This window comes from Takifugu rubripes, chromosome 8, assembly GCF_901000725.2.
Source record: "Takifugu rubripes chromosome 8, fTakRub1.2, whole genome shotgun sequence".
Classification (NCBI taxonomy): domain Eukaryota; kingdom Metazoa; phylum Chordata; class Actinopteri; order Tetraodontiformes; family Tetraodontidae; genus Takifugu; species Takifugu rubripes.
Genome location: NC_042292.1, coordinates 3284413 through 3387175, shown reverse-complemented (window position 1 = coordinate 3387175; position 102763 = coordinate 3284413). Strand labels below are relative to the sequence as shown.

General features: G+C 43.8%; 3 protein-coding genes and 1 long non-coding RNA gene across 11 annotated transcripts; 3 read left to right on the top strand and 1 right to left on the bottom strand.

Annotated features, from left to right (window-relative positions):
• The first annotated feature begins 5365 nt into the window (after positions 1-5365).
• Positions 5366-14276, top strand: LOC101061861 (MSL complex subunit 3). Of its 4 annotated transcripts, none has more exons than XM_011606124.2 (15): positions 5372-5599; positions 6644-7072; positions 8020-8102; positions 8285-8380; positions 8584-8675; positions 8762-8859; positions 9033-9161; positions 9372-9466; positions 9738-9896; positions 9992-10227; positions 10422-10511; positions 10735-10844; positions 11079-11178; positions 11259-11343; positions 13248-14276. In XM_011606124.2, the coding sequence occupies exons 2-15, from the start codon at positions 6797-6799 to the stop codon at positions 13345-13347; spliced, it is 1749 nt and encodes a 582-aa protein (XP_011604426.1). In that variant the 5' UTR covers positions 5372-5599; positions 6644-6796; the 3' UTR covers positions 13348-14276. The 4 variants fall into 4 exon arrangements, with proteins under 4 accessions (XP_003966471.1, XP_011604426.1, XP_011604425.1 ...); XM_011606123.2 differs by having other exon boundaries at positions 9372-9529; XM_029840476.1 differs by lacking the exon at positions 5372-5599 and adding an exon at positions 5630-6224 and having other exon boundaries at positions 9372-9529.
• Positions 14277-15680: 1404 nt separating this feature from the next.
• On the top strand, positions 15681-65226 carry LOC101068603 (FERM and PDZ domain-containing protein 4-like). Of its 4 annotated transcripts, XM_029840883.1 has the most exons (17): positions 48141-48470; positions 48586-48689; positions 49173-49295; positions 52217-52368; positions 52485-52587; positions 52986-53031; positions 53376-53480; positions 53688-53795; positions 54846-54977; positions 56036-56155; positions 56785-56921; positions 57109-57235; positions 58917-59006; positions 59107-59289; positions 59374-59509; positions 59766-60773; positions 60899-65226. In XM_029840883.1, exons 2-17 carry the CDS (start codon positions 48685-48687, stop codon positions 64237-64239), a joined length of 5916 nt encoding a protein of 1971 aa, XP_029696743.1. In that variant the 5' UTR covers positions 48141-48470; positions 48586-48684; the 3' UTR covers positions 64240-65226. The 4 variants fall into 4 exon arrangements, with proteins under 4 accessions (XP_029696740.1, XP_029696744.1, XP_029696742.1 ...); XM_029840880.1 differs by lacking the exons at positions 48141-48470; positions 48586-48689 and adding an exon at positions 15681-16115; XM_029840882.1 differs by lacking the exons at positions 48141-48470; positions 48586-48689 and adding an exon at positions 35642-36100.
• Positions 65227-66089: 863 nt separating this feature from the next.
• Positions 66090-69374, top strand: LOC105416760 (uncharacterized). Of its 2 annotated transcripts, none has more exons than XM_011606122.2 (6): positions 66090-66246; positions 66721-66819; positions 67211-67338; positions 67440-67601; positions 67867-68093; positions 68752-69374. In XM_011606122.2, exons 2-6 carry the CDS (start codon positions 66726-66728, stop codon positions 68852-68854), a joined length of 714 nt encoding a protein of 237 aa, XP_011604424.1. In that variant the 5' UTR covers positions 66090-66246; positions 66721-66725; the 3' UTR covers positions 68855-69374. The 2 variants fall into 2 exon arrangements, with proteins under 2 accessions (XP_011604424.1, XP_011604423.1); XM_011606121.2 differs by having other exon boundaries at positions 66092-66507.
• Positions 69375-101054: 31680 nt separating this feature from the next.
• Positions 101055-102458, bottom strand: LOC115250589 (uncharacterized). Its single transcript, XR_003889151.1, has 3 exons — positions 102384-102458; positions 102221-102262; positions 101055-101138 (listed from the first exon to the last, which is right to left on the bottom strand). It is a non-coding gene; the product is annotated as an uncharacterized lncRNA (long non-coding RNA).
• Positions 102459-102763: the final 305 nt, after the last annotated feature.

Sequence of the window (102763 nt, the reverse complement as noted above, 5' to 3'; positions counted from 1 at the left end):
TTAATCCTGGCCACCTATAATCCACCACACTGTCTTGCAGTAATAAGGTAAGAAGCCTGCTGTGTGCTATTATTGGTAAAGACAAGGAGTGGACATAAAACAGTCAGTTGCCTTTTTTTTTTTTTTTAAATACACACCTGTGTGTGACACTGCATCCAATTGACTTTGTAAAAATTGATGCTTGAGCAGGAGCTCAGTAATGTTAGTGTGGTGGGATGGTGTGCACATTAATGAAGAGAGAGAGTGACAGAGAGGGAGACGGAGCAGGGGGAGGGGGGATTGGACAGGAGCATGTGTGGGCCAGTGTGTGAAAGTATGGGAAAAATGAGAGGAGACAGCGGGAGCCTGGAGAGGAGGGTGCCGGACGGCTGATAAAGGAGCTTATGAAGCTGCGCTGCGTGTGACACACACACACACACACACACACACACACACAGAGGCATGCACACACACAACACAGCGTGACACACACAACACAGCGTGACACGACCCTGATAACAGCTGAGATAGATCTGACCCTTCTATAAACAATCACCGGGGGGAAAAGAATGAGACTCGGGGCTGGGTGAAAAGACAGGAGAGGGGATCCTGAAGTACAAAGGCATTGTGTTGTCGAGAAGGATTTTGGACAGAAGCTATAGATTATGGCTCGAGGCCAACTGCCCTCAAGATTTTGGTGGGGGTTGAAAGGCCAAAAACAACAGAAATATGAGGCAATAGTGTGAAAGTGAGAAGATATGTGTGTGTCAGCAACATCCATCATTTCGCAATTTACTTCTTCCGAGCTATTCATCACATTCTAACGACAGCCTCTCACTCTCAGATTGTGAACGCAGTGTATTCGAACTGAACAAGTACCTTTATGAGGGAAATAAAAGTAGTAAACAAAATGATGACATATTGAAGTACATTTGAAACGCATTTAAATGGATGTATGTATTTAAATGTGCCCATACAAGGACATCAATTTCATTGCGATATACTTATATTTCAGATCAGGGAACATTTTAAAAAAGTTAGTTTTTAGATTTTATTTTTTATTTTTTGCAAAGTAAATACTTTTTACAAATAATTGCCACAATGTTTTCAGAGCAAGTGTCTACTGTACTTTTTTTTTTTTTAATAATGAAATGACTGGCAGTATGTGTACTTGATTTACTAGTGAAATATTTCACTTCTGAAAAAAGACCAATGCATTTTTAATGCACTGGTTTCTACTGGTATGCAGATCATTGCTTCTTTTATAAAACTGTAAAAACAAGATTAACGTGAATCAAAAACCGCTTGATGTTTGTCAAAATGAACCACCATTAGGATGGAAGAGACCATGGATATATCAACAGTGCCGCACTTCAGCATTGCAGATTCAGTATTGCGCGCACACAGTCCATATTTGGTGTACAATAGCAGAGCTGCACCATTCTGCCTGAAGCCATTTTAAGCAAATGAATCTTGATTCTGACTGCATCTCTATAGAGGTGGACCTGCTGGCAGAGGATCATTGTACATACCACTGTCAACAGCTGGATTACAGAAGTGAAAGCAAGCAGTGGTTGGCCAAGATGAACTCTTGATGCATGGTCTGTTTTGATTTTTTTTTTATCTATTAGGCATAATGTGCTTGTGTGTTGTTACTGTGAGGTGTCTTTCCATGCACAGCAAAGTAAAAGATTAGACTGTTGAAGTTTCTTCTACCGTATTTATCTAAAAGCAAAAAAAAAAACTCATTTCAAAACTATGTAAACTTTTTGTAGAAACACATGCTTTCTCTAATGGTGATCTTAGATATTTAATCTTTGAGTTTGATCTTTCAAGATGTAATTTAGACTATTTGTAATGGTCCAAATATCACCTCAGGATTATTTCATGAAATGGATCTACAAACATATGTTTTGGACACTCGGGTGAAGAGAGGAGCAGAGCCATCAACTGATCACTACCTGGTGGTGAGTTGGATCAGGTGGGGGGGCACCGCGCGGACCTGGCAGACCCAAACACTTAGTGAGGGTCTGTTGGGAACACTTGGTGGAGGAACCCGTCAGGCTGGTCTTCAACTCCCACATCCGACAGAGCTTTGATCGTGTTCCGAGGGCGGTAGGGGACATTGAGTCGGAATGGGCCATGTTCCGCTCCGCCATTGTCGAGGCGGCTGTCGTGAGCTGTGGCTGCAAGGCCGCTGGTGCTGGTTGTGGCGGTAATACCCGTACCCGATGGTGGACACCAGAGGTGAGGGGAGCCGTCAGGCTGAAGAAAGAGGCCTACAGGTCATGGCTGGTCGGTGGGTCTCCGGAAGCAGCTGACCGGTACAGGTTGGCTAAGCGGGTTGCGGCCGCAACAGTCGCGGAGGCAAAAACTTGGGCATGGGAGGAGTTCGGTGAGGCTATGGAAGAAGACTTTCGGTCTGCTACGAGAAGATTCTGGCAAACTGTCCGGCGCCTTAGGGGCGGCAGGCGGCAACTTGCCCAGACCGTGTTAGGTGTGCGTGGGGAGCTGCTGACATCTCCTGGAGCAATTATCCGGCGGTGGAAGGAATACTTCCAGGAGCTGCTCAATCCTACCAACATGTATCCTCAAGGTGGAACAGAGTCGGATGACCAGGAGGTGGACCACCAAATTTCCGGAGTGGAAGTTGCCGAGGTAGTGAAACAGCTGCCTGGTGGCGGCGCTCCGGGAGCGGATGAGATCCGCCCGGGGTATCTTAAGGCTCTGGATGTTGTAGGGCTGTCCTGGTTGACACGCCTCTGCAACATTGCGTGGACATCGGGGACAGTGCCCTTGGACTGGCAGACCGGGGTGGTGGTCCCTATTTTTAAGAGTGGGTACTAGTGGGTGTGTTCCAACTATAGGGGGATCACACTCCTCAGCCTCCCTGGGAAAGTCTATGCCAGGGTGCTGGAAAAGAGGATTAGACTGATAGTCGAACCTCTGATCGAGGAGGAACAATGCGGGTTTCGCCCCGGTCGTGGAACCACGGATCACCTCTTTACCCTTGCTGGGGTGCTTGAGGGGAGTTGGGAGTTTGCCCAACCAGTCCACATGTGCTTTGGGGATTTGGAAAAGGCTTATGACCGGGTCCCCAGGAGTATTTTGTGGGGGGTGCTCCGGGAGTATGGGGTGGAAGGTCCCTTGATAAGGGCCGTCCAGTCCCTGTACCAAAGGAGCAGGAGCTTGGTCCGGATAGCCGGTTGTAAGCCGGACTCTTTCCCAGTGAGGGTTGGACTCTGCCACGGCTGCCCTTCGTCACCGGTTCTGTTCATAATTTTTATGGACAGAATTCCTAGGCGCAGCTGGGGAGTGGAGGGCGTCGAGTTCGGTGGGCGGAAGATCTCGTCACTGCTTTTTGTGGATGACGTGGTTCTTCTGGCGCCATCGAACAGGGACCTCCAAGAAATGCTGGGACTGTTCGCGACCGAGTGTGAAGCGGCAGGGATGCGGATCAGCATCTCCAAGTCAGAGTCCATGGTCCTCGCTTGGAAAAAGGTAGAGTGCCTTCTCCAGGTTGGGGAGGAAGTCCTGCCCCAGGTGGAGGAGTTTAAGTATCTCGGGATCTTGTTCACGAGTGAGGGTAGGATGGAACGGGAGATCGACAGGTGGATCGCAGCGGCATCAGCAGTGATGCAGGAGCTCAATCGATCCGTCGTGGTGAAGAAGGAGCTGAGCCAGAAGGCAAGGCTCTCGATTTACCGGTCGATCTACGTCCCAATCCTCACCTATGGTCATCAATGTTGGGTGATGACCGAAAGAACGAGATCGCGGATACAAGCGGCTGAAATGAGTTTCCTCCACAGGGTGGCCGGGCTCAACCTTAGAGATAGGGTGAGAAGCTTGGACATCCGGGAGGAGCTCGGGGTAGAACCACTGCTTCTCCACATCGAGAGGAGTCAGTTGGGGTGGCTCGGGCATCTGGCTAGGATGCCTTCCGGACGCCTCCCTTCAGAGGTGTTCCGGACATGTCCCACCGGGAGGCGGCCTCGTGGCCGGCCCAGGACTAGGTGGAGAGATTACATCTCTCACCTGGCTTGGGAGCGGCTGGGGGTCCCCCTGGAGGAGCTGATGGAAGTGGCCGGGGAGATGGCTGTCTGGGCATCCCTCCTGGAGCTGCTGCCCCCGCGACCCGGATCCAGATAAGCGGGAGAAAACGGAACGGATCTACAAACGGACACAGATGCGTTTGAGTGAGTGCCCTATTAGAATTGTGCTAAAAATGAATCATACTTCAGTTCAACTTTGTCATAAGTCAATGAAAGCAATAGTACTTAAGATGGTTTACATAAAAAGGGTGTCAGTAAATTATCGTTAATAACTGCAGGCCGATGTGTGTATATAACAGTGGCGGCCGTGCATTTCACACCTGGGCCTTCAGTCGTGCTCCGTCTGAATCAATCCAAGCCTCAATAACCATTTTATGGCTATAAAACTTCCACTGCGGGTACAGCTGCGACACACATAAAAAAAAGCATCAAAAACACCTGACAAAACTGCAATATCATTGTGGCAAGCTCGGGTTTTAGGTTGCGGAAGAACTCGGACACAGACTCCTGCCAGCTTAGGCAGAAGTTCAACTGCAGAAAAGGGTCACTTTATTAAACACGAAAGTGGAGACTAATGAACGAAGGGAGGTCTTCAATCACACACATAACCTGTCTTATGGTGTGCAAGTGCAAACAGTAATTAAAACAGTAATTAAAAACATCAACAACCAGAACTAAATAAATAGAACACTAACATTGAAACTTGCAAAAGATAACATTTACAACGAACAAAAACCGGGTTAACACCAACCTGAACCCACAGACACACTGCCACAAAGCATGCTGGGAAATCCCCACACTGACCCTCCCCAACACGCTAAATTATTTAGGGATATAGCAACATTTTAGTATAATAATCAGGATTTTTGATTTTACTCACCAAAAATCCTGATTATTTGTACACAAAATCCAACCTCCTTTCTTTCCTCAAGAAGATTTCAATGACTCTGTTGTGCAGATTATCCGTGCGTTTCAGTTCCATCAAGATTATATACTATATAATAATTTGACAGGACAAATTCATCTCGGGTTGAATCCAGATTTTTAAAATGCGTATACTGACCCCTAGTGTACAGTTTGTGAGTTACACACTTGAAGTGTCAATCAAAGACCAGTTTAAATGTTGGTAATTCAGCTACTTCTGATATATATTAAGTAGGTTAAAGTATAGTCGCAGAAGATAACAGAAGATTTTGATTCAACAACTCTTAAAACTTTAAGTGATGGCGAAGAAATAAACTTTATAAATATTGTTTGCTTACCGTGGAGTGGCACTGAAAGGAATTACGAGGGTCAGTGGATGCAGCATTTGTGGCGCAACACTTTCGGAGATTTAAGAGAGCGCCATTTCTGCAGCCGTGGAGCGGAAGAGCCGCACACCAAGGAAGCGTTTGGAGAGGAAATGGTTAAAGCGTTCCAGGGTCCGACTCCGCTTAGTTCCCCTTTCACCCACACGTCGCCATGAACAAATGAATTCGCGGGGAATTAAATATCAATTTCACAAAGGAGAACGAGTCCTGTGCTTTGAACCAGACCCCACCAAGGCTAAAGTCTTGTATGACGCTAAGGTAATGTTCTGGACAACTACTAATCTAGGTTTTTGTTATGTCAATTGGACTGTTTTACACTGGTTATCGAGGTTTTCTATTATGTGTGGGGTGGGGGGTCTCTGAATCGTCCGCAAATGCCGCTTAGTTTACAGTCTCCCTAAAATGTGATATTAACAGATAAAAATGTAGCACAAAATCGGTCGTTTGGGTGGTTTCCGGGTACGTTTGATTTTTACATCCTCGGATTATGCTCGTGCAACGTCGGACAAAAACATCAGTGTTATTTTGTAGTTTGGGGGCATTTGTTTCTAATGATACCGACAGTTATGTTTTTCAGTAAAAGCATTGCCACTGTAGACAATATATCCCTCTGAATAAGCTTCGAATGTATGCTTGGCGAGATGCTAATTTGGCCGTTACTTGGGTCGCTATCACACAAAACAACCCTTACGTGAAACTAAAACAAACGCACCAACAGTTTTATCACCGCGACTCCTCCAGGATTCACGTTTCTTACGCATCTTTTGGTGTTACTGCTCATATAATAATTGGCTAATTCACTGCAATTTCGTGGGCGTGAAGAAGACTGTACCAATTTCGCAGAAGAGCCAAGTAGAGTTTCTCTTTCCTTTTCTTTTTTGAGGTAAACGTGCACTCTTGTTTGTTAGCAGCTACCAAGCTAGTTGGCTAGCTATGCTACCCGAATAATTAATCAAACACTGACGAATTAATGAAACATTTGTGGGTTACAGTTTTGTCAAAAGAGTTGTATATTATCACATATAATAATGTAGTATACTAGAGCATTGGCCTGTGGGAATATGCGTTTAAAGCAGCGGTAAAGATTCATGTGCATGTAGGCTAATTCTGTATGTTGTCAAGGGCCAGAAGTATTTGGACAATGATACGGTTTTTATATTATTGCCACGATACCTCCGCAGTTTTGTTTTTCTAAATGTCTTAATCTAAGGTGCAGAATGTCAGCATTATTTTAAGACGTTCTTCAAATATGGCGCTGTTCTGAACGTGCAGGCATTTTATGCAGAGTACCTCAATTTTCAGGCTTTCAAAAGTGATTCGGACCGGTGACCTGCTGATCCAAGGCCAAGTGTGATCCACTCCTTCCCCCCGGACTAATGAAATAGTTTCAGAATCTGGAGTGCCTTTGTAGCATTAAATTGGCATTTTTGGAGCTGTGCGACTGGAATTATCGACATGAAGTCCAAAGAGATATCAATGCCAGTGAAGGAGGCCATCATTGCACTGAAAAAGGAAAATAAATCTCTCAGAGAAATTGCTAAAACTTTAGGAGTGGCCAAGTCCACAATTTGGTACATTCTTAAAAAGAAAGAATGCACCGGTGAACTTGGCAACGTCAAAAGGCCCGGAAGACCACGGAAAACACCTAAAGTGGATGATGGCAAGATCCTTTCCTTGGTGAAGAAAAACGGCCTCACGAAATCGAGACAATTCAGGAAGACTCTTGAGGAGGTAGGCGCACCAATGTCAAAGTCTACAATCAAGAAATGCCTTGATGAATGTAAAGTTGGGTCCAGAATATTTGGACAATGACACAATTCTAATCAAATTCCTTTTTCACCAATCCAGCTTTGAAGGGCAGACTGGCACTAATCTCAGCCGTGTCCCAAGAAAGAAAAGGCATTAGCTCTTCAGGTGTTATTCTTGGGTTTCATCTATTACAAGATACCATGATAAATGTAACGGCAGAGAATATAGACACAATATCCAAACACCTGGTTCAAGAACGTGGATATGAACTGATACAATTCTGCAAAAGCAATGCTGGACTGTTTGAAAGAGAAATGGGATCTTCTTCAGCGGCCTCATCAGTCACCTCTTCTGAAAGATGAACTACCTCTGAAAGCTCTACAAGCAAGCCAGAGCCGAACTGTCTGCGATGGAGAACTGGCCAAATGTCTCCTGGGAGGAAACTGGATTTGGTGATGTCCATGCACACCAGAACTGTTTTTTAAATATTAGTAAATATATTTTTAAAAATGATACTGTATGTACAAATAATAGGTTGTCCAATTACTTTTGAGTCACTGTTGGGGAGGTACTCTGCAAAAAATAACTCGGTGGCACATCTCAACGGTTTTCCTTGGTACCACTGTGGTTGCGTGCACATGCAGGAACGTAGAAAAGTCATTGTTGCTGACTTGCCTGTAGGTCCACAGACAAATGGACTGGCCTGCAGTAAAATGTGAGACGCTACTACAAACCCATATGTATTCGTTGATGCGGGTGGGCCAGAAAGTACAGTGTATTGGAGAGATTTCATCGAGGGGTCTGTGGTGGTGAAGTAAAAACTGTGTCATTGTCCAAATGCTTCTGGACCTATTTAACTAAGATGTAAATAGTGACCTACGGTTCTGCAGCCATATCGGCTTCACCAACATTTTGTGTTCATGTTACAGGTCATTGATGTCTTAATAGGTACAGATGAACATGGAAGACGAGCTCCAAAGTACCTGATTCACTTCAATGGTTGGAACAGGAGGTATTATGAGTTGCTTTTTCCTCCTCCCTTCTTAGCCCTATCATGCTCATTGTGGTTTTCACTGTAGTCGTATCCATCCACTATTGATTAGCCTGTAAAAACTATAAGACATAACTATGAAGTCTTGCAGTTTTGTGTTGATTTGAGTCTTGTTATTTGTAAATTTGTGTGTTTTTGGGTAGCTGGGATCGTTGGGCTGCAGAAGATCATGTCCTAAGGGACACTGAGGAAAACCGTAAATTGCAACATAAACTGGCTCGCAAAGCTCTAGGTCGCATGTAAGTTCATCTTACGTTCATCCATTCGCTCGCTCATAAATGGAAATCTTCATTGAGTGTATTCTCTATTCACCTCAGTTCATATTTAGCCTCGGGGCTGGTTATTGTTCCCCTGCATATACACAGTTGGAATTTTGTTTTATTTATTGTTATGTTGGATACGGTCAAAATTGGATGGTTTGTGTTTTCTTTGTTTACGACAGGAAGAGAAAGGCATGGGCAAGACGTCGTCGTCAGTCTGGAACTAAACCTTCTCTGAAGACTGTCCCCAAAGAGGACGACAGCGATGACGCTTGTAAGAAATGTCTCTGTTGAATTTTGCTCAGTTTGTTACTGCAGTAAAACTAACCCCCTCCTCATCCTTTTTTTCTCTGGGCAAAGGTTTGATTTCGTCCTCAGAAAGCAGCGGCGGCGACGAGTCTGACCCTGAATCTTCCAACAGTGGGGATAGCGCCTTTTCTGAGGACATCAACAAGATGGTGAGGCCGATCATGATAGTTTAAATTTTACTTAAATACATGTATAGTTGTCATTTTATTATGGTTGTAAGGATTTAGACAGTTATATCTTACAAATGGACTAACTTGACATGCCTTAGTTTGTCTACATCCTGTAGAGTTTCACCTAAAGCCTTAAATGATGCTTATTTCAGAGGGTTGAGCCAGACGCAAACGTAAAGAGGGAAAGTGAGGACAAGGTTGTCCATGTTGACATTAACATCCCAGATATCCTCAAGAAGAAACTCGAGGACGACTGCTTCTATATCAACAAAAGGAAGAAGGTACAAACCAAACATGCTAACACGACATTTGTATGTATGTGTCTGCCTGGAAACCTTCAGGTCATTCCATGGTTTCCCAGATGTTCTTTTGGACAAAAAACTAGTCCTTTCTAGTGTTGAGCTATGTTTTTAGTTAATTATGTGTGTTCAATTGTCTGATTCATTAAAGATATGAATCTTTATACTAATCACAATTTTTTCCCCACCCAGCTGGTGATGGTTCCATGTCAGACCAATGTGGTGCACATCCTAGAGTCCTATGTCAAGCACTTTGCCATCAACAAGGCGTTCATGGCCAATGAGAGGTACCGGCGTCAGCAGAACACCACACAGAGCAGCAGCCCACAACCAATCCCTCCAGAGAAGAGGTGTGTCTTCACACACAGAGTAGTGGAAAAGCTTGAGAAGTGAAGAGATCTATTTTTCCATTGTAGATCGTCCATCAAAGATGGAAAGTTGTGGTTATAGCAGCATAGTGAATATTATTTGCCAACATCATTTAAACACTGATATTCAGTATTGCATTAGGTTTACTGATACACTATGTTGAATAAACATTACGTCCTTTTTTTCAAGTGAGGACTTGTGCAAGGAGATGGTAGATGGCCTGAGGATCACGTTTGATTTCACGTTACCCATGATCCTGCTCTATCCTTGCGAGCAAGCTCAGTTCAAAAAAGTCAGCTCCTCCAGGCTTTTCTTGACCATCAATGATGGCTCGCCCAGCTCTAGCAAGTACGTCTTACCTGTTTTTATCCCTTTTACATGCTGTTTGGCCACTGCTCTCATATTCTTCTCCTGTGCTTTGTCTGTTAATTGGTGATTTGCAGTGTCCAACGGGAGCGCACTCCCAGCCCCCTGGGACACAACCCACCCACCCCCCAATCCACAGACAGCCAACCAGCCCTTAGTGACATCTCAGCCACCACACCCACTGCCCCAACACCTACCCCTAAGCGTCGGCGCCACCCTGACATGGACTGTATTTCTTACCAATCTCAATCATTGAGACGCTCCACCAGAAACACATCTGGGGGTGATCGACCAGCTGAAGGAAGCAGTGGAGGTAATCTATTTTCAACCCACTAGAAATAATCAAAACATCCAAGGTAGTTTTCTCTGTCAACTGGACTGGGTTTCTTCGTTTCGCCTTCTATCCAGAAGGCTTCTTCAGTTCTGAATCAAAACATGTTTGTATCCATTTGTGTGATTTCTTATATATGGTGACGTCTAACCGTTATGTTCAATATTTGTCATTAGGTGGAGGCAGCACAACAGCGTCCCCTCAACTCAAACGGCGCGTTGTTGATGCCTCAACACAACCAAAGTTTTTCCTCAACCTTGAAAAAAGTAAGTACCACTAGATGCTTTGACGAGAGAACCTCTTGAGTGAATGAATGAATTGAACGTTATCGCAGAAATATTTCACCCCCTCCCTTTTGTTGCTGTAGTACACATCTCTGTCCAGCAGAAGGGGATAAAATGCCTAATTTCTCTTCTGTCCCAAATTAAGAAAAACTGTTTACACCTTGTATAAATCTGCTCTTCTCTGCTGTTGGGGTTCTTTAACCAGAGACACCTGTACATAGCGGCTCATCCTCCCCGTTGCCCTTAACACCAAGCAAAGAGCGATGTGGACCTTTCTATGGCCTGGAGAGTCGGAGAAACAATGAGTTAAACGAGGTGATGAATCAGTGATTGCACTTAGGACCCTTGGGGAAAAGATTCATACACAAATTGAAGTGGTAACCCTATTGCAGACATTTACTGCTTACTCTACAGACCATCTATGCAAAATAAATGGTAGGTCAGGTATTGTAAGATAAAAAATGTAAGATTAAAAAAAAATTTGGGGGGGTTTTCAGACTGGTCAAAGGCTGTAACTAATCAAAGTGGAAATTTTCCTACACTTTTTAGGTACTGAGTTGGAAGCTAATGCCTGACAACTACCCTCTAAAAGACCAGCTTCCTCCACCCTCCTACCTGTATGGAGCTCAGCACCTATTGCGGCTTTTTGGTTGGTATCTCGATGTATTTTGCTGTCTCCTTTTGTTGAAGCTATTTCAACTCTTGCTTACGGTAGTGCTTTTATTTCAGTCAAGCTTCCGGAGATCCTGGGGAAGATGCAAATTCCTGAGAGGAATCTCCGAGCCCTTGTCAAGCATTTAGAATTGTTTCTCAGGTAAATGACAATTGGCACAAAAGACTGTTTATTTGCTCTTATTAGGTTTGCTCTCACATTTCTCCTCAAATGATTAAACTACTAGTTAGCTAAGTAGCTTTCTGCCTATTCATTGTGTGAACAAGACAAAAGCACAAAGCAATCAAATGCATCTTGGTAATAACATACAGTTTATTAGATAAAAAAAATAGACTTGGTAATAACTACTAAATTAGAGGTCTTAGAAGTTGAAAACAGTCTGTTAATGTGTCTTATGCACACATCAATGATTTGAAGTGCTTGACAGTTCGTGCATAGTTTAAGAATCAAAGACTCAAAGATTAAAAGATGTTGTTTCAACAATGGAACAGAATCCAATTAAAGCAGAAGCATCTCAAGATGCCTAAACAAAGAAGAAAAGAAACATGAAAACATGGAGAATGAAAAGATACAGTGAGAGTATGTGTTGGAGGGAGGGAGATGAGTGGGCATTACACAAGCGCGGGAGTCTAATCTTTAAATCCTCCCTCGCGATCTTCAGTTCAGCCGGTCCCAAACCTGAGAGGATTTAGGTCCTCATTTTCTAATCAAAGGCACGCAGTACCCCTCACTGCCACTAAGCAGCGCTATGAAGCAGCGCCTGAAGATGGCAGAGACACAAGCCTTTTAGTGGCAGGTGGAACATGCTCTCACTCTGGAAACACAAGCAGAAATTAATAAAAATTCAGCTCAGTCACTGGAGAACATCTGTAAAATGTGGTAGCACAGCAATTTGTGTTTGTGTCGGCTCTTGTGGTTTCATCAGTTAGGTTCTTGACCATATGTCCTTTACATGGGGATTCGGACTGGACTCTCTTACGGGAAACCGTCCGTGGCTTTTGCTGTGCAACCCACTTCACAGCAGATTGTCCTGTGCGGGGGGAAAAAAAAGATTTGCCACAGAGTCTGAAATGCATTGCATTCTGGGATTTGGCTACAGCTGATCTCTCACTCTCCCTTTCTCCACAAGAATGATTATGCTTAAGCATGCGCGTGCCTGCACATGCGTACACACACGTTATGATGGTTTACAGTATGTATGGCTAAAGCGGCTTGCCTTATTACAGGTCATAAAAGATTAGCACTACTATTAATTTGTTACATCAAAATTACCCAAAGCATTTTTAATAAATATGCCCTGAAAAATGGTCATAAACTTTAATTACTTTAACAGTTGTTCATATGCATTGAACTACATTAAATATGCCAAAATGTTCCGAATCTTGATCAGTTTTAGTCTCCTGTATGTTCCATTTTTCTCATTTGGAGGTGCTGTTTGCCAGAAGTTGCAAGGTGCTCTTACATTCTCCTCTGATGAGGATAATTTGTTTGCACTGAGATTAGGAAGGCCGGTGGAGCTAAGATGAGATGGCAAGATTTAGAGGATTTGGCCGAGTAGCGGATACTAAGAAGATTCCAGATTAGTTTTCCCCGCTACTGATTAGATGGGGGGATGGGTGGGGGTGGATTTTGCTCTCTCTTTCCCTCTTTGACTGTAGGTCAGGCATTCTCATGTTCTCATGTTCTCTGTGGCAGCGATTGGTTCTCCGGTGGTGGTATAGAGGCGGATGAGGGGGCTTTGTCTTTGTGGTATACGCTCTGTAGAGAGGTCATGGGTCTGGGATTTATGCAGAGTGATACTGAGACATCCAGGAAAACTGGAACCTAATGTGAACTGGGTGAAGACCATCTGAGATGTTTTTCTGTTGTTGGTGTTTTGGTTTCTTTGAGTCATTGCTGTTTGGAATGAGACAAACGGTTTATCATGGACAGATAATGTGAAAAGAAATGAGTGCTTGGCGATATTGATATGGGGAAAAAAAAAATCTCACCAGCTTTTCTCTCTCGGACTCCCCGTCCCCCTTCCCGCTCTCGTCTTCTCTCAGGTTTATGGCCGAGTTCCATGAAGATTTTTTCCCCGAGTCAGCGTATGTGTCGGCATCAGAGGCCCACTACAGCATGAAACAGCCGAGGCCAGTTTATTAAAGGAGACGTGGCCATCGGTTCTCTTTTCTTCTTAGCCTGTGCGCAGGCAGAACTGCTTTCTCTGAAGTTCTGCTTCTTGACCTCAATCTTTCTTCCTCAGGAACGTTTCTGCCGTTGTTTTGTGGGCCAACTTACCAATAACCAGACCTCATCCACACTCTTTTAAACTCTATTACGGTAGACTGTTTTGCATGCCAGTCTCACAAATACTTGACATACCGCTCCAAGCAAGGCACGTTTGCTATGTGCTGGCGCCCACTGATGTTTCTCTGGCCAGATATTTTCACCTTGTCGACTGGAAAGTTCTCTGATCTGAGAGGTTGGCCAGAACAAACCCAGTGTGAGTCGCTCATCTGTAAAAGCAGGCATTATCCTCTGGCATCTTCATCGCAGTAGTAGCTAGTTTAAACTCTCAAAATAGAAAAGAACCCGTCATGAAGGACTCTGTTGCCTTGGAGAAATCCTCACCAAGATTCAGTAACTTTGAGAAACCTGGACATTTCCTTGGATTTTTCCATAATCTTTTTTCATATACACCACTGTATTAATATGTTCTTGCTCTAATTTTCTTCCTGCCGTTCACAAAATGTTAATGTCAAGTATAAAACAAAGAGAAATCTTTTGGTCAGTTACTGTAGCATTGTGAAGATGTAAATAGAAAAACTCAGTTTAAGAATATTTATTTTTTCATCACATCACTTTATCAATATCGTACATTTACTGAATTAGTCGTACTAACTCAACAGTCCTGTCCACTCTAGTTTCAGCTGCTTCCTGCACAAGCCCATCTGTTGATGCAGGATCATTTGCATCACTCTTGTCTTGTGTGGATAAATGTTTATGTTTGTGGTGTATGCATTTTGCGAGCATTCGGTTCTGTTTTCAATATTTCCTTTGTAGAATCTAAAATAAAAACCTCCTGAAATGTGTCAGTTTGCTCTCATTACACACTATAGCATCACCATGAAACTGTTGGGTCAAACAGAAGTGATTGCCCACCTTGATCTTTCACATCTTTACACTAAACTAAAAACAATTGCATTTTAAACAGGTCACAGAAAACAGTTGCAGTCCATATTTGTGGAAACATCTCTGGTGATTTATCATAGATGTTTTTAGACAGAAACAAAGGCTGGACAAGTGGTGGAGGATGTGAAAAGCTGATCCAAGCGGCACAACTCCCCTGAAGAATGACCGAGTCTCCTTGTACATATAGATCAAAGATGGACACATTGTTGGCAAGAAGATTTAAATATGTTGCTCTAATGAGGCTCTTTAGACCAGATCACTCCAAACAGCTCTTTGTTGTGTGTGGTGTTCCTGGTGTTCCTTTATTGCCCTGGCTTCAGGATAGTATCTCCATCACAGGACCGCGTCTGTGACTGTGCTTTAGAAACCACACCTGTATGCTTTGTTATTTCTATAATACGGATATTTGCATATTCAGGATATTGCCCAGTTTTCTTGGAGAGGTGCCTGGCAGGAAAGTTACCTCACTTCCTGCTTGGATGCACACATCAAAAAAGTGTTTCCTTCTTAATGCGATGACATGAAATTTGAACTCGATGAGGACCTCGGAAGACTGCAGCATCATTTCACTGATGCTATCAGGTAGCCAATGCTCATGCTTCAAAAAGTGTAATAGATAAATAGATCACTAACTATGGAGATGATCTGAATAGGTCGGGTAAGAGTTGGCAGTGGGTATGATCTCTGCATGTGTTTTTTTTTTTTGAAGCTCAATTGTAAATCATTCATCCGGACACCAGTCTGCACACTGCTCCTCCTGCATGTGAGGCTTATCTGGAACCAGCTGGTGTGAAGAGTGACTTCAGGGATGCCGCTTTTCCGATCTGAACCATAGGCTGTTTTCCCAGTGGTCCTCCGAGGGAAGCTGACCAGCCCAGCCTCTGTATTAGGAACCTAATGGCTTTTAGCGGTGAGCTGTAATCACGTTTGGAATGGGTCATATTTCTCACAATGAACAGCATAATCACTGCAACGTAAGACGACACTCACCGGGTGGCTTCCATCACGTAGCCGCAGAAGCCACGAGTTCACGCCTCTACGTGCGTTTAGGATCGATTTACCATCAGCGGCTTCTTCATCCACTTTCACCATGATTCAATTGTTGGGGTGGGGGTGGGTGTAATGAGTTGTCAGCTATCATCCGTTAAGTGCTGCTGCCCGCACCTTTCACCTGATCCCGCCTCTCCTGGTGTTTGTGTCTCCATCTCCCTGCTGCAGATCTTCACTTGCCTCAGCCTGAACTCTACTTCAGTCCCTGAGTGGTCTTATTTCCCTGTCTCCATATCCTGATGTCCATCTCTTTTGTCTAATGTTTCCAGAGCTGGGCCTTTTTTCTGTCCTGCCTCTCCCCTCACTCTTCAGGGCACCATTGATCCAGACAGACGCTGTCGGTCAGCGTATGTGACTTTCACCTCATCCAACTCTTTTCCCCCCATCTACATTTTTTTTCCTCATGTCCTCGTCGCTTGTCATTCTTTCATCATGGACCTCGGGGACAGATGGCAAGAGGAGAAGCTGGACACCAGTCCCTCCGTGTCTTCCGACTCATCCTGGACATCGTTCGACCTCAGCACTGACCTCACGTCCGTCAGCTCCGACCAGGTCTCCACTCCCATCGCGGCTCCCAGTGGCTGTGAACCGTTCGGGGAGCCGCCGAGTTTGCCTTCCGTCAAAGTGTCCCCAGGAATGCAGACCAGGGCGTTGGTGTGGAGGGAGACTTCTTTTCTTGGAAATGATGAGTAAGTAGACGAGCGCTTGCCTCGCTACCCTGATCAGGAATAAGTAGTGGACGGATACATTTTAATTACCTTCTGAAGTGTAAAATTACATATTTATATTTCCCTAGTTACAAGAACATAAACAGAAATTTAGTGGAAAGTCATATTGACATTTAGAAAGTAATCAAATTAAAACAGGATATATTTTTAATGATATATTTGCTTAGATTTCGATATAATTTTTTTTTACATTTAATATCTCAAGTGTTAAATCAAACTCAACCAGTGCCAAACCAATGCCAGCTTACACCTCTAATTGCTGTTCAAGCTTTTTCTGAATGTGCAACAAAATCCAATTAAAGGGATTCTGTTTGCTTTTGTTCTCGCACTGGAATCGAAAAATGTGCTTATGGTGGAATTCTGTTCACATTTCACTGAAAGGGAAAGGTTTGGCCGAGGCTTTGAGCAGCGGTTTGGTTCAGAGGAGGCACAGTTGGGTTTTCTCCTCAGGCGTTGAACGGGTTGAAAAAACATAACATTGAGGTTGGGTTACATTTCCCCTTCAACGTACAAGTTTAAAACTGGAGCCTGTCAAAAGGATAGTTTGCCAAAAGTAGAGCCAAGTTGGAGCCAATAACGAAAATAGCATTTAACAAAAATAAAACAGTTGCACACAATCAATCCAGAAAGCATGAGAACTCACTATAGTGGTGCTGATCCTCCGGTGTCCACTACCCCACTGACTCTGGCTCATCAGCCTCCGTTTGTAAGGTAGCGGCTGACAAGCCTGGCTCTGCCAATATGTCTGGGTCTTTTTTAATTGCAAACGGTTCTGATTCCCCGTAGCTGGAGTGGATAAAACCTGCCCTGCTTTCACTCAGGTGGTCCATAAAGCGCCCCACCTTTTTAGAATTCTTCTGAAATTTACAGTATCCAGAAGGTGGGACAAGCGGAGGTGGCGGTTTCCATTGTTGCCTTTCTTTGTCTCCTCTTTCAACACCTCCTGGTAAACATGGTTGTCATCCTTGAGTCTCTGCAGCATTAGGAAATACCCCAGAGCAAGCTGTAGAGTTTTGGTTTTTAATGTTGACATATGAGATACAACAGATTGTTGAAGTCCAATGTCTTGGTAAATATCCCCCTTCTTTCAGTGAGTTTACCTTCTATTTCCTCCTCTCCCCACTCACTATCTATCCTTTGACAGCAGAGATAATAAATAAATAATCATACAACAAAGCTTGGGGCTTTAAATGGATTTCCAAAAAAAAACAAAACAAATTGCCTTTACTTAACAGACTTTATGACTTGTTTTTCCCAGAAAATAAACTGGGTTACATTAAGTCTGCAAAGCCTCCAGATGGACACAACCAGGGTTTCACTATTTGGCCATGAGTCGTTTCCGAAATCACAAGTGCATTTAAGTTCAACTATTAACCCAATGTTAAATGAGGATTGCACTTTTCAACTGTGTGTTTCCTTCGGACCCCGCGGCCCATTTTAACGTGACAGTCTGGCTCAAAACGCGGCGCCGACATCCTGCTGCCGTGCCAAGAAGTTCTAAAAACGTTATTTCATCAGGTCTTCACAGAAAAGCAGCACGTTGGAGCAATGTCAGAAAACATGACATATTTGGAAATGGCACATCCTGGTGTAACAGTGTAACTATACCACACAAATAGAGGTGATTTCTCAGCGCTCTCCTTCATCTGCTCCTCCTCTCCCGTCACAAGACAGTGGCCATCTTTGTGGTCGTTGACCACGCCTGTATGTCCAGCAGCTACTGCACATGCATTCAGTGTCTTTTTCTTCCTCTATTTGGTAAAAACTATTATGTCTCTATTTTTGGCAGCTTAATTTAACCCATGAACACCTAATAATTGTCATAGTTGTACCAGAGTGACAGGAATAAATCAGGCAATATCATTTTGAATCTGCTGACATGGCACAGACAACATAATGCGGTCTGCGGAAATAATTATCAATGCCAAAACGGTAAATCAAACGTGCCTTTCAGGGACTTGTGTTTAGAATGCAGTGTGTACATGTGTGCACCCTTAAAAATATTTTTGAACATGAATTTTGGTGGGTAGCTGCTCTGCTTCTCTTTTAGTACGAAGTAGCCTCACTAAGTCTTTAGATAGCTTGGAATACCAGGCCATACATTCAGGGATGGTCCTGAATACTGCTATTAATGAGCACCTTTTTTTCCTTTTTTAATCTTAGACACATAGCTGATGCTGACTTGTTTGAATTTGCTGCCCCGTCTCTGCTGGCGTGGCTAAAGATAGCCTGTTGGCTCAAATTCTACACCAGGTGGTATCACAGAAGTAGTGAATGAAGTTGGCCCCCCGTGTCCAGAGCTGCTGTATCTGCTCATAGGCTGAAATACGTACACACAGTCAGCCTGTGGAACACATAAAAAGGCAAATGAAAGACACAATTTTTGTTCAGCGGAAAAACCATTAACCTTCTGAAACGGAAGAAAAATAAGACAACGCTAGACAGCATCTTCTGAAAAAAAAATGATGCGGTCCCTCACAGCAAAGAGGAAGTGTCGGGGACAGAGGCCAAACAGTCATAAATCAGAATCAGACAAGCATCACCGAGCAATGCTGTTTATCACTCGGGCCATCAAAAGACTGCTGACTCCTGCGATTGTTTTATTGTATTAGTCCGACAAGGCTTTGAAGAGGGCAAGTCGTGGGTTTACAGCCTGCACTGACTTCACAGAAGCTGTCGTCTCTGTTGATCTCGACAAATAAATGAGTCATTCATCAATTAAGCATTAAAAAAACAGCATTTCAGCGGTAAGAACCCCTGAGGCCTTGAGTATAAAACCTGCCGCAGCCTGCTGGGCGTGATATCACAGAAATGATCCAAACACTGTCGTATATTATCGTATCTTGTCGCCATATTAGCATTTTCCTCGTGGAGTCAGTGGTAGTTCTCCATCTGATCATGTGTAAATGTCATGAAAAAAAGCTTGAAAACTTGTAAAGGTCCAACATATGATGATGCGTCCCGAAAAAGAAGATTCATGATCATAAGGGAAAAGACAGAACTGCGTTGTTGTGTCCAAAATCACACACCTGTTTCCTATTCCCTTCTCACTATGTAGGGAGCAGGGCTGAGTGGACAGCTCAGTTCACTCACCTAGAACCTGCATCTGGACACTGAGCCCAGGTGTTGAAAAACAGGGATTGTCAATCCATCCAGGTTTTCTGTCCCACTCAACACCTTTCTCCTAGAATCCCGATTTCCCTTGTGAAAGGACTGGAGTTGCAGACCCGGAGGGCAGAAAACCTGGATGGATTGTGGTTATATTTCCATCCAGGAAACTGAGTAATTATTTTGTTTACTACTCTAGTTTACAATTGGTTACAATTAACTCATGATGGTATGTGGTTAGGGAGCACTGGTCGCACACCACTTTTTGCAGTGCATTATGGGATGCATTGAGTGTGCTAAACAGTGCAGTGATCCTGCCTTTGCATTCGGACATGCCTATGAAACAGCATACACCCGAGTTAATGCACTATATAGGCAAAGGGAGGGATTCGAACACAGCGCTTCACTCAGCATCTGGCACTGCCGTGTCCACTTTTTGTATGCAGCATTTGAGTACGGTAGTTTTTTCTTTATCTCTGCATGAAGTATTAATGTGAATGCAAATGTCCCTCTTATTGGAAGGAGAGGAAGTGACGGCGTGTGAATATATTTTTGTCAGCTCGCAATCAGATTTTATTTCTGTTTAGCTCCAAGACTGAGTCAGCTATTGTGCACCCGTCTGTTGTGTGTGTATTATTGTTGTTAATCTCTCCCTGCCACATCTGCTCACCCCCACCCCCAGAATCGGGTCCATCCTTGGGGAATAATCACAGAGCGGTCATTGGTTCACAGGAATTCACACTCTTTATGACAAAGGTTTCAGGTGCTTCTGCCCTGTGGGCTTCAGTGTGGCGGCAGGCATCTCTGTGACACAGACACACACACGGTCACTGTAAGTACAGCCGATGATTTCTGTGCTTAGTAGCAGCTCTGAAGTTGGCACACATCTGTTCAAGCATTGATCCCTGTGTGTGTGTGAGTTTGTGTGTGTGCAGGACACACATCTTTTCATCAGTCTGTCTGATTCTGCCTGTGTGTTGTGTGTGTTGGGGCGGGGGTTGTGCTTGCTATCATTGTCCTCTGCACATTCGCTCTGTACAGCTCTCAGGGTTGCTTGTGTGCGCACCAGCAACCGTGCGTTTGTGTGTGTCCACATGTGTGAGCGGACGCTGTTTATCCCCCCTGGCCCAGATGCCCCGGCTAAGTCCATCACCAGTGGTGCTGCACAGCGATTCTAAGCTGGAACATTTGGCACCAAGCTAGGACTTGGTGGTGGGGGGGTAAGAAAAAAAGCAGAAACACACTGAGACAGACAAATCTGCACACACATACATAGAAAATTGGGTTTGGTACTTTTTTTTCAAAGAGATTCAGAGATTTTGATTTCAGTGAAGGCGCTAGAAGGGTGGAGGAAGAGCCGCGTCTCTGACGCTCTGAGCTCATTTTTTTTGGTGGTGGCGGGTGGATCGGGACTGTGATCCCGCTCTCTCCACTCGTACGTGCATCGGGTTGAGCTGACGGGATGGAGCAGTGCGACGAGGATGAAGAACTGGGGATGTTAACAGCTTTTCAGTAAGTCCCATTGTCCCTTTCTGTGTACTTGATGACTGAGCTCATATGTGCTCTTTGAGCTGAAGATACACTTCTCTCTGTGCACTCAAGATCAGGAAAGTTTTTCCCAATTGATTAAGCTCTCTGGGAGGTTGAGAGCCAGGACGCCGTGGATTTTGGAGGTGCTATGGGCCCACTTTTTAGGTTGGGTGAATTAGAACCACACGATTGACTTATTGCAGTGTGTTGTGTTCGCAGCAATGTTGTGTGCTTCAATGTTTTTAAAGGTGACCTTTTTAATTCAGACTGTCTTGCCACAGACTAAAGCAGCCATATTGTAATCTCACCCCCGGAACTGGCCGCACGTGAGTCAACCATTACATAAGGCTGAGGTGGCTCCAAGTAGCGGAGAAATCCAGGACGTTGTAATTACTGAACACACTTAGAGATTACATCATGGATTGAGGGGCTTTACCAAGCAACTTGGTGTGAAGTGTGAGTCTATGTGTGGACATATGATTATTTGTCAGATTTTTCTGTGGCCATATTTGGCATGTGCATATTATATGTTGAGCACTTCATTGGGAAAGTATCTAATTGTGACGATATGGAGTCTTCAACAATGCCATATTGTTTACTTAGATCAATTTGGAATTATCATCCATCTGTTCTGAAGAAATCACTGATGGATTACAGGGAATCACCTACATTTGGAAAAAATTAAGAAAATTCCAGACATGGTATGATTTTTAAAACATGTAACTTACTTTATTATTAGCAACAACTCAGCCAATGGTAAAAGGTCACATATCTGTTATTTCAATGGTTGGAATGTCAGTAGAGCCAATGATGTCATTGTCATACAGACAAGCATTACATTTTGGACTGGAAACCTAGCTGTTGCCAATATGGATTGAATGTGGATGAAAAGAGCATTTAATTTACATTCATCTGGAGTTTCCACCTGATATTATATGGTTTTCATTAGTGGTTTAATATTTCTTGGATAACTGCAGTATTGTAGCATTCTAGAAAAAGAATTGTAGTGCTTTCGCCCAGGAAACTGGGGTCCCACTTCTTGTGGATAACGGCAATCAGCTTGTGGAAGGGAAAAATCACAGTGTGATTACAGCCAGGAGGTGAGAGGTCATTGGCCAGGAAGCATGTGGCCAGAATGCAGGCAAATGAAATTTATTTCAGTTTCGGTCTCTGACTCGCAGCGTCAGAAACGCAGACAAGCAGATGTAGGCGGATTTTTTTTAATCTCCTCACCGGCTGTTGCTGCTTTCCCAATGCTGATATATTCATACCAATGTGCTGTGAGAGCAACTGTTTAATTACTGCAGGTTCCAGTTCAAATCGAATATAACAGGAGTGTTCCCACTTTTCAGCATGAGAGCTACTTATGAAATAACCAAGTCAAAATGATCAACCCATTATATTTATGTAGAAAACTACTGAGGATTCTTACAATTTATGTTGATGTACGTTGCTTAACCACATATGTTTCACAACTACCTACATTTTTTTGCCATTGTGAAAAACAACTGGGACTTTCCCGTTCTCTTTCTCAGCTTGCTTTCCACGGGAATTCGGTGTCTTATTTTCCATTAATGGTCCGAAAATGCCGCTTCACATTTCCCTTCTTTGGTATAGCGATGGTCGACTGGCAGATGAGGCAAATGCACTTTGAAAATGTCAACGCTAAAAAAGTCCTCCTCCCATTCCGCATGAAAGTGATAAGTTTTAATCTGACTTGGTCCAGCTCCCCCACTCATTTGAACACATTCTTAAGATCAAGAGAAAAACAAAAGTGAAAAAGTAACGGTAACAAACGGACTAGTTTGTTAGCTTTGCTGCACTTAGAGCAGTTGTTTGCACATGCACAGTGACCTGAGTGTTAAAAAAAATAAATCATCTGACTGGCTGCCCTGTAGATCAATCAAGTGACGGGATGGATGATAGGCTGACGTCTATTTTTTTATTGCCATGCGATTTACCAATAGTACCTCGGCGATCGATTGGTAGATCGCAATCGACGTATTGAGCACCCCTGGTATAGAAGGTAAAAGCAACAGCAAGCACGCTTGTGTCTTCAATGAATAAGTATAATCATTGTCAAGTGAATAAATTGGTTATTTTGTTACATTTGTTGCATTCTTTGATTCATCTTAACATTCTTTAGGCAATTTTGCACAAAAACCAGTCAGTGACATTAACAAAGATCAGTTTATTTGCTAACAATGGGGGAGGAAATATGTTTAATAGGACACTTTAAAAATATAATCAAATGACAGAGTCATGAATGGAACCTTGAGCTTACACCTCTGCTTTAGTCCTGATGGTTGTTTTTAACCAGAAGTTCTTTTTTTAGACTGAAATCAACCCATTGTTCTGTAATTGTTGAAACAGTCTACATTGGAACACAATGGAAGCAAATTCTTTTTGTGTACATTAACCAAAGTTATTCTTCAGAAATGAAACAAAATGAAAATTGGTCTCAGTTTGAATGTTATCGGACGCCATCCCACCTCTTTTACTTTTACTTTGATTGGTCGGGTGAGACTGGAAGGACCTCACACTCAAGACGTTCATAGGCCGATTACTCTGGCAGGCGCTGACAATCCTGTTCTCCTCTCCTTTTTTCCCCATCTGTCACATGGGAATTTAGTTAATTCTCGTGTGCCGGGGAAAGTGAATAGAAATGATTCTGGGTTCTGTGTATCTTTATATATAAGTGCCACCTGTTTACATATGTAACATCTGGTGCTGATGCTGTATTTATGCAATTACGAGCAGCGAGCTAACTGGGCTCATTTATGTCACAGCCCCATTTCCCCAGTTCCCTCCTGTCCCTCTGCCCCAGTAATTTTCCACTCTACCTGCCAGCCACTCCCACCCCGTCAGCTCAACTCCACTCACCTGCAGCACAGCTGCAGCTTATTCCCAACCAGCCCGGCTTATAAGCCTCCCCTGCACGCTCAGTCCTTCCCAGATTGTTCTTCAGCATTTCCATGCAAGACTCTCCAGCGTTTACCGGCCTGACCTCCTGTTGCCGAACCTGTTTGTCCCTGACCTGCCTGCACCGCCTGTCTCCCGGTAAACTCACCAGCCTTCCGTCCCTGACCACGACTTCTGCCTCAGCATTTCTGGTTCCTGTCTGCTCTCCTGGTCCTGACCGCTCCGACTGGCCCCGACTTCGCTGCTGTTCATCCCCAGTCTGCTCTGCGACTTCATCAACCTCATCTCCTGTAAGCCCCTCTCCGTCACCCCTGCCTGCTGTAAACGGAACTGTACAGTTTCCAGGGTTCTTGTCCTTCCCCTCCCCTTCCGCATTCTGGCTCACCTCAACCCACTCCCCGAGCCTGAAACCCATAGACTTCGTGTGGGCCTTGAGCCTGAAGAACAGACTGTTTCCTTGTCTGCCTGAGTTCCTGTTTGCCCGTGTACTAATAAAGGTCCTTACCAACGGTCCCAGCTTTCCAGAGTGCTGCTTTTGGGTCCCAATTACACCCGTCACAATTTAGGCCATTGAAGAATCATTTTTACGTGGTTTATGTGCAGCTAGTAGGGCAGCATCCTAAAAGAGTGATCCCTTCCTCCTCCTACTTGTATCTGGTCTCAATGTGAACACCTGTTTTCTTTTCTTCATGCATAAACTGCTTCACTGGCTATGAGCTCACAGTGGCAATGAGCCAGAGAGCCTGTCCCAACTGACCTTTTTTAAATGAAAGGGCAGTCGTGCTTTCCATCCAGACAGTACGAACCACTATGTCAGAATTTAGGCTGAGTTGCCGCCGTGCCCCATCTTGTCGTTAACGTACTGTAAACTCTGGCTAATGTGCACACGTCCTATAAACTGTGACCGGAAAAGCTGAACACATCATCGACCTGCAAAAATGAACCATCAATATCACATTACCAGCTGGGGAAAAACCACAAACGCGTGCCGGCGCAGCCACATGCTGGCAGAACCTCGGCTAAACTTTGCACGTAACCGTCGGAAGTATTTGGCCACGTTGTTTTTGATGAGGGCCTGATGGACCCGGCGGAAAATAATCTCGTGCGTCTCGGCTCGGGAGCAGAAGTGTAGCCGCGCGACATGCTAAGTGGGGATTTGCAACATAAATCCATTGCCTGTTTCCAAACAGTCGGCAATCATTCATAACTGTCTGGGGCAGCTAATGTGTACAGCTGCGGCGCTCTAACGAGGAAGCGCTGATATGGCAGTTGTTTGGCTTGTTGAATTGCAATTGCATTTTCACCCGTGCAATTTCTCCCAGCAAATCCACCCGTGTTTCGACCAGCTTTTGCATGAATGGCCCTAACAAGTTTTCCACCCACCATATTTAACATATATAGATGACATAGCAGTGGGACTCCCTCCGATTACACATCTGTGGTGCAGCAACTGTTGCAGACATGTTCCGTCGAGCAGGATTCTTATTGAAACTGCCAGCCGTATGCTGAAAATGACAGAGAACAGAAAACCAAGGAAGTATGTGTGAATGTTTTTGATTGACTTTATTGAATTTTGGGGGAACAGCGTCACCAAAATAGCATGGCTTCTGTCTGTGTCTAGTCTAAGAGCTTCTCTTTGGGTGTGTTTTGCCGTGAAAAAGTGTTTGATCACCAATGTTTGTGTTCTGCCGGTGCAGTCAGTGCAAACCAACTTTTTCGTTCTTCCTCAGTCTTCAACCATGAGTTTTGATGATTTGTATCACACCCAGGCATCTAAAAATAACGCCTCAAAGTGCAGCATGGGGTTTTGAATCACTTTAAAGCAGAACATGCGAAATTTGTCAAACTATTTAAAACAAAAAGATTTTTTAAATGTATTTTCAACAAATATTTCCCAATAATTGTTTGTGAAAAATGTATGCAGTTTCTCCTTAGACCAGTAAATATACCAGTACAAAAGCAGCTACTCTGTTGCATTGCTTATATGCTTATATTCCTTTATTTCTGTCATCACTGGAAGGACAGCCAACTGGGAATGTTGCCCAAAACATGAAGCCTCTTGGCCTTCTATCAGCAGGACATTTGTTGCCAAGCTAACAGTCAGCTGCCTTTTATGAATTTCCTTTTTTTTTTTAAATAAATACTATATATGCACAGAAATGTGAACAAACATGCATTTTCATGACCGATTGCATAATTGGCAAAAGGATTATTTGCCTTTGCTGGTCGCCTCCAGAGATGTGTCAGCATTCTGGCTTCTAGAGTGTTTGCACGAATGGGTAATTAAATGTCAGGCTGGGCTTGAAGAATAGCTAACAGCATTGATCACTCTTTTCAGACTACGCCTGGCTCTCACTGTAAGGGGACAAACAACTCCTGTTGTGCCCGACTTATCCTCGATGCCTGTGTATACATTCCTTCTTTAACAGGCCAAATGAAGGCAGGAGTGAGCACAAGGCACCAATAAAGAGGACGATGGCCTGTGGTCAAGCATCTGTCAGTCAAAACTGTAGGATGGATGTCAAGGAGGTCATGTCTTTGAAGATGGTTTTCCCCATTTCTAAAAACATGTGGTGTGTTTTAGGAGCATCGCAGAGTGATGCTTCATGATAAATCTTGGATGCCAGCACTTACCTAGCTCCATTGTGTTGCAAATGCCATCAACATGCCAATTGTAGCAATTTTGATTGAATTCTCTTCAATGTGACCTGGGAGTAGTTGTTATTGTGTCATCTATGCTATATTAGATAGTTTTGCATCTTTTGAATGACTGTGTTGTCTAAAAATGATGCCAGTGCGGGGGTGGAGAGTCTGACACTGGAGCCATTTGCACTGATGATGAATAGAAACAAAACTAACAATCCTGTCCATCATCTGTAAAGAGATTTATATTTATTTTCTGTGGCTTTTCAACTCTCAACCATCCCCCCCCCCCCCCCCATTCACCCATTTATCTTGCCAGACCCTTGCTCCATCTCACTGATTCACACACAGACCCCTCATTTGGCTTCCACCTCTCTGCAGTCTTAAGGCCCGTGTACTTCCCCCATCCTGTTTTTTTTTCACCCCATCAGATTAAGCCTTGTCATAGGAAGAGTGAAAAGGAGAGATTGATTGATGGATTAGAGGGGTGCTGCAATGTAATTCTGTGATCTCATTGTTGAGTCCTGTCACATGAATATGGCATGTGCATCTGTGCGCATGCGAGGGCTGTTACCTGTTATACCCCCGACTGATAAAAGACCCTGCATGGCTGCATGCTGGGAAATCATACCTGTGCGCTGTGGTCAGAGAGACCTTGGCTGAGTTGTGATTTGGGTTCATCACTTATTATGATGCCGTGCAGTCGAGGGAGTATTTCATCACCGATGATGTGGTGACATGGGATTGGCTCTGGTGCTATGATGTCTTCACATGCTGCCCCCAATTGAAAAAAAAATTAAGAAATTAAATATTAAATGCTTAAATGAATCTACTCCTCCTACCCATCTTAATTATCATATTCCACGGGTTACTGGTCGAGGAGGGGGAGTGGCAGCAATCTATCACTCCAAGTTATTAATTAATCCCAGACCAAAACATAGCTTCAGTTCATTTGAAAGCCTGACTCTTGGCATCACTCATCTGAACTGGAGGACAGAAAAGCCACTTCTGTTTGCAGTTGTATATCGGCCCCCTGCTGGGCCACATTCAGAGTTCCTGTCTGAGTTCTCTGACTTCTTATCTGACTTGGTCCTTAGAACGGAAAAAGTCATTATCATTGGAGACTTTAACATCCATATGGACGTTATAAACGACAGCTTTAGAAATGGCTTCATTTCATTACTTGAGTCAGTTGGTTTCCTCCAGCAGATAAACCAACCAACTCACAGCTTTAACCACACCCTAGATCTAGTTCTGACTTATGGTGTTGAGGTAGAACATGTGTCAGTGTTCCCTCAGAACCCAGTCCTGTCAGACCACACTTTGATCACTTTTACATTTATGATTAAGGATTCTTCTATGCTCAGAACAAAGTCTTACTATAGCAGATGTCTTTCAGATAATGCTGTAGCTAAGTTTAAGGAAGTGATCCCTGTGCTGATCCCAGGACCACCGCGTGTTTCCCCAGGGATCAATCATTATAATCTTAGCCCTGCTGAGGTTGACTCTATTGCTGAAGGTGCAGCAACCTCACTGAGAATCACGCTTGATTCTGTTGCCCCCCTGAAAAAGAAAATAGTAAATCAGAGGAGGTGTGCCCCCTGGTATAATTCACATATCAGGACCCTCAAGCAGAAAGTGCGAAGACTGGAAAGGAAGTGGCACTCTTGTAAGATAGACAGCTATCATGTAGCCTGGAAAGACTGTCTATTAGTATACAAAAAGGCCCTTCGCAAGGCTAGAACAGCTTATTTTTCTTCTTTGATTGAGGAAAATAAGAACAACCCCAGGTTTCTCTTCAGCACTGTGGCCAAATTAACCAAGAGTCACAGTGTTTTAGATCCACGTATCCCTTCTTCCCTTAGTGGTGAAGACTTCATGAGCTTCTTCACTGATAAAGTTCTAGCTATCAGAGAGAAAGCTAACCAGGCCATCCCTACAACTGGACCATCACCAGATGTGCCGACTGTGGGAACATGCAGGGTCTCCAACGAGCCCTTAAGCTCCTTCAGCCCTATATATTTTTCTGAGGCGTCATCGCTAATTCAGAAATCCAAGACCACTACGTGTCTTTTAGATCCCATCCCAACACACCTGTTGAAGGATGTTCTACCACTGATAGGCAGTTCTATCCTGGACCAGATCAATGGTTCTTTAGTGTCAGGTTATGTACCCCGGTCCTACAAGGTGGCAGTGATTAAGCCGTTGCTTAAAAAACCATCACTGGATCCTGATGTCTTGGCAAATTATAGGCCAATATCCAACCTTCCTTTTATCTCTAAAGTTCTAGAGAAGGTGGTGGTGACTCAGTTACTGGAGCACCTGCAGAGGAACAGTCTGTTTGAGATGTTTCAGTCAGGCTTTAGAGCTCACCACAGCACAGAAACAGCACTTCTTAAAGTCACTAATGATCTTCTCATAGCTTCCGATCATGGACTGGTCTCTATGCTGGTTCTGCTGGACCTCAGTGCTGCTTTTGATACAGTTGATCACAGCATCCTGTTACAGAGACTGGAACATGTGATTGGGATTAAAGGGACAGCACTAGACTGGTTTAGATCATACTTATCTGATAGATACCAGTTTGCCCATGTCCACGGCGTTCCCTCCTCATACAGTAGGGTTAGCCATGGAGTTCCTCAAGGTTCCGTACTCGGACCAATCCTCTTCACATTGTACATGCTTCCCTTAGGGAACATTATTCGGCAGCATGGGATAAATTTTCATTGTTATGCTGATGACACTCAGCTCTATTTATCCATGAAACCCGAGGAGACAGAGAAGTTAGTGAAGCTCCAGACCTGTCTTAAAGACATAAAGTCCTGGATGTCTTCAAATTTCCTCCTCCTTAACCCAGGAAAAACTGAGGTCATGGTGTTTGGTCCTGAACCTCTCAGGGATAGATTAGATCACATGATCACTCTAGATGGTATCTCATTAACATCTAGTCTCTCTGTGAGGAATCTAGGAGTAACTTTTGATCAAAATCTCTCCTTCAACTCACACATTAAATTAGTCTCTAGAAGTGCCTTTTTTCATTTGAGGAACATCTCAAAGATCAGGAAGCTACTGATGCAGCCTGATGCTGAAAAGTTAGTCCATGCATTTGTTACTTCCAGGCTGGACTACTGTAATTCTTTATTATCAGGGTGTCCAAACAACTCTTTAAGAAGCCTCCAGTTGATCCAAAATGCTGCAGCCAGAGTTCTGACAGGTATTGACAAAAGAGATCACATAAGTCCTGTACTGGCGTCGCTTCATTGGCTGCCCGTTAAATTTAGAATAACTTTTAAAACCCTTCTTCTGACCTACAAGGTCCTCAGAGGCCTAGCTCCATCCTACCTGGAGGAGCTAGTGATACCCTATCAGCCCAATAGACCGCTCCGCTCTCAGAATGCTGGTCTACTTGTGGTTCCCAGAGTTTCTAGGAGTAGAATGGGGGGCCGAGCATTTAGCTACCAGGCCCCCCTGCTTTGGAACCAGCTCCCTGTCCAGGTACGGGAGGCTGACTCCATCGCTACTTTTAAGATCAGACTCAAAACCTACCTCTTTGAAAAAGCTTACTGTTACTAATTCAGTAGTTCCAGTTACTATCATAGACAGACAAATTATCATACTTAGGGGGTCGTCTAATCATTAGGTCACATTCTAGCTATGCTGTTATAGGCCAAGGCTGCCGGGGTCCGGAAACATGATCACCTGACAGGCCTCTGTCACTCCACTGGGTCATGGTTTCCTCTCCTTTCCTCTCCTTTCCTCTCCTCATCAAGCAGACTAGTTATGCTGATTCTTGTGTAGTTTTTCTGCTTCTCCCCCCCCCCCCCCCCCTCTATCTATTTGCAGGTATCACTGCCATCGGAGCTGCATAATGACCGCCGGCCCCGTTGAAGCGATTGTGTATATTTTTTGTGTGTGTTTCTGTGCTCTGTGCCTCTCCTCTCCCTCTCCTCTCCTCTCCTCTCCTCTCCTCTCCTCTCCTCTCCTCTCCTCTCCCTCTCCTCTCCTCTCCCTCTCCTCTTCTTTCCTCTCCTCTCTCCCCTCCTCCTCCTTCTCCTCTCCTCTACCTCCCCTTCACTCTACCTCTCCTCTCCTCTACCCCTCTCCTCTCCTACCTATTCTATCCTCTACCTGTCCTCCCTCCTCTCCTCTCTCTTTACCCAGCCGGCCATCAGCAGGAGGGTCCCCCTACATGAGCCTGGTCCTGCTCAAGGTTTCTTCCTGTTAAAGGGGAGTTTTTCCTTGCCACTGTTGCTTGTCTGGGGTCAGGCCCTGGGATTCTGGAAAGCGCCTTGAAACAATTTTGATTGTATAAGACGCTATATAAATAAAATAAAGATTGAAATACAAAATGGGGTTGAGAGTGGACCCCATCTCTTACTTACTTCTAGGCTCTGGCCTGCTCTCTGCAACGCCACTGAAGGGATGAATGGATAAAAAAGGGTAAAAAGAAGACAAGTCATATTAATTATGGGATGTTAATAATAAATAAATAAATAAATAATAAATATGTACAGCATATTTTTGTGCAGTGAAATGAGACTTTAAAATAAACTTTTGCAATGAAAAATGAGATGAAAAGCAATCATAGTTGAAGCAATTTTGCAGAAATTACTTTCATATCCTCAAATCAGCGCCTTGAATCCAGTTATGATGCTTTTTAATTTGGTTCAAGTGTATTTGAGAAGCATAAACGAGCCGCTGGGATTAAAAGAAATACAGTGGCGCTGCTAAATGACAGCATTTACCATAAATTTGCTCACTAAATCTCAGCCAGGTGAAAGGAGCCAGAATAATAGGGATCTTACTGTACTGGTGATTTGATCTACCGCCATGGCATGATTATTTAAAATGCTCCACATGCTTCAACACTTCGTTCGTTTCGCGTCCAATTTAGCACCACTTTAATGAAATACTCCAAACAAATTGCCAGGTAGCTTCAGCACACTGTGCTTAGGATGAAGCAGTGTATCCGTGGGTCCAGCTCTGCGTGTGTGTCCTGTCTGCAGAGTCCAGAAGCAGTAATGAGATGGCTGATGCAACAGCAGTGATTTATGTTTTCACACCCCTTCCCCCATACGTAAGAGAGTCAAAGTCAACAAGGTTCACATTTTATTGGCAGCAAAAGAAACAAAGCATTATCATTTTGTTACCTACCTGCCAGACTCTTTTAAAAAAATACTTTTAGAAGGGTGGTAATTTTGCTGACGCGCTTCCCCCGGCTCTTCGAAGGAGAGGGAACAGACGATTCAGAGCAGGTACGCCGCACACAGACGTGCGCACACTGGTTAATGATTAAACCCTACATCAACGTCAGATATGATAGACTGCATCGTGATGGAGTGCAGAATCCCAATGATGCAGCGCACCGGCTCTCCGTCGCCACCTTCGCCTCCCTCACACGCCTGCACAGCAGCGCACACTTGACTGGTGACCTTGGGCGATATTGTTATTCATTAGTGGACAGAGACGTGCGTGCCACCTTCCGTTATCTCTGTGGAACACAAACCAGCGCGGGGATGCCGGGGGGCGCTGCTATCTGCTCTCACTGTAATAAGCATCACTGTTTTAAACTGCCCGACAGAGAGATCAGATGGCAGCGTTTGAAGATTATAGTAAGGTCCTGATGTCCCGTCCATCAAATATTTGGAATCATTTAGTTATTAAGCTGCCATAAATGTAGAGATAAATAACCTTGCATCCTGATTATCCCAAAAGCGAGAGCATTTGGAGTTGTTTACCATATGATGGGAGCAGACGTGCACTACCTGCTGACTGCAACCCTTTGAGCTGCTTTGTATTTGTTTTTTCCCCTTGCACACACACTGTGGGAGGCGGATTATCCATCTTCTTGTCTGGATCTTTGAAAGGAAGCAAATAACAAAGAAAAAAGTGTCATTTCTTTTTCCATGTGTCAGCATTTGTTGTTTTAAATTGGTCTTATGAACCTGACTCCTGTCAATAATCCTTGCCCCCCACATTAAGTTGGATGATTATAATGTGACTGGATCTCGGCTTTTTTCTATCAGCTATAGATATAGTAAAGGAATAAGTATAGATATAGATAGGATTATAGTAACATGTGCTAGCAGTTTAGCTCTTTTAAAGTGCTGACTTTCAATATAAGTGCATTACTCTGTATGTAAGACTGTGACAGATCTCTATTACATCACTGAATATGGTTTATATAAATATCTGTACATGTGCTATTCATCCTACAGTAATATACCTATAGCTATAAAGTAGCTATAAAGTAAATAACTGGGCAACTCCACCTGTAAATTCCTCAGCAGTCATGTCTTTATAGCAAATTGATTTATAAGGTCGTTTTCAGCTCATTTCTCTATATGCTGCCTTATATTAATAGTTTCTGGATCAGTAATCCAATAACAACTACAAATTGGGTCAGTATGAAACAGGTGATATTTTTGTAGGCCGTGTTACTCGGACAGTTTATGTCTTATATAGATGCTGATATTGAATTTGGATGATGAAACACTTTCATTTTCAGGAGAGTTTTGAAAGTTGAATGGTTGGGCGACTCACGGGAGGTGGAATCAGCCAAGTGTGGAAGCATGAAAGTGAAAAGTCCCCCACATCCTTTATACACCCCACTCAAGATATTAAGAATTTGTTTAATAATCCATCACTCTGCACCTCTATCATGGAATTCTTCTCAAATGTGTGTTTGAGTGAGTTTTCTTCCTACTTTTGGCAAAAAGATGAGATGTCACTGAAAAATCAGACAGTTGCAAGAAACATGGCAAAAATATCCTAAATAAAATAGATATGCCTTCAATCTTGACACCAGGTTTTACACAGAATTGATCCAAGCCACGAAGGCAATATTGTTTTCCAGCCTTGTGTTGAAAATGACCTTGGTACACACTGTGTTTCCATGATGCATGCTGGGGCCAAAATAAGCAGTCAGAGCGGGCCATCCTTAGGTTCTAAAATGAAATTGTTCTTATGCATCAAACCTGCAAGATTCACACTGCACAGAGCAAGTAGGTATAACCTGATATGGACGACCCCGCAAATCGAACGACTAGTTGCAGTAACTTAATTGCAGCCGCTGTGATTGGTCGCCTAATTCCTAATGTGTTGCCTCCTTAATGTGGACAAACCTCGAGGATCGTTCAAAGAGATTACAGCAATCAATTTGCAAAAATGAGCACTCGCACCTTTCTGAACGCAGAGCGGTGTGAACGATTCAACCAGCGAGTGTTAATGCATGTTACGGCGTGGCCCACCTGTTTATGCTGCAGCATCTCCAGACGCAGCGACGTCGCTGGATCTCATAAATCTGCAGGCATCAGGCCTCGCATTAGCATCAGCGGCCACAGCTCCTAACTTGAAGCATTACCCCTAGCTCATGATGATATACAGTCTATACTCACATCAAGATCCACTATCTCTCTCAGTTCTCTCTAGAATCAGAGATGAAGTGCACAGCTGTTGCGTGATTTTCACCCCCCCCCCCCCCCCCCCACCCTCCTCTTGTCTTAAAGATGCCCATGCATCTGAGAACCTCCTATGAGCAGTCTGACACACGATTTATTCCACAAAAAAAGACATAACCCGGTCCCAAATCTCAAAGATCAAGATTATCAAGGTTATCCAACACATCCCAAAATAACTGCAATAACTCCTGACAGAAAATTGAATGCGCTCACAGATAAAAAAGGGTCTTATTCATTCTTTCCGTACGCATCACCCAACCTTCCGCTCATGCAAATGGGCCCTGAAGCACACGTGATGGAGATGAGCATGTGTGACCAACGGTGGACCCAGGTCACCCTGGCGACCAAAGTCGGAAGGTTCAGAAGGATGTGATGCTTAGTAGAGTCATGGATGAGTCATCTTCCGCTTCTTGATTCAATGTATAATGAGCAACTGACATTTTGTTGTTTGTTTAGTTCTTTTCAAGCTTCTATATGACAAGAACGTTTAATGTGTCATAGGAATAAGTGCCTCCTCGCTGCCTTTGCAATGTCTCATTCACTTCATTGGTGCTAGCATTCAGGCTAACATGGAGGTGGAGAAAAAAACACAAGAAAAAAGGCCACGACCCTTCATATATACAGTTCACGATCTCAGGATCAGTCATAATACTTACATGGAACATTGAAACTATTTGGTAAAGCAAAAATACAACATTTGTTAGGAATCGAGAAAAAACTGATAATATAAGGTAAAGAATGGGTGACTGGGAGGACGGATGGATGGACGGAGGGATATTCTCTTCAACACACACTGTATTGGGCAAATGAACTGTGATTGCACTGTACAACTGTCCTTTAAGTCCATCTGATGGCATAAATTTGTCTTGAGCTTTCAGAAGAAAGCCAAAGCTTGTTTTAATGAGCAGCTTGCATTCAGAACTTTTAGGAGAAAGAATAACACTGAGAAAAGTTGAGTAGCGAGATGAATCAGTAAAATATAGTTTTTTCAATGGAGTTCAATTGTATTCCACATTAAGCAAGACAATGTAATTAATGCTATATGCTCTTTTGCTTTTTTACCAAAGTTTATCGTCACGCTGGAGCGTCCTTGGCCTCGTGCGGCCAGAAATCAGCAGGGGCTCCGTCTTGCTTTCCACGAACCATCTGTGCTCATCCACAAAAGCACACACACAAACACACAGGCGTGCTCTGAATTGATACTGTTGGGTCACTCTGTAGGATGAATCTGTAGGATGAATCTGTAGGAGTATCTGTGTGTGTGTGTGTGTGTGTGTGTGTGGGGGGGGGGGGGGGGTACTTAAGTCTTGGGGAAATGTTTTGAATTTTTCTGGAGGAAAAGTAGCACCTTTTTTTCTGCTGGTGCAATAGATGTTTCTGTGTCCTTTAAAGTCTGATTTCTGCTTTTTGTAAGTGAGGATGTTGGGACAAGCCGCCTCTGCTCCGCGCTCTCACTTGGTCAAACTGATCAGGAAAAACAGCGACGGGGTCTTTCTCCCATCAGCATCTGATTCTGCAGACTCAGCTTCACTCTGGCCGTCACTGAACCCCGTCCTTCTATGAATCCCCCTTTCATTTTACACACACTTCACCCCTCTTTTCCCCTTCTTTCCATTTTTTGTATTCCAGATTTTTCAGACCCCCGTCTCTGCCTCCTCTTCCCTCCATCTTCTCATGGGCTGGAAGCCCCGGAGAACGTGGGGGAGAGCAGTACCAAAGAGCATCCCTCATTCTCTGCCTTTGTCCTTCCTCCCCCTCCCTCCTTCTCTGTCCCACCGCTCGACCGTTCTCCCCTCCTCCTCCTCTCTTCTCCCCGGGCTCGCCGCGGCTTGGATCACTGTGCTTCTCTACGCGCCGAGATGGAGAGTGCAAACAGTGTTCTTATTTCGGCTCAACTAAATCAGGTGGAGAGCGGGAGAAAGGGAGCGACCGGTTCCAGAAGGAGGGTACAAAAGTGGGAGGTGACCTTCTGTCACCACTTCAGAACAAACGGAACGACAGGAAATTAAACTCTCTGCATACAAAACGGGACATTCAACACTTGCTGCCACCTAAGTTGATTTTTTATTTTTTATTTTTATTTTTTTGGTTGGGAGATTTTTGAAACCAAACAGCAATCTTGAATGGTGTGTTCAGGAGCCTTCTGATGAACTCCCAGTATGGATCCCGGTTGAACGAGGATTGCCTCGTGGACGGTGGTTAGAATGCTGATGCAGACCACCTGAGCTGTAGGACGTAGCCGGTCCACATGTTTGGTTTCTCCAGGATGTCAAAGCTGTCCAGGTGAGGTTGAGAGCCCATCTCATACTTTGGGATTAAATTCTCTATTTTTAAGGGGATCGTATAGAAAGTCCAAGGCGGTTTTAAATAGTTTTAAAGGTTACTCTTATTTCAAGACTTTAGCCACTGTCACCTTTCAGCAGGGTACCTACTTTACCCACTTTGACTCCATTATTTCTTTCAAGAAGGACAAAATACTAAATATGATGCAAGCAGCTGAATTTAATTTGTCAGTACAAAGCTCATATACACAATTACCAATAAACAGCAGCAGCTATATTATTGCCCTATACTCTATTACCAGGCTTGTGATGTATTGTAACAACATGGAAAAGAGGTAGAAATGAGCAAATGCATTAACATGTATATTTAGTGATTCAATTTAGGTGTATTCACCCAGGCAGCATCAAATAAATCCATCTGGAGGTGACATATATTCGTGGTGATGCTCTGATCTGTAATCCTGCCATCTTTAATTCAGCAAGTCTGAAATTTTTAGCAGCTGCTTTTCCCTAAACAACTTTGTGACTTGTACCTCAGTGATCTCAAATATTCTCCAAACAGTCAATGGAAACAACTGTGGATTCATGATGAAAATGTGAGAAATCACTCACAAATTGTGGTGATGATTGTCAGTGCTTGTCTTCTCTTTTTATTTGTGTACTTTTATTTGTGTATTTTTTACATTTTTGCCAGCTAATCCATATGTGTATGGAAATACTGTATGTGATGAAATGACAGAGGCCTCATTTACTCCAAAACGTTTCCAGAATTTGTAGCAAAACAGTTCCCCTGTGAGATTTCTGTGCACAGACCACCAATGCGTTGTAGTACACATCGCCAGGCCAGTAGGGGGTACTGAACCAGGCGTGCATATGTATGTACGAAGAACCACATGATTGCAACAATGAACATTTTCAAAACAACTGCAACAACATTACAATGGCGAGCACCAAAGTCTTCCAGTGGACCGATGATGAGGTGGAGTCCTTTTAACCCGCGAGCTCAGGTGCCTGCAGCTGAAGTGCCTGAAATTGCTGAAAACCTCCCATTTTGTGTTTAGAAAACACCAGAGGCAGTGACGTTTTTGAAACGCTCCACTCTGGAGCCCATTCTTGTATCTATTTCATATTGCTTGTGTCATCCTATAGGACATATCCTGCTATGTTGAAGTACCCAGAGGCCTGATTTTGTGGAGTCTGTGTCCGTGAGGTGAATAAAAACTGTTGAGAGCTATAAGAAAATACCAAGATACAGCTGTCAGTGTCTGTATGGGAAATTGCGTGGAAAGGTCAAGGCTAAAAGTAGAAGGTGTATGGTCCTCGCTGATGCCCCAAGAACGCCTCTTGTTCTATAGAAAGCCAAGAGAAAAACGAGAGAAGATGCATCTGACACAACAAGCTTATATTTTCATTCAGAATACTGATATTTAAAATCTCCCCTTTTCCACATTGTCTATATGATCATAGATTTTGATCCCAGGCAGGCTGAACAGACTCAACTACTGGCCTGACATGTATATAAAAACACCAAGAAGCCTTAAGAGAGAGACGTCATAGCATTACCAAGAGCTCACTGCAAACCTTCCACATTTGCTCTGATTATATATGTCACATGGACGGACATGGACCTGCCATATGTACCCCTGATCCTTGCCCCTCATGGTGCTGCAACGCTTATCCTTTCAACCCACACATACTGTATATAGGCAGAGGTAAGCATCTGGAGCCTTTCTTCCATGTGCGATGGAAGAAAGATGGAATAATTAAGCGGGAAGAATGAGAACAATCGGTTTTCAAAGTATTTGGAAGGAAACAACTCATGACTAACTGTGACAGTTCATCGTCTGATGTTTACTACACAGGCTTCAGCGCCAGATCCGATGAAAGTTTTCCAGCTTGTTAGCATGATATTTCTCATGTAGTCAACATGAATAATGGCTGTTGAGTTAAGTTTAACCTTGAAGGTGGGAGTGACATCACACCTGTTGCAGCGCATTCCATGGTCAAGGTCAGGAAGTAGGATTTAAAGTTCCTATCAAATGGTGGCATTAGCCCAACGAATGCTGCCTCAATTCCCCAAACTGGTGCACCAGCCATTTGCTCTTCCTGTTCACATGCAGAGCCTTTACATTAAGGCAGTAAAGATAATGGTACTTTAAACCCCATCAGACAAGTATTTTGCAGATGATGGCATTTGTTAAATCTTAATAAGCCTCCGTCTCATTTCCGTCAGCCTGCCGTTTTGCACGCCCACTTTTACGACTTTGTGCATCTCTGCTTGATGGGCTGAAATGTGGAAACGGCAAATCATCTTGCTAACAGTTGCACGCAGAGTGTTTGCATCACGTGCAACTTAGTGTCACTCCGCTCGTGCACATATCGCAGCTGTGCGTCTGCGAGACGCCGCCATTTATTTTCAGCGCCTTCTGTTCATAGGTCTGAATTGACTTCATAAAATTTAATGAATCATTGTGCATTTTTGAAATAGTTTAATGTGTGTAAAAATGCTCATTGGGGCGGTGATGTTGGTTACAGAACATCTGGTGACTCGGATCTGTGTCATGTCTGTTGCTATTTGTTGTTCTTTTATTATAAATGCAGATGACTTTTGGTTTTATCTTTGTCATCCATCCCACACCGCACGTCCGCCGTTCAGAGATAGCGTGTCCGTCAGCATTTGTGCGGTGGAAAATCTTTTGGCTTTAGCATCCGTTTGGCTGTGAAACTAGCCAGCAGGGTTTGTTTGTGTTGCTGTGCATCAGATTACAATCACACACGCCAAGTTCCTGTAATGCTTTATGCCAACACGTGCTGCTATTTCAGAGGGCAAAGGTCTGATGCAGAATCATCTCATGCACGAAGTGTTTGGTCAACTGTAACTGTCATCGATCTCTAATCTAAATAACACGTTAAAAGCCAGTCAAACCACTGTGAGTGTGAGCAGAAACGAAAGCTTGAAACAGGGGAATGATTATAAAATCTGATTGAACAGCCACTGATATTGAGTAAACTTTAATTTATTCATGTTTTTTTTGAGGCACCAACCTGCCAACCAATCAGTTTTTGCCCATTCTTCTTCTGGAATGGTGAAAGGAACCGAACAATGTAAAACTCAAGAGGCCAGAAATGGCTCTTTCTTGCCTTTTGTCTTGTGCTCAGAGTTACATGTGGAGGTGTGATAAACTAAATAGGGTCTAGGTCCTTGAACACAAGGGAAAACATCTCGGTGTGGTGTGATTTCACAACATCGGAGAGCTTCTGTTATCTGATCTGATCTGAATTACTGTGCTGTTTACACTTGCTTTTATAGTGAACAGCCCACTGTTGTCTCATTTTCTTATTCATCTGCTTCACACCTTAACCTTATCATAATTTGGCAAGAAATTTCAGGTTGGGGAATTGGACTGTTAATAAAATCATGCTCTGTCCAGAGTTAGCTTAGCTTAGCATTGTTGCTGAAAGTAAAGAGAAACACAAATATACAGCAAAGCAGATAAACAAGATTGCAGCACAGCCACATTTTTCTCTCTGCTTGGCCTGCTGCGTTCAGAGATGCACAGTATTCTTGATTTAAGTTTGGTAAATCCTCATTGGCTGTATGAAACCACATCTTTCTCTGTCTCCGTCATCTATCCCTCCACCTGATATGGCAGCCCATCCATCCACTTATCCGCTGATCTATCTCTGCCTGTAAATTAAACCTTCTGCTTCATGGTTCCGATCCATCGTCTCGAATGACAGCACGACGTACACACACGCGTCTGCACTCAAATGTATATATTTCTGTACTTTCCTTTATTAAGTTTTTCAAACCACACTCACAATTTTGATTTCAGCACCACACTTTTTTATATTTATATCTCAGCACTTATTTAATAAAATATACCAGCTCTGAAACTGAATATATTCATCATTCTTTCATTCTCCTCAGCCAGGATTCATTTCCGGGTAAACTCTAATATTCTTTAAGGTTATGAATTTTGCATCTTACGTGCCATAATTCCAGTGATCGTGCACCAGATCAGGCTGAAAGAGCAGAGCGTGTTTAATACCTCCGCTCCCCTTGTACAAAAGACCAAATTAGATCATTTATGCAAATGAAGAAAAACCCATTTTGTTCCTCGCTCTGGGCAGATCCGAACTTCCTTCCCTCACTGCAGATTCTGTGACAACAACTGGCATTTAAACAAGCACCATATTCCACTTATGCTTCATTTCAGTCTGGCGTGGAGCTCTCGCTGAGAAGCGATGCAGAAAGAAGCTCTCTTATTGGATTTTTACCCACAGGAGTGTGTCCCTGTGCTCTATAAATGGTTGACATAGAGTATGTGTTCTTTTTTTTGCTGTCAGACCATTCGTGTCTCATGTATTCTTCATAGAGTCCACTAGTGAGTGCATTATTCAGCCCAAACTGGCAGCCCAGTTAGGCTAGCTGAACACAAAGCTTTCCTTTATGCTGATACAACAGTGCCTTCTCCCTAATGTCCATCATAACGAGGGTGGTGATGGCATTTGGCCTAAGGTTGAACCCTGCAACAAAGACAATAAAACCACCCATGTGTCCCATGATGATCCACTCAAGTGATTGAGGTTCCCTCTGAAGTTCTGACTTCATCCCAGCGCTTCAACACGCACAGGATTGAATTCGCAGCCCGCGACCATAATAATTCTCCCAGAAGAGCATTCTAGATAGAGCATTAGATGTATTTTGGTTTGCTTTGGGAACTTTTGCAGATGTCATGAGGACATATCTGCAGAAGTAGTGAGGACTCCTTTCTCTTATTGCACATCCAGGAATGAACAATGCATGAATATACACACACACACACACACAACCAGCCCAGTTTATATATATGTGTATACTGTATATATATATGTATGTATGTATATAAGTGGGCAGTTTGAGTTTTATAGTTAGAACCCTTATGTCAAGATTGGATCCTATTTAGGCATAATGAGATGGATGGCTGGGTGTGATTGATGGACGGGTGGACGTCAAGACTGGACAATTGTAGGGTAGAACTCAGTCTCAAGTCCAGAAGACTATCCTAATCATAACACTAACAAGCAGCTCATTTTCCCACATATTGTGATTTCCACCCAAAATTAATACTCCAATCAAGTGGACCACCTTCATTGAGTTTGGCTGTAAAGTATATTGCTCATCGTTCATTCGAGGGTTAGTCTCGGTGAAGGGATTGCTGATTGAGGCGGGAGTATCGACAATGATTCTGATTAGAGCTTACACCCGCACCCGTGTGTGTGTGTGTGTGTGTGTGTGTGTGTGTGTGTGTGTGTGTGTGTGTCTGTAAATGTGCTCCTTGTACTAAAATAATGGAAAATAAGCTTCTGTAGAACACTTTTGATCATCTTGATAAACAATTTAAAACTGAGTGTTCCTAAACTACCAGGTTAGCCTGTTTCTTCCATTTTATTTGCTTCTGCTCACAGAAGCTACTCTCACAGCTCTGTCACCAGTCTCAGCTCCATAAGAACCAGTCCAAAGGTTCAGAAACCTCCTCTCGCCTGGTGAGGCCTGTGTTAGCATGGATGGCGCCAAGCCGCATCTTTAAAGTGCATTTTGTAACATGCAATCCATTTCCATACCATTTACCGCGCATCTGCTGCTGTCCTCTGCTCAGGTAAATGCTTGTGTGTGCACTTGCTGCCACATATGTTGTGTGTCTGTATTCCAATGCGAAGGACAGATACATGCTGCGCCTCACCAAAACCCCTCAGCGATGTGACGCCAGGCGTGATAAAGTTTCGCAAAGCCGGAATGTTGCACGCCTCTGGGCAATCGTGTGCTCAATAATTGATCACTTTGGCTAACTTTTATTACAGGCGGGCAGCACGTTGGCGGTCTGAGGACAGAAAAAGACTTGAAAACATCATCTCCACTTTATAGTTTCCTTTCTCTCCAACGTGGTTTGCGACAGCCGAAGCAGTAGCTGCGTAGAACATGACAACAAAGACGTAATATTAACACTGCCATGTTGTTTCTCTCCAATAGCTCTGGTCTGGGAGCTGCTGTTTTATTTAGTTGCACGCATTAAAGTTAAGTTGGCGGTCTCCAACTTTTTCAGAACCACATGAATTATTGCTGAAAAATGTACAACCTGCAAAGACCTTAGTCTGGCCTTAAAGAAACATGTTCTTAGATCCAAAACAGAAAATGATTTGACAAAGGTGGGGATGAAGAAGACACACACACTTTCAGCTTGTTTCCCCCCGCTATACCTCGACAGTAGAGTGATTAGTTCTGCTCCAGATGCTGTCACAATAAGGGCCCGAGCGTGTGCCCGGAGCATGTTGTATACCTCCTAACAGTCCAGGGTAGCGCTGCGTACTCCCACAACACGAGTCTTAATGGGTCCACCGACTGTTCTTTCATCTAATTGAATTATAATGAAAGAAATATTGCAATAAAGCAAAACACTGACAATTACCTATACTGTCATGGTTCTGAGTGAGACACTCAAAATATGACTCAGTTGAAGCCGCCTTTTTCATGTTACAAATTAAAAGACAGGAATCATCAGGTTGTGACCATTTCATAAAGATGAAATAGGTTCTAGTCTGAATGGAAGGGTGCAAATCACTGTTTACTGGCTGATTCTTGAATTGTTTCATTAACTTTTGGGTGTTAAAGTGCACAAATTCTACTTCAGACTTTGAAAAGTATTGCAAAGTATGGGCTTCATGCTAAAATCTGACTGGTTGCTTGAGCATCCCAATGATCACCATCTCCTAGAAATAATCTTATTGAAATAGTATTTAGTGACGCTTGTTCCTTGGTGGTATTTTTAGCCGCGCAGTCGCGCATCAGCCAATCGCTGCAGATGTTCAAGTGCGCTGCTGTGTGACAAAATGAAACCAGTATTTAGAGCGAACAGATTCATACACTCACACACACAGACATACTGTCCTTTAACCATTATTATCGACTCCAACTAAACAGGCGTGAAGGGTCAACGCTCGCTCGTCACATGATCATGCGAGTGCAGCCAACCAACCAGGAACGGTGCAGATATTAGCAAGAATCACGAGCTGTTAATTATAGTAATTGTTCACCCAATAGTGGCGTTCGGTTTTCAAAGAGACGGTGATTAGATTACCCGTCGAACCCGATTCGGATCTGCTGTCCTTTGTATTTACGGCCCAGTGGGGTTGAATGGATCGGTGTGTGACATTTGCACAGAGCCGCTGGGGCGTCGTGTCGTGGACACTGTTGTCCAACACACATTTACAGCCGGGCGCCTCTGAGGAGCACCGTTGCATGTCAGAGGCTGCAGAATAATGGAACATATGTTCTGTAGGGATGCCATCGCATCCAGATTTTATTAATGTTCCTCGGATTTGGACTTATTTGAGTTTTTTGTTTTTTTTCAGCACAGTTTTTGCAAAACTTAATAAACACAATGGATTTAAGGGTCACGATCTTTGTAGATTTTTTTGTCATTTGGTTCTTTTAGCCTCCTCATTTTTGACTACATGTGATCCAGCCAGTCCGAGAGGGTCCCAAAAGTCAACACAAATACAGTAAACAGGCTCAATGTTTAACTTTTCTATATTAGAGGAAAGTTCAGCAGCAGCCATGTTGCTTGAATATCGGCCTGTTTGGCTCTGTGACGACACACGTCGTAACGGAAAGTGATAAAAATGATTCGTTTCATCCTTCAAAATCAAAAGTATGTCTCTTCCTTTTTCATTTATAACAGGATGAACGAAACAATTATGGAAATGTTGTTGGGCATTTTCCAAAGTGTAGCTTACATCCAGACTACAAGAGCCCAGTAAACCTATCTGAAACTCAGGTTTTTCTTGCTTTCGGGAAATTTCATGTCCAGCGGCTTTTCTGGTCCACTGCCCTGCGTTCTCGCTCGGAAGAACCACACTTTTGTATTGCCTTCGCATACTTGTGTTTGATCGGATGTCAGGGATAGCATGAGTGGAAGGACTAGATAATGAGGACACGGTGGTTGGAGGTTTAACCAGGCCGGACAGCTGTGATTGATGTGGCCGACTGTGTACTTATTGACACAACCCTCGCATGTCTCAGCGCTCGCATGATTGTGTGTGTGAGAGTGGATAGAGGGATTATCCATTATTTTCTGCGCTGCACTGACTTAAAAATCACTCTTTCCAACCTTAACACTGCTGTCTGCAGTCCTGAAATCAGCAGAATTACAACTTCAGACTCTCTGATGTACAAAGGAGGAGCTTTTTGATGACGAGCCATTAATAAATGGCACCGTCAGACACGCTTACAGCGCGTTTTCATCATCATACACACAGCAGGAAAAGACTAAAAAGAAGCAAATAAAGGTATTTTGTAAAGTGGAGGCGACATTGGGGGGATAAACCCTTCAGTTTCTTCCACGCTAAGTAAATTAAGATGTTTTTCTGAATACGTATTCAGGATTTCTTTAGTTGCTGGTCGACTCTCTGGGCCCCTGTGCAAGTTGGCGGTGTCCTTATTTGTTCATCGTACCTGATGGTTGAGCTCTTGAGGTCTGCCATATCACAAATGTTAGATAAGACTTGAGGATCTCTCCAACCTCCAGGGCCAGAGATGATATCTTTTGGCCTCAGAGACTAAGAAAAACACATTTCCTGACAATATCAGAGCACATTTCGTCCATCAACCCCCTCATCGGTCTTGTTTTCTCCAAGCTTCAGTGTAGCTGTTGGCCCAGTGTGATACTTCCTTTATATCCTGAAGTATGTTCAGATGTGTCAGTCTTGTGCTTGCCCCGTTGTACAAGAGCAAGTGGCTCCATAAATAGAGTAAACCTGCCTGTTTGTGTTTACGAGCGTGCACGCTCGCAATAGAGAACTGCGCTGAGAGCAAAAGGCTGTCGTTGTCAGATGGCAGGGGAGAGCACTCCAGCAACAACTTTTACCAACATGCAGTGATGTTTCATTCATGGCAGCACAGCGTCGCGGACGAAGCTGAGCCAGGCAGCAAAATCAGCTAAAAAAAAATGGCAACCAGCGCGTGTGCTGAATGAGGAGGAGCTGCGTGAGACGTCTTGCTCGGAGCCCACAGTGCGCACAGTGGCCGCTCTAATGAGGCCAGTGAGGACAGACGCTACATTGGGAAGCAAATTAGTAAATTTCTTGTGACAGTTCAGAGTATCTGAACTGGGTCCTGCGTTCATGTGGCCGCGAAATGACACGCGTTTGTCATGAGGGATGTGAGGATCCTCATAGCCTTGTGACAATCAAGTTATATTTAGCGACGAGAGCTATGAGGGCAACTTGTTTCAAAGTCTCATTCAGGAAAGAGAGAAGAAGAAGATGTCGTAATATAAGATTCGAGTATCGTAGAAACGTGAGTGAACATAATGAGGAAGGGGCAAACGTGGCTACGGAGAAGAGAAGAGCAAATGTTTATGTGCACCCGCTGTTTGTTTCTTGACCACTTCATCAGGGTCCCAGGGACGGAGCGAGAGCCTTTCCCTGTTGCATATGAAATCAGGGTACACCCCCAAATGACGTGCCAGCTCACATGAGCATTTGGGGGTTCAGTGCCTTGCTCAAGGGTAGCCTGGCAGTGAAGGTGCTCTACCACCGGCACAACTTCCGTGCTTCCCGGAATCAGGCCACACCAGGATAATGTGAAACTGACACCGACAGCAATGGAAATCTGGTTCATGCACAGTTAAATGTATCAGCTGGGCAGTGTCCAAAAAGCGCCAAATTGTGGAGCATTTATCTTTTTTTGCGAGTCTCACACAGCTGATGACATCACCCGTAATTCTTTTCCCCCCATTTTCCGAAGATAAAATAAAAATATGGTTCTCTCGTGCCCTCTGCAGCTCATCGAAAGTTCATAAAACTGACATGAGAATACATTACCCAGAATCGTTTCATCAGCCCTCGTGAAGAAAAGGCCCCAGAGTGAAGCTGCACCCCAATGCCCCATCAGCAGAAACATGCAGATGAATAAAGGAGGTGATCTGGATCCGGATTTACATCCTCTCTGTGTGCTGCACCGCCCACCTGAAGCCACTGAAGAGAGCAGGAACCAGCAAAGAGGGAGGAGAACAGGCTGGTTGGTGGGCTTAAATTAACCTAGTTGTCCTGCAGAGTGTAAAGTGGCGAGCACCATCGAGGTGGAGGGGTTGGAGGTTTTTGGGGGAGGTGGGAGAGATATGCCACAGGCGGCAGGCGGGATTGTCATGATGTAGGCTAAAGGATCATGGGTGAGATCGCAGCTTTTGTGAAAGCTCAGTGAGTCTGGATAAAGCTCCAGAGGGGGTTTTCAAGATTTAAAGCCACTGCGCGATTGTGTACAAGTATACACAATCAGACAGTCAGGTTCTCTTCCCTGCCAGCAGTGAGGCGGTTTTCGGAAGGCCGTTGGTAGAGACAGCCCTTTAAATGGCTCCGGCAGCGAGGCTCAGTTGTTGTTTTCTAGAGCAGAAATGGACAAAAAGTGATGGACACTCACCAAAGATGAAGAAAAGCTTTGTGGTGATCCTTGGAAGCGTCTCTTAGTGGGATACGCTCCTGTTTCCCTCTGATTTTGTCACTTTTTCAGCATTTCATTTAAACCTGCAACTTTTTTACGAACAAATCATTCAGTATGAACGCGGAAGAATCTTCAGGTCACAAACTTCCGCTTTAATAATGCGCCAACCTCATTAATCCCAAATGGATCACTCACACATTTATTTGAACAGTCTTTCTCCTAAAAAGGACCACCATATTCGAACTTTCTTTATGAAGAGTTTAAATAAAAAGTATCTTTAATGCATCAATTCAAGGCCTCAGTTTTAGGATGTACCCCGAGCTGATGGAGGCTAATTGAAGCAGCGTGCTAGCAGAGCGTGGGCAGGAGTCGTTGGTTTGACCACCCTCTGTGACGGGAAAACCCACCTACACGAACGCTTCGACCGCAGCAGTTTTCTGCTACGTCGCCGGAAGTTAATTGGTGGCCTGGTTAAAGACACGTTGGGTGGAAAGTTGCAGTATGAGGATGCTTCTACATCCCTGCTTCTGTCAGAGTGTGTGTCATCCATCACTGTTAGCCCGTCTCTGTTGTCATTACTGTTGCAAGCAATTAAAGAGACAGCAGAATCGGTGGCCGTAATGGCCGTTACGGAGGCCGCTCAGAGGCAAATCGATTCTAGAATTGGTGTTTCATGGTGCTAAACAGCCGGGGGATTTGAGCCCTAAACACTAAAAAGAAAATCTTTTAAAAACTCGTGAATCTTAGAAAAGATAGCTATTTCAGTCTGTTATTATAATGCTACAAAAAGCTAAAATTAGAGCTAACAGCCTACTAAATGAAAACTGTTACAACATTTTAGCGCTCATTTTCAAATGTTTGTAGTCCAGGAGAACAAAGTGGTACAGATGCCAAAAATGAGACCATTGCAACTGAATTTTTAATGCTAACAGAGACTAAAATGTAGTTAGTCGGACTGTAGTGTAATAATGGATTCACAGGGACAAGCAATTGTCCGTTTCTCAATTTGCAGTGTGCAGGCATGAACTTGGGAACTTCTCCAGTACAAACTTGCTGATCCTGTCGCTGACCGAGGTGCATTGTGGGATACCGAGCTGTCCCAAGTCCTGTCTGATGCATACTTGATAAAATGGGAGGAGGTAAAAAAAATAAACTCATGCATTAGCACGAGGCTCCCAGTTTCATCCGTCATCCAAACACGTCGCCACGTTATCATTCCCAAAGGTCCACTTTTTATCTCAATGGGAAACATTTTTTTCCCCGCAGATTCAGCAAGATATGCACACATGGGGGGGGGGGGAGCATGGATTTGTTTTCTGTTTTTTTCCTATGATGAGAGGGATTATGGGATAAAGGATGCGAGGCCATGCCAGTTGAGTTCAGTTTGGAGCAAAGCTGCTCCCAGCGGCAGCGCGATGACAAACACAGATGAACGCCTGCTTCCACGCTGGAGATGTGCGCAGCTTCTCTAGATTTCCAGCACAAGAGCCTCTGATTGGGATTCCGAGGTGGCGGTGGGTCCGCCGTTCTCTCAGCCGGCTTGAGATCGGGGGAGGGGGGGGGGGCAAAAACACAGGCATCTGACTGAAATCCACAGAGGGTAGAGAATGGAGAGGGAGCGCTGAAACGGATCTGTGGCCTCTAAGAAGGTTTTACATCAGCCGCTTGTGTTTTTCTTTCTTCTGCTGTGGATTTGTGTGGATTCTGGGAGTCAGCTGCTCAGCAGGATGGCTGGCAGTGGGAACCCTGCCCTCGGCCTCTCAGCACCACCGGGGAGCTCGTCACATTGACTGCCCAACCGATTTCTTTATTTTGCAATGACATGAGCGACTGGTGCTGTGAGTGATCCACCCGAGGCAAAGTATGGACGTGGATCCGCTGGATTCTCGCGGTAATGACGCCCTCGTCTAGCGCGCACTTCCTTTTGATGTCCTTTCATTAGCAAATGAGGCGTTTATGCAGAACTTTCTTTCTATTTCTTCCTCTGTGTCCGTTTCCCTCTGCAGCTGTGCGTGGACACGCTATCCCAGAGAGGAGGTCGGGACAGTGGACGTCTCCTCGTAGTGCATGAGCGGGGAGGAGCGCTCGTCAGATTAGATGGGAGAATGAGGTGCGCAAATCCCAGGTGCCTTCCTGACCTGAAGGCTTTGATCGCCTGGGCGGTTCACACCGACACCCCCGGTGATGCGTCACGGCCACGCACGGCAACGTTTGACATGTTTAACGAAGTGCTGAGGTCGTTCTTTAGTTGTTTAATCCACTCTTTTGTGCAACTCACGCAGCGGCAGGGCCCCGGTCAGGACTCTCCCAGCAGCCTCAGCTGGGTTGTTTTCATTATCTCCAATGACCCGTGCTGCCGTCGCATCGGCGCCGCTGCCGCTGCAGGCCTGCAGAGCCGCACCTGCACGGCTGCATCACGAGCCAGTCTGAAGAATTCATTTGCTCGCCACTTTTTCAACATTTCCGCTGCAAAGTTCAAACAAAGGAGCCGCGGCTGGATTTGCATATGAGATTCGCTCGATCAGTCACTGACATCATCTTCTGCATTAACACATTTCCCCTCACCCTCTTTTTTTTTACCCCTTTTATTCAGCCACAAAAACAAAATCTCCGGCTGGCCACCCCCCGGCCCGGGCTCCTGGGGCGGGCTGCAGGGACCCCCGTACAGCTGGGACAGCATGAACAGCAGCAGGGAAAGACGGGACTGCCTCACCAAGTACGTGGCCACATCTCCTCTTATGAGGACCAAGCAAAGAGTTATTTTAGCATCCAAAAGTTCAAACACCACAGCTAATGTGCAGATTATTGGCTGTTCCTGAAGGCAGCCTGTTGACATTCCTTCCTTGTTTAGCTGCGTTCTGGTGCTTCCTCCTTGTGGGCCTCCACGTGCAGCCTCTGGTTCTGTGTAGCTGGTGCCACATTAGCAGGGAAATCCTCAGTTTGGACCGACATCTGAGTCCCGGCGACAACAATAGGAAAGGAAAAGAGAGCCGCAGCAGGGAGGTGATGTGGCTTCGGTTCCCCATGAACCCTCAAGTCTCACAGACAGGTTAACCGCCAGCCTTATGTAACAGCTGCTGGCATGTGCTGCACTTCAAATCCTGAGTCGCAGATCCAAACTGTCAACCGTCCCTCTGTGTTCCTCTTATTCAACCATCTTAAGGTGTCATGGATTTATGAAGGTTTGCTAATGTACAGAGTGGGTTGAAATACAGATGTTTTGTAGCCTGCTGGAGCAGCCTGTAGTAAAATCAATGCTTTGATGTCCTGGACTTGAGATCCTCCCATTCATGTAATGATAAACAAGTCCACATGGAGTACAAATAAACCCTGAAACTGATTGCAGAAATATAGATATCTGCATCCAGCAGACATAAGGAGCGACCCATTATAATATTCTGAACTACTTTAAACCCCCATTAGCGTGTTTGCAGCCTCCATTATTGTATTACGAAAGGAAAATAGCAAGATTGCCTCTTTGCCGCTGCATATTAAGACACTTAGGTTAGCTTAGCGTGAAGTTTTAGCGTGAAGTGCAGATAGAAACTGTTGAGTGACTTCATGGCCTGCAGCTGGTCTCACCCAGAAGCAGAAACATTTCCCCACCTTTGCTTCACATATTAAGCTTTTTTAGTTCAAATTGAGTTGCATTATGGAGCCAAACTAGGGCTGCAGTGACTATTCTGATAGGTGACGACTGTCGATCATTAACACCATGATTCGACTCATCACAGGGAGAGTTTGAGTCCTTGAGATGTGTTAATGACGTGCTGCTGGGCCCCGCAAATGTGGCCTTGCAGTGTGTTTCTGTTATTAGCCTCTGTGACATGGCCCGGCGTTACTGTATGCTGTTACGTCACGCTGTCGCGCTAATCCCTGCAACTCCCAGCGGGACGGGACCACGTTTATTCCGTCTCCGCGGTGTGAAAAACACACATGCGGATGTGACCACCGTCTCAGTTTTGTCAGTTTAGGGCCTGAATTACAAAGGTGTGCGATAACGGGCGCTCATTTGCCCGCGGTGAGATTCTGCGTGTGTTCAGGAATTGAGTGCAGAGGAAGAGCGTCAGCGCAACATGAAATTCCCTTCAACTGGGTCGGAACTGTTTGTAGAGGAGACAAATAAACCCCCGACCAATCGCCAACAGAGACATCTAGACATCGCCAAGAGGAACCTGCCATAGATCCACATCTGTCAGAAGGTGTTGAGACCCCAAAACTCTCTTGACAAATAGCTGAGCAGCAGCATGTCTGGACTAGTCAACCACCGGGATCACCTTTGGGAAGCCAGCAGCCGCACCAGACCCATATTTGGGTTCTATCAGTGCTTCCTGCGTGGATGGAACGCATCATAAGATCTAATGGAGCAAACCCCACGTTGGCATGGCTGGTCGGTGATTCTCACCTGCACTTCCAACAAACTATATGTAGACGTCGCCAATACTTCCAGGATGAATAAATCGGACTGGTCTGCATTTTCTCCTCCTAATATATTGCTCACCCAGGCAGAAACGGCCCCCCCTTCCATATTCAATAAGGTGGAAGTGGAATCCTGAGTGCTCACCATTAGTAGATCAGCCGGCACAGTTTTTGCGGGTGACGTCAAGTGTGCACGTTTTAGTCCAAGCAGACCTCGAGCAAATGAGGCCCCAAGAGTAATTGTGGAGCACCTGAACCAATCAGTCTCTCGGATGTTTGTCTCCTCTCTCATGGTGGACAGGAAGGTTTGGTATCCAACAGCTCACGACAACATCTGAACATTAAACCAGAACAGAATCGGTCCCGTTAATCTCCACATCCAAGATGGTGCTGACTGACTTCTTCGGCTGATCTGCTGTCCGGACTGACCAAAGACTGGAGGAATGTGTCTTCTTGGAAAATGAATTCAGGCTCATATTTGCCACCCCCACCTTTTTTTTCCCCAATTGTTCGTAGCCAAGGTTAGCTCGGTCTTCTTCATTTCTGTCTGTCCCGGACTGTAATTTGCTTGTAACTGGAGATTATCAGATCGTTATTTTCCAATTTCATTTTCAAACACTTTGCATTTTTACCATTAAACGGCTGACACTGTAACCTTGATCCGGATTGATGATGAGCGGCACAACCTGGACAAGTATGAGCGACACAATGCAGGATGAAAGCGCCTGTTCTTCCATGGCGGGTGGCGTTTGACCTTTTGCATTCAGCTTTTCTCTGACCCCTCTGACATCCTATCCCTGGCCTCCGGTGGGATTAAAGTCTCGGCGAGCCCGCCTCACATATTGGAACACGCTTCATTACAGGCAGATTTAGCTTGAGGTTTTTGCGCCGTCTGTACGACGCGTGTACACGACGTTTGGGGGGGGGGGGGGGGCAACATAGATCGAGATGGGTCAGAACTGATTTCACTAATGTTGCACATCGGAAATTTAATTTACTGGGACACTAGTGAGGACATTTGCATCCCCACTGTCCCCGTTGAGCGTGTTGATTGGACAGAATTATGCTAATCAAATGCTGATGTACAAGCAAACACTAGTCAGCACCAACCTGAATAAAGAAGAAAAAGAGGCCCTCAGCTGGGTCAAGGCATCCGATTTTTCTCTCAAAGAAGTAAATGTTGTCTTGTCGCTGTGGTCTTCATCCTGTTTTCTTCAGCCAAGTATCGCAGAGCAGCTCCCTGGAGGAGGTCCCCCTGGATGGGGTTCCCCCGGCACCTCGTCTGGTGGAGATGAGACGGGACCCTGTCCTGGGATTCGGCTTTGTGGCCGGAAGTGAGAAACCTGTTGTGGTCCGCTCTGTCACGCCAGGTATAAGTAGACTCTCTGCGATGATCTCCAGTGCTCCAGGACGCACAACACCTGCATGCTGTCACAAGCTAGCATCGCTAATTTGCTGTTGCCGTGGTCGTTTTCTGTGTATGTAGGCGGTCCTTCGGAGGGAAAGATGTTGCCAGGCGATGAGATCATCATGATCAACGACGAACCCGTCAGCTCGGCTCCTCGAGAGCGAGTCATCGATCTTGTCAGGTGGGCGCCGTTGGTTCACGCTGATCGGCGGCGATGGTCTAAACTGACCTGATGATACACAAACTTACTTTTATTCCTCATTCAGACACAAATCTACTCTAAAATCTACTCTGCAATCAATTATGCAAAAGATCCTTTATTTTTCTATTCCACTGCACATTCCCGGTGCCTGGAGTCGTCTCTTCATCAGCCATAAAATCACTTGTTCCATAAATGCAAATGAATCCGCGTTTGCGCTGCGTTTAACTCCATCCACTCGTTAATGATGATTGCCGGAGGCGGCTCGTTCCAGCCCTGCAAAGCTGACGGCGTCTCGGCTGCTGATGCGAGCCGCCGCCGTCGGTGTGTTTCCAATTGTGGTGACTTTGTGGGTTTTCTTTTTTTTTGTCTTTCTCCAGGAGCTGCAAGGAATCCATCCTGTTGACTGTGGTGCAGCCCTATCCTGTGAGTCCGTTTGTGCCGCTCAAATCAGATTTGCAATACCTGTAGAGGCAGTTATAATAAAAATATAATCAAACATGACTGACTGAAACTTTGCCTCTCACGACAGCGTCTTCATTCGTTTAAAATTCCACTATATTGATCTGCAGAATGTGAGAAAGGTGGAAAGTTGCTCCTGTTAGCGACAGGAAATGATGCGTCAATACCCAACTGTCATCATTTTTACTATAAAACAAGAGTGCAGAGGTTTCCTGTTAAAATCTTTCACAACCCTTCATTCTGTGCATGTGCCGACTGTCTCTCCATCTGTCTTTTTTCCTCTTTTCTGCTTTGCTTTGGCCTCTTAGTCCCCTAAGTCAGCGTTCATCAGTGCAGCCAAAAAGGCTATGCTCAAGTCCAATCCGGTCAAAGTGCGCTTTGCAGAGGAGGTCATTATAAACGGCCAGGTTCCAGTGAGTTCTGCCACTCTCTCTCTGTCACACACACACACACACACACACACACACACACATACACACAAAGGATTGTTTGACCTACATAAATGCTGCCAGATGGTTATCACTTATCACGTAACATATTCCAGTGAATGACAGGAATAACAAAATGTGTTATGAAAGACATTCTCATAGATTCTGTGTCCACTCATCTCTCCTTTGCAGAACCCGGTGAAGGACAATTCTCTTCTGTTCATGCCAAATGTCCTAAAAGTGTATCTGGAGAACGGGCAGACAAAGTCGTTCCGCTTCGACAGCAGCACCTCCATTAAGGTGTGTGTCTGTGTGTGTGTGTGTGTGTGTCTGGGTGTGTGTGTCTGCTCTTAAAGCAAACTTGAGGAAATTGGCACCGCGCGGCAAGTTTGATTACAAATGAAGAAAATCATGTAGAGTGCAAATTACTGTGTCTATCATTCCAATTATTCTGGCTTCATGTTTTCATAGGCTAGATGCCTAAGTGCCAAATTTCAATTTTTAGACATGATTATTTTCCATTTGTCACTCACCGCGTCTGCAATCGTGTTTATGAATCATGTTCAGGCTCAATTTTCTTATCGTTCTTTATTTTCAATTCAGTATGCGGTACCAGCTTCGTTCACTTGAATGGAGACTACATATTATTATCATATATATGAAATTTGAAAATGACCTTCATAAATGACAGAGCTTTTCCTGGCATTTGCTTAATAATGCCTCAACAAAATTATTTGAATCTCACATCTCAATTGTCAACTGTTATTAGCTTTGTTATTGTGTTTTTATGATGGGTCTGTGTCAAGCTTTATGAAATGCCTTTAGTAGCTAGAGATGCTAGTAAGCTACTTATGGAAATACTAATCCTCAGCTGGTGTAAAGTAGCGTTAGCATAGAAGCTAAAGTAACTTGGGTTGTCATCATTGTCAATTTTTACTGTTCACACTGCTTAGCTTTTAAATTAGACACTTGGGCTTTAAAGCTTCTTTTCGGAATCCATTTGTAATTAGCCTTGATTAGCGTTAGCTGGTAAGCTATCATTATTGGAAACAGCAGCAGATAAGTGATACATTACATTATATTAAAAATAGAAGATGTTCCGCAATGTTTTTGTAATATTCATGCTTTTTTAAGGAAAACCTGAGTTCAACTTAACAACAAATTCAGCTGTTCCCATTTGTGGCTGCTGAGTTTAAACTGTATATGTACGATTGATTTGATATAATTCAGTATTAGCAGAGCTAACATCTGCATGTCAGTGATGTCTGAATGTGAATAATATTTAAATGTAAAACATGCAGTTTAGAATTTTGTTGATCGTGCAGCCCTTCTCTGGTTTTTGTTCCTCAGGATGTGATCCTGACCCTGCAGGAGAAGCTGTCAATCAAATGCATTGAGCACTTCTCTCTGGTGCTGGAGCAGAGGACGGAGGGTTCCGGCAGCAGACTGCTTCTCCTGCATGAACAGGAGATGCTCTCTCAGGTACAAGATGCCTTTTTTGTCTCCTTTCCTGTCCGACATACACACACGGACACACACACTTCTCAGCATTCCAGCAGCGTTTAAAGCCCGGTGTCATTTATCAGCATGGGCACAGCAGTAACGACAGCTCACATTACACCTGCTCTGTCTCCCACTGTCTCACACACACACACACACACACACACGAGCACGCCCAGACCACTTAGACAAAATGTCTCAGGCCCATACATACACCCATCCACAGTGCCAGCTACATCTCCAGAGAGGTTACAGGATCACTGGAGGACAATTTTAATATTCCTCCTCACACACCGGAGATGGGGTACACTCTCCTCCTTGGAAGATTTGTTGAGTCACAGCCCTTCTAGCATGACTGTTGGAATATACGTTGTACTGTAACACGGCTGTCCCTTCATCCTGTTTACACCCGTGTTTGATCCTGAGGTGGAAAATTGGCCCTTTCTCTGTGTTTGGTACACTAAATAATTGATCAAACTGAATATTTAGGGCACGATGTAGGTCTTAGGGTGTTGTCATGAATAAGAAATGGGATAAAAAGGAATGGATGACCAGAAAGCGAGCATGGTTTTTGCCAAAATTGAGTCATGAAGTGCATTGAATCATTTTTTATGCGTGTACCTAAAGTTGCTGCTTTCTATCACTTTTCAAACACAAATATCAGGCCACAGGTCCTGTCTAGCTAGAGGAGAATACATTATAATAAATCTGGGGAACAAAATGTGGCACCCAGTGAATCTGTAATCTGCTATAAAGCCAGGATTACTCCTGGTCAACATACATCTGCAGCATTTGCATCTAATATGACCGACACACTAACGCTAATGAAGTGGACTGGTTTACTGACCCATCAGTGACATCTCTCATCTTTGCTAGCTGATTTCTATTTCAATGTCTGATATTGGCTACGACACAAACCCTGTTTACGTCTTCATTTGCATGCAACTGAGCCGAGCAGGTCTAGAGAAATTACATTTTAGAGGTTTAATTGATGGCTAATTAGCATTTAGCATGATCTTCCTCTCTGTCCACGCGTCTAGGTGACCCTGAGGCCTGGCTCTGATAAAATGAAGTGTTTCTTCAGGGTTAGCTTCATGCCCAGAGACCCCATGGAACTGCTGCGGAGAGACGCCGTGGCGTTTGAGTACCTCTACCTACAAGTGAGTTTTCCCTGCCAACACTTTTAACTCAAAAACCTTTTACACCAAAGAGCTTGCGAATAAAAGCCCCTTTTCCAATGCAGGGACTTTGATTATTTATCAGGGACTTTGGAAAAACCACCAGAACCTTTCCACCAGAAAAACTTCATTTCATTTCCAACGAGCTACACTTTTTACTTGACTTCTTACTCACTAAAGTCTCAATTTATGAGGAAAAGAAATTCTGGCGAGCATTTTTCTTGCAGGACTTCGAGTCAACCCCTTCAATAAGCGAGTCTGTGGAAGATCAAGCTAGCAGAGCTAACTGCATGACTCACAGCGAATCAATTTAACGAAGAGCTGATTGCTTATATGAAGCTGTAGATGCAAACCACACATATTTTCCTTATCTCGAACACGCCACCCTATGGGAGCGGCTTCTCTCACCGTCTCCTATCAAGCATCGGTGTTCAGCCCTCTGTGTTTCCATTTTATCCATCTGAGTTTGAAAAAAACGTGATCCTCTTAGACGAATCTCATGCCACATCGGTTAAGAGCCAGTCCTTCCACGCCAGTTGAATCGTTGAATCGCCTCCACTGAACCTCAAAAAAGGACCACTGACGTGACTTTGTGCCCTGTTCTGCTGCAGAGTTGTAACGACGTGATCTTGGAACGCTTCGGCCCGGAACTGAAGTCTAACGCCGCACTGCGACTGGCTGCCCTGCAGATGTACATCCTCACCATGACCACCAGGCAGAGCCAGAAGGTCTCGCTCAAGTACATCCAGTAAGTCGGGGGCTTTGTGAGAAACATGTAGGAATGTACTTTTCCCCCACTTTCTTTACTTAATAAGGTCCATTTACATCCAGACACTGTTTTAACTGTAAATATTAGCATTTAGCAGTTACTAGCATTGGTCCTTGCACGGTTAGCGTCTGAAAATATGGTGGTTGCAACACTCTACCCTCCGCAGGAAGGAGTGGGGTCTTTCGCTGTTCCTGCCCCCTGCTGTGCTGTCCAGCATGAAGGAGAAAAACATCAAGAAAGCTCTGACGCACATCCTCAAAACCAACCAAAACCTCGTGCCTCCGGGGAAAAAAGTAAGCCGCTCCCTTTTTGTCTTTCCCTGCCCTTGTTGCAAACCTATGACAACACACACGTGCGCGAACAGCACACACTCTCACGCTGTCTGACGTGGTGTCCTAAAATAGCCTCCCCACCATGATCGGGGGCAGAAAGGTCCTCCCCGTTGTCAACCTAAGACCCCTTTTGGGGTTCGAGCTTGAATTTTAATGAGAGTAATGATAATAAGATATTCAGATTTGCACACACACACTCTGGGGTCGCTGACAGAAGACCTGCTGTCACGAGACAGGTCGCCCGCTCATTTAGACTCCTAAATAACATCTGTGTGATCTAACGAAGAGGATATTCCTATGAGTCAAGTGCTCTCTTTTTTTACTATTATTGTTCAAATCCTCAGATTTTATAGGAATATAACACTCAGTTTCTTACTTTTCAGGGCTCTTCAATATCCATTGTTTTATTTATTAATACATATTGATATTTTTGCAGCTTTTGCTTATCCTCCTATGCTAGAGGCAGAGCTACAAACACAGTTTTCCTGCCAGATTCACACACAATGATGCTGTCTGTCCTGTGTAATATCCACTTTGAAGCGTACAAATCGGCAGCAGGGGAGAATTAATTAACCATAATAGTGATTTACTCTGTGGTCATGCAGACATTTAGCATACAAATACAAATACATTGAGAGAGTACAGGAATGCTACTTTCATTCACAGTGACCCTTTTAACGGAACTTATAAGGGCTTAATTAAGAACTGTGGCGGCATACGGCAGCTACCACAACTGGCAAATATGATTTTAATACAAAGATGCATAGGATTTCTCAATATGACATCAGATCTCTCCTTACTTGAGGACCAAATCCTTCTAAAAGTCCTTTGAAAAGAGAAACAAGCATGCAGATAGTTTGTGTTTGTATTGCATGTGTGCGTTTGCCACAGCAAATGAGAACATCTTTGCATGGGAGTTCCGCCGAATAAAGTGCAAAATATGTCGTATATACACGGACAATATTTATCTCTCGATCTCAAGCCAGGGTGTTGTGTTTTTTTTCCTGTGCCGGCGCATCATTTGCACTCTGACTTGCAGTTCCAGCTGCCAGATTCATGAGACAGAAACAGCGGCTTGCGCAGCAGCCCCGAACTGCCGTGCAATATAAAACAATGACTCTCCGAATTAGCTTCCTCATTACAGCCCTTAACCCATCAGTCAGAAGAAGAGGACGCTTGTTCTCCGGACAAAGACGATGTTAAACACAGACCAAGAAAATCACTGAAACACATTAGCTTGAGTGGCCTGTTGGGACCCGTGTCTGACAGTGTTGTTGTGAGACTCAGAGTGAAGGGACATTAATGGAAAATGGTCGGGAATTAATACATTAAATGCTTGGAATTTAGCTGTGAGGATATCAAATACGGGTGTCATCATTTATGTCACAGCAGAAAGTGCGTTTGAGTTGAAAGGCCCTCGTCCCAACTGGCCTGACTGGCACAAATCAATAGCAGCTCATCACAAAGAGCAGCGCGACGAGCACTTCTTCATATTCTGATCACAAGACATGATTGGCTCTAATGGAAAAACTCAGTGGTCCAGATCACAATGGCCTGAAAATGCTTCACCTTATGTCACGAGAGGATATCCAACGTGATTTCTCTCAGGGCATTAATCATATATTGTACTTCTCTCTCCCAGCTGACTGCTCTGCAGGCCAAGGTGCATTACCTGAGGTACCTCAGCGAGCTCAAACTGTATGGAGGGAGGGAATTTCAGTCCATTCTTTTGGTAAGAACTTACCCTGAATTGGTTGCAGGTATCGGAACAGACGTAGGTGGATGTGGGTGATTTATTAAACTAACTGTTATTACTGTTACACACTATGTAGCAAGGGGAGAAACAGACAGAGGTGACGCTGCTGGTGGGGCCTCGTTACGGCATCAGTCACGTCATCAACACACGGACCAACCTGGTGGCCCTGTTGGCCGATTTCAGCCACGTCAACCGCATCGAGATCCTGACGGAGGATGAGACCAACGTCCGGCTTGAGCTACATGTGCTGGATGTGAGGGTGAGGAAACCGAACCAGAAGCACCAGCTAAGTGTAACGCTTTGTTTTCCTTCATTTGTTTGTTTTTTGCTTCTTTTCTCGCAGCCCATCACGCTCATCATGGAGTCGAGCGACGCCATGAACCTGGCCTGTTTAACAGCAGGCTACTATCGCCTCCTAGTGGATGCCAGGAGGTCGATATTCAGCATTTCCCAGTATAATTTCACTGGAGGGGATGACGGTGAGTTATCACAGGGTCCCTCCTTACAAATAAACACAACAACAAATAAATGCCTTCAGGATCATTTAGACAGTCAAAGGTAATGTTTAAAATTAGTTTTAAAGGGCACTTCCCACTTTGTGTTTATTCAGCATCATCAGAATGAGCTTGCAACTCAAGTCAACACAGTACTTTGACTATGAATTCTAATTGCATTTGATTGTTTGAATAGTTTGCAAAAACCCACGTTCAAAATCTCATATTTCCCTCACTGCAGGGGAAGATCGAGTCCTGGAATGGCCGTACAGCACATCGCTAGGGAATGAAGAACCTCTGTCTTATCAGGAAGACAGCTACAACAGAGACTCTGAGCACTCAGGCAACAGGCAAAGTGACAACAGCATCTCCCCCTACTTCCACGAACGCCAAAACCCCGACAGGGACACGGAGCGGGAGAGTCCATTGCCCCCTCCTCTTCCCCCAGCCACCAGACACAAACCTCAAGATTCCCCTCGGAGCGCCAAGGTTTCATTCATTTTTGGGGGGGACCCACCATTGAACAAGCAAAGGAACTTGGTTTATGAGCGACTGCTCGAAAGCCCCGACGCACCGGAGCACAGGCGACCCTACGTGAACAACAGGAGCTTTCAGCCACGGGACAGAGGAGCGTTCCAGTTTACCGCACTGACACACGTCTATAGCAATATTATAACCGAGGAAGGAGGAGACGAGCCTCTGCTCAGGGATCTGATGTATCGTGACACTACAGACGACGTGGAGGATGACGACGATGGTTCTGGCGAAGAGGAGTTTGCGGGCGGGACGCCAGTTGGTGACAGCAGAGTCAGCGGGGGTGAAAATTGTGGTAATCAAGCGGCATTAACCACAGCAGCTGGGAAGGCGACGTTCCTCGCACTTTCTGGTACGAGTGACGACATCATTGACCTGACGTCCCTGCCTCCCCCCGAGGGGGACAATGGCGTTGATGATAATGAAGAGGACATGCTGCTGCAGACGCTGAACCTCGCCATCGCCGCTCCCCCGCCAGGCTTTCAGGACAGTTCGGACGAGGACACGGCGCCTGAGGGAAGGCCGCTGAGCACAAACGCCAACGACGACATCCCGGTGTCACTAATTGACGCTATTCCGACACGTGAGCTTGAGGAAGAGGATAAAGTAGGGGAAAGACAGCTGGGGAACGGGCTCGTGAACTCTGTCCAGGCTCGAACCTCCAACACTTCAGAGCAGAGGCCTCCTCTGCCCCCACCTAACAGCAACAACCCAGGTGTGTCAGAAACATATTTAATCTGCCGCCGTTTGAGTTGCCAGTGCCATCATTCGTGTGTGTTATACGTTTTACCGTGGCAACATCTTTCTAAAAACCTTCTATTTCGTGTCTGTGTCTTTCAGGAGTTTACATGTCACGAGGCTTTAGTCCAGTGTCCTCCTCTGATTCTGGTAATGAGACCAACTCCTCAGAGATGACTGAAATCTTTGAGCTCGCTGCTTCTCATAAACTCAGTGAGACCCACATGCGTCTTCTGGTGGCCACAAGAGAAGGATACCAACCATTACTCGAGGAGAAAACAGAATTCCCCGTGTCCCCGAGCACAGGAGGAGCAGCGCCAAGAAAACCCCAAAGTCCGACACGCCACCTCCAACCTCCAGCGGTACCCCCGAGACTGAGCCCCCAGTTGGACGCTGCGGCATCAGGGCCAGACTCTTTGGAGGTGAGGCCACAGCCGAGCCTCTCATCAACCCTTCAGCGCCCGAGTTCCACGACGCCCGGAGGCAAGCACCAGAGAAAGTCCGCAGATTCTAGTGGGAAGTATAATACTTTCAGCACAAGGGACGGACATCGGGGGGAGTGTGTGAGCAGCCGCAACCGTCTGGACCTGGACCAGCGGACTTCTTTTTGTGACCGTGGGGAAAGTCAAAGAAGACAGCACCCAGTGTTGTTTGAGAATTCGGAAGCCGGATGCCTTGTGAACAACCTCCCTCGCGACCATCGTAGAAACCCGCACCCTCCGTCCTCTACCTCCGACCACCTGTTGAACGTCAACCTCGGGAGCTGCGGTGCAGATAATGGAGCCGCAGCCGTTGAGCAGGATGAACATCTAGTTGTAGCGTCATTATTGTCCCCAACCAAAAAATCAAGGGCAGGTGGATCGGATCAGGGCTCAGACATTCAAAGTGACCACCCCCCGCTTTCTAGACAGCAGAGCGTCGCAAGGTTGTGTGAATACCATCTAGCCAAAAGGATTTCAAATTTGCAAGGGGAGGCCCACAGTTCCCTCCAGGGATCTCTGTGTTCCTCATTAGATGCTGGTGGAAGCAATAATAGCAGCACTTGCCCCACGCCAACTGACTCACCATTAGGGCCTGGTGCCTGTGAATCAAAACACCACCACTTGCAAAGACACCCACTGTCCAATTCCTCCTCGTCATTACTCAGGGTGCTAAACTATGAAGATAACAAAACTGGAATGTCCCGTACCCTTCCTAACACGAAGGCAAAGGATCTCCATCCTCATGCAGATCCTGCCCTCCTTCGGAAAATGCTGCCCAACATCCACCCTGCGGGCGCAGGGGCTGAGGCAGGCCGCCCTTCCTCGGCGACCCCATCTAAGCATAAGGACAACACAGGTCCTGGAGGTAAAAGGCCACAGTATGACCTGCATGCCAAACAACAGGCCAGTGGAAAAGGTCTGAACCAAAAGGAGGGCAGTGAGGCCTACAGACAGCTGATAAACTATCTCACAGTCAGTCAGATGCATCAGGGAGGGAAGCTCCACAGCGCAGGCATGGGAGGGGCAGTGAAAAAAGACACAAGGCGTTTTATCACCAGCAACCCACAGCTTGTTGAAATGGTTAAGAACAGGGCAAACACGATAGCCCGCTGCCCGTGTGCGCCTTCTTCTGTAACATCTCCATTTCTAAGTCCAAATCAATTAACACCTAGTGCTGCCGCCATGCAGCAAACAAATAAAAGTCCTCAGTCATATCACTCAGCCACACTACCTGCCAAACTCAAAAGAAGCCCTGATATTCATTCCCAGAGGTCAAACGACAGTCTTGAATTCAGGGCAGCTAATGCTGACAGGAGAAGCTCCTTTTCAGGTCTAGAAGGCGAGCTGGAGCGGAGTGGTATGGATCCGGAGCAGTTCCTCTCCATGTATATGAAAGAGGGCTTAAACAACCACGAAGGGGGTTTCCATGACAGTGGCGGCAGCAACCATCCCCCACCAAGGTCAAGAAGCCAGCCCGGGGGCAGTGCTGAAGACTGGTTCAGACCAGACCCAAGAACTAAACAGGGAGTTCGACAGTCACCTCACCCACTCCAAAACGATGATTCTCTTGCTTTCCAGGCTCCCTCCAACGTGGGTGGTCAACGAGCAGATTTCAACTCTCTCTCGCTAGGAAGGGAGCATTCTTCTGCGTTCACCAGCCACGCCTCTGCCAGCAGTCGGGCTTGTATTTCATCACCATCTCCTCACCGTCAAATTTCACCTCCCCTGCCACCGCCGCCGCCACCTCCTCCTTTGCCTCTTGCCACTCAAGCCAGTGGTAACTCAGAATGCGCACATAACGCTACCCACGGCGCTACCCAGTTCCGACAGAACCAGAATCACATCCAGCCCGTTACCCCAACCCTGCGTCAGACCGAGCCCTTCAGCAGTAGTTTGCAGCGGGGCAGGGAGATCACACGGAGCTCCAGCACTGTCACCGCCAGCTCTGGCAGCGTGGAGGCTCTGTTTGAAAAGCCGACCCGAAGCCGGAGTCAGCAACCTGTGGCGCAACCTGCACCCCAGCAAGGTGAGACGAAGGTCCAGAGAAGGCCTACAAGGAAGCGACTGTCGAAGAGCTACTCCCAAGGTTCTGTGTCTTCCAACACCACCTGTTGGTCCACAAGCAGCAGGGTTGACAGTCGAAGGGCGTCCGTGGCGTTCCCACTCCAGAAGGATTCAAAACACATAAAGGGCTCTCAAAAACTAGACACAAGTCCGTGGCGATGCAACGGGCCCTTTAGTTATTGTTTTTTTAAGCGTAAAAGTGACGGCGAGGAGGATGAGATCGAATGGGAGAGGCCCAGACAAAGCCGTGGTGGAAACAGTTTTGATAACGGCGCTGCTTCTGCTGCTTCGCCCTGTGGCTCAGCCTTGGACTCAGCCGGGGAGCAGCTGTACGGAGAAGTCCTCAATAACATGAGCTTTAGCGACCGCTTGGCACGAATCAACGCGCTAAAGGACCGCATGTACACCTTCCCGTCAGGCTTCACCGATGTCCGCCGGGATGCCAGTGAGCTCATTGCGCTGGTCAGGTCCAGTGTGGGTCGCTGCGATCGTGGACCACAGATGCCTTTCCAGGATGTGTCGCAGTTCAAGCAGCTCCTCTCAGTGGAATCAAAAGAATTAGGCCGGGCCTGCAGACGCATGGCACAGGCCCACGGTAGCCCAGAGGAGATGCTGCTAGCTGTAACATGTAGCTTCCAGGTGCTATGCTGTCTCTGCGAAGCGTGTATGGCTCTTGTTCGGGGACTGGGAGCCTCAGCCTCACACCAACAGAGAGAGGTCGTGGCCAAGGTTGATGAGGTTGTCATGAACTATATCTGTTTGCTAAAAGCCGCTGAGGCTGCCACTGTGGGAGCACCAGGTGAGTACAGTGTAAAAGCCTTGGTCCGCCATTCGAGTACAATGTCGGCCATCGCTAACGCACTCACCCGCTCTCTTAAAACGCTGCTTAGCAAGTAGAGGCTACTTGTTGTGCTTTATAGCGTGGCCAGAAGACTGTCTTTCAGCATCTAACTTTTTTTTAAATCTGTCATTCAGTTTTCATCTAAATTGTCTCCTTAAAGAAATCAACAGAATGGAGTCTTGCTTCGGGCAGCCGTGATTTTGCAGAATGGAAACAAACATAAATTAGTGAGATGCTGAAATTCGGTCTTATCTGAGTGCACTTGCTTTTTCTGACAATAGTGTATTGTATTCTTAAAAAGCCATGCTGTCATATAACTTTGTAATACAATATGTACCTAGTAGATATCTCTTTTACCTATGTATTATGTAATTTATTTGAAGAAATGTATATAATGTACATAGACACAATATTAATATATTATTTACTGTAGCAGTTTAAAGAAGCCATTGAGTATTCAGCTTTATTTTGCTCTAATGTTGTACAAGAGTGGAGTGAAATCATTTTCAGTTCAGTTTATAAAAGTGCAGTTTTGATAATAATAAAGGTATTTATAGTTGTTGTTACCTATAGAAATGTAAGTAAAATGTGTCACTGTAAGTCCAGTGAGGAAAATAGTGCAACTATTTTATTTATGATAAATCTTTGAATGTGTTTCTGTTGTAATGCAGTTTGGTTTAACGAGATGAGAGGAACGCATTGAAAATACAGGGAAATGTAACTTGCACTGCATTCACCACAGCTTCATATTTGCAAACACAGATTATTTTATCACACGCGTTAGAAGGGCAAAAGAAAAGAATTACTTTTAAACCTATAATATATATAATACCATATGTAAGCTATTTTGAGAAGAGAATATTGAAGTCTTTAAAATATCAATCATTGTATTGATTATAAATGATTATATTAAGTCATCCTGTTTTCTTATCATCTACTTTAGAATATTTTATGTGCTTGAATTGTGCCACACTATATTTATGGAGGTTCCTCTTTTATTTTGAACAATTTACAAAACTATTAAAAAAACCAATTTATGAATATTTAAAGTTTACTGTGCCTTTTTATTTTTTAATTATAATTCACACCGACAAAGTTTGAGGGAATTTGGTTTTTATTTGATTAGATATAGCTTCTTCAAAACCATAGATTAGAACATATACTGTATATGAAAATCAAAAGGGACCACAGTTTTTTGTGTTTCTTTTTTCAGGATGTCTAATCTTTTTAGACTCCAGGAACTTGACAAATTAGAGATAACAAAGTCATTGTCAATTTGTACACTTGTAAAACTGATTATTTGACTATAGCAGGTTGTATCATATTATATAATGTGTAAGTTTCAAAATGATGTTCTTTCTTTGGCTCAGTCATCAGTGTATGACCTCTGCTCCTTCTTCCATGATAACTGGAAATTTATACTAACACAGGTGCATATTGTACTTGTTGAAATATTGAAGAGGCTTGACGACTATTTTTTTCATACACTTTACTTTTATAATGTTTGTCTTTCAAATACAACTACAGTGCCCCAGTAGTATCCACACCTGGTACTAGTCACACACACCTGCGGGTATCCTCAAGGCTCACAAGCCGAATACATATACCGCTATGTCATTCCTAACATTAACATTACTACAACTACTACTACTGCTACTATTATTATTATTATTACTATTATTAGCATTATCATCATCGATAAAAAGAAGAATATACATGATTTTAAATTTGAATATATATCTTCGTTATTGCCATGTACCTTTTACTAATATTTTTTGTATTTATGATCGAGTGTTCACGTGACCTTTCCACCCGTCATTATGAATGGAGGAACCGTTCGACGGGGGGGTGGAGCTTCGTTTGCATATCGGGCGCCTTTTTTTCCCTCCGCGTGGCGACGTTGACCAATCAGGCTGAGGTAAACGGCGGCTATCACGCCCGCGCGCCAACTCGTGTCGCGCGCTCCTACAGCTTTGTACCAAAGTTTGTTTTCGGCCGGTCAAGCAAGTCACCGGAGCTTCGAGAGGGCATTTAAATTCGAGAAAAGTGCGCTGCAAACCGAAGTGAGTCCAAAAACCGCCACATCTTCAGAAAAGGTGGCGCTGAGCGCCGAGTTGAAGCTAAATAACCGACTTCGACCGGGTAAAGTTATTGGTTTTGAGTTTGCCCATTGGTTAAGGGGGGGTTAAAGTTGGGCTAATCGTAGCATCATTTAGCGGGTATTTAGCTCGGATATTAGCCGCTCAGTTCAATGAGAATGGCGGCTGTGTGTCAGTCACGACGCGCCTTGGTGGAAATACCTGCTCCCCAGCCTAAAATTGCAGGTAAGTGCAACTTTGAGAGACTTATTTTGTCAGTGAATTCATCAGGCGTCACTTGCTGCTACCATGCTAATGACATCACGACCACACCACCCCTCACTACTAATGCTAACTAACTTATTCTTTATTTACCTATTGTGTCCATCTATTGTGGACACCTAGCTTTAAACCCTCTTTCTACATCGCTCAAACTTGGACTCTGATTTCCATTCACAGCACGCATGAGGAGATCTTACCTTGAAATTCTAAGTACTCGTTTCTCTCCGTCTTTGCTTCGAAGGGGGAGAAACGCAGCAACAAGCCGTTCAAAGCCACGTAAGTAAGAGATTTTGTGAAGTTTCCTAACCATATTACAATGTGTCCTCCCCAATTTTTAAATTTTTAATTTAAACTGTGTGAATTCTGAGAAAGTGATGGGACAATGACCGTTCCAAGTTCTTCTCAGCGATTCCAAAGCAATGTTGGCTAATGAAATCTAGAAAAAGATGATCGACTTAAAGGAACCATTGGGGCAGTAATATGAATAGATATCTTTCTGATATGATGGGTAATTCTGAGTAAACCATGAACACTGACAACAAACACTGGTTGAGTCAGATTTTGTCATCGTCAAAGCGAATAATGTGTGGCTGGCCTAAAGGGCTGTGAAAGATGGTCTTTATATGATATTTGTGGTGGCGTGTAAGACTTTCCTTTTCTTTTGCAGTGGACCTGCCCGTTGATGATGCCTGGAGCGGGAGGATGCAGGAGCAATGTGAGAAGATGGCTGATCACACCCCTCTGTCAGAACAGCAGGTTGCGCAGCTCATGAGATCCCTCATCTTGGTTGAACAGGTAGGATTCTCACCCATTTCAGCTGACCAGACATGTGTTTTTGTCTCATCCCAAAATGTGATCAGACCCTGCAAAATATCACCTGCTGATTTATATCCTAGAGTCTAGAGCCCAGGATCCTGGTATCAGATTTGAAGTATCTTCAGGAAGACCTGCAACTAAAGAAAGCAAATGTGTACAGGTCTATACCCTACTCTCGGTTTGGTTCCAACCGAGATGCTCATTGTTACAGAAAAGCATATCCACAGCTGGTGGCATTCAAAGTGAGTATTTTAGAGCCATATTTTCCTTCTCTGTAACCCTACTGATTTAACTGAAGAGTGCAATTTGTTGGATGAATTAAGGCCTGGGGTTTTTTAAAAAGACAGTTCCAGAAAACCCCTGTTGTGCTTTTCATGTTGAGCTATTTAATCCGTCAGAAAATGGGTCTGCCATTGATTGATTTGTTTATTCCATTTTCACATTCTGCCAACGTTGCCTCTGTAACTTGGCAAGTGGGCTGCTTCATTATGTCACCTTGATCCTCAGATTTCATGTCAAGAGTGGGGCCAGGTTCTTCTGAAGAAAATGGAGTGGGATGCTGTGCTGGAGCACACACTGATGGCGTGGCGCTACACCAGTGAGCTGCCACAGTGGGATACAGCAAACCACAACGCTCTCCGTGAACAGTGTTACAGCATTCTGGCAGCTCACAGCCTCGCAGCTCTGCAACACTACCGCCCCCAGCCCGGCAGAGCACGTGAACTGCTCAGAAGGTAACACTCACTGTTAAGGACAACACAGAAATGTACCAGGGCGCGTTCTTTTATTTTTAATGACTGTCCAGCAGTATTCAGAACATGTACACATCTATAGTAATCACTTGAGAAGCAACATTTTAATCAGATTGATGGTGTTCACCTCTGGCTGAATCTTTTTCCACCTAAACTCAGGTGTTTTTCACCAGCGTAGGGTAGAAAGATCTCAGGACGGGTCCATTGATTTAACTTTGAGAGGATTTTAAAGCCTGTCAGTCAGTTGGCAACCCAATTCCTGACATAAGTATCCCAGAGAAGCAATGCTGCCTCGACATCCCCGTGGAGTCCGGTTGTTGCCACTTGATAAATAGAAGGTACCTCACCTTTGAAACTTGGCTGGGGGACTTGGCAGAGTCTGCTATATTAGATTGTGCTTTCTGTAATTTAACATTCGTGTGACGTTTTTATTTTAACAGCTTAATAACAGTCTGAGTGGCTGTTTAAATTCAGGGGTGCACAACTTAGTCTTAGGTTGAGCTGTAAACTATCCTAGATGCCACGAATAAGTGGTAAATTGTGGTTTGTTTTGAAGTTTTCCTCAGAAATTGTCTGTGTGGATACTGCTCCTGTTCTCCACATTAAAGTCGAAGTGATTCTTTTTGTTTTCTTTCCTCAGATTGAAGATGGCTCAGTTTTACAGCCAGTCTATTGTCCCCTCCATTCTGGAGCTTGAGAGGCTGATGGAATGTGGCCTTGATTCCTCGATGGGAATAAAATAGAGCTCAAACATCCTTAATCGGCTGGAAAATAATTACACACACTTATTTATGTTTTGTGAAAGAGCCAAAAAAGTCCTAGTGTGAGAGTGGATAATATACTGGAGTGTCTTTACAAAACACAGGGTTGCAATCAAAAGTGCCACTTCGTGTTTCCCTAATAGCTGAAAAGGTTCCAAAATTAATTTGTCAATGTGTGTTTTCATATCAAGTGAAAATATATATTTTAGCCAGGGTTAAACTTCTGTTGTGGACCAATTCCCAGTAAATTTAGTATTGATACATAGACACCTCAGTCATGTTGAACACTTCCATTAGAAGTTAAATTGCATATTTTTAGAATATATGAACCTATTTTTTGGACCATTATTGTATATACGTCTTTGTTACTGTTGACAGTACTTTGAAATGGTGTTTTTAAAGTGGCTGTACTGAGAATTGTTTGTCAAATGTTTGCACTGTCTTATGTCCTGAGAACTTGAAGCTTTGTGATAAATAAATATTCCTTTTTTTTGACAAGGTATGAATTGTGTTGTGGTTTGAACAGTCTAAATTGCTCATCCACATCCTGTCAAATACTATTGACGTGGACGTGCATTTTCTCAGCCCTACAATGGCTCCCTCGCTTCTGACGGGGACATTTCGCTTTGCATTGAATTGTTGTCACCCTACAATCGGACGTCGCCCGTCATCGACGCTAGGTGGCGCCCGAGTTTCACCGGCCGGTCTCACAGCGGCGGCTTCAGTGGAGGCTCAACCTTAACATCACTGGAGACACAGCTGTTGCCATGGCATTGCGTAGAGTGAATATTAAATTTTAAAAGCTATTTATATTTCAAGATAATCAGTAGGGGGGCGGGTTGGGTGAGGGGTTGCTGGCTCGCATGGAGACTCCCAGCTGTGGAACATCTCGGTAAGAATTAAAGCTTGATATTACCTCAGTGGTTGAGGCGCCTTTTCTGGCACGATGTCTGACTCCTTCCAGGGTCTTTGTCATTTTCTGAAGATGAACATGTTGTACATTAATTTTTTGATGTACCATTTGTGCCGGTAATCACAGTTAACCAGCCTGGAACGAAAGACAAACTTGCACTTCAGAATCCAAGAATTCAACTCGCATGAAACAAAAGAAGCTTCCCTGTGCCTTGGATATAGATATATTTCTTTTCAAAGGTTGGTTTTGCAAATGAGACAAGATCTTAGAGCTACTGACTACAAAGACAGGCCACCTTGGTTTGTTTGCCTCCTCAGAGCTTCTGCTCTTTTGTAAGAGTAAATTCTCTATTTTACCTCTATAAATATCGCAAACTGTGTTTCCTCAGCTTATCTAAAATCAGAAAACGATACAAGTTTCAAACATGGTGACTCCTGAAAATTCCCATTAGTGATAGTTATTTTTTTTTAAAGGAGAAAGAGACTGTAGGTTGTTTTTCGACCAACTCAGCTGGTGCCGCTAAGCTTGTGGCTTTCAAACTACAGGTACAATTATTTTGACAATGTGGTGACGGTTCTTCTGTGTTTCCGGCGTGGACTGCTGAGCTGGTCACGTAGAGATGAAGCAGGGAAAACTAACTGCAATCCCCGACAGGAGGCCGACAAAATGACAGGCTGCTTACGTCTGTGTGAAACCTCTCAAAAGTTTGGATGTGGGAATTCGGCCAAGCATGCGGTCACACGACAATTAGCATAGCATGTCAACTGGAAACATCCACTCCATCATTCTTAATATAGGTTGATGCTCAGTGCATTTGTTTTAGGTTCTGCATAAAGTAAACTTGTGGAGTGTTGGCCATGTCTATTCTGCCTCCCCCCCTCTCCTCTCTATCTACCCACCCCCCCATCAGCAGGAGGGTCCCTCCAAATCAGCCTGGTCCTGCTCAAGGTTTCTTCCTGTTAAAGGGGAGTTTTTCCTTTCCACTGTTGCTGTTGGGGGTCAGGCCCTGGGATTCTGGAAATCGCCTAAAAACAATTTTGATTGTTAACGACGCTGTAAAAACAAAGATGAATTGATTTGAATCGAGCAGGAAAGAAAGTGCTTATGATCCCAATCCAACCGCGTCCAGAGACATCAGCTGATGTCCAGCAGACCTGCAGCGCGAGGAGCCACTAAGGTGTGTGGCCACCAGGGAGCCATTGACATAAACAAATACACATAAATTCTGGAAATGTGGTTTTTGTGGGGACCCCTTCAACTAAAACGCTCTCGCAGTCCCATTTTGTTCTGCATTTGCAGAAAATAAGAACCAGTGGCTGTCCAAATATTTCTATAACTTAACTCTAGAAATAGCAGTGAGGTCAGAGTGATATTTGTTTTTATTCAAAATGCCCTTTTTAATAAAGTTTATGCAAAGTCTCTGTATTTAATGTGACCTTGCTTCTCTATTTTGTGCATGTTATTACTTTTGGCAAAAATACAAAAAAACAACAAAACTAAAAAGCTCAATTTGAATATAGTTTTAGGCTATGTTTTAGAGGAATTATTTTGTTTATTTATTTTTTATTTCTTTGCTAACCATTTATTTAATTACTGTTGTAAAAGTACTATTTTGCATTGTTATTCTTTTGGCTCATGGCACTAAACAAATTGTCCATTGACTAACATTGAATAAGATAATATCTATTAATATGTGATTAAACAAATGAATTATTAATACGCTGAGCACCGTCCTGCTCTCATCACTGACACTTTGACAGAAGGCGGAGGAGGAAGAGGAAACGGAAGAGGAAGAATTAGAAGAAAAAAATGGCAACCAACTTGCAAAACAACTGTGCATATTTTGTATTTATTCATGAGCACCTGCTTCATTTGACCCCAGGTGCATCCAGACTTTACATTGGATATAAACATACTTGATCTGATTCATTTCAAGGGTGCTGTTAGGTGGGGTGATTTTAACTGACTTGGTGATCTTGGATACCTTTTCCACCCTTATTTAGTTTCCAGTTTCTAGTTTTTATATTGTTGGTCTTATTTTAGTTTTAGACCCTTAGTTTGTAGCCTTTACATGTTGTGCCCAATGTCACCATTATGCCTTTTGCTCTATCGCCTTGTCTTACTTTATAAATGTGTTCCATCCTATTCCTCTGTTATACCATTTACCTTAAGTTACTGTTTCACGCCATCAGGTTTTAGCTCCAGTGTTCATTCAATCAATCAATCAATCGACCGACCGACCGACCGACCCACAGACCGATCAATCTTTATTTATATAGCGTCTGTTACAATCCAAATTGTCTCTAGGTGCTTTCCAGAATCCCAGGGCCTGACCCCCAACAAGCAACAGTGCCAAGGAAAAGCTCCCCTTTAACAGGAAGAAACCTTGAGCAGGACCAGGCTCATGTAAGGGGACCCTCCTGCTGATGGCCGGCTGGGTAGAGAGAGGGAGAGGGGGGAGGACAGGTAGAGGAGAGAGTAGGTAGAGATCAGGGAAATGTTTCCCTCTCCCAATATAGTCAGCTCCTCCAAAGGTAGCTTGTCCCTCACTTCAGCCCTCAGCGCCCGGCCGTGTCCCTTGGGACGACTGCTCTATGAGTGGGGTTGAATGTGTGGTTCTGTGTTTTCTAACTGTATTTTTGTGCAGATAATCTTGGTTTCACTGCTGTTTTTACCTTCTGTGCGGCAATTTGTGCCGTACACTTGTATAAAAAGTGCCAGATAAACTTTGATTGGATTTGATTTGAGCAATCTTGACACGAGCCTTTGTTCCAAAGTCTATGCTGCCTTAATACACTAGGAGTCAGAAACATAATGTATCCCCATATGCAATAAGCCAAAAGTACAATTTTGTCCTATTTCATTTGGTCAGACTGCAGTAAATAAACCGTCTATTTTGGCGATCCTAACCCACGGCCCTCTGCATGGATTAAAAAGAGCATATAATTTGGACTGCAGCCTATTTACTGTTCAAGTTTAAAGTGGGACACTGATATATGACTTTTTAGGAAAACATTCATCTCCTTGCAGTAATTCTAATATTCTTCGGTACTAGAATACAGATACATTTATTATAAGTATAAAGTTTTCACAATAAGTTGTTTTCTCAGAATTTGCTTTGGTTGTAAAGTTTGATTGTGAGTTCCCAAATTTATGTGATGTATTCTTTTTAGAGGCCACAGATGCTAACTGGATATTAACAAAAATGAATCAATCTGAAGCAACCCTCCCCCCCAAAAAACTGGTCTCCCACTGGTTTTTCATTAACTAACAGTCCTAATTATCTATACAGGCTACAGACAAAACTATTATGAAATGACTGCAAGATGGTCCACATGGGAAACTATAATGTCGTCTGGACCTATAAGAGCGCAATAAAGCCTAATTGGCTCCTCAATCACAGGCTTTCTTGTTTGTAGGCACCAAAGCAGCCCCAGCAGCAGGCCTGATCCCAGAGCCCGAGAATGTCTTTGCATCAGTGGAATAGATCCATGTTGATATCTGAGGGTTGAGCTGGCAGCCTCCTGGAATGAAGCATTAATATTAACTGTGCTTTCTGCTATGTCTGATGTGAAATATGTCTCCTCAAAGCCCGAAGCAATGACCGTGTAGCAGGTCAAACTGGCCCCCACCTCCCTGACCCCAAATGGCCCTCTCTCGTTTCCCGAAAATTATGTCAATGGGATCTCCTGGAAGGCGGATGCTGGTTTTGCTCCACCGACACGGTGACAAAATGTTTAAGTGTGGAAATGTCAGCGCAGGTGTGAGATGAATGGAAACTGGTGAGGCTTCTTGAGCTGCTCAACCCCTCACTGTGTTCCATGACGCTTACTACCTCACCTGAAGTGTTACTAGCTTCGGAGCGACGCAATTACCGTTAATTACACTCACCTGGCGTCCCAAGCACGTGCCCTATCGCGACACGCGGGCGGGAAATGCTAACTGCGCCATTCTTTCTCCGGATCTTCTGAATTAAAGGCGTAAATCCGACATTAAAGGAGCCCTGGCGCTCCGGTGAAGGCGCTCCGTTAATGAAGAACCGTGAATCGCCAATGCCAAGAACTCTAAATCACGGGGGCTTCGTTGCAGCAGCGTTCCTGTCAGCCATGTATTGTTCTGTGTTAAACAGCATATGCCTCCGTCGCGTTAATATCCGTTTCTCATTGATTGAAAGTTCCCGGCTCTTTAAAATTTTATTTGTTTGTTTGTTGCGCAGCGATCGACGTCGGCACACTTTTTGAAACCAAGAGCTACGTCACGGGTACCGAGTCGTGTGAAGGGCAACCGCTTGACCCCCTCCTCTAAAATAACTAAAGTGTGTGTGTGTGTGTGTGTGTGTGAATAACTTAGAGTGGGTAACAAATAATATCAATATTCAACGCATTAATATTATTATTATTGCGAACTCAGGTGTAGACTTAAATCGACTTATTTTGCTATTTAACTGCAGAAATAACCACTTTAACGCTCAACGGACAACACACGAACAAAGGGAAATCTTCAATGACACACATAATCTCGCTTATGGTGTCCAGGTGCAAACAATAATTAAAACAGTAATTAAACACATTAACGACCAGAACTCAATAAATAGAACATTAACATTGAAAGTTACAAAGGATAACATTTACAACAAATAAAAAACAGGGTTAAGACAAACCAGAACCCACAGAACACACTGCTACAAAGCATGCTGGGAATTTCCCACTCTGACCCTCCCCAACACGCTACATTATTATTAATCTCAGCAATTGTTCAGATGATCCCTTCTACATTTGATCAGAAAAAAAAATGCCGAGTTTTCACCAGACCCTTTCAACCATAAAAAACTAAACCATTTTATCATAAACTATGTTGAACCATGTTTTAAAAGGTTATGCAACATTTAAAAATATAACCTTCATATTGAATAAATCTTAACTGAACAAATCTACTGCAATTCTGCTCAAAATCTGTTACATTTTATAAACACACTTTTTAGCTCCTGGGCCTTCTGACTGTAGAATGCTTCCCGGCGGGTCGTTAGCATTAGCATTGTAGCTTTCATGACGCGTAGTGAAGCGTCGCTCCACATTGTGCTGCTTCGCCGTCATCACAGTTGCCCCACAAACACAACATACACACGTTCCTTTCACAGTAGTAAAAAATGACTCTTCCTCCCATTCACTTTGAAAATGATAAATTTACTGTCTTCTTTTTGCCATGTTTTTGGGGTAGAAAATTGCCCTCCACTCACCATCTTCACTGCCCGCTAGTTTATTCTCCACGAGCACAAAGGTTCTTTCATGCGCACAATACTGACCTTTGAACTAGGTCAGAGTTCACCTTCACTTTATTTATATTTTTATTTATTTTTAAGACATTGTCATTTTAAAATCTATGTAAATACAGGTGTGATTTAAAAAAAAAAAATAGCGGTACAAAAAACTTTCTTAGATGCACCTCACTTGCGAGTTTTGCTATTTTTAGAACAGGCTTGCGGGCGACTCATGTGGTCATTGTGGGCGACTTGGTGCCCACGGGCACTGTGTTGGTGACCCCTGGTGTAAAGTAAACTTGTAACTGTGAATGTTAACTGTCATAATGTGCTCGTCAACTGTGAACAAAAACAGAAGCCGCATTTACGTATATGTGAATTCTTTCTACAATCTGATTAAACTTTCAACTTTACTGTTTCCATGAACAGGAATCAAAGTGACTGGATTACAACATGCAGGCAGGTGAATCAAGCAATTAATCAGAATACAGGTGAATCAGAATCTGATCTGTGACAAAAAGAAGACACTTTTCTATACAGTAAAAGTTTGTTTTTTTTAAATAAATGAATGTGGATGTGGCCAGTGTTCATTCCCAAGTTAATATACTGTGGATGAATTGGCACAAATATATGTCATGAATTTTATGCCAACAATTTTGAGAACCCTGATTTGAAGCAGAAGCGAGAGTAGACAGCCTCAAAGGTTTCAGCACGTATTCATCAACATATTTCAGCTACAAAAAGATTTTTTTTTTCCCGAAACATTAAAGATAGATTACAGTAATGTTTTTGGTCTGTCTTTATCAAGGGAGGGTTTTAGGAGCATATTTCAGGGTCATGTGTCCCTTCATTGTTATCTGCGCTGTTGTGAATCACATTGCATTCACCAGAATGATGAAGGTCCAGGAGGAAAACTGGGTTGCTGTCATTCATTACATGGTAACCATAAAAAAAGTGGTTCAGTTAGATTTTTATGGTGATTAAAACCAAAATTGAAATGCTGATTCCAAACTTGCAGTCAGTTTTTTTCTAGCATGTCATTTTTTTCCTCCACAGCTCGCCCTCCAGATAAGCACAATTCCACTGATTAGCTGCTGTGAGACTTGCCAGCTAATTACAACTGGACTCATCCACAGCGACCAGGCAACTTGTTGGTGCAGTCACAATAGAGACGGTGTGTGCAGCTATCAATATAGGGGACCCTTTGAACTACCTATAGGGGATCCTATAGTTCAAAAAGTTGATGTGGTAGAGGAAAACTGAGATCAGTTTTGGATTCTGGAGCTAAAAATGAGTTAAAAACAGCCGTCAGACCCAACTCCACAAAAATAGTTTCCCGGTGTTATCATTACACTGCATCCCCATGTTGCTGTGTGAGGCTTTTCCTTGGTATCGTGGCCACGTTTCATCTCTTGTAATTGGCAAATGTCATCAAAATTTGGGGAAATGGGATTAAGATTGTCTTGTACCAAGAATGAAACAACTGTTCTGCCTTTGTTGAAAACATTAGACAATGCAATTAATGTTCAATTCGGATTCCTGTTGACTTCACAGCAACAACTCATCACAGTCTGCACTTACAAACAATAAAATGTGTTCATTTTAATAGCAATAAGCTAATGACGTGCAACACTGGAGGACACACCGAAAGCAAAAAAGTTCCTATTGTCACTTCCAAGAAGAGTGAAATCACCTAGAACATTGCTCTGCCTTCAAGGTCTGAAAATCACCAGCCAAGGTTTCCCGTCCTGGGGTCATGTGCCATTAGTGCAGTCTGATTGGGTGGCGGGCTCACAAACTGCAGAGCGGCGTCCGCAGTTTTCATGGCTGAGCGGCACTTGTTTGCAGCTATCGCCTGTCCTCACTTTACCTCTTTCCCCATGTAATAATCTCCATCCTGGTGGCGTTATTGGGTCGGCAGAAGGTTAGTCCCACTCACTCAGCAGAGCAGGCAGCTGTGTGAAGAAAACTGCTCTTCTGTAGTAAAGAGAGAAGAAAACGTCTTGTCCTCATGATTCAAATAAGTGTTTCATTCGCTGGTTAGGAATTTGGTACACCAGCATGATTAAGAATAGCCTTAGACAATTCATCAAAATCATTTTTCAATTCTTTTGTTTACAAATGTCTGCCTTCAACATTGCGAGAGTCTTAGTCTATCATTTAAGAGTTGCGAACCTACTTAAATTTAAATTGAGTCACATGGATAGGCCACCAAAGAATCGAGAGTGAAAGCAAAATTACAGCCACAGAACCTGAAGGCCGATGTACTAAAAGAAGACAAGGAGAGTGCTGTCAAGCTCTAACAGCCCAGCAAGCTGAGTGAAAAGATGATTATAGGCAATTGTACAGTAGAGGCGGTCCGCTAGGGGAGACCTTCGCTTCAGTGGAATGGACACACATGGAAAGACAGTGGAGCATCTGCTTCAGTGGCACCGTCTCCCAAGAATGCGTGCATGAATAGTTATGCCATGAGGAAAAATACAGCTTTGAGGGCAACGTGCACAGTTGAGTGGAACACTTACATCTAGATGTTGTCTGTTTCTTTAAAATCTGGTTTGCCAACATGTGGAAATATCAGCCGTGCGCTGTGCTGGCCCTAATGTAAAGTTTCACACCTGTGTGGTTGTTTGCTCCCATCCTAATGTGTTCCACCTCTGTCTCATTGTCTTTCCCGTCCCAGTGTAGCCTGTGCATCCCTGCAATAGTTGTATCAACCTCTGTCTTTAAAGGAGAAGGTCGTTTTAATAACAAAGTGTGTCGGGGAGTCATGCATTTGGGTCTAATCCGCACATGTATCGGTGTTCTTGACAGTGTGCGGGAATATATTATCCTGTTTGTCCCTCTGGCATTGGTGATGTCCATTAGTTCCAGATCTTCTCTTCTAAATAATGGAATCAGAGCAGCGGATCGTTGGTTTTGGTCTGTGAGAAGAAAATCTAGCGGTCCATTTGGTAAAATGGGCTGGAGTTGACGTGATGGATCGTAATTAAAGGAACAACTGCCAGAAAAAGCAGAAAAGACAAACTTTTATATTGAATGTCCGGTCCAAGCTGGAAACCTGACAAACCAACAAACGCTGCTTTATGGTTTGAGAGATTTTTTTTTGGGGGGGGGGGGGTGCGAGACTGCCTTTCAGCCTTCTCTGCAGTACAAGTGGCATTAATTGCACATGGAACAATGCGTCCTCATTGATATGAGTTAACGGATATGAGCACAGTGCCAGCTGGACTGGGTCATTTAGCTTTTATCGACACTTTTGGAGTATTGAGGTCAACTGTTATGTCAGACATGCCACACAGAGAGGGAACATGAAAGAAAGCCTGAGTATTTGCTGCCTTCCCACTCCCAAATGCACCTGTGTTTTCCTTCACGCCAGTCTTCCTTTACAGACAGGAAGTCATTACGGGGGCTCTCACCCCATCACAGATGGCTTTTTAACACATCAGCGGCAACTACAAATGAACCAAGAGTAGCTGCCGCCTGACTAGATGTGGACGACTTTACACAAATGTTTTTGTCTCACTCACCTGCTGTGCTGGGATGGGAGGTGCACTTCCTGGCCCAGTTTTCCCATTTCTTCTTTATTTCTGCTTCTTCACCACAGATGTTAGTGCGAAATCGGTTTGGAAGCGTCGATTCGGGGTGTGCAATCACACTCTAATGCTTATTTCATCATACCTTGCTCAACAAAGGTATTTAAAGTATTCTCTTTGTCTTTTCAGCTCTTTAAAGGAGCAGGAAAAAGTGGCTATGGATGTTTTAGGGTTAGGGTTAGGGTTCAAATTTGCAGTAGCAAGATTTGCTCTGCTCAGGTGTCTTAGCGTTTTGGCAGATTTAGAGTTTGGTCGGTGATAAAGTGGATCCAGACGAGTTAAAAATGAGAAATCATTTGTGGCAGATACTCTGGAGACAGTCCTACACATCCCCCCGTCCTGCTATGTTGTGTTTTTCTCTAAAAATGCCCTGCTTGCCGTAACCGTCTCCCCCGGAGTAAAAACACCTCATGGGGGATGTTTGCAAATGCTCAGCGAATTGTTCATAGCGCAGCCAAAGCATTGTAGAACGTAGGGACTATTTTGTCCATTGAAAGTTGTGTTAAGGGGTGAAGAGAAAGAAAAGGAGAAAAAAAATACCTGCATCTGTTTTGTGCATGGGTTCCATCCACATGTGAGGGTCTGGAAAAATGTAAAGATCAGGAACCCTTGTCTATTAGGGGAAAAAGAAAATGTGAGAGAGGGGGCTTATAGAGCAGCGCGGGTGAGGCTATGCATCTAAATCATGACTTGGAATGGACCCTTGGCGTGGCGATTGTCTGTGACAGCCACAGATGGTGGACGGCACCCACAGGAAAAGGATAAACTGTCTGATAAGCACGCAGCGAGGTACAGGACTTCTGCTGGCAGACAAGCTCCTGAGAGGGGTGGGGATGGGGATGGGAATAGGAAAGGAAAAGGAGTCAAGAGGGAGCAGGCAACAGATGAATCTCCATCTGTGTTCAGAGGCGAGCAGGGATATCAGAGTGAGAACAAGCCAACCAGCCACTGAAGTGCAGCTTTGGCCTCATTCCTCTGGGTTTAGTCCTCTGAAGATACACTTTAGCACATTTAGTATAGGTGTGTACTATATGACAGCCATCAGACACTTGTGTAATAACGACCAGGGCCAAGTGGCTTCATCTCATTGCTCCACAAATGTAGATTAGCACAAGCGCTGCAGGAGCAGCAGCTCGATGTACATTCGTCAAAGCTGTCTGTTCGTATCACCGCTAATTTCCGAAATGATTCACTGATGATTTAGCTTAATGATCAGAAACAGAAATGACAGAAAAAGTGTGTGTTTGCTTCTTCCTGGTGGGCTGCACCCCATGGCTGGTATATCAACGAGGACTAGTCATGTGTCCAAAAGCATCCTGACTGCTAAACAGCGAAAAAAGGTCCAAAGGCTTAATGTACATTTGCTCGGGAGCCGTGGATGTGGCACAATAATCAACGGTTAGCAACCACTTCTTTTAGTCGGACATACAAAAAAAAGCCAAAACATATGTCACATTTTACCTCACATGCAAGTTGATTATTCTGTTGCAGTCACAACGCTAATGTCTGTTAGCATTTAACTGATACTCCCTTTATGAGAACATTCAGTCGACAGACTAATTAGCGCTTAATTACAGATGTTTAAAATTGATTCAGGCATTTCACAGCTGCACATTTGATCTGTATATGTTGTTGGATTCACTTCCTGATAGCTTGCTTGGCTTGAAGTTTTATTGTAAACCACAGCTGTGCTTGAAAATTTGATAGGCAAACTGGCAGGAGCGCTGTCAGCACGGCACTGCAGTCCTCAGCTGGATGGCAGTGACATTACAGTCTCACAAGTGTATTTAGAAAAGGGCAGATGTGAGAAAGAGCAAGCGCGGGATTCTTATTAGCGCTGCACCACGTCGACTTCATTATTTTTAATAACCTCCTGGGAATACTTAATTTGCTTCTACCTCTGCTCAGTCAGATCCACCCGCAATGTTTTTATCAAGACCTCCAGGTTGCACAGACTGTAAGATGTCATTCAAGTTGCAATAGAATGGCCTGTTGAGTAACATGGTAATATCCTTTAGTGATGCACGGGGATCTATGAGGGAATCCGCGTACAAATTCCACCCAGATTGACGGGATTCGTATCCCTGATTCTCACAGCCTGTTTTGAGTTAAGTCCTCTAAGTCCAAGCTGTGTGAAGTTTGCTCTTGAAATAAGGATGCTTCTCAATGTGGGTGTCTGTAACTTCATCCTAAATATTGAGTCAACTGTCAAACAGAGTTCCCAAACCCAGCCTTGAGGAGGACTGTCCATTTATAAATACAATTCAATTAATTTAAAATATCGCCCTGTTATAAACAGCTTCCAATAAATCAGAGTGAATATATTGTAAACTGAAATGTGCAACTTTTGTAAAGAAGCCTGACTGAAAGGATTGTTTTTTTTTCTTCCACTCTTTCCTATATTGGTTTCAACACCAAATTAATTTGAACATCTACGTGTTTTGCTGCGTATGATGGACAACTCTTCACTCCCGTTTCTGTTTTATCCAATCTTGTCTCCATCCCAGCAGAAAGCACTTGAATGAGATTAGCAGAGATAAGTTTTAGGCTTCCTGTGCAGAATTTGAAATCTGCTGTTTGACACAAGAGACGGCTGCAGCCTGAAATATATGCATATAAGCAATTAATGCACGGAGAACTAAAATCAAATGATTTGAAATGAATTCATCCTGAGGGTTTTCAATGAGTTTCTTCAATGAGTTACTTCTGTTCATTGCCTTTCCAGGATTTCCAGGCCGATCCTTGAAATTATGCTTAGCCACAGAAGAAGCTTGGGACTTGTATTAAAACTCCAGAATATTGCTGAAAGTGAATAGGAAAACTCTCTGCAACTTCTGTGCGATAATATAAACCTCGAGAAGCCCCAAGACCCCAAACTGATTTCAGAAGATATTATTTACAGCAGTCCTTAAATCTTCACTGTCTAGGTTCTTTTGAGCTTTTCTGCTTCAGTGAAGATTTAAACTTTGAAATTGAGGTAAATGACATTTCTTGAGATGAATTTCAAATCCCGAGGCTCCAGGCAATTTGGATTTTTACCCAAATATGTTGAGCTACTTAATTTTTTAAGCCCCACAGTCTCCTTTATCATAAAATAATATGTAGGTTTCCTAACCATCAAGTAGTCTGAAAGATAAATCGGTATGTGGTGAGTAGATATTGAGACAGATCCAATTTAATATTGATGCAAGTAATGTTCTCGGGGGAGTGGTGCTCTGGGAAACTCCAAAGATATCTGGAAATAGACACAGAGACAGGAGCTGATATTCTCAGCACACTTCTGAGACCCTTTTATGGCCCCTTAATTACAATATTTTTCTATTTTAAAGGACGCAATATCCACACAGCCGAAGCGAGGCGGTGTCAGGGATGTCAACTCGTCACCGTCTCCTGGATGAGACAGCGGGAGATGGACGGAGATGAGAGATGAGTGAATTGCAACAAGGTGAGGGGGAAAAATTGAATTTCTGCCCGTCTGCCACAGGCTACCCTGTGAATGACGACACCCTGGAGAGTGAGTGGAAGAGCAGCTTTGCTAACATGACCGCTGTTAAAAGTCTGATGATTCAGGCTTGCGTTTTTCAAAACCCTTCAGGTTTAGGAGCTCTCTGGTGCCATTCTTAAGTTGCCTTCGCAAAGGTGACTGTGACCTTTGATGACAGGGATATTTGTCAAAAGTATAAAAGAAACCAGATCTTTATGGCCCACAAATCTGTGCCCTTTGCTCTTGTGCGCGCCTCAATGCAGCCTCATCTTACCAAATACTTGTTTTTTTCTGAAATCATGTAGAAATACTGTGTAACTAACTTTCAGAGGTTTGTTTTTTGTTTGAGGGGAAGTAAAAACGATCATAATCTCAAAAGAGTCCTGTCAACTTCAGTGTCAACCTTTCATTTTCATGCATTTTCTTCTTGATTATCAGGGAGTAAAAAGCATTCCCATTTTTTACAAGCTGGCTGGCTGTTCCAATAGAAAAACTTCCACTTTCTAGTCTAGACACCTATTTTACGGTGTCTTGGCTGTGGTGCGTGTCAGAAGATAGGAAGTGCAATATCGTTATACTAAGAATCGAATCCATCAAGTCTTCTCTGTGGCTTATCCAGATAATACTTTTGGTCAAAGAAAGAGGAACCCTCTGCTGTTGCTCACGGCAACGGGAGTATGCTTGGACAAGGATGTTTTCATTTCAATTGGCGCCACACGCTCTTTTACGCTATAATCACCTTTAAAGCTAAGGTACAGCATCAGCGCTTGCGGTAGATTGTCAGAATAGGATAAACTGTTATTATTGGTCTTTGGAGCAATGTCTAAAGATGGAAATGATAAATAATACAATGAAAAAAATAGCTTTATTTCATATAGCTTTCTCCCATCCAAGGAGAAGCAAATATGGTTTTCATGATTTCCTCTCCCTCAGGGTATCGGTGTCCAAGTACTGAGATTTAAGCCGAGAAAACATTGTCTGATGTGCTCTGAAGGCTGAATAAAGTTAAAACATTCTTAGGGATGTGTTCATGTTAGATTTGTATGTGTGTGTGTGTGCTTATGCTTATAGGCATGCATGAAGACATGTTTGTGTGTGTGTGATGAGGCACTGAGTTGCTCCCATTCCTAGAAGCACCCCCAGGCACGCGGAAGCATCTGCAGCCTTCCTTTTCCATATGCCCCCTGCCTCAGTCTCACTCAATCATTAATTCAGGGTAATTATGAATTAACAAGCGAATATCACCCCTTTTTCCCCATCAGATCCGCCTGGTTTCTGATCTGTTTATTCGGGAGTTGGACTTTAAAGGAGAGCTTCTAATTAGAGAAATTGTTTGGCGTGGTAATGCTTTGTCAGCACAGACAAAACCCAGTGTTTGATGTGTTGGAAATCACATGACAAAACCTGTTTTGCTGTAGAAGAGGTATTTGGAAGTGTTCACTAGCGCTAGTTTGGCCTTGAAGATGGTCTACAAGCACTGAGAGGCCAGCATGGGTTATATATTTACTTTTATTTGCTTTGATAGGTGTGCTACTGGTGTGGTTCTGTGGGCCTTTGTCCACTTAGCTATTGTGGACTGAATTGATGTGGATCTCTATGTCACCAAGAGCAGATTTTTTTTACGTTAGTCGTTTGATAGATCACTCTTTATAAAATGGAACAGCAGGATTTGGTATAACATTGCTTAACTTTCCAGCAGATCAGCCAGCACAGCTGCAACACCTCCTGACACTTCTCGCCACATGACCAAAAATTGACCAATTACAAGACAGGATTTACAGGCAAACACAAGTCAGATGAGGTAAATCCAACAACCTAGCTCGGTGTTTATTTGTGCCCTAACGTTCCTATGTAAATGTGCAAATATGTAAATAATAATTCAGCAAACAGTAAATCTGAACCTTACACATGCTTTCATGCCAAAAAGTCCAGCGTGTCATACTCACTTGAGATTTTTTGCTGACAAACCTAGCTTTTACACTAGATTTTAAGTCTTATTTTGTCAAGGATGCCATCCACATACCCAAGCGCTTCAAAGACCATCATAGGTTTCTTTTAATTACATTTTAACACCGACCAAAATTCTCTGCATGACAACATATTTTTTATTAGAAGCAAATGGTCTTTTTTGCTAGTTTTGTAGGTGATGCTTGGCCTTAACTGCTTTGCTTCTCTGTTGTCTACAAGCTGAGTATTTTCGTTCCCTCCTGCATGACTCAATATCTCCTAAATTCCCCATTTCATGTTGAAGACTGAGGCAAAGCCCCCTCAGTAACAAAGAGAACAGACCTCCCATGAGTGGACAGGTTGTTCAGAGACACATGACAACAGGACAGATGCTTGTCAACAGGGGGGCCTGAGCACAGCATCCTCTTGTTGAAGGGCGGTGTCTTTAATCACCACGATGCCCTGCTGCTTGGTACTTTTGGCAAAATAATGGAGAAATCAACAGATGGAACAAACCTGATTAGATATGTTTTGCTGGGATTGAGACGTGCCAGCTTCAGCCTGCATTGGGGCCTGACTTCATCTCACTAAATCCTAGAAAATCTTCAGACAAAATTGCGATGATTTTCGATTCTTGCAACTGGGCGTCAGGCAAAACGAAACAAGAAACAATAAACTCCACAATGTATTTGACCCGGACTTGGTGCAGCTCGTTTTCCACCAACACTGGTTAATTTTGCTTTAATGCCACGCTGTGATGTTCCATCAGCTCATCTGCCGGTCCAGGTCTCAACCACACCTACCTCCCATTCACTTGCAATCGGCTGCGGTATTTTGGACACAGATCCCCATGTGCCTGTTGCCAGCTTGTCCTCTGTGTTATGTAAGACATTCAAGAGTTTTTTCCTCTGCTCACCTGGTACCGACCTAGCCTGTCTCTGATGCGGCTTGGCCGCCCGGAAACTTGTACTCACCCATTCCCACCCTTGAATTTCTACCCGTTCTTTCTGGTTCTCTCTCACTATAGACACTGAAGTTGAGATATTGTGGCGCGTGGTTCTCTGTCCAAACCAGGTAAGAAACATTCTCTGCACTAAATGCTACTGTATTAACCATATTTATTTATGATTTGGGGGGAAAGAGGTAAACTGCTGATCATCTTAGACTGTTGCAGTCATGTCAGTGATTGATGAGGGCCAAAACTTCCAAGAGTCAAGGAAGGAATATGGTCTTCCTTTTTCCATTTCATTACCTTGTTCTCACCTCTGAGTGAGACATTTTTCCCTCTGTGAGAACAGCTGATTTTACTTTTCAGGGGCGAGATTTGTTTTTCAGTGTGAGTTTGCTGATGAAACCCTGTCAAAGTCTGCTGCCTCTGCCTTCTGTATCACAGCTGGCCACATCTGCACCAATTACTGCAGCACATGGACAGCCGCCGTGAGCCAGTGCAGCTCTGAATTTGTCATCCTAACCCTGTCCCCATAGGAGAAAATAAGCCTTGATTGAAGAATGAGAGTCCAGTATTTGCTGTTTGTGCGTCACACGTGTTTACAGGTAGTTTGGTGCTTTTGTATAGGAAACAGGAAATTCTCCAGCCAAATCTTCATAGCATTTTTTTCCCTACAGATGTCAACTCGGCTTCAGCTGTCCATGGCACAGTAAGGTGAGATTTTTGGACTTTATCGATTAGCTGTGAGAATAATTGCATATTCTGAGAAACACAGATGTTGACATCAGGATGTAGTGATTCTAGGCCACTGGTGCAGTGAGTAAATGCAAGGTATGTTATGAAGTATACAAGTCCTGTACTCACAATTACTCATGGCTACCTCTGGGATATAAGGATGCTATTTCCCAAAACTGTGTGCCAAAGAGTGTTAAAATGGAAGGGAAAGATATCTACCCTTTGTATTGTTGCAGTAGCTTAGTCCTCAAGTGTATTTTGAGGTGACATTTCTAAAAAATGGGCCAATCTTCCGGCTCGAGCAACAGGAGTATTCCGCTCTGGACAAACTATAGAGGTATGCCATAATGAGCTGGAGGGGTTTGACTTGCTGAGTTAGCAGTAGTTGTCAGAGTCAAATGACAAACCACACGGCTCTGGCAGAGATGGCCTCTGAAAACACATTGTTCCTCCACCAATTCGTCCACTTGTCAGATTAAAAATGCCCCTTCGCTCCATCAGCCACGAATATCTCTGCGTTAACACCCGTGGAGAGGTTGCTCAATGTCAAATCATTTGTAAAAAATAAAACAAAAAAAACGAAACACCATCGTGGTGCTCTGACACCAAAACAAATTATTTATGTGTTAAATCTGTGATCACTTCTTGGGGCCGTTAACTTGCAGACAGAAAATTTTGAGTCAGGGTACCACGTCTCAGATTTCTAAGAAATGGAGCCTTAATAAATGATAGATTGCAGGCTGGCTTTAATAAGACTGTGCCAATGAGGTGCAGGCACACATCCAATCTCCATCAGTCAAAAGAAATGTAAATATGAGGCGCAGTTATTTCACAATAGAACTGTAGTGAGCAGCATGAATAAGGACGGAGCCGGAGGGGGAGAAAAGCAACATCAACATGCAGGGTTATTTAAAACCCCCCATATCATCCAATTTAAAATAGGCCCACACATTTAAACTGTTATTTCCCACACAGAGCTGAAGGCCTGCACGCAAATGGGGGACAGAGCCCAATCAATCTGGCACTAAATCATCGGCTGAGGAGAAAAACAATGATCGGGGATTGGACAATTCAGAATTCAGGGTTCTAATAACAGCCATCAAAGTGAGCGGTTGCAGCATGCAAGGATGGTCTCTTTCAAAAATTTCTTCTCTTTACCTCATTGCCTAATCGTGAGTCATGCCTAATGACATTTCTCAGATGATTAAAAATTAAGAACAAATAATCAGGTTAGTGAAAGATGAGATCAGACACATACACGTGAGGGAATATGTTTTACCGGCTTTGGTTCTGTCGTCATTTGAGTCATACAAATGAATAAAACAGCCACTTTATATTACCTGGGTGTAAATATCCATGCAATAATTAACCATGTTTAAATGTTATATTTCCTTAAGCATTTATCTGTACTATTAATCTTTAAGTGGTTTGTTGTTGCAGTAGCAATCTCGGTCAAATTAAAGCTGTAAAACACTATTTTTACAACCGTTTTGTTATAAATTCTGCTTTATGTGCCTCCTGGAGTGCAACAGGAAATTCTAGGTCAGAACATTGGATAATATGGTGTATCCTTCTTAAATTCAGGGAGCTTGTGATAGTGTTGTTGGCTGGTTTTACCATCGTTTTATATGTGGTTTTTTTATGTGTGTGTGTGTGTGTGTGTGTGTATTGGGCCATTTTCCCCTCACCTCATGCACTCCATAGTTGCTTTCCTTGGTTAATCTTTTGTTTAATTCACTCTTTCTGGGAGCACATCTGCAGAGAGTTTGATTCAGACAAGAGAAGCCATTAAGAGAGCTGTAATGCAGTTTTTGGCAAGGGGCAGACTTGGGCATTCATCACGCCGATCCACCTTTATTTAGACGCAACTTTATCAGGAGGTCCTTGTCATTTAAGGACAAATGTAGTTTAAAGGAAAAGAAAAATGTATTTGTTTCTTTCCCTTATTTATTTCATACAAAGTGGTCTCCAACAGAAGACAACATACAGCGAGGTTGTGTCTTTACCTTCTGTGTAATCATGATGTGAGAGAAAACACTGTTATCTTTTGAAACCCCTTTTAACTTTTATTTATGCATTTAGCTTTTCCTCAACAGATTAATGTGTGTCAGATGTGGTGCTGAAGGGCAAATATAAAACATGTCATTTTCTGCACCAGAGGGAAAAGAAATGTAAGAAAGGAAAAGTATTTAGAAGCCTGTCCTATCTGGACTTATGAACAAATCTTTACATTACATCTTTACATCAAATTTACAGTATTTATTCCTTTTTCAAAGAAAATTATTTTTACAGTGAAAGTTTTAAAGTACAACATGTAAATCTGTCTTCACCTCCTCCTCATTCCTCCCACTCAGAGGGTCTTCTCCTTATATTGCCTCTTGCTCATATGCCTTTCTCATGACGTGAGCTTGTAATCCATCTTAAAAGACACATACGCTTACACACACAGACACACAGACACACACACACGTCTTCTGGGTTAACGGAGGCGGATGCACTGTCGCCTGAATATCATATGCATGAAAAATTTGCCATCCTTGCACTTTTTGCTTTGTGTGTTGCAGCGCAGCACTTGATGGATAGACTGTGTCACTCAGTGTTGCGCTCAGGGCAATAGTTATGCTTTCAGAGGTTGGGAGGGTCTATTCCTGAGAGTGAGGGGACCCGGTGTTGGAAAGTAAAGGCCAAAGACCTGGTTAATTTGTTTGCTATTCCCTGACAGGAACACACAGTTTAAAACAAACAAGTTTATCCTTTTGTCTATTATTTAAACTCCAACAATTTAAAAATCCAACAAAATACATTTAATTTATGCTGTTCAACATCCATGGAGACAGCCTAGTTGTTTCTTTTTTAAACTTCTCTTGGTGGTCCACAATGGGAAATCACTTTAGGAGTGTCCATCTACAGAAGCTTCAATGACATCACATCTGTCCATGGCAGACCGGTCAAGCCCTGCATGGAGTCCTGCCCCCCTTTTATTTGCACAGCCAACCAACCCCTCCTACTCATTTTCCATGCATTCAAGGCTATTTGGCTTGTTTCTAAACAGTTCTGAGGCATCCTTACAATGAGTACACTGAGGATAACCAGTATAATTACTTGGTGGTACTAGCTTGTACCTGTGTATCTAAGGCTAACATGTGCATCACAAATGACCCACCTCCACTAAATCCACACAATTAGGTGGCTTTACTGTATTTTCAAACCAAAAACTTTTTCACATGAAGAAAAACATTACACAAAGTAACTCATTACACACTATATAAATGTTATGTAGCTTTTCTCTAGAAAGGAGGTTTAAGGTGGCTGTAGCTAATGGTCGACACCTAATGATCAACACCTCATTTATGCCCCCACTGTTCAAGGATTTAAATCTGGTGCAGCTTGGATATGAGGACGCACAGTGTGACGTCAACTCTGACCTACTCAACATGGCCAATATGTAGGAAGCAGAAGATGACTCTTCTCTTTCACCCCATCTGTCTAGACCATCTAGTGCTATTGATGTTGCTCCACCTGGGGACAACAACAATGCTGAAGCCAAGCTGGGAATCCCAGGATGCTGAGCAAATGGCGCAAAATGTGTATGGTGGTTTTGGCCAGTAGTTCCTGAAGGACTGTCCATTTAAGAGCACCAAGCACTGTTGGAAGCAGTAGATTCATGGTATGAACCCTCAGCTTTAAAGTCTTCAATCACATGCTACCTCCATCCAAATCGCTGATCAGTCTCTGCTTCTACCGGCATTTTTCTACCCAATAAATCAGATCACCTTTTTGGATCTATTTAACAGAGGATGCACAGGTTTGAGGCGCTGTCAGTGTGCCGCCTCAATGCTGTCACATTGCTTTCAGCTGATGAGGCTAAGAAACTGCAGATATGTCATCCGCTAGATTCCCAGCTCCCGGCCCCCTCATTTACTTTGTGTGTGGTTGTTGATCTGCTCCTCTGCTTTTCCAGGGCAACAGTACAGAGAGTTGTGGCCATGTCACAAGTGAGATAGCACTGTGGTTTAATTTCTCTGGCTTGAGTGATTCTCAAAACATGGAGATCATGGATGCAGCATGCCACACCACTAATGGTCTGTTTGGCCCATCCCCTGAAATGAGCACTTGCAGGAAGTAGGAGAGAGAAACCTTTGACAACCCCCCCCCCCCCTTATGCACACCGCAGCCATGTCCATCCTACCCTCTCAGGGTGCAGAAGCCTGGGCCAGTACAGTAGACTGTCGACCAGGCCAAGGCAAAGAACCCAAGACTATAGGAAACACATTCATTTGCAGCAGTGGCTGCAAGGATCAGGCCATCCTCCCCCCCTGGGGAAGGAAAGACAAGGTCCTCTCCACTTCTACCCCCTCCTTCATAAGGAAGTAGGGAGGGACACTGCCCCTTTGTTCTAAGTTTGGAGGTGTCACCACATGTTCCCAAAGCCTCTATCAGTGCCACCAAACACTTTACAGCATCTTTGTCCACTTTTCAAGAGAAAAGGAGAAAGTAAAGGTTACAGTCCTGCATTCAGGCAAGTTGAATGCTTATGATAGAATGCTTCTCAGAAATAAAGTACACAAAAAATGATTAAAACTGGAAAGAGAACATTGCCTTGGTCTGCTGTTCCCAGTAGGTGGAGTGATGACGCCACTCAAGGGTGATGTCATGGGCCCACTGGTATGGTGGGTGGAGCAGTGGTGTGCATGCGCAGTTAACCCACGGGTGTTGTCAACTGTTGCCAAGGATTAGACTACAATTTGCTATGATCCCACCCAGCTTTAATGGCATGTTAGCTTCAGTGGCAAACAGAGCTTCAGCTCAAGTCCTGGAGGAAGGGATTTTGTCTTTATTAAACAAACACGTAATTGGACAAGTTCAAAGCCAGGAAATACATCAGGGGTTTTACTCCCAATACCACGTCAATCTGAAGAAGGGGGCGCTCATTCCCGTGGCTCATTCCTCACTTGTGCATATTAATGTTGAGAACACTAACACACAAAGTACTTTGCTCCATCAACAACTGGTTTGTGATGATCATTGTGCAGCAGAAGCGTATTTTGAGATTGCCATTTATCTAGCTCAGAGGAAATTCCTCAGGTTTACTTATCAAGAGGTGGCCTATGATTTTCAGGCAATCCCATTCTGCCTATGTTTAGCTCCAAGTGTATTCAGCAAGTGTGTTACAACAGTGCTGTTTCCACTAAGAAATGGGATATCGCCCCTTTCCCTTCCAACTTACTGTGGTGGACGGGATCGTGTGCCTGAATGTCATTAGGAGTAAGTTGTTGGGGGCCATTATGCTCCTGGCAGGAGAACGTTTACGTCGCCCCATTGGCATTATCAGGGCCTCACCCTGGAGCCAAATCTGTAGTTAGGGCTCACCGGCAAGCGTGTGCTGGCCCCAGGATTGGCTGAGCTCAGACTGCTTTCCGGTAGGCTCACTACCCACAGGAAGGTCCATGAGGGGCCAGTATAAAGTGGTTTGGTTGGTCATCAAGACCCAATCTTTGGAACAAAACTCTGGCTATAGGGACACAGAATGTCACCTGCAGGGGCAAGGAGCCCCTGTTGGGCTCACCTCCAAGCAAAGCATGGGTACTGGAACCCATGAGAGGGACTGGACCCTCTACTACTGGAACCCTGAGGGTGCGCTGCAGCCCCAGCTCTGTTGGAGTTCACCCTCATGAATGACAAGGTTGTCTCATTGTTCAATCATGGAAATCATAGAAAGTTGGTGACAGGGTTTGACCCAAGAACTAATTCGTCAAACTTGATAGAAGATAGCTTATAAGTGTCATAATGAGAGTCATAATCTAGTACGATTATAGATACGGATCATTTTACTGGTTCTTGCATACCTTTAAATTTAAAAATGTGTTTGAAATTTAAATTTGGTGCATTGGACATGATCTAAATACTGGTTACAATCTGAAGTCAAATCAACATTCTTCTAAACTCTAACTGACTTTCAAATCTATTAAAATTGACGTATGTTAATCCGGAGTAATGCATGAATAATTCCAATGATGTCATCAATAAGAACTATTTAACAATGACCAATCAAGTTACCACATTGGTTACTTGCTACGGTACTTATGTTGTTACGCAACATAAAACAGTAACATTTTGATTCATTATATCTCATATTATTTGTTTTGATCATTCCATACCATACAGTAATGATCACTGAGCATCCAGGCTAGCTCCTTAGAAGACATACAATAGATATATTTAAAACAAGCAATAGCAAGGCAGCTTTTAGCACTTAAATGTCCTGACATTACTTCAACAGGCTCTCAGTGGTGTGTCATCACAGTGGTTGAGAGCTAATGGACCAGATGTAAGAGCCACCTGGCCTGTACCAGGCCTCCATATGCTGTCTTCAACACAGCCAGTCATGCAGAGCAGAGGCGAGGCTATCTGCCGCTTCTCAGGCGTTAGATTTATTGCCAATTATTTAGCAGAAAAGCTACATGCACCACTTTAATATTGCATTCTTCAGCAACTTTTTGTTCAAGTGCATCTGATTTGTTGTATCGTTACTGGCATTAAAAACACAGCTTTAGTCCTAGAAAGCTTTTTTGATATATATTCCTGTTTATAACCTGATTTCTGCAAGATTAGGCCTCAGCATCCCATCACGACCCTGATCAAGACTAAATGACAGTGGATAGTTAAATGGAGGGCTAGATAACGTGCATCGCGCCCACTTTGAATAATGTGTGAAGGCTTTTTTTCAATGCAGTTTTTCCAATATATCCCAAAGTCCCTGTCACTGTTATATCTGGTGGTTGGAACGAACAGTTCCTTTGGCCGCCTGCCCATTTAATTCATTTAACACTGAAGAAAACAGAGCACCTCTGGCAAACAGGGCAGCAAAAAATAGTGCTGTGAATCTTGATTTTGGAGGTAAATGAACAGATAGGTCTGGAGGTGTGTCATCTGTCTGTGAGCAGAGATGCATGAGTGTGGATCCACTCTAGCACTCCTGCGTCCCCAGTAACCTCCGGCAGAAAACTCTAGCATGGGCTTCAGACCCTCTTTTAAAATTTCATCAGATCGTGTCTGCATGTCGAGGATGTAAGAGGAAATATCCAAAGTTGCATTTACAAAACCGCAAACATTACTTCAGGCTTCCTTCTGGACGACGTAAGGGAGCATTCGTTATATGTATACTTGTTTAAATATTCATGGAAAGAGGGCAGGAATAGTGTGGCTGAACTATGATTTACACCAGTAATAAGCTTGTGTCAGCGCGGAGGTCGACAATACCCACCAGCGAACATGCAGAGGCAGGAATAGATGTTAGCTTCCCTCAAGTAATGACCTCTTAAACTGCTCAGCAATTCAAAACACTCTGACCTTTTTAAGTAAGGCTGTTAAAATATTTCATTGCATGTGTAAAGCATCAACAGCCTAACCCTAACAGTGCTGCACGTCAATAATTATCAACAGGTATGATTGACATAGTTTAATATTGCTTTCTTTATAGTGCAGAGGATAAAGTTCTGTTTTGTAGATGGTAAGTTTGTTTATGGATTATCGCATGTGACTATCATTTATTTAGCCTTTAATGTCCAGATCCACATGACAGCAAAAGTGCCCTTTTAATGGCTGGGCCACATAAATTTAGCATTTCCAAGGAAAAGATTTCAGATTAAACTGTGACGATGATGAGGTTATTCTTTTTGCTTCACTCTTAAACTGGAGCCAGGCCCTCCTCACCCCAAACTATTAACAGGCACAGGGAACAGCCTGTTCCTCGTAGACGTTCAAGGCCGGATAGAAACACAGTGGCCCCCGTGCTCATCCCAATTGCTTCGTCACCCATCACTGTTGGCGTCTTCCGTCAGCCTTTAAATCTGGAGCGACAGGATGTCACTGGGAAAATCCATTGAGCACACTATAGGGCGATGCCGCCCTGCCCTTCTCCATCACACCTTTGTTCTATCTTCCTCCCTCAGCCCTGACAAGGTAGAGAACGAGTTATCACACCCGTCAGCTTTATGAGTCCCCGTCTTTCGGTGCCTCGGTAATAAAGTCATTGTGCTGCTTCTTCAGAATAGGGTGAGTCAGAGTAAGCAACGGGAAATTGGTCAGCAGGGTGTCGTTGAGGAGGGGAAAAAAAGTGCAATCTGCAGCAACGGCAGCTTTGGATGCATCGCTGGTTTGTTTAATAAAATAAGGAAAAACTCCTTTTATTCCTTCAGAGTATTTGGCACCAGGCTAAGCAAGTCTAAAATAATCAGAGCTCACAAAGCTCACAGTGCTTATATTTATTGTCAAAATGAATTTTTCATAATAAAACTCAAATGACCAATGACAGTCGTATTTTCCTGTCGTATGCTATTTACAGCTGTCAATCATAGGCTAAAATATCATTGTTGCCCCTAGTTTCAAATCGCTGCATTTCTGATATGCGACCTCAAAAGGGCTCTTAGAGAATTCCTGCATTCCCGAGTTCATTACAGAGTTATTTTGCGAGCAGTAATTGCACTCTCCACATCTGCTCGGGAGGGCCGTCAGTGGGTCAGATGCCAGCTGTTTCCAGGAACATTCATAACTTATGGGAGATATTCGCTGGACATGTGGTGCTGGGGGGGGGGGGGGGGGGGGGGGGGGGAGCGCTCCTTTGAGTGCTTCATTACTTCATTTCACACCGAAAGTGTTGACATGAGTGTCTAACTAGTATCAGTCAACTACTGAGTGGACTAACATCTGAGTAAAACTGCGTCGTAAAAAAGCATGCAAAAACTGAACATGCAACTTGTTCAGCGGGTGTTCTTTGCAAAGCACACCCCTGCCTGATGTTCACTGAAATGGTAGTTTATCAAAAGCTTTACATTAACTGCAGGTGGTGTTGTGCACCTGAATATGAGGTCATTAGTTTTGCCTGTCATGTTATTTTTGGAAGGAAATTAGAGCGTAAACTGGTTAGAAATTGTAGCACCGCAGGAAATAATAGTTCCTGCTTAAGAGGTTGGCTCTCACTGTGGTATGAGAACAGCCGGGTAATTTAGTGCAATATCATAGGTACATCTATTCTGCTTAAAGTATCAGATGATGTGATATTGATGGCTGTTAACACTTGTCTTATCAAATCATCTTTTTCAGAGGGGTAAAGTGCTTTTACATTACAGTAGTCTAATGAAAAGAAAAGAAGAATTTCACCATTCTCGTTCTTTGAAATCTTTGTGGTGTTTATGCAGCCATCACCATCACCAGAAGAGCTTTTCTTCTACTTATTTACTGCCCTCAGATAACACTGGAACAAATGGAACTCCAGGTGACAGATCTAATGTTAGTCTGGTTCCATCTGACTGATATGAGCTTTTACAAGCCAAAGCAGAATTCTCAATGATGCGTTGGCTTCCGTTGCTAATTACTGACTGTTATTGGGACACATTAGTTGTCGTTTGGTCACAGGAAGCAATTGAACGATGTTACCTATCCACAATGACTTGGAAAAGTCCACAAATCCGACATTATTAAGCAGATAAACATAGTTATAAACCTGTTCATAAAATAACTTTTATTTTGTGGTGCAAGCAAAAATAAATCCAATCTCTCTTGATGCAATTAACGCACTGATTCTGGCAGTTGAGGGCCTCTCCCCAAAATAGAAGACTCCAATCTGTCACGCTGTTACAATATCAATCCAAAAGGAACGGTCCTGACAGATTAAGACACTGCATTTACATAACTGTCACCTTTGAAACTAAAAAGTGGCAGCCATTTCCTTAATCATCGATGCGTGCATTTATTAAATATGTATCTTCAGCCTCATCGGCGTTAAGCATTGCAGTCATTTACAAATTGTGGTTAATAAATATTAGGAGGTACATTAACCTAAACTTTTTTGTGTTGTTACATTACGTTATTTAATTTATTCTGAATAGCAGATGTATTCCAAATGCCAGAGGCAGTACACGCTCTATAAAGGAAAGTAGATTGGAGGCAATTGGAACAGCATCTAACACAGTGGAGCCAGCTGACTGGATCACTTTGTTCCCATCACTGCTGATGAAGTGAGACCAAAAGCCACCAAGGGTCATTTATGTTAATATGTTTTTGTAATGGCTTTGCTACACGGAGGTCATACTTCAAATCAACAATGGCCACAGTCCCACCAAAGCATTAACTTGTCACTTTTGTGGAGCGGACTACTTGCCTTGAAGGTGCGGCGACGCAGTCGTGCTGCTTCAGACGCAAGATTCTGTACCTTCCAATTTAATCTAGTGCGAAAAGTGTCTGGATAATTAATATTTTCTCCGCATTTTGTCGTGCCTGTCTCCACTCCACTCTGTCCTGACAAAGGCTGCAGCATTCTGTCTGGGGCCTCCTCGACAGACAGGCAGCCGGGACAAATGTACCTGTCTAATCGGTTGTTTCCACTCCAACAAAGAAATTGTAAAATTGAGATAACAACCAACCTCTGAGAATTCTCTTTTCATAGCAGCACTCCTGGGAGCCACAGACGAATAGAGGTGAGGACTGAGGTCACAGAAAATGTAACATGGTGCTAGAAATGGTCCACGAAAAAGCTCTTTCTATCTTCGGATTTATGTAGTAGCAGGCCTACTCAGGCCACGTTCAGAGGGAAAACATTTCAAAGCCACCAGATTACTTTGCAGTTTACAATGTATCACTGTTCTTTGAGTGTATCATGGACTTTAAAGGCACTACCCCATATAGTTGTCTCAGATTTATAACAGTAAATGTGACTGTAAACATTTAACATCAGTTGTCTCCAAAAGCAACAATCTTTGGCCACATTTGGCACTGTGATGGAAACAAGGCTACAGCTAGTTGGCTTGCCTCCATGCCCCTTATTTGCACTGCTTCAAGGAGGAGCACTGCACATATGCCCCCCTGGGCAGTATGGATGGGTTACTGCAATGGAAGTGGGAGGACATGAGCACGAGAAGTATCCCATCTGTCATAATGTCCTCTCTCTCTAAAAGGGATTAATAACAGTTGAGAAGAGCAGGGGGAATGAATTAAAAGTACCGCTCCACAGTCTGACACAGTATAGGGAAATTTCACAGGCATCAGACCAGTTTTGCACAAATAGTCTGACATTTTCTGAAATATATAACAAAGCATTAGCTACCGTGCTACATGAAATGAAAATTGCTTGGTGAGGTGTGAAGCCCGCACCTGTGAGTCTTGTCTAAGTCATGCAAGCATGTTTTGAATGCAAAATGGAGCTGGAGTCTGCATTTCCCATCCACTGAAAATCCTGTCTCATATGACAGTAGTTAGCAGATGTACTTCATATATTCTTTAGTGCAAAAAATAGATTCCAATCTGGAATAAATTAGATGTTAACATATTTTCTTGTTGAGTGTCACGTTGTTTATTTTTGCTTTTGCAATCACTGATTCCATTCACTACCTTTCAGAAGTAATCATTTGATGTTTTACCCAATTGTTCACACTTTGCATTTAATAAATGTAATTATCAGTTAGCACAGTGTCTCATGGTGTCGCTGAATGACAAAGACTAAGCATCAGCCCAGAGCCGGTACACTTTAAATAATTGTATTTCTTTAGATTAATAGCCACTATTTTCTTGGCAATACATATTTCTACCATTGTTTCTAATTTAATAAGATTATGATATGACAGTTCTGCTAAGTGCAGATGCTAAATAATGTTATTTTAATGCTTATCGCGGTTTAAAGCAATACAGGAGAACAAAATAATAAATCAGCTGTACATTATTTATAACCTAACTTCCAAATATATAACAAAGCTTTAGCTAGCATCATGCTACATTAAATAATGTTATTTACCTGGTGAGATGTGAAGCTCGTACTTGTGAGTCTTGTCTGTCATGCAAGGATGTTTTGGAGCTGGCTTCAAGAGTCTGCATTTGTAATACACTGGGGAAGAAAAAGTAGAACACTACAAGGGACAGAGTGGTCAAGGAATTATTTGTACATTCATTGTTATCTTAAGTTGCTGCTATTCACTTGCTGATTCCAGAACAACAGTCTGTGTGCAGAGTGAATTTAAAACAAGAAGAAACACACAGAGGGGGTTCAGATAAGTAAGGTGTAAACACTTTAGTTGGGTACTGCAACAATTGTCAATTAAATGAATTGAAAATAAACCTTAGAAACTGTCTGTATGCTAATTTGTGCTGAAGGTTAATATGAAATCATTTGTGGAAGCACAACATTTTGTTTACAGAAGTGTGGCCCAAATATGGAAGCCATACAAATTGTCGCTCCCACATTTCCACAACAAATTGTTGTATCAGGAGTGGAAGACATCCGCTGCCCACACACTCTTTCACATCAGTTGTACACAATGTGCTTAAGATGATGGCGGACATATCAAATGTATGATAATTTTGACACAGTGGAATTTCGTATCTTGTCTGTGTGGCACCCACGCAGAGCACACAGCGATCCATGAGGCCCAAGCAACAATAATTCAGTTTAACATGGGTTTGCAGACACTAAAGGTGGGAGTGTAGCTCTTCTTATTTTTGGCTTTTCATCCGCTCAGTGACACGGTTCATTTCCAAATCGCCAAGTTTCCAGCTCGGAGCATCCTTCGCCCCAAACAATTGGCTTTGAAAACATCCCTGCTGCCACTCGGCACTTGATCAAGTTGAGGAGGACAGTTGCTGCCGTTAGCGAGCCCCCTTATCTTTAAGGAGTTCGTTATTTTCATGTCTGACACATCCTTGAAAATCTGATGAGCAAGAATTTCCACAGATGGGCCAACTGAGCCAAAAGTGAGCAGTCATCAACAAAATGTGAACCGTCGTATGCAAACTGTGCACTGCCTGCTGCTGTGCACGACAGCCTCAGACTGATCCATCAGGTCGTCCCTTCTGACACTTTAGAAATAACAGCCCGGGGACTCACTTTAAGTGAATGCATGATTCAAATACAGAAGGGAACGCTTCCATGGTGAGGAGTTATGTCACGTCTGCCTGAATGCATCAATTACCATGAATAGAGGACTGCTGCAGAAACGTCCTCCCACCCCCACCCACTCCTAATTAAGGGTCACAGGGGTGAGCCTACGCCGGTGGCCACTGGGCGAGAGGCCGGGTTGCGCCCCGGGCAGGTCACGGCTCCATCATAGGACACACACTTTTGGGAGTGTGAGAGAAAGTTGGAGTTTCCAGAGGGAAGCCAAACAGGCACAGGAAGAACCTGCCAACTCCAAATGGATGCGATGCTCATTGAGGCTGCCACAGTAACCACTGCCTCGCCACGTCCCCTCGATGACGGTGGGAGCTTTATAATCACTGGAAAATTACCAAACTACAACAAATGCTCCTTACCTGGCCATGGTACAAGGCAGCTAAGGTACATTTCTACCTGCTGGGTCCTTTTCTGAAAGCTTCAACAGCTAGGACAGTATTTGCCTCAGTGCTAGTATCTGATAGTGGGTCTAACAATGATCTTTGCCAATATATTATCAAAACTGTTTTTTCAGTCCTTAATGTTCAGTGCTGCCTTATTTTTTCCAATTTTTTTTTTGCCCCTGAAGTACCGAGATAACGATGAGGGGGGATTTAAAATGTGTTTGGAACACTTTTGCCTGGATTTTACATATTGCATTCTCGGTGGAAGTCACTCAAGATAGCGATCTGCTCGTCTTCTAGCACTTGTTTAGCCAATGATATTGACGTTGGTCTCTTGACTTGTCGATATTCACAACTCCACGGCTAAAGATGGCCCGTTTGATGACTGTAGGCTGGAGCTGATTTGCCACCACAGGCAGAACCCCAGAGTTTGAGATGGGGGAGGAAAAGGGTGCCCACTGGAATATCGATTATTCCCAGCTAGACTGTGCAAATATCACAAGGATTTGTAATGTTTCCTGAGACGACTGCAGATTCAACTCCACATTGAGCCTTTATTATTGCTGAAATGTCCGTTACAGTCGAGGGTCTTATTCAAACTAGGTTCGCATAACTGGTGCTTTTCCTAGCAGTGTGTTCCTCTGGATATTTAAGGTTATGCCAGGTACGGTGGAGGAATGGCAGCTGTTGTTCGGAGGCATTTTTAAGCTGCTTCCTCCACGCTCGCTTGTCTTTCACTCTCTGCATTTACTGTGACGCACAGATCATGTAATTACCGCACGCCCACAGACTGACTCTTGGAACGATCAAATAGATCTTGGGCCTAAATTAGAGATTGAGGAAAGATTCTGTCAGTAATGTGCCTTTTAATGCCGACAAGCTTTTTAGATCAACAGTTGTTTTTTTTGATGAGACATGCTCGAAAAAACATTGGATTTTGGAGAATGCATTAACATATTGTTACCACGATCGCTTGTCTTTGAGAGCACTCTCGGGTTTTGCTTTGTTGACAGCGCCCTGCTGTCACATTATTTCTCCCCTTAACTGACAGGTGGCAGCATGTCAGCTAAAACCCAAAATTATGATTTCATCAGAGGATGTTATAGTTTTGTTTTTTTTGAGGGAGAAAAAGAGGCAGCAGCGGAAAGTGGCCCAAATGGGAAACGGAGGGGAACAGAGTGTTATGCTGGCTATAGCTCACTTGATGGAGCGGTTGCTCCAGTGATATAAAGGTTGTTGGTTTGATGCCCCTCCAAATCAGAGGATGAAGATGCTTGACAGAAGGGCCTGGATGTGTAGCTGCACACCTGTAGTGAACTATAAATACAACCCAAACTCAACCCTCTTTAGCTGAGTGGCAGAAGCTACCAATGCTAGGTGTTGTGTTTAAATGGGTCCAAATTAAAGCTGCCAATGCCAATTACCCAGGAAACTCGAGCACGATACACATGCTCTGGCTCGATGTGACCTTGTCTGTTCTGTTATGAAAGCCATGATGTAATATGTGTTTTTGAGGGGAGCCATGCAGGCACTATTCCAGCCTCTCACCTGGTTGCTCCCACAGCTCCTGCAAAACTAACTACGAATAAGCAGCAGACAATGTGAATGAACGGCACCATCAGAGCAGTCATTCGGGAATAAGAGATGAGGAAGACTAGAGCGAGAAATTGGGGCTCTGCTGTCTGCTCATGCCTACCGTGAACATTATTTGGCAGATTTTTTTCACTGGATTGGATATTGTTTGCCTCTGTGCTTTGTGAATTATATCACCAGTTTAATACTAATAGGATTGAGAGGCAGCTTACATTGTTTTAATGGAGTTGTAAAGCGTTCTGTTATGGTCACATTTCCTCTTTTGCAGTTTTCCAGCCTGGTCATTTACTGGGACATGTGTCTGAAGTCAGATTTCAGGAGAACGTGTTTTAAGCAGAAACCAATTTCTCAAACGTGGAGGAGCTAATTGCTAATGTTGACTTTTTATTCAGGCTTCAGCGTTGTTAATCCCCACTCTTGAACACTGGGTCCCTGCACAGGTTTCCTCTGTTCTTCCACATTATGTCTTGGTGGACTGCACAGATGAGACCGACATCAGTTTGAGCTCTACTTACACTTGAAATATTCGTACTTTAGTATTTGCAATACGTGGATATATATATTCTTTTTTTAGCAATGCGCAATACCAGGTTTTCAAGGTAAATGGGTGGTCGTTTTTATTGCAAATAAGAAAATATTTTTGAAATTTGCAGTTCATCATCAATTCTTTACATATTTTTTAATGGGTAGCGCGATGCCCTGACATGGCTCATTATTAATTAGGTCCTATCATTATGATGAATTATTTTGATGGTCATATTTTATACATTGTATTTAATTATGCCACCAAGAATGGCCAATATATTCATACATATCATTTATAATTCATAACAGTGTTTCAGGAGTGCGAGCATGATGGCCCATTGCTACAGGCCATTCCATCTCCTTAATGTTGGACCTAGAGCTTAGTTTGCATTGCGGCTATAAGTCAGAGGCATTTCCAGGGAGAGCTGCACTCAGCTGGGGTTGCCCTTTAAAAAGAACTGAGCCGAGAGGAACCTCACTTGTGCTCACGAGCTGTGAGAAGTGACCAAAAAAATATGATCACGAATACAGGCTTCTTTATGTCGAGTGGAGCCACTGGAGGTGGTCAGGGCACGCCTCGTGGTGACCTGACCAGATTCATGTGCAGCCCGAAAGAGACCTCCAGACAGAATGTGTGACAGCCTCGGTGTCATCTCAGAGAATATAAGGGAGCTAGGACGCTGATCTCCCCTAATGTAATTGCAGGATGAATTACACTCTAATATGTGCTCAAAAATGAAAAAAAAAACAAATTCTAGCATGTGGCATTTCTTTTTTTTTATACCCAAAGACCTGTCGCGGGTAAGCAAATCTACACTGACTGGGAGGAAAAGGTGACTCAATCGACTGTAAGCTCAAAGTTTGACCTTTATGTCAAGATGGCTGATGTTCCTTCTCTACGCTTAATCCATTTTAAGGCCATATGTGAGCATGTAATCAGTTCAGAGTAGCCAACTGCTCAGGCTTTCTCATAACAGACGCTGCTTACATTTTTAGTGAAGTACAAAATAATTATACACTACAAGTACCTACCAGCATCACGCGCTCCACACGGACTCACATGGGTAATTAAGTCTGTGAGTTGGAGATAAGGGAATAGACAAAAGCTCAACAAATCTACAGCAAAGACACGCAGGACAAACCGCGTTATACAGTAAATGTTTCTGTCACAACCAGTCTGTTTAATTCACCCGACCTTGCCGTGAAGACACAGACGTGAGGCTAATTCCATAGGACAGCGCGTGTGCTTGATCTCGACAGAGATTCTTTTCTAGCTCCTACGGAGAGTGATCAAATTATCTCTGTGACCAGAACTTTATTTTACAAAAAGAAAGAAAAAAGACAGAAAACCCGCTGCCCTGGAGGAAGCTGCACTGTTTGATGCCGGATGATAACATGAATAAATGTAATCGCCTCCCCCCAAAAAAGCTTTTAAACTTCGCTTTAGGATCAAAGTCAGATTAGTTTTGTTTTTTTTAAATTCTTGCATCTCTGGCATGTTGGGCAGGAGAGACTAAAATTGGCAGAGCAATAGAAAAAACCAACAAATCATGCGATGAAATACATGTTTTGTTT

What these genes read in the sequence shown, in the direction of transcription:
- LOC101061861 (XM_011606123.2), top strand. Translation starts at nt 6,797, where the DNA reads ATGAAGTCCAAAGAGATATCAATGCCAGTGAAGGAGGCCATCATTGCA. An exon ending in AGCTGAAGGAAGCAGTGGAG is followed by an intron (nt 10,228 to 10,421) that starts GTAATCTATTTT and finishes ATTTGTCATTAG; the next exon opens with GTGGAGGCAGCACAACAGCG. An exon ending in CATTTAGAATTGTTTCTCAG is followed by an intron (nt 11,344 to 13,247) that starts GTAAATGACAAT and finishes GTCTTCTCTCAG; the next exon opens with GTTTATGGCCGAGTTCCATG.
- LOC101068603 (XM_029840880.1), top strand. Translation starts at nt 15,859, where the DNA reads ATGGACCTCGGGGACAGATGGCAAGAGGAGAAGCTGGACACCAGTCCC. An exon ending in AGACGGGACTGCCTCACCAA is followed by an intron (nt 49,296 to 52,216) that starts GTACGTGGCCAC and finishes TGTTTTCTTCAG; the next exon opens with CCAAGTATCGCAGAGCAGCT. An exon ending in TTGAGTACCTCTACCTACAA is followed by an intron (nt 56,156 to 56,784) that starts GTGAGTTTTCCC and finishes GTTCTGCTGCAG; the next exon opens with AGTTGTAACGACGTGATCTT.
- LOC105416760 (XM_011606121.2), top strand. Translation starts at nt 66,435, where the DNA reads ATGAGAATGGCGGCTGTGTGTCAGTCACGACGCGCCTTGGTGGAAATA. An exon ending in AACAAGCCGTTCAAAGCCAC is followed by an intron (nt 66,820 to 67,210) that starts GTAAGTAAGAGA and finishes TTTCTTTTGCAG; the next exon opens with TGGACCTGCCCGTTGATGAT. An exon ending in CCCTCATCTTGGTTGAACAG is followed by an intron (nt 67,339 to 67,439) that starts GTAGGATTCTCA and finishes TTTATATCCTAG; the next exon opens with AGTCTAGAGCCCAGGATCCT.